The sequence below is a fragment of the Eubalaena glacialis genome, chromosome 10 (genome assembly GCF_028564815.1).
Source record: "Eubalaena glacialis isolate mEubGla1 chromosome 10, mEubGla1.1.hap2.+ XY, whole genome shotgun sequence".
NCBI classification, from domain to species: Eukaryota; Metazoa; Chordata; class Mammalia; order Artiodactyla; family Balaenidae; genus Eubalaena; species Eubalaena glacialis.
Window position 1 is genome coordinate 8,027,760 of NC_083725.1, and position 143,503 is coordinate 8,171,262.

The 143,503-nt window shown below is 41.0% G+C and overlaps 6 protein-coding genes and 1 long non-coding RNA gene across 12 annotated transcripts; 3 read left to right on the forward strand and 4 right to left on the reverse strand.

The window, feature by feature from the left end:
• Nucleotides 1-5,983: 5,983 nt before the first annotated feature.
• Nucleotides 5,984-25,289, reverse strand: DDX25 (DEAD-box helicase 25). Its single transcript, XM_061202416.1, has 12 exons — nucleotides 25,141-25,289; nucleotides 24,455-24,521; nucleotides 24,158-24,202; nucleotides 23,516-23,651; nucleotides 22,226-22,318; nucleotides 22,012-22,114; nucleotides 20,334-20,448; nucleotides 19,223-19,400; nucleotides 10,857-11,094; nucleotides 9,510-9,672; nucleotides 7,280-7,468; nucleotides 5,984-6,098 (listed from the first exon to the last, which is right to left on the reverse strand). The coding sequence occupies exons 1-12, from the start codon at nucleotides 25,201-25,203 to the stop codon at nucleotides 6,037-6,039; spliced, it is 1,452 nt and encodes a 483-aa protein (XP_061058399.1). The 5' UTR covers nucleotides 25,204-25,289; the 3' UTR covers nucleotides 5,984-6,036.
• A 1,084-nt stretch (nucleotides 25,290-26,373) lies between these two features.
• Nucleotides 26,374-35,100, forward strand: PUS3 (pseudouridine synthase 3). Of its 2 annotated transcripts, XM_061202417.1 has the most exons (6): nucleotides 26,374-26,556; nucleotides 27,852-27,980; nucleotides 32,605-33,025; nucleotides 33,141-33,706; nucleotides 34,272-34,462; nucleotides 34,579-35,100. In XM_061202417.1, the coding sequence occupies exons 3-6, from the start codon at nucleotides 32,651-32,653 to the stop codon at nucleotides 34,887-34,889; spliced, it is 1,443 nt and encodes a 480-aa protein (XP_061058400.1). In that variant the 5' UTR covers nucleotides 26,374-26,556; nucleotides 27,852-27,980; nucleotides 32,605-32,650; the 3' UTR covers nucleotides 34,890-35,100. The 2 variants fall into 2 exon arrangements, with proteins under 2 accessions (XP_061058400.1, XP_061058401.1); XM_061202418.1 differs by lacking the exon at nucleotides 27,852-27,980 and having other exon boundaries at nucleotides 26,533-26,556.
• On the reverse strand, nucleotides 28,498-40,748 carry HYLS1 (HYLS1 centriolar and ciliogenesis associated). 5 transcript variants are annotated; one of them, XM_061202420.1, is made up of 5 exons: nucleotides 40,618-40,655; nucleotides 37,589-37,773; nucleotides 37,272-37,321; nucleotides 31,972-32,089; nucleotides 28,498-29,838 (listed from the first exon to the last, which is right to left on the reverse strand). In XM_061202420.1, the coding sequence occupies exons 4-5, from the start codon at nucleotides 31,983-31,985 to the stop codon at nucleotides 28,911-28,913; spliced, it is 942 nt and encodes a 313-aa protein (XP_061058403.1). In that variant the 5' UTR covers nucleotides 31,986-32,089; nucleotides 37,272-37,321; nucleotides 37,589-37,773; nucleotides 40,618-40,655; the 3' UTR covers nucleotides 28,498-28,910. The 5 variants fall into 5 exon arrangements, with proteins under 5 accessions (XP_061058403.1, XP_061058402.1, XP_061058404.1 ...); XM_061202419.1 differs by lacking the exon at nucleotides 37,589-37,773 and having other exon boundaries at nucleotides 40,618-40,696; XM_061202421.1 differs by lacking the exons at nucleotides 31,972-32,089; nucleotides 37,589-37,773 and having other exon boundaries at nucleotides 40,618-40,696.
• A 183-nt stretch (nucleotides 40,749-40,931) lies between these two features.
• Nucleotides 40,932-105,436, forward strand: LOC133099226 (uncharacterized). Its single transcript, XR_009702306.1, has 4 exons — nucleotides 40,932-41,032; nucleotides 44,746-44,842; nucleotides 65,494-65,759; nucleotides 105,310-105,436. It is a non-coding gene; the product is annotated as an uncharacterized LOC133099226 (long non-coding RNA).
• Nucleotides 67,379-69,302, reverse strand: PATE3 (prostate and testis expressed 3). The gene is made up of 3 exons (XM_061202500.1): nucleotides 69,254-69,302; nucleotides 67,939-68,061; nucleotides 67,379-67,521 (listed from the first exon to the last, which is right to left on the reverse strand). The coding sequence occupies exons 1-3, from the start codon at nucleotides 69,300-69,302 to the stop codon at nucleotides 67,379-67,381; spliced, it is 315 nt and encodes a 104-aa protein (XP_061058483.1).
• PATE2 (prostate and testis expressed 2) lies at nucleotides 73,050-74,161 on the forward strand. The gene is made up of 3 exons (XM_061203458.1): nucleotides 73,050-73,068; nucleotides 73,537-73,665; nucleotides 74,025-74,161. The coding sequence occupies exons 2-3, from the start codon at nucleotides 73,548-73,550 to the stop codon at nucleotides 74,159-74,161; spliced, it is 255 nt and encodes an 84-aa protein (XP_061059441.1). The 5' UTR covers nucleotides 73,050-73,068; nucleotides 73,537-73,547.
• Nucleotides 105,437-106,638: 1,202 nt separating the features above from the next.
• PATE1 (prostate and testis expressed 1) lies at nucleotides 106,639-109,378 on the reverse strand. The gene is given in 3 exon segments (XM_061202747.1): nucleotides 106,639-106,772; nucleotides 107,549-107,719; nucleotides 109,294-109,378. Coding segments are annotated over 3 exon segments (390 nt in total).
• Between the last annotated feature and the right edge of the window lie 34,125 nt (nucleotides 109,379-143,503).

Genomic DNA, 143,503 nt, shown 5'->3' on the forward strand with positions numbered 1-143,503 from the left:
GGGAAAATGTGACCAATTTGATATACTTCACACCAGAATAAATTTCAGATGGATTACTCAAATATCTTTTTTAAAGATAAAAATCACAATAATAATCAAGAATAAAACTGAATATTTCCTAGAGCAGGGCTGACATTCTAGAACCAGCAGACAGAAACCACAAAATTATTATTTCACTACAAAAATGAGATAGTTTTGTGTGTAAAAGCCATAGTATAAACTAAATAGGAAAATATATGTTCAGTAAAAAGTTAATATCGTTATCTGGAAAAATCAAGTCACACATGTATTTCACAAAACTTGGTAAGGACAATATTAAGATCTCATACGATAAATGGGCAAAGGACACCACAGAGGTTTTTCAAACGATGAACCTCATGCCAAAAAATAAAAATATGCAACTTTGTATTAAAAGAAATGTAAACCAGAAAAAGTTACCAAGCAATTTTGAAATGAAAATATCCCTTGCTGGTTAGGTGAGGTGAAATCAGTGGGGTAATATAAACTGAAATAGTCTTGGCCTTTGGAAGCAATTTGACACTACCTATCAAAAGCCATAAAAATGCTCCTATTTTTTGACCTAGTTCTCAAACATAACATCTCTAATTCTAAGAAATAATTCAAAATAATGGGCAAGAAGATTTGCTGCAGCATTATTTACAACGTTGAAAAACTGGACAATCACATAAATGTTCAACCAGGATAATAATATGCATTATGTTATATTCACCTCATAGGATAATCTGATCAATTGTTATTATTATAATAATTCCAAAGACTATGTAGCAACACGAAAAAAAAAACACTTGAATGTTTCAAATAAAAGGACACAATACCATCTATGCACTATGATCAACTACAGTCATATTAAGATGAAAAGGACCATTTCAAGACAATAAGTGTTATGATGAAGTAATGAGCTTTTTGATAATTTTCCCTTACCATTTTTTGCTGTTTTATTGCTTTTATAAGGTAAATATTAAATTAACAATGATCCACATTCTGCATAAGCTGATGAAAATAGGTATAATGAGATGGTCACACGGGGAAGCCAGTGAATCTGAAAGTTAAGACAGGGTACGGGTAGGAGTCAATCACTCCACTTTCTTTTTGCTTGTGGGAAACAGTCTTCCTCTGTACAGAGCTCCTATGGCTCATGCCCTTCCGTGTGCATAGCTCTGCTGTGTGGCGTCAGGGAAACGTGGTATCTTAGAATGGGTGCTGTCTCAGAGGTCATTTTATTCCCAACTCCCAGCTAATTCAAGAACCAGGACTACAGCATCCATTGCAAGTAACTGTAATGGATGCTTCCGAATGATTGAATATTCCCACAAGCAGGGAGCTCACCACGTCGCAGAGTAGCTTGTTCAGGCTCTGCCTTCTCAACCAGGCCTGAGGCTGCTTGCTGTACAGGACCACACCTCTAACCCTCACACAAAGCAGGGCTCCCTTGTCAATCACTTCCTTCCAACTGGGATTTCAAGCCACAGATCACAAACTAAGGGACTGAGTGAGACTGCACTACCTTCCTGACAAAAGAAAAACATTAAACACAAAATAAGAGACTATCTCCATTCACGACAAATGTATTCTAGAATTGGGAATGTAGAAACCCACGGCTGTTCTACTGAATAGAAAAAAATAAATTACGGGAAAAGATGAATTCCCAAAGAAAAGTGCAACCGAGAGTTGCCTATGCTTCTCCCTAAAGACTAAAGACTTTGGATCTGTAAAGATTCTCATTTAGAAAATTCTTTCAGTTGTCTGAATACCAGAGGGGGAGACCCATCTTTTCCGTGTTCCTCTTTCTCATTATCCCAGCGCTTCTGGTTGTCTCTAACCTCAGCAGCGGAAGTGCAAGGCTGATGAGCGGTGAGGGAGGGCTGGCAGCCCAGCGTGGGCAGTGGGGCTCCGCCCTGGGTTTACAGGACACATCAGCGCTTCTCTTAACCAAGAATCATCCCATTTCAGGTGTGTTTCCTGTATTTCATGACAAGAGTCTAAAACTTTCATGTTTACAGGTGGGGTGGAAGACCAACCACATTAAAACTAGATAATGGCGCTTCAACCCCACCCAGATTTTCAAACGATGGATAGCAAAGTATTATTTGGTGGGTGGGGCATAATGTCTGTCCTCCACCCCAAATTCACATGTTGAAGCCCTAAACCAACCTCCCCCCACCCCCATCACCATGTGATGGTATTTGGAGGTGAGGCTTTGGGGAGGTGATTAGGTCATGAGGGGAGGCCCTCACAGTGGGATTGTGGGATTAGAGACACCAGATAGAATGCATGTCCCTCTCTGTCTGCCACGTGAGGACACCGTGAGAAAGCAGACCAGTCCTCACCTCACCAGAAGCCGACCCTGCCGGACCTTGATCTTGGACTTTCCTGCCCCCAGAAATCTGAGGAAATACATTTCTGTTGCTTACGCCCACCAGTCTATGTGGTCATTTTGTCACAGCAGCCTGAGCCGACCGAGACACGAAGCAGTAAGGGAGACGGAGGAAGAGAGCAGCATCCAGAGACAAGGGCTCTGACAGTCGGCCTGGCTGACCCATCCCTCCTTAGAGATGCGGGGACCACAGGAGGGCTCAGGGCCAGAGGACAGTGCCCCCGAGAGAGGGGTAGTGAGCAGACGGGAGGGAGGAGGGAGAGTCCCAACTCTTCTCTCAGCCGTGGGTAAAAAAAGTACGGAAGACGCTGGGATGAGTTCTTTCTGGGTTCTTCCCAGAGCAGAAAGCTGGTGCTCCCTGCAGCGTAGGGCAAGGCTGTGATGTTTCATAGCCTGTGGGTTGCAGCATGATGATGGTCCTCAATACATGCTGACTCCCTGACAGTGGTAGAGGGGTAGAGTGGGGTTTAGGATTTAACAGGACCCGACTCTTCTGCTGTCCCTTGAAAAGATGAATGTGCCCTCCGGACCAGCCTGCAGGGCTGTCCGTACTGCAGCAGGAAGGCCCCTGAGCTTGGAGGGCGAAGAAGAGCAGGTCCACGGGGAGCCCCTCGCTCTGGACCCCACCGCAGCATCCATCCCGGCAACTGCGCTGGCTCCGCCTCGGCCCTCTTTCTGACCTGGGCCCCCACTTGAGTCAACGGGCAGGAGGCTGAACCCCTCAGGGGACCAAGAGCGGAACCAAGGCTGGGCACAACTGGCTCCTGTCCCGGGGCTTCTCGGGAAAGTCACCGCTTAACCCCCAGCGATCCTCTAAGACTTTCCACTGTCGACCACACGTGCAGAGTCTGCCAGCGCTCTCCTGGGGCCCGAAGTCTGCTGGGGACGTCAACACTTTCTCAGGAGCAAAAGCAATCATGTCTCCTGAGAAGGGCTGTCAGACGTCCTACCAGACTAGGACCCACACGTTTGCCTTTCCTGTTATTCATAGCGGCCTCAGATCCAGCACCTAGCATCCAAGGAATCTGCGCCCCCGGCGGCGGCCAGGTGTTCACTCACAACTCCCACTGGAAATTACAGCCCTGCTCTATGTCATCGGGAATTTCAATACGCTCACAGTCTGAAGCTGGCCAACATAAACCTAATGGCTTTGGTTTAGTGCCTGTTGCCAAGTAACACACAGCTGATTAGCCCGGCTCATGGATGCACTGGAATCATCTGGCTATTCCCGGCTTCTCCATGTACTCTTCCCCAGGCCGGCATCCACGGAGAGAGACAACCCTGGCCCGGCGAGGCACGGAGATGCGAAGGCTGCTGACAGTTCTAAGGGAGTAGCTGTGCCCCGCAAGACAGCCTTGGGAATGTCGACTTGCCCAACTGGACAGTTAGTGTGAAGGCAGCTGTGATGCACACAGAACAGGGATGGATTTCTGCCTCCTAGGTGGAGAGACAAATGGAAGTGAGGAGGGGCAAAGGGGCAGGAAGAATGCCCACTATTTGCAGACTCTTTGGGAATAGCTGCCAAATGGAAATCGCTCAAGACGCCTGTGAGGGTAACAGATAGAGATCCCATCAGATCTGGACCGGAAAGGGAGGTGGTAAAATCTTATTTAAGAGACCCCAATGCTCAGCTGACTGTGATGGAAAGTCCAACTCAATTCTCAAACAGAGAGAGCAAACTCTCTCGATACACTTCCTACGTTTATTCATCTTGCGCCACATGACTGCGGTTCAAAACTAAGATGGCAAACATCAGGGAAGAACGTTAGTCAATGAAGAGATGGCAAGAGAATACGTACTCAACAGAACAAGTATTCACTGCCTGCCTATTACGTGCTGGGCGCTGTGTTGGGGGCTGGGTATCGAGTGGATAAGCTGATCCGGCCCAGAGAGGAAGGCAGACATACCATAAGGAGAACACGAGTGGACCTTCAGAGGCAGAAGCTCTACTTTTTATAGATTCTCTCCCTGGGACTTCTCTTTGCCTCGGCATCTCCTCCCTAAGACAGTGGTCTTTAAGACCTGTTGCTTTACCTGTTTTCAGCTCCCTTAGGTTAACTGTGTTTCTGAGCTCTACCCTAAGAGAGTTTGGTTTTTGGTGTACACTATGGGGAAGAAATCTGTATTTTTTCCCCAAGTTCTCCAGGTAATTCTGGCAATCAGCTGGGTCTGGAACACTGTCTCGGTGGATCTGTGTCAGGTGACTGCAAGGAGGTACTAAGTACCCGAGGAGAGGCACCATGCAACTCATGTTCTCTCTTATAAGAGGAGATACAATGTCTTCTCCTCTGGGAAACTGGCCCCGACGGTGTTTGGGGTGCCTCCTCTGAACCCCTTCCTTAAGCAAAGATCATTATTAAAATAATGCTGGCTTATTCTGAGTCTCTGCTGTGAGACTCTGAATTCTGAAATGACTGGTACATCTTATTCATCTCTCTTCCTTGGTGTTTAGCATAAAGGGTGCACGATAAATATCTGTTGTGGGGTGAGGAGGCTGAACGATTTTCATGTATTTCTGAGCCCTGCCCACAGGATACAACATGGGCAGGTGACATGCACGTGGAATATCAGAAGACACAGGCCAGAAACACCCCTCCACACGGGGATGACAGGCGCATTCACTGAGGCTGCTGGCGGCAGTCTGCTGTGACAGAGCTGGGGCCCGGCTCTGGCTGTGGGCTGCAAAACCTGCTCAGGCTTTCTGGGAGAGTATCGATTTCCCCCCCTTTTTCCCAAGCCCACTGCTTCACTTTTTAGGAGCAAATGTGAGAAATGAGAAGCAGCTCAATGGGACTTGCAGGAAAACATCCAGGATTCTCAGATACACCATTAAGTTCTTAAAAGCGAAACCCTTTGGCTCCCTGAAGTGTCACCTCTTTACTAAGGCAAGTGGGTTCCCCCCACCTCCACCGCCTGTTTTTAAGAAATGTCTATAATAAAGCCACATTTTCAGAGACTATGAAATAACTGATGATGGATTAAATCTTCTCTAATTTGAAGACATTAAGAAGTAAAATACAAAAATATCTTGAAATTCTGTGTGTTGGTTGAAACACTAAAAAAAGAAGCAAAATACTCTCTTTCAAATTGTTTTACTTTGTGAAGGTTTCACCCTGCACTCACACGTGAGAGTGTATGTCTGTGCGGGGGTGGGGGGGGTGCAGGGGTGCGTGCATGTGTGGGGAGGGGACGAGGGGGAGGGAGGGAAGACACTAGGGGTGGGAGGGGCAGCAGTGAGCAAGTCTGAAGACGTGTGGTTTTTTCACTTGTCGACCAACTCAAATTCCAGAAACAGTGACGTTCTACTGCCATCTCGCGGCACCGTGAGATATTCACAGGCAGCATGACCTGCTCAGATTCTATAAACTAAATCCCACAACAACCCAGTAGCCCACGCAAAGATGTTTATCTGTGAAAAGATTGGAATAAGAAATAATCTCCCTTTTTTTACTCAAAAGGATCAAGTGCTTCGCATCAATTTGGTTCAGAAAGACCTCAGGTCTTAAAACTAAGGCTACCACGACATTTATTTTGCCATATATTAACAGTTTCATGTTGAAAAAGGCTCAACATAAAAAATCGCTTTCAAAACCTACATTGTCGCATAAACCAGAATACTTGTAAATGATAAAGTTCTTTCTTCAGTATTCAATCTTTTCAATTTCATCCATGTCTTCAGGGTCGAGTTGCTTAATATTACTGTCTAAAAGAACAAAAGAGAATGGAACAGTCTTATCCCAGGGCCTAAACGAAATTTCATTCCATCCCATTATATTTCTGAAGATAGTGACACCTTGTATGGAAAGCCTCGAGACACTGGGACATTCCCTAGATTAGGTAAGGAAGGGATGGTATCCAAATAACCAATCCATACTAACTACAATGGCATCAAATGCACCAGACAAGACAACATACATGTCTAAATACTGTGGGGCAGAAAAAAATCACCAGAGTGCAGAGAGGGGAAGGTGGGAACCTGGGAAGGTGCCTGGCTGAGCTCAGGAGGGTGAAGTGGGCGTGTGCATTGGGGGGGGGGCTTTGCTGAATGGCAACAGGGAGTGTTGATTACCATAGCAACAGTAATCTTAATGGTTCTTTCTCCGCCCCCATCCCTCCTCCGTTATCCTAACGCAGGGGTGCTTAATCAACTTCCCTGAAGGGTCCACAGCCAGTCTGCAAACCTTTTAAAATTATATTCCAAATTGCACACATGTGCCTGTGTGCATTTCCCCGGGGATAGTGTCCTTTGCTTCCCACAGAGGTTAAGTACCATTGTCCTAAAGGTGAAAGATACATCTGGAGTCCTGCGAGGGTTCTTCCTCGCCTGCTCCGCAGCCATATCTATCCAGGGCCCTGGGGCAGGGGGACATCTCAGCTTCTGTTACCCTTCAAGTTTCCACCAGAGTGCAACACACCCATCCAAGAGCCCCAGCGGGTTAGCAGAGCCTGCCTTGTTTAGATGGCGGGGGTGGGGGGGCACTGGAGGAAGGCAGCAGGCCTCAGGATTTAGGACCGTCCTAGCTGGTCGCTGGGGCAACAGGAAGGGAAAAACGTACATAAAAAAGGAAGCTGGGGACACAATATAATCTTAAAGGAGCTTATTACTTTGCCTAGGGTGGTTCTTCATGGATGTAAAATCTGCTCCAGATCCCAGAATGAGCAATAAAATAGAAATATGAGCTCATATCAATTCCACTTGGTTTTCACATCTTCCTTTAGTTACCCCTGCCTCCTGTTAGGAACTCTGGCACTAAGAAGTAGAAGCCTACTCCCTGGCTCCTGCCCCCACCCAATCACGAGCCTCTGGGCTCGAGGTCCACGACACACATCGTCACTGTCAACGTGGGCAGGTCCACAGCTCTGAGCATGAAGGGTATTACTCACTGAAGTGGTCCTGGATCTTCATCAGCAGGGGCAGCTTATCCACCTCGATCATGTTGAAGGCAAGGCCTTTCTTCCCAAAGCGGCCTGTCCGCCCAATACGGTGGAGGTAGGTCTCATAGTCTGGCTCCTCTGCTCGGTTCACAGGCAGGTCAAAGTTCACAACAATCGTGACTTGCTTCACATCAATCCCTGGAAGAGGAACGACACTGCAGGGTCCTGCAACTTTTTCCTCAGGACATAGCTATTCAAGAACCACATTTGCCAAGGGAATTCTCATTTAATAGACACAATCTGTAAATCAAACCTGCTTTTACGTAAATGAAATAGGTCCTTTGGTCAGGCAGTTTGCTTGCAAGTATGTATGTCTATGATGCTGGATAAAGAGTGTCAGTAGAAGCGAATTATACAGAAGTCTAAATATGTACAAAGCGCGTGTGCGTGCGTGCGTGTGTGTGCGCGCGCATGTGTGTGTGTGTGTTGGGGAGGGGCTCTCAGCAGGTCACAGAGCCCTTCCATCTTCTCCACCCCCACTGTGCTAAGTGCCCAGCAAGCCCCTTAGTCTCACATCCCCTTACCCATCACAGGGCCCCAGCTCCACCCCATTCCATGGCCATTGTTCTCGTCAGGTCATTTTATCCATTGCCTCAACTGTTACAACAATTTCCGGACTGGTCTCCCCAATCCCTCATCTCACACTCCTCTAATCGTCACCATGGTCACCACAGTAACGTCCAGAGCACTTGTGTTTAGAATCCAGCTGCCCAAACAGTACAGGATAAAGTACAAACAACTCAAGACTTCCAAGAGTTCTCCCCTTCCTTTCACACCTTTCACTCCTAATGTTTCCTAGGAAGACTTCTGCGCTCACCTAGCGCCTCCATTCCCCAACACTAATAAACTGTCTGGGTCATAATCCTTGTCCTCCCTGTACGGTGCTTTGACTCTGGAGGAATTTGTGCCCTCTTTTCTCTGGGGTCTGGAGTTGTGCTGTCCAGTATGGTAACCACTGGCCTTATGGTTATTTAAATTAATTCAAATTAAAAATCCAGTTCCTCAGCCATACTAGTCACACATCAAGTGCTCAATAGCCACCATATATGGCTTGGACAGCAGAGAATAGGAGATTTATATCAATGCAAAAATTTCTATTGGCTAGTGCTGGTCTAGAGAGCCAGGAGTCTAGGCAGCGTGCTCCCGAGGGGAAGGAACCTCGTCCTTTTTTAGGCGACTCCTCCAAATGCCAAGCTCAGCACTCATGGCAGGTCCTCCGTTCTATCTGGTGAACTAGTAATAAATTAGGAAACACGGTTTGAGTATGCGGTGTAGGCAAGGATACAGGAGGAATGAGGAAAGTACGAAGGCCCTCCTCTTGAAAAAACAAAGATTTTTCTTCCAGTAGTCAACAGTTTTAAAATTAAAAACACCTCAGAGATGACCAACATCATTAGTCATTAGGGAACACAAGTTGAAAACACGAGATACCACACAAATCTACTAGAAAGCTTAAGATGAAAAAAGAGTGTCAGTACCAATTACTGACAAGGACGGAGCACAACTGGACCTGGAACTCTCCTACATTGCTGGCAGAGATGCAAAAGGGCACAGCCACTCCGGAAAACAGTTCTGCAGTTTCCTATAAAGCTAAACATACACTTACCACATGACCCAGAAATCCTCCTCCTAGGCATTTACCCAAGAGAAATGAAAGCATATGTCCACATAAGCCTTACCCATGAATGTTTATTACAGCTTTAGTCCAAACAGCCCCAAGCTGTAACCAATCCAAATGTCCATCAGCTGGTGAATGGAAGACCTAATTGTGGTACGACCCATTCCATGGACTACTACTCAGCAATAACAAGGAATGACCTACTGATACATGTAACAACATTGATGAATTCCAAAGTATGATGTCAGGTGGAATAAATCAGACACAAAGGCTACCAACTGTATGATTTAACTTACATGTCATTCTGCAAAAGACAAAAATACAGAGACAGAAATCTGGTCAGTAGTTGGCAGGGGTCATTAGTCACAGAGATTGATTGAAAATGAGCACTGAGAAATTTTGAGGGGGGATGGAAATGTTCCATATTTTGATTACAGTGATGGGTACGTGACTATATATGTTTGTCAAAACTCTCTGAAACGTATCCTTAAAAAGAGTGAATTTTATCATATGTAAATGATACCTCAATAAACTTGACTTTAAGTGCATACACATACACACCTCGAGCACAGACGTTGGTTGTTATAAGAACTTTCTCCTTCCCATCTCGAAACCTCTGAATGACGGAAGCTCGCTGATCCACAGTCAGCTCTCCACTTAACAGAGACACCTGGTGGCCATCCTGCATCATCTCCACAGTCAACCATTTGGCATTTTGACGAGTCTGCACGAAAATCAAAACCCAGCATGGCGCCCAAGTTGAAGCAGCCTGGCTATGTGTGCAGCGCTCACATCTGCAGGGCATGGGAGCTGGGGGTGCTGCAGAGGAGTTTTGCTTCACCTTCCCTTTGGGGGCTAGAGGGATCTGAGAATGTGGCAGGGGATTCTCCCTCCCCCGTGCTTTTAAGGGGCACATCCTCTCAACCTGTCAGAGCTTTGGCTTCTCAGCCCTGAAACAGAGAATAAAATGCTCCGCCCACCTCTCATGGTGGTCTGATGACAAAATGAGGTAACCTAACAATGATGACATCCTTGTGTACGCCAGGTACTTTGCTAAAACCTTTACGTGCATCAAGTTCATCTGCTTTCCTAATGATCTGATGAAGTAGCTACCTAAGTTCATTTAAAAAAACTGAAAAATAAACCCAAAGCTTAAAACCATTAAGTGATTTGCCCAAGGTCACATGGCTAGTCCACGGCAGAGCTGAGCTTTCCTTTACTCTACAAGTATGTTTCCAGGGCCATCCACGTGCTGGGTGGGGCTATTCTAGGGTGGGGGCATGAAGATGAGTGGAACAGGTGAGAGCCTGCTCTCACAGAGCTGACAGTGTGCACATGGTGGTGAAAAAATACAACCAAGACACGAACACGAAAAATGTCAGATAGGAAGAGTAAATACGAAAATAAAAACAAGGGGCTGTCAATAGTGAGTGACTGAGTGGCTGCTTTGCTCATAGTAAGTTAGGAGTAGAAGAGACCATTCTTAACCTGATAAAGGGTATCTATGGAAACACTACAATAAACATCAACCTGAATAGGGAAGTGTTAGAAGCAGTCCCTCTAAAAGAAGGATGCCCAGGGAGTTCCCTGGTGGCCTAGTAGTTAGGATTCCGGCTTTCACTGCCGTGGCCCAGGTTAAATCCCTTGTCAGGCAACTGAGATGCCACAAGCAGCGCGGCGCGACCAAAAAAGAAAGAAAAAAAGAAATAAAAGAAGGATGCCCTCTGTTTCACATCATATTGAAGTCCTATTCCATTACTTCAGTTTCACCCATAAAATACAGATAATCTCTATTCAGAGCTGCTCTGAAGATTAAACAACACAATGTACAAAAAGCACCAAACGCGGTGCCCGGCTCCACCTGCACAGAAATCTGGGCACGAGTAAGACAAGTCCCGGCGGACTCACCTGGCAGAATATGATGGCCTGGCCAACGGTGATGCCACCGTAAATGTTGCACAGAGCCTGGTACTTGTCTTTCCTGCTCCTGCACAACACGTAATACTGTCGGATGTTGTTCAGGGTCAGCTCCTCTTTTCGTAACTTGATAACGTTGGGGTCAGGAATGATCCGCTCTGCAAACTGCCACACGGAGTCTTCAAAGGTCGCTGAAAAGAGGAGCATCTGGCACTTGGAGGGTAAAGCTCTACGAGAGAGGAGGGAAGAAGGCCGTCACCCGATGGCCAGGCCTGTCCCTCTCCTGGGGGGGCAACTTCCAGCACTTGATGCCCACGGCCATCAGCTGCCCTCCACGCCCCTGCTCCGGGGTGACCGTGAAAGGTGCTGCGGCCACGACAACTACACCTGCTGCAGAGCGCCACGTGTCAGCCCCTCCTGCCCACCAAGAATTTGGGAAAATGGATACACTGAATGTGGGGCTCCAGAGTGAAGTTTAGGTAAGTGATCTGGGTTTTCATGCCAGTCTTCTCCTTAGGAAAGACGGGCTCGTGGAGCCTAGGGTGTTAGTCTAGGTGCTGTTTACGGCAATCATCCTGCACAAGTTCCACGCGGATGAAGGGCACAGAGGCTCATCATTCGATGGCAGGTGTTCTGTCTCTGGGGCGGGAAAGAACAGCCACATTAAGTCTATTTGGAATGGGAAGGACTTGGATATAAATAAAAGGGGAGCAGAAGGGGAAGATGCTACTGCATGTGGAATGTAAACTGAACCCACAGTGAACACAGGCTAATTGATACCAAGTGCAAAAAAAAGGCAAAATGAGTGTACGGAGTCAGCAGTCAGGATACAGCTACGCCTGTGGAGGAGAGAGGGGCGGGTGACAGGAAAGGGGCTGCAGGGGATTTCCGGGGTGCCAGTTAAGTTCTGTGTCTTGATCTGGGCCATTGTCCCATGAGCATAGCCCCTCTGTGATAGTTCACCCAGCAGTACACTTAGGATTTGTATATTTCTCTGTCCATATTTTACACATCAATTAAAAAGTTAATTTTTTAAACAACAAAATAGAAGAGAGACCAGAGAGGAATCACTGCCTTTGAGAAGACAACAGAGCACTTAGAGAATGAGCAGTCAGGGCTACAAGGGAGCAGGTGAGCTCATACAGTCCAGTGATTCCCAGACATTCTTTCAAGCCTGGGACCTGAATCATCTGGGAGCTTTTCAAACAACAATCGGACCGATTTCTGGTTGGCCACAGGAGACTACGTCTGTTACCTTCTCAGTGTCCAGCATCCCACTAATGTGACTATAAAGTGATTAAGATATGAACTTACAAAACGTGCAGAATAAGAGGAGAGAAACGGGTGGATGAGATATTTCAATATATTTTTGCAAGACGGAAAAGCGTGATAACCGAGAAGGTGGATGAAGCTACAATATGAGCGCCACAGAGGGAAGAGCTGATGCAAAGGCAGCCGTTCCCTCAGAACCACTGGGAGGTCTAGGACGTGCAAGACCAGAGGCCTGGTGGGGGTAGGGGGAGGGCTGTGAGAAGACATGCGGAGAATCTGTACAGCAGGCTGCGTCGCTCGGCCATCTGTTCTCCCACACCCTTCACCTGGAAAAAGAGGGCACTAGGACTGGTGTCCCAAGGCTGCGGCCATTTCATTCCAGAAAGAAAGCTTATACAAACTGTCCAAGGGAAGGAAACATGGGCTGTTCTGCAGAACACACTGGATTTTGAAGACTCAGTATGAAAAGAAAGAATGCAAAGTATTTCATTAACAATTTTTAGATTGGTAACATTACTTGCTAAGATGCTATTTTTGATATGTCACGTTAAATAAAATATTTTATAACATGAATTTCACCTGTTTCTTTTTTAATGTGGCTATCTGAAAAATTTTAAATTACACATGTGGCTTACATTATATTTCTATTGGACAGTGCTGTGACTTAATGTATTTTAAGCAAAAGAAAGGAAAACTGAACAATGGAGGGATGAACAACCAACATAAATACTCTATCTAATTTTACTTAATATTCTTTTTAGTAGAAAGCCCTTTTTGACTATTGAATCTTCCCTGGACTTCCGCATCTTTTACTCACTGTTACATTTAAACATACCAACTTATCGGTAGGCGATGGCAAGAAGGGAGTCTTGCTTGATCTTGGGCCCACGTTTTTTTAAATAGGAAGGCTGGATGAAAATATATACAAGCAGCAGCTGGACCCCACCCTTCTCTGGCAGCTAAGCTTGTACAAGCAGAAGAGCCTCAGCAGACGGTGAGGACAAAGCAGACAGCTGAATAGGGGATCAAGTGAAAATACGTATACTGAACGATGGACCCCTCCCAGCCCATCCACCGGAGCATCCTGCTCTGCTCCCAAGATGCCAGCAACGGAGTGTCCCAGGAAGGAGATTAGAGACACTACCTACTCCTAAAGACCTCCAGGTGACAAGCATCCTAAAGTGAAGCTTCCAAGTTACAAGCCCCAACCGTGCACACAGAGCTGTCGATAAATAAGCTTTCTAGTTCCTCAGCTTGGGTTATGAAAGGCTAGTGCAGGGTCACCAGATGTGAGGAGGAAAGATCCGCCACAAAGACAGACTGTAGCCAACAAACACAAAAGGAAACTTAGATCACTCAGAGACAGGGTTGAGAACGGAAAAAAATTTTAATGCTATAATTAATATCCTCAAAGAGGTAACTGTAGATATCACGTATCTTTCTTGTGTTATGGATGTTTTGCATCCATAAGACAAGAAAAGGAAGCTATGGAAAAGAAACAGAGGACAATGCCGGTATGATCCAGACAGGACAGAAAAAGGCTAACCGACTGTGTTATTTTAGTGACGGATGGAATGACACATACAACTGGGTTAAAGAGGTAAATAATGCAAACAGAGCAGACTGCACCAAATGAAGGGATGAATTCGGGACTAGGCCTGGCGGAGAAGGGATGTGGAAAGCATATATGGAAACTGAATCGCACAAGTTCAGGATGAGACAGGCAATACTTCTAAATTAAGTTTTTTGCCTCCTCCAAACACACCAGGGCTCAGCTGAAAGAGTTTGCCCACATCATGCAAAGGGACACGTGTGACTGTATCTTTCCCTTGCCATCCCTATGAAACTGAGTAAAGTTACATTTCCTGGTTCAGAGGCTGCAAGTAAAGTGTCCTGCGGGTGAACAAGGCGGGAACTTTTGATAACAGACGTCTTTCCTCTCTCAGTGTAGAGTGGAGTGTCTCAGATCTTACCAGAGACCATGCTTCTACAGTATATCCAGTGAGATTTCAAATCACGGCCAACACAAAATACACGCCTCCCACCCCCGAATCTCTTAGGTACTTGGTTTTGAAAAAATGGAGTCTCAAAACATCTTTTTGGCTTCTATGAAGTTTTTATACAGCACAGAAAATATACAACAGAAGACTGTTGACATTGTATCCAAATACAAACTAGCTTTTGTTCAACTCCCTGCATGAGCAGCAGTGCAAATGTATATTCTGGCATATTCCATTCAGTCTATAAATTCCTTATCAAAGAACATGAAAAGATCTTACCAGCTAAATGTCCTGCATCCTTTGTACACAATACTTCTAAAAACACATACAATTTGCTTACCTGTGATATTGAGCTTTTCATTACCAAAGTTTTGGGTCACTTTGTTATTTCAAACTTGCAGAAGCCTTAATAAGATTTCTAACTGTGCAGAAATGGACGTAGAGCCACCTCAGATGTGTGCCTACGAGATGCCTGCCATTGTAGCTGGCCAGTGAAAAGATTTAAAATGTTGGCCTATTTTCAAAGTTTGAGACAAAAAGAATGTCCAACTCCAACTTGGAAATATGTCAAGGATGAGAATGGAGAAAAAGATTATAGTAAAATAGAAATACCACACTGTTTCTCCACAGCTGTCTGGTGACTTGTGAAGAGGCCTCGTACTGACTGCACCTGGGCTGTCTGGTGTTCTGTAAAGGTTGCAACAAAAACTTGTAGCAAAAAATGACTCATTTTTCCTTTTTTTAGGAATAAAACTGCTGCAGAAGTCAAAAAATGTCACCAGAAAAGGACAGCCAAGTTGAGGACTTTCTTATTTCTTTACTAAATTTGTAAAGAATCCATCTTTCAGTTTGACAAGCTTAAGTCACCTCTGTGCTTTCTAATCATGTTCCCTGAGGAGAAGAGGTTTCACTTACGATGACATCTAATAGACTTCAGAGTGCTTGAAAATGATGGACATTTTAGACATGGATACCCTAAACGATGGATTTATAGATGCAAAGGATCTGAATGACAAACAGTTGGTCCACAGAAACGAGCCTGCAGATACAGTGGAAGAACATTTTGAAGGAGCTAGAAATTGATTCTTGCAAGTCTAAAAACCACTGTTGCTAGTAGGTAAACTCCTAAGTACTCTATGCTTGAACACTTTTGTTCAGAGGATATCACACTGGACTGATACCAAGAATCAGTGTGGGCTTCTACTATATATAAAATAGATAACTAATAACGACCTACTGTATAGCACAGGGAACTCAAATCAACACTCTGTAATGACATATATCAAAAAAGAATCTAAAGAAGACTGGATATATGTATACCTATAACAGATTCACTTTGCTGTACAGCAGAAAACTAACACAACACTGTAAATCAACTATACTCCAAAAAAAAAAAAAAAAAAGAATCAGTGTGGGCTTAATAAGGGCAGAGCTGCAAGTCAAAATGAATTTTAGATTTGACTGTATTCTGTTTTACTGCCACATACAAGAAAAGAGGGCTGCAGGGAGTTCAGAGGATACTGGAAAAGAGAGAGTCAAAACATCTTACCACACTGTGAGACAGAAAATAAAGTGTCATTATTGTGTCTGTCATTAAATATAGGTACAGTAAGTCCCCTACATACGAAACTTCAAGTTGCGAACCTTCAAAGATGCGGATGTGTGTTCACATGTCCAATCACGTACGTTAGTTCACGTGTCTGGCGTACGTTGTCACATGCATGCATCCTCTACAAGTGGTTGTGCTTTTGTGTACTTTACTGTGCCATACTGTATAGAGTACAGTAGTACAGTATCTTTATTTGAAGCAAGAGGACTTCACTGAACTCCTTGCTGTGCAACACAAGGAGTTTACTAATGAAGACCTGATGGAATTGGAGGCCCAGAGAAAGGACAAAGAGAGAAAAGAGGAAGAAGTAACTGAAGAACTGAAGAGATTCACGACTCAGGAAATGGCAAGGGGATTTTCTTTATTTGAGGAGGCACTGTTAGTTTGTGACGCATAGGACCCGAACGCAGAATGGTACATGAAGGTTGCAGCAGCCATTCAGAATGCAATCCATTGCTACCGTGTCATCTATGATGAGAAAAAAAGAGCTACTACCCAGACGTCACTGGATCGTTTTTTCAAGAGGGTAGACAGAATTGAATCCAGCAAGGAACCAGAACGTGTGCCATCAGCGTCAGGTGTGAGTGAAATTGCAGCTCGCCCTCCGTTTCCTATTGCTGACGATCCTTCAGCTCTACCACCTCCCACCTCCTCTCCCTCCTCCAGTCAGTAACTCTTCTTGCCTGTTCACTCGATGCCAGACCCTGGATGCCAGCTGTTGTACTGTACTACTGTACTTTTCAAGGTACTGTACTTGAAAAGTAAGTAAGATTAAAAATGTTTTATTTTTTGTGTTTGTTTTTTATGTATTATTTGTGTGAAAAGCATTATGAACCTATTACAGTACAGTACGATATAGCCAATTGTGCTAGTTGGGTACCTAGGCTAACTTTGTTGGACTTATGAACAAACTGGACTTAACAAACACGCCCTCGGAACGGAACTCATTTGTATGTGGGGACTTACTGTAATATGTTTAATTAGTTCTATCGTATTTACGTTCTCCTCATAAATACTTCCATAATTATGTATCTTAAGTATATACAATAGGGAATTCCAGAGAGGTCCAGTGGTCAGGACTCGGTGTTCTCACTGCTGAGGGCCCAGGTTCAATCCCTGGTTGGAGAACTAAGATCCTGTAAGCTGTGTGGTGTGGCCAAAAAAAAAGAAAAAAAAAAAGAATATACAATAGCACAGCCTCCAAAATTTAAGCAGCCAATCATGTTTAAAAAAATTAAATTGCTATATCAGAGATGAAACATTATTGTTGTATTTTTCTCATACATATTATTTAATTAGTTCTCCTATGAATTACTACTAATTGCCAGTTTAATTTTTTTTTTTTTTTAATTTTTATTTATTTATGGCTGTGTTGGATCTTCGTTTCTGTGCGAGGGCTTTCTCTAGTTGCGGCAAGCGGGGGCCGCTCTTCATCGCGGTGCGCGGGCCTCTCACTATCGCAGCCTCTCTTGTTGCGGAGCACAGGCTCCAGACGCGCAGGCTCAGCAATTGTGGCTCACGGGCCTAGTCGCTCCGCGGCATGTGGGATCTTCCCAGACCAGGGCTCGAACCCGTGTCCCCTGCATTGGCAGGCAGATTCTCAACCACTGCGCCACCAGGGAAGCCCTAATTGCCAGTTTAGTTCTACAGTTTTGTTTAAATAGTAGCACTAATGCAACAGAAAAGTACAGAATAATACATAATTTCAAATAAACATATATTTTCCATATTTTTATGTTAAAGTAACACATGTATGATTATTTCTTCTGTATTATAGTTTTATATATATATGAGATATATGTGTGTGTATGTATGTACATACATATTTGCCTGCTATGACTGTATCCCGGGTTGTCTTCCTAAAAAGTTGGTCACCGCAGGGAAAGAAGTAACAAGAAATTTGCCCAGATCTGGCAGGCACAAGTTTTGGGAATGAAAAGAGTGTACCATGTGTCTAGTACCATGAAGAAAAAAAAGATCTGAACCAAAGCACAACACTGAGAAGTTTCAGTACATCCTGGAGAAAAAGATTCCAAAACCTTCTAGCGAGGAAAAAACAGATCACAGACAAAAGTCTTAGGATCAGGATGACATTAAACCTTCCAGCAGCAACACTGCAAACAGTATTAATTATAGTAAAAAAACCACCACTCTTCTGTTTTCAACACTGTCTCCGAATTTATAGGGAGAAAGCTTTTCAAGACAGAATTCCACATCCAGGGAAACTCAACCCAAAGATCAAATTTACAGGTACAATAAAAACATTTTCAGACAAGCAGGGGCTAGAAAATGAACTTCCTACACATCCTTTTGCAGGAAGCCATTAGCAGATACGTTCCAGCATATTCAGTAAACCAACAGTAAACCAAGAAAAAGGACCCACAAGACAGAAGATTGAAAACTGTTAATGAGGACAGGGGAAGCCTGTAATGCGGCTGTGACCACAGGACCGGAGCGCAACCAGCCCGGGCTGAAACCGGAGACAGTGAGTGTGGGAGATCTTCCGGAAAAAAAAGAAACCGATGGAATTTTAAGATGTATTTGACTATCTGGAGATATCACTGACATATGACACGTATGATGAAACAGGCAGAGAAAAATTAAAGACCGCTACACAGTGACAGTAACCAAATGAAGAAAAACAGGCAACTCTAGGGGGAGAAGCACAAGAAAAACATAATTATAGTAACTCAATACTCAGCAGTGAACGCTATTTGTGTTGTGATAATGATATCAATACCAGCTGTGAAGGTAACCAACAATGTTGTATATAATAAATATACAACGAGAAATAGCAATGGGAGCAGGTTATTTAAAGATATGAAAGTTAATGTCATAACGGACAGTATTCTCTAGGGGTTGGGGCAGGGGATTACTGGTTATCATTACAAGTCTTTCAATATTATACTTGAATTTAACACAGTGTATAAACACTTTATTTAAAAATGAGCGATGCAGACTCTTAAAGCCCACTCCCAGAAATTCTGATTCAGTAAGGTTCAGGTTAGGCCTGATAATCTGCAATTTTAAGCCCCTTGGTGATCCTGGGAGAGAGGCCTAGGAAATAGACAGGATTTATTTAACAACTTACAGGCAAAGTCAGGACTAGATACTAGGCTCCTGATCCCAGGCTACTGTGTCCTCACGATAGCGCTATCAGGTTTTAATGAATTCTCTTTAGAATTTTGCTCAAATATAAGATAACTGGCAAAATTTGGTGCAGACCCACTGTATATGGATTCCATCTGTAAGCCTGCAGCACAAGAGTAAAGCAATCAGGCAAGATTACAAAATGAAGTTGGGAAATTACAGCAGGCTGAAGGCCCATTGAGCTGGTGAAAATAATAAAAACCCAACTTATTTTAAAGGTGAAAGAAGTGGGGAATAAGCAGTAAAGACAATTAGGAGCAGCAGACAAATGAAATTCCTCCTCTGGACAGAAGATCCAGGAAGAAAAGGCTGGATGTGAAGGTTACCTTTGAATACGAATGCTTTGGTCTGAGAATCCTTGCGTGTCGATCATCACATCTGCTTCATCCAGGACAAACACACGAATCTTAGTCAAATCAATTAATTTTTGCTTGAAACACCAATCTAGGACAGTCCCAGGAGTGCCAATTATGATCTGTTTGGTGACATCAGTGCCTCTGGCAACTAGGGGGAAAAGGAAAAGGGTTTAAAGGCTTCCTTCAGACGCAAACAACTCTAACCATCCACAATTCCCGGTAATGAAACACATTTCGTAATGGCTTTCCAAGTGCCAACCCTGAGGGTCTTTGTGGTTTTTGATTTTACAGAGTTTTAGGATAAATTCCCAAGTTTCTAGGTTTACAGTAATGATAATAGTCGTGCATATTTGATTCTGCGCCACGGTCATCTAAAAAGCCACCCTGCAGCATTCCCATTGTCCTACAGAAACACTGGCACAGCAGTGAAAGGCCTACAAACCTTCCCCAAATGGAAAACAACCAAAATGTCTCAACAGGTTACATGAAATAAATGACAGAACATTATACAGCTAGTCAAAAGAATGAGGTGGGGCTATACATACTGACATGAAAAGATGTTTAAAACGCGTAAGATTTTGAACAGTGTGAAAAAAAATGCTCCCATTTTTGTAAGCACTCAAAAACAAAACAAAAAAACACACAAAGATTTGTTAACAAAACCATAGCTGTCTTTGGAAATAGGTTTTTGAAAGAATTTTCACTTTTACCTTTGAATTTTCTGTGTTTTAAAGTTTTTTTGTTCACTTTATGCATGTAATACTTTAATGAAAAAGTGAAACAATAAAAGCTGTTCTGCACAAAACAACTGAGCCTCACAGAAAAGAACAAGCAAAAGCACCCTCTTCTGGGCTGTGGGAATGATGCAGCTAACATTTACTGGGTCCTTATTACGTGCCAGGGGTGTGCACAGTGCTTTATCTGTATCATTTTATTTAATTCCAGTAACAACTCTATGATATAGGTGCCATTATATCCACCACTTTAGAGGCAAGAAAGCAGAGAAGGTATATACCACGACTGTGTTAGTGGTGCAGTCGGGATTTAAAATATCAGCCAGGGCTGGCTTGCTGGTACATACTTCGATTCCCTCGAACGGCGTACATCACTTGAACATCCACACAGAATTTCCCCATCCGTTCGACCACACGGCCAGTTTGCAGAGCCAGTTCATAAGTAGGAGCCAAGCAGAGGCACTGAGAGAGGGAGCGAGAGAGAAGCGGGGAAGGAGAAAGGTTCATAACAGCCATCATGCAATTCTGAAATACAATTAAAATTTGTGGAGGAAGAGGCACAGAAGTGAAACTGGAGATTTTGGTTGAACAGAATATTTTTACTTGAATACAACTTAGCAGCTGACAGATCTGGGGTGAATGTTGAGTATGGAAGGGGAGAAGGGGCTGAAGGATGGAGAAGCAGCTTCCTTTTATACATTCCTCTCTGAAAGGTCATGAAGAAACACAGGTTATGGGTCACGCTGTTTTGGTAGGGGAAAAATGGGATGAAGGGGGGCTGGGAATCAAAAAGAGAAGGGATGCAAGACTAATTACAGCTTGAGTGTGGTCCCCATCACCTCTTCCCTGATATTAAAAGTCTGCCCATTTCCAGAGCACTCCCTGCTTGGTCCAATCCATCTTACACATCTCTGGCAGAATGTTCCCTGAAACTCTTTCATTTGTTACTTCCATCCCCCCTATAAATGGTGGCTGTTGATGAATGAAGATGTCGATGGAAGAAACTGGTGATATTTAACGCATTTCTGAACTTCAATTAAGGATCTGAGATAGAGAGAGGCAAACACAGCTCAAGTGATAAAAACAGTTTCCACACACATTTCTCAACATGTGTTCAAGCATGGCTTCTCCTAAAGGATTTTTACTCATGAAATCAAACCCCAGATATAAATTTCTCTGAACTTGTCTAAAGAAAGCACAGAATTTCCTATGCCTGCCACTAGTCACCCACATCCATGTCCACAGGTTATCTTGCTGCGCAGGTTGTAAACCTCCTGAGGGAATCCTTGCTGCCCCATAGCTTTGAGCGCACCCAACACTTGGGTTCCCAGTTTGTCAACCAAGTTGATGAACACAGGTTGGAGAAAGAGGAAAAGATCACCAGATACTTTCCATGTATTGACACTAGGTTGGGAGAAGGGCAAGCGCAGTTCCAGCCCCTGCTCAGTCGCTCTCTGACAACTGTGACCTCACGTGTGACCTTTCCCTCTCCAAGCCTCTGTTTCCTTCTCCACTAAACGAGTAGGAGGGACTGGGTGACCTACAGCTATACAGCTATCACTACTGAACGCTCACTTTGTTGAGCACGGTGCTAAAAATGTACATTCATTCACTCAATCTGCATGACAATCCTATGAGGCAGGTATTCATTCATTCATTCATTCAACGTTTAAGGAGTGGTTTCTACAAGCCAAGCACTGTGACTGGCGTTAGGGTTCAAGGGTGAACAGAATAACTGTGATCCATACCTTTGTAAGTGTTATCTTTACTGACAAGAAAACATACTCCAAAAGATTTACGACCTCGCCTAAGACTTTCAGCTGGCAAGTAGAGAGGCTGGAATTGGAACCAGTCAAACTGTAAAGCCTGTGCTCTCAATCACTGCCCCGTACTGCTGCGCAATACTCTGATCTTATGAAAGAACGTCTAGTCTAAATACCATCACGTCATTGCAGCAATATTGCCTATGACTAAAATATCTTTGGCACCGCAAGCATCCCCATCTCTCTCCCAGCCCTTCCTTACCTGTGGAAACAATTCCAAGGCATTAACTCTGCTTAGCATTGCCAAGACAAAAGCAGCTGTCTTTCCTGTTCCAGACTGACTCTGGGCTATGAGGTTCTGAGGTCTGTAGAAAAGAGGATATGCTGGACATAAACTGAATACAAGCTCCTGGGCATAAACTGAATATAAGAGACTAAAAATAACCAGTTGGAATACCACTACCCTAGAAACTCACGGATGTGCCAGCATCATAGGGAGAGCCATCTCTTGAATTTTGGATGGTCTATTAAATCCCATTGCATAGATCCCTTTTAGTAACTCTTCTTTTCTGTCAAAAAAAAAAAAAAAAATCAAATACTTAAGGTCTATGATGCGTCAGTAGCCTCAGAAATACAAACCTGAAAGGTGCATTTTTAAATTAGGCCACTTTGCAACTGGGTATAAAAAGTAGTATTTGGAAATATACAAGTTAAACCTCAACTCTCAAACATATACAATCATGACTGCACAGTTGGAGCAATAAAGTAATGTTATGTCATAAGCCCAGGCCAAGGACAGTAGTAAGGGCCTAACGTTGAACTTTCTCTTGAACCAAGAAAAAAAAAGGAAAAACTCATCTGATAGGAGTGCATCAATTTTCCAGTAGAGTTTTATTTTCCACACAAGCAGAAAACTGAGATTTATTGTTTATTTCTTTTTAGTCAATGACAAACTTTAATGTTTCAATGGCAATTTTCAGAGAAAACAAAATTTCATTTAGGTGATTCTTATATCAATTCTCTCTAGGAGCAGAAGACGCAATATTAGCTCATGCTCCTGAGCCAGTATTTTTAAATGCATCTTTCCTGGGGTCTCAGGATAGATGTCAGAAAGAGGATAAAGTGAAGTAGGCTGGAATACTTCCACTACAATGACATGCACATTTTGGACACGCTGAATTGGTAGATTAATTGGTAGATTACTGGCAGCCAACCTTTAATCATAAGTAAGCTTCTCCCCAACTAGAAAGCAGGCATTGGGATTTTGGATTTCCCCACTTACATAAGTCCGTATCAGTAACTCGACCTATTCAAATACATTTCCTTAATGCCAGCTGATAACTCCCTAGGAAATGCAAACCTATTTGGGAAAGTTATTCATTTAAATACCATCTGAGACAAAAAAAAATAATTAAAAAGGTAAAAGCTTGTAACTTATCTAAAGGGGTATTTGGGTCATCAAAATTCCTGTTATCTGTATTCTGGTATGGAGAGTAGCAATATGGCTGTGTCTGGCTTAGCTATCCCCCTTAGCACAGCAAGGTTAAAATATTTTACCATCAAAAATGTTCTCAAGTCGTTGGACAATTCAGGTATCCTAGTGTTCCTCTTTGAGCTATATTTTAATTGCATGCAAAATGTCCACATCTCATTTGAATATTGACCATTAGAACACCAAGGAGATCCTGATGATGATTATTAGCAGATTAGTTTGTTCTGTGCTATGCTCTCTGGAATTTTCCTACACTTAAAGTAAAAATACTCACAGCCGCAGCTCTTCAAATGTTTTCACTGAGTAGAGTGGAGAGCTGGGATCCTTTTGTAAGACTTCAACTCGGTGACTGGATTCTACTAAGGACTGCCGGATTAACTTGTTCAAGAGTGAATTAGCTGCCAATTCCACTAGAAAAACAAGGATAAAACAGGGGATATTGCAGGGGGAAAGTCAAGCCTCCTGAATGACATCTAACAAGTTGCTTCCTTCCATTCAGGGGTTGTATATCAAGCAACTGTTCCTACTCTCATTTTTCTTCCAAAAGAAGGTTCTAGAAAGAATGACACAGCACTGAGAATTCCTTTTTGTTTCCACGAGGATCCAGTTTCTTATGCTCTGTTGCTACACCAACCTCTAACCTCAACCAAGCCTACATCTATTGCCAGCAGACCTAATTTTTCCTTGCCAGCTGAAAATTCATAACCCGTTCCTGCATATTCTATTTCAATTTCCTCTAAAGAAGTAATCCTGACTCCTAAGTTAGTATTTCTTCTGACATTCACTATTTATAAAGAAAACAGAAGCAAAGATGGTTCTTTTCCAATTAAGATGGTATTATTCACCCACATTGTGAAAGTCATGATTAAAGGAAACAGAATGCCAGTAAATACACACAAATGAATTTATTTCCTACCTCCATCTTCTTCATCATCTTCTTCGGTGTTATTAACAGAACCGTCTAAAAGGATGGAAGAGAAACAACTGTAAAGATAAATGCCAAGCAGGAACGTCCAGCGTATCATCCCAGTTTCTCCTGCCGACTCTACAGTGTGTACAAAGGAAGGGTCAAGCAGTGGAGGAGTGGGTTAAAAGATTGGAAAGGTAGTGGAGGGTCTTGAATGTTAAATTAAGGGAGCCAAAATTGCCAGGGACATAAGGAAAGCAATGCTTTTTAAATGAACTGAGCCCAATCTTCTTTAACAACACTCACCTACGTTTGGAACGGTAGGACTCTTAATACCCCGAAGGTTCTTCCGGGGATGGATGACGTTTGAAAACTATTGAAAGATACAAATTTCAATCAATATGGGGAAGCAAGGCATCAAGCAGCCCAGTGCCACCCCCTAACACGGGCTGGAAGGGAGGCAGGGAAGGCCACGCCAATACTGCTTCCTTTGCGATATTATGTATTAACGGATTCCTTTGAGAAGCAGGTCTCCTGTATGAATTATCCTAAAATTGGAGGAGACTTTCTACTGCCCCTGTATATGAAGTTCCTCTTTATAAGCCTCGAGTCTAAATGTGACAGTCCTTGAGGGGTCACAGCACGAGCAAGGGATAGCTGATAGGAAAGCGCGTTGGTAGATGAGATGGAGGCTAGCTGAGGCTTAATGGTCAAATTGGGACAGTAGAAAACTCAGGGTCCACTTGGGGCTCCCAGCTGCTTTCCCTCCCGCAGGTGTCTTCATTTTGCCTTTTCAAACCAAAGGTCTTGTTTCTCTTGGGGTCTCCTTTCCCGTGGCCCTCTTCCAAATCCTTGTCACACCTCCCCTCCACCATCTGACACCCGGCTCCAAACCCTGGCGGAGCTCCCCCTTCCCCTCCCCAGCACATTTCCCTCCGGGAGTGCTGTTCTAGCCCCTGTCCCCTTGCCCTCCCCGGCTCGGTGGCAGTTACGTGGCCGTTCAGCCGCTCGCTCTCCGCAGCCCCTGCGTCGCCTCCCCAAAGTAACGACGCCATAACTGCGATCGCTGCTTCTGCTCCCAGCACGTGCGGCCGCCACAGGCGCCAGGTAGTGCCCGGCCTCACCCAGCGGCCAATGGGCTTTCTCGGGGTTGGGGGGCCGACCAGCCACCACGCGCAGGCGCCCGAACTCCGTGGTGGTGGGAGGAGTCGGGGGAGGAGGGCGGGGTCCGCGCAGGAGGGAGCGGGCTGTAGTGGTCTGCCAGCCCCCCAGTCAGCGCCAGGCGTTGGAAACCCGGCAGGGGCGCTATCGTGGTGAACTTTCGCCCGCGGCTGACCTCTGCTGAGCCAACAGCAGCGTGGGACTCTAAGCGGCAGCAATCTCCGTACGGATTCGAGAGTCCTACCTCTCCTACCCCACCACCCTCTCCCCAGACTATTCTCCTGGTGGTGAGGCAGGACCCCTCCACCCCGCTTCAAGCTCTCGTGCCCGCGTCCCCCCGAAATTTCCGCTTCTATGTTGCAAGATGTCAGAAAGGCTAGTGAATGGCATAGGAAAGTGGAGAGTCAGAATTGGTGAGTTTCATCTGACAAATGAATTCGAATGCGAAAGATGCAGAGAGGAAGTAAAGTTGTTCAAGCTCTAACTACCGTCCCTGTTACTAGATACCTGTGATGTTTCCACATACTGGCTTATTTTCATTTTAATTCTGATACGCGCCTCTTGGTAAAGCAATCCGGAGAAAACCGTTTCCCTTTCGGTACAACCTTCACCTCCTACCTTCACCTGCATAATCCGGGATAGATCCTGTGCACTAATGACTGCTAAATTTGGACAAAAGAACCAAATCCCACCCCCCCCACCCCCACCGCCTGTTTTCTAACTGGAATCTTGCGGTTTCGATCAGCATCTCTAGAAAAACGCACAAACAAAACCTAGTTATGATCTCTCCGTGGTACTGAAGCAAGACTCCGCATCCCTGTTCGGTCACTCTCGGACACCTCAGTCGTCTGTTTTGAGATGATCACATTCCTTTTCAGCCTTTCCATGTGGATTCTAATTGTAAATGTTTTTAACTCTCAATGATAACTTTCTACTAATTTAAGTACGAATAAAATCAGACCAAGTTCTTTAATTTTAGTTTTCTATTATTTTAGCGCACTAGAAATTATCCTTTTATTCTTGTCCTACCGCAGGACCCAGATTCTGCCTTGTTGGAGGTGGACAAATGGTGACTAGATTAGAAAACATTAGGCAGATTTCAGCGTCAAGCCTGCACTCCCGGCTCTTAGAACTACATTTCCCATGAAGATGGACTACATTTCCCATGAGGCCCCGGACGCGCGCGTAGACGACGCAAAGGGACAGCTTCCTGTCTCGAGAAAAGCTGCGTGGCCGACGACCGGAAGGTAAATGTGGGGGTTTTGGGGTGGGTTATTTTCTGGGTTCTTCAAAGGGGAACGGACAGATGGACAAACAGATGGACGTTTCTCTCTTCCCTCTAAGCCCCTGTTCCCATACCTTGATCTTTTCAGGAAAGCGCTCTTTAGAGCATGGAAATGGGAACTCGCTAAAGACCGTGTTTTTGTGTCTGGTGCTTCTTGGAGCACTTGTCAGAAACGTGCAGCAGTAGGAGCTTCTTTAATTCGATTCCTTGAGGGCCCTGGGACTGCGGAGTGTAATCTCTTCTGCCTCAGTTAGAATTTTGTTTGCTCATAAAACGAAATATTAGTAGAGGTCGGGATCCCAGTAGTATGTGGGGTGGGCAGGCGTGGCAACGATTTTCAAATTGTTTGGGGGATTACTTTCCAGTATTAATGATCATAGTGCGTGTTTCCTAATCCTTTGGCTATTACCCCTGCTTCCTTCTTTGGTTTAAAAGTTTATCATGGGGAATGCTCTTTCTGCTATTTCCACTGGTTACTAATATTTTCGAGACTAAACCTTTTTAACTTCAAAAAATACATCGAAAGTCTAGCGACGGCTGTTTTAATGTTTACAGTCAATGCTTAGCGCACGCACGAAATTCCTTTGTGGTAATTTGGTGGCCCCCCCTCCAGGTATTACATGGCTGTTTGGGAACCACTGTGCTTCACCCGTCAGGAGTCCTCTTTTCCCCAAAATGTCTTATTACTCGCTTAACCCCTTTGGACTAGTTTTTCGGTTATATAAGGGGTTGAACTAGATAATCACTTCGGAAACTTTTGATCCGGTAATATTGGTCTTTGAGATATGAAGATGTAAATCATTGTTTTGCTGTAATTTGTATGTAAAAAGTGCCATGTGGCTTTTAACTTTTAAAAAAGAGAGGTTTAAATAAAAACTACCTTTAATCCCACCACCTAGAGTTAGGTGTGTTGATCTTTCCTTGTGCCTTGCGTGTGCAGTATGACTGAGATTGTACGGTACAGTTTGCAACTTGTTTGACCTAATTTGCATTTTTCTATTAGCTTACCATAGATTTCCAGTGACTAATAGTCTAACGTTTAATTACTTCACTGTTGTTGGGTAGTTTGCAGTTTTTACGTATTTGCAGTGAATGTATCCTACATATATCTTTGAGTCACTGATTCTTACTTTCCCTGATGAATGCCTAACAATGGAACTGGGTGAGTGAATGAATGAATAATGTCGCTTAAATATTACGGAGAAAATGTATTTTAGCAGATAGTAATGGTCAAGGTCATTCATTTTTGTTACACAGCTGTTTTTTCCTAGAACAAGCAAGCTATTTCTGCTGTCACTCTTCTGGCTTAAATGCTAAAACTGACAACCTCCAGATTTTAGGTGTTTTTGGACCAGAAGCATCAGGAACAAATAGATCCAAGTTCAGGTGAGCTAAATTAGTGATTTGGTCTGTACCCTAATAGACCAGATTCATTTTGGTTATTATCTCTCCATCTGGTTCCAGCTGCTAGGAGTTTGAAGTTCTGTTGCAGAGTGGGAATAGCCTTCAAGTGACAGGCATAATTTCTAAGAAAATCTTAGTGGCAAATTATAAAAACTATGGCATTCTAGAAGTAACAAATGGAGGGCAATATATTGCTGAAATAATTCTGAAACAAAACTTGGGTTAGAATCTTGCATGTCACACAGTGCTGTTATTGAGCATCTATTAAAAATTATGAAAACAGTTAGCTGGATTTACTATATTCCTTTAGTAACGAAGGTTATCTATGCTGTTACCTTCCCTCCTTTAGGACTGTGTGTAAAGGGCAGGCTTTTGTTCATTCTCTTTGGCTCTCATTATTTCGGTGGTGAGAGTACGATGGGGAGTATGATTGGAAGCAGAATCATAACCTAGGTTTGAGATCATCGTTGGGAAGTACTGAAGTAGCAATAAGGTCAAATTCACAAATTTCCAAAATTCTTTAATAGATAAGCTTACTGCCCAGCAACTTTAAAAACACACTTATAAAAACAGCAACTCACACTGGCCAAAGGTAACAAGTTTATAAAACAGAAATAGTGCTGGCTTTGCTTACTAGTCTGACAAAACAGAAAGACCAGGTCTGTTTTTCCTTTCCTGGCATGATTCCTCTTGCAATTGCTAGGTATGAGTGGTAATTTGGAAGTTAAGTGGTATCCGATACCAATGTGACATATACCTAGGAAAGACCAGTGATGGGTGAAGTCCTTACTCTGTGTTCCATGGTCTTTTGAGTTAGCTGTTTCTATTTAAGTAAAAGGAGAGAGGTTAAGAACCAGGTTATCCCAAACAATGCTGTGAAAGGAGAGACAGGTTAAAAAAAAAAAAAAAGACTTAAGAAGGAGAAAGAGGGAAGGGAAGCTTCTTGGGCATCACACCATTTGCAAGGTCACAACGAACACCCCAACGAAGGGCAGATCGTTTCTTCTCAGTTGGTACTAGATAATTGTTTGGAACATATATGTGCTGAGGCTTGGATTGGTGTTCTGCACGACAAAGCATCTGCTCTCGGACACCCCAGCGTAATTCCTTCCTATGATCTTCACCAGGTAACCGCATCAAGTCCCAGTCTCGTTTATACTCAAAATAGCGGGCTACCCGGTCTACCTTGCCCCGGTTTCGGCTCAACTGGTCCAGCCTTGGGAGAATAAAGGACTTGGGTCGGCTGGCAACGATCAGGTCTTGTTCATAAGCTGGAGGGCCCATTTCTTCTCTTCGTAGACAGCAAATGAGCTGATCTTGAGAAATTCCTTGGTATTCACGTGGTAGACTAAATTTTTGTGAAATATCAACTGGAGATTCCCTGTCATCCTGGAACTGCAGATTCATCAGCCTTTGTCTTAAGTCCCAGACATCCATGTCACTTTCTGTACCAGACTCTGATTCACTGATGATCGACTCATCCGTCACTAATACTTCCCCACCTGGCTTTCGACGCAGCACCTTTCTCTTCATCACGGGCTTTCGGAGTCTCTGGGAGGCCTCTGAGACTGCTTCTGAAGAGGCATTGCTTTCTATATGTGGGTAATGCAGTTGCACAGGAAGAGCAGGTCGCTTTCCTGGGGTTACTGAGGCTTTACTGTAGGGATCATATGGGATGCACTGGGCTGCTCTCCTGACATCTCTCTCACCCTGCCCTGCACAGATATGGGTAAAAGCTGTAGCAGCTGCTAACATTCGTTCTTCCGGATCCATATTGGCCCATTTTTGTCCATCAGGTCCCACAAGTTCCTCCACTGCTTCCCCTACACTGTAGGACCTTCTGCAAGAGAAAACACCGATCAGTTTTCCAGTAATAAATTTCCAGTTCAAAAATCGTTCATTCCCTTCTTGTGTACTATTTTATAGCAGTGAAATGGAGAAAGAATGGCTAAGGCAGTCATAAGTAGAACAGTTAAGTATATAGTAAAATACAGATTAGTACGGGCAGTATGGGAGCACTTTGGAGGGGCATTAACTCAACTCGAGAGTTTATTAACCGCTTTCGTTTCCACTCTCTTCTTATTCACTCCCACTTTTACTACCTGGTAGTCTTGCCACCTTTAGTAGCTCCTAGGATAGGTGAGTTCAGGCATGAGAAAAGCTCAAAAGACTAATGATATGGGGCACAATACTTAATGTACATTATGTAACTTGTACTTAGAGGGACACTTTATGTATCCAGCACTGTTTTTCGTGCTTCACGTTTATTAAATTCGTGTAATCCTCACAACTGTGGGATAGGTACTCTTAGTATCCTCTTTTCACAGATGAGTAACATGAGGCATTGAGAGATCAGACAGCCCAAGGTTACACAGCTAGTAAGTGGTGGAGCTGGAATTCTAACTCAGGCAGTCCGGATTCAGAGTCCTTGCTTTTAACCATGAGAGTGATTTAATTCAAAAAACCATCACAAAAGCAGTAATATAAATGCATACACTCCTTATGCTTAAGAAATAACACGCCTTCAGCTGCCAAGCTAACTATGTTCATCCCAACAGCCTGTCACTGAATTAACTTTTAGTACCCAAACCAACCAGTCAAATACCCAATGCCAGTTTCCTGACTGGATCTAGAATAGGTATCTACTGCCCAGTATTTCCTGTGTCTCTACTATTTTTCTTTTTAAGCTGAAAAACGAATACATATACATGTAGTTTAAAGCAAGGACTCCCCACCTCACACCACCCAAACCAAGTTTCACTCTCAAAGGCAGCTTCTTATAATTTCTCCAGTAATTTTCCATATTCATATGCACTTTTATACCATAAAGGAACATATTATACAACTCTTCTGAACCTTAAAGATAGTCTTGGTGATCCAGCTGTTTCAGTACATGTAGACATACTTCATTTTGTTTAAAGGTACATGGAATTCCAGTGTATGGATATACCATAATTTATTCAGCCTGTCCCTGACTGATTTTAGACTTAGTCTTTTGTTCTTAAAAACGAATGTTACAACAAATATCTTGTAAGTTTTTACATACTTGTGCAAGCATATGTGTACGTTAAATTTCTAGAAATGGAATAGGTGGGTCAAAAGGTATGTATGTGCTCAATTTTGATAGCTGTTGCTAGATGCCCTCTAAAGAAGTTGTACTGAGTGTATATTCCAGATCTTGTTTCTCCTTCCTCTCTCCAAGGTGGTATACTATCAAACCCTCTCCCCTCTTTGCAGTCAGTTTGGTAAAGAAAATACTTCTCATATAAATTGGCATTTATTTAAATTGAGTAAATTTGAGCATCTTTTCATACATTTACAAGCTTTTTTTCCCTTTTGTATGAAATGCTTGTTTCCATTTACCTCTCAGGTTGTTGGATTTTTTTCTTGTTGATCTTTATATTAAAACTGATTTATATATTCATGGAATACATACCATCTTTACATTTTTCTTGCCAGTTTGTTATTTACCTTCTGACTTTTTGCTGGTAGAAACATATTTTTAGGTAGTCAACATTTTTTTGGTTTTCTACAGTTTCTGGGTTTCTACAGTGCCTTACTTATAAATGCCTTTCCTACTTCAACAAGATTATAAGAAAGTTATCTCATGTTTTCTTCTAGTACTTTTATAGTTTCATTTTTTACATTTAAACTTTTCATCTATCATAGATACAGAAACTCAAAGAGCAAAAAACTAAATGAGCTACCTAGACTTAGATAACCTAGTCAGCCTTAGAACAGATGTGGAGATGATATTCTTTAACTAAAGTAACCATCAGTCAAAGATTGTCTAGTACTGTCCCAGTATTATAGATATAGTACAGTTGTCCTCAGATTATTGCAATATGCCAGGAATTTCAACACTGATATCTAAATTATATTATGTAGAGTGACTTTTAACTGCTAGGGGTACAGAAATCTTTTATCAGGACATGCATTAAATTTGACTTTAAAGATCTTGATGCTTAATTACCTTCTTTCTGCCATCAAAACTGCTTAAAGTAGGAAAATCTTGACTCCAGATTCTACTTCCAATATGAAGTACAATCACTGACAAGTTTCTTCCATCAAGCCAGCTCTTATTGTACCACCTTTAAGACGGAACTGAGTATTAGATAGAACATACAAGCCACTAATTTTATCTGAAATATTGGAAAGCAATAGAAACTTGGAGTAGACATAAATATTCCATATAAACAGATCTTATGATTGGAAAGATGGGACAAATATAATGAGAAGTCAAAAGGAAATGTTTTAGGGGAAAAAATATCAATAACATCCGTCCTCGGTCATCTCAGCTCATGAAAAAGAGAGAAATGAAATCTACATATTCTGTAAATTCTGACTACTCTTAACAATGCTAGCTGAATATTTTTTTGATGCTACTTTCCCTTTCCACTGTGAATTGGCCAGACAGGATGGAAAAGAATAACAGCTGGATGATCAACCCATAATAAAGCTAATGCTTGTATCCATGGGCAGAATCAAAAGTCCATATCCTTTAGGCATCAAATTAAATCTTAGATACTATTTGAACATAATGGAATGATATTGACATCACCAAAGCAATCAGCACTAAAATTGTACCTCTTTACTCTCTTTTCAGATAGGGTGGATCTCTATGATTTGTTTATTCCTGAGGTTGTCTTATCATGGCTGAAAATGACATAGAAAGAATCCAGACTGAGAAACTCCTAAAAAGAGTGCAAGAACTGGAGCAGGAGGTACAGAGACTTAAAAAAGAACAGGCCAACAACAAGGACTCAAACGTTAGAGAAAATTCTTCAGGAGCTGTAAAAGCTAAGCGTGCATTTGATTTCAGTGCTCACGGTCGAAGACATGTAGCCCTAAAGATAGCCTATCTGGGCTGGGGATATCAGGGCTTTGCCAGTCAGGAAAACACAAACAATACAATAGAAGAGAAACTGTTTGAGGCTCTAACCAAGACTCGACTAGTAGAAAACAGACAGACATCCAACTATCACCGGTGTGGGCGAACAGACAAAGGAGTTAGTGCCTTTGGACAGGTAAGGGCCATTGTACTGTTCCACAAAGCGAGCAATACCAATATATTCTAGGTGTACATACTGAGGATTCAGATTATTTGTATCTGTAAAACAATATCTTTCTCTAATTCCACAGGTGATTTCTCTTGACCTACGTTCTCACCTTCCAAAGGGCAGGGATTCAGAGGATTTTAATTTAAAAGATGAAGTCAACGATGCAGCTATAGAGATCCGTTATACCCACATTCTCAATCGGGTGCTCCCTCCAGACATCCGTGTACTGGCCTGGGCTCCCGTAGAACCTAGCTTCAGTGCTAGGTTCAGCTGTCTTGAGAGGACCTACCGCTATTTCTTCCCTTGTGCTGACTTAGACATTGTAACCATGAACTATGCAGCTCAGAAGTACGTTGGCACACATGATTTTAGGAACTTATGTAAAATGGATGTAGCCAACGGGGTGATTAATTTTCAGAGGACTATTCTGTCCGCTCAAGTGCAGCTAGTAGGCCAGAGCCTGGCTGAGGAGAGATGGCAAGAACCCTTTCAGTTATGTCAGTTTGAAGTGATTGGCCAGGCATTCCTTTACCATCAAGTCCGCTGTATGATGGCTATCCTTTTTCTGATTGGCCAAGGAATGGAGAAGCCAGAGGTTATTGATGAGCTGCTGAATATAGAGAAAAATCCCCAGAAGCCTCAATACAGGTAAGTTTAAAAAAAATGAAACAAGGAAACACCCAGACCCCCAAAATAGAACAGCTATTGCCCTGAGATATGTAAGAATATATTTTAAAATATTCTTCCTCTCCCCACCATTGTCTAAATAACTAAGTCTCTGATCCTGCCTTCATGAAGCTTTTACTCTTAACTTGTAGAATGTTATGAACATGTAGCAGGGAGTGGTATCTTTTAATTTTCTTCTGTTACTGTTCTATCCCTTCAGTAAGAAACCGGTGTTTGGACCAGGCCCCTTAAACAATTTTATAGCATTATGGTGGGGCCGAGTCAGCTCACTTCTAGGTGACTTGTTACCACTGAAATTTAATGTAGACCAAGGCCTAACTAGTTGATCCATGGTTTGCTGCCTTTTTCTTTTTTTAATTATAAAGTTGTTCCAGGTTAGGGATGGTGTTTTATTTTCTTAATTATTAGATACTCAATATTGACAAAGCTTTCCCCCTCCTTTTAACCCAACTAATCCTGTTTTTTAAGAATTGTTGGATGGCTGCTGTGTGTTCTCATACTCTGTTTCTTCTCTCTTTCTCTCTAGTATGGCTGTAGAATTTCCTTTAGTCTTATATGACTGTAAGTTTGAAAATATTAAGTGGATCTATGACCGGGAAGTTCAGGAGTTCAATGTTACCCACCTTCAGCAACTCTGGGCTAATCATGCTGTTAAAACTCAGATGCTGTATAGTATGCTACAAGGACTGGACTCTGTTGCGGTACCCTGTAGGACAGGTATGACAGGGAACCAGAGTTATACAGGGTTATGGGGGAGGGAGATTCACATAAAGTTTGGAGGTGATTCTATTGTGGTGAAGTATCCATGTAATGCTTGATTGTATACATTATAGGACCAAAGATGGATGGAGTGATAGAATGGAGAAATGTTAAGCCCTCTGTCATAAAGCAGACCAGTGCCTTTGTAGAAGGAGTGAAAATGCGCACTTATAAGCCCCTAATGGATCGTCCTAAATGCCAAGGATTAGAATCCCGGATCCAGCATTTTGTACGTAGGGGACGCATTGAGCACCCACATTTATTCCATGACGAAGAAACAAAAGCCAAAAGGGACTGTAATGACACACTAGAGGAAGAAAATACTATTTTGGAGAAACCAACAAAGAGAGTTTGTGTTGATACAGAAATTAAAAGCATCATTTAACCACAGAGAACTCACCAAGATCTAGGAGGCAACAAAAAACCATTAGGCTAAAGAAGTTCTTGCTTGAATAAGAAAGAATTTAAACATTCTTTCATTCCTGTCCAAGAGAATTAGAGATGGAAGAAGGAAAAAGTAATTTTAAAATGGACATATATTTACATACACCTGGAAACCTGTGCCTTGTGTTCACATTCATTAAAGCCAGATCCTGCAAGTGTCTGATTTGTTGTGCTGTCCTTTTTAAAAGCAAATGAGATATTTACTACTCATCTGAATTCTCATAAAGAGCTTTGCCCAAGTGTCAAAAATTAAAAATACAAAATTTAGTAAGTTATATATTTGATTAACTGGTTTAGTGCCAGGCTAGATACCTGAAAATGACCCAAGTGGGTAAGGCACAGCATCTCTTATGAAGCTTATCAGTCTAGTGCTGTGTGAGCCACAAATTGTCTCTGTTGCATAGTCCTTTTTTTTTTAATAAAGGATATTTTTTCTTTTTTTAAAAAAATTAATTAATTAATTTATTTATTTTTGGCTGTGTTGGGTCTTCGTTTCTGTGTGAGGGCTTTCTCTAGTTGTGGCAAGTGGGGGCCACTCTTCATCGCGGTGCGCGGGCCTCTCACTATTGCGGCCTCTCTTGTTGCGGAGCACAGGCTCCAGACGTGCAGGCTCAGTAGTTGTGGCTCACGGGCCTAGTTGCTCCACGGCATGTGGGATCTTCCCAGACCAGGGCTCGAACCCGTGTCCCCTGCATTGGCAGGCAGATTCTCAACCACTGCGCCACCAGGGAAGCCCCTTTTTTTTTTTTTTAACATTTTACACGTGCAGAAAAAACTCTTAGCCCACGGGCCATATAAAAACAGGCCATGCAGTTTACCAATCCCTGGCCTAGTGGTTTAAGGAAAGCTCTTATAAAGAGGAGACATGCAAGCTAAATCTTGCAGAACAAGGGGGAGTCAATTAAAGTGGGGATAAAGTAGCAGAGCTTTAATTGTGTTTAAGGCAGAAGATGCACCTGTATAAAAGGTTAAAGGTTACAGCATTTGCATTCAGGTAACTGTAAATACAGTAATACGGCTTCAGAGTGACAATAGCACAGTTAGGAAAGGTAAGCAAGGGTCATGTTTTAGAGCCTTGTAGGCCTTCCTAAAAAAGCTTAAATTTTATCTTGAGAAGCCACTGGAAAAAAAAAATTAAGAGCCAGAATTGTGTAAGAAAAATATTGCTCTGGGTTTACTGTGCATTGCAAAAGGGCAAGACAGTGGGACCAATTAAGAGGCTGTTGGAGCAATCAAGGAAATAGATGATGACGGCCTAGACTAGATTTGCAGAAAGGGGAACGGAGACAAGTAGGTGAATTTGAGATTAAGAAAGGAGAAGCAACAGGACTTCGTGGTTGAGTGAGTGTGACGTTTAAAGCAGGGACCTTTCAGGATAACTCCTACATTTCAGATTTAAGCACATTCTGGAGACACACACACTAGGACAGGAAAATGATGTGGGGCTTTGCTTGTTCTCAAAGTTGATAAGTAACCCTCAAAATATGACTTATAAACACCAATATTCATTCAGAAGAGTTTAAAGTTCTCTTAAATAATACATTATCCTTTATAGCAATTAAAACAATAAACATCAAAGTAAATGAACTCAGACCTTCTGCCTCAATAGTAACAATTTTCATCACAGCAGAGTGCATTGCGAGTCCACATTTATGATATAATACTATATACTATATGAGATCCAAAGTTTTATTTACCCGCCAACAAATAATTAGTTTGTTCCTACCTATATTCAAAACTCCAGGTACACAAATATGATTTATACCCTCAAGCTGCTAGGTAAAATATAATAATAGATGGGACAATTAGAAACAATACTAACATAGAAATAGTACACTGATGCTCAGTAGTGGATGGGCCACAGAAAGAAGACTTCACTGAAAGAGTTCCAAGTTTAGGAAATAAAATAGTATAAGGAAGTGAAGTGACCCTGTAGTTTAGAAGAGCAAGAAGACACAATAGCTTTTACATTCTAGCAGAGTAGGAACCAGAAAAGAGCCCATTTTAGAGATGGGGAAATAGCTGGATGAAGTAAGATTTTTTCTAAATTGCCAATTGTACGATCCAGGTCTCTGGAGTTTGAATCACATCATCAGTTTTTGGGACTTGATCTGCCAACATTTCATAATACCCTAAATGTCCTTAAAATATGACTGCTTTTTCCTTTAATTTTGATGTAAAGACACCGTAAATGTCCTTAATATATGACTGCTTTCTCCTTTAATTTTGATGTAAAGATAGCGTAATCACTGAGCATAGCAAAATATCCCCACTTAAACATGTAAAGACAAACCAAAGCATTTTATTTTTTTCAGGTTCCTACCTTATTTCAATGTACTTTCACTGGCATTAGTTTTCAAGTCAAAGAAAAACCTAGAAAAGAACAGAATTTAGGGAATCACTCAAAAAAAAAAATCAACTATAAAGAAATGATACATGGGACAAAAAGCACTAACTAAAAAGCCATGCTTAGCAGATTCTATAGAAGCAAAAGAGAGGATCAGGGTCTTTGATCTTTTTTTTAAAAAATAAATTTATTTATTTATTTTTGGCTGCGTTGGGTCTTCGTTGCTGCATGCAGGCTTTCTCTAGCTGCAGCAAGTGGGGGCTACTCTTTGTTGCAGTGCGTGTGCTTCTTACTTTGGTGGCTTCTCTTGTTGCGGAGCACAGGCTCTAGGCGCGCGGGCTCAGTAGCTGTGCCTCGCGGGCTCAGTAGTTCTGGCACACAGGCTTAGTTGCTCCGCGGCATGCGGGATCTTCCTGCACCAGGGATCGAACCCATGTCCTTAACCACTGTGCCACCAGGGAAGTCCAGGGTCTTTGATCTTAAATGAAATCCTTTCAAGGTTAACTAGGTTATATTATCAAATCTAGAAGAATAAGGATCTAATGACATTACTTCTGGTAGTTACTACAGAAAAACTCAGGACAATCATCATAGATGAAGCAAATCAGAAGTCCCAAAATGTAACTTTGAAGAATTACTTCATTTATCTGTATTGTATAATACGTTGTATAAATTCCAGAGTCAGACCAATGGTAGGGACTAAATGAATGTGAGGAGTAAAGTAGGGCTTAGCTTTTTCTTTCTTCACTGGAAAAATGGAAGGAATTATTTCAACAGGTTGTGAAGTTTAAATGAGATTTTATATGTATATGTTTTTATAGATATTACATATGTAATATATATAACATGTAATATGTAAGTATATATATTATATATATAAATAAAATGGTGCTTTGTGAGAAGTATTACACCATTCATTTCAATGTTCATGCAATACAAAACTACCTACTAAAAAGATAAACACAGAACAGAGGAAAGTAGGGACAGAAATGGAACAGGACTCTGGGCTGGAATGGGCTGGAAGAATTCCAATACTAAAGCCCAAAGAGATTTTTTTTTATGGCATGTGTAGTATACTATACTATGATTAACATGTTTTCTTTGCAGTTAAATTATTGCACACTTTTTCTTTCTCGAATGTATGAAGAAGACAGGTGTTTGCAAATAATAAAATATAAAATTTAATAAGGTCCACAAGTAGCTGTCAGTTTTTTCTCTTTCTTTTTAATATAAAGACCTGATAATCCTTTCTCCTTACTTAGGGGGAAACTTTCACATAGAAGCTAGCACAGCTTGTATTTTGTAGATAAATACAGATGATATTGACCAAAATACCCAACAGTACCTTCTGGTCAAAATCTTAAGCAATTCAGTGTCCCATGTTTACCTAGTTGCAAGTGAAAGGATTTTGAGGGTGGAAGGGAAGGATTTTAAATTGGAATAGCGGGGCTGGATCACTAGTTAGATTCTAAACTTTGCTGGGAGGCTATTGCAGATTTAGAACAAATTTCTCTACCTCTCAGAAGGAAAGCATGCAGCTTCAAGAACAAAAGTATTAGAACAAAAGAAAACAAAACACCCTAAAAAAGACAACCATAATCCAAAGAGACAACAAACTAGTGGAAATACTGTAACAGGTTCAAAATCACTAATTCAAATTCCTATTAGAAAGCTATTAAAAGGTACAAACACCAGCAGAATAGGGAAAAGACAGATGATTTACTGAAGAAATAATGACTAATAAACATAGAAAAAGATGTTTCATCTCATTAATAATGCAAATAAAAACATTAAGCTATCCTTCTAGATTGGTAAGACTTTTCAGTACCCAGTGCTGGCTGGAGTGTGGAGAAATAAGTACTCTTACACTGTGTACTACGTGTGGGGGGAGGGTGCGTAGGGGAGATGACAGTTTTTCTAGAGGGCACTTTGGCACTATGAATCAGAATTTAAAATGTACCATAATTTCTAAGCCACAATCCGTTTCCAAGAAATTATTCTAAGGAGATAAACTGGACAAGAACGCAAACATGTACATGTACAAGTAACCACTACCATACTATTTTCTGTTGATGAAGAAATTGGAAAAACAAATGTCCATCATTAGGGGATAGGTTAAATAATACATGGTATAGTAGAGCCACAGCAAGAAATACCATGCACCCATTAAAAATGATAATGCAGGGACTTCCCTGGTAGTTCAGTGGCTAAGACTCTGCGCACCCAATGCAGGGGGCCTGGGTTCCAGCCCTGGTCGGGTAACTAGATCCCAGAGGCCGCAACTAAGAGTTCACATGCCACAGTGAAGATCCCGCGTGCCACAACTAAGACCCGGCCCAGCCAAATAAAGAAATAAATATTTTTTAAAAATGATAAGGCATATCTACATTTGGCATGGATCAAATCACTTATTCCTAAACTATTAGGGACTAAATAAGGCATAATCTGCTTTTTAAATGAATATACTTTGTTATATTCAAAATACACAATTATATAAAAACAAATACATTTTCCAATCATGTAAATAGGTACTCATAATGAATACATCTTAAGTAAACCCAAATATGAACACTGATTTTTTTTTTTTTTTTATCTGTGGCTGATGGAATCTCGAGTATTTTCTTCCTTTTTAAATATGTACTTAACAGTGCTTGGATTTATTTCTACAAATACTGAGATTGTATACTTCTTATAACCAGAAAAAAAAAAGTTGTTTTTCTTTCTGCATTCTGGGGCAGGACTATAGGATTCTTCAATTTTACACACTTTCCTAACTCATTAGGGAAAGAGCTTCTCGCACTGTGACATCCGGAAGTTCATAAAAGGTGAAACTAGAGGGAGAGAAGACTTTTCTCCCTTCACGACAACAACAAAGACCAGCGTCTGCACCAGCTGGCCCGGGGCGTGGTTATCGTCTCGGACGCTCACGGCCTCCGGGGAAGCCGGCTGCCCCGCGGGCACCGGTTCCGCCGCCCACAGGCCCCTCGGCCCCGTCCACCTCGCAGAGCGGCGACCACGAGGGTGCTCGCCGCTGCGGGCGCCGGGTTGGCAGTGGACCGGCAGCTGGCGCACATCGTGACCTCGAGCGGTCGAACGCGCCGGGGGCACGTACGGCGCCGCTCACACGTGCCTCCGCAGGCCGCACACCTGGGCGCGGCCGGAGCGTCAAGGCTCCGTACGGCGCGCTGGGGAGACCGGCAGCCAGGGGAGGGAAACTCCAATAACGCGCAACTCACAACCTGACCTCTCCACAGCTGTGGGCGGGCGGGCGGGCGGCCCTGAGGGGCCCGTGCACCATCTCTCCCCGCTTTTGCCCGCTTACCGGTCCAGCAGACGTCCAGCGGCCGCACCGAGTCCCGCCGCCCCGCTACCGTAGTACCGCAGGTTTCGGTTACCTTCCCACAGCTCGCGCAGGCGCACGGCCCGCAAACACGCCCAGGCTACCGTTAACCGCCCGGCCGCCCAGATTTAAACCCGAAGAGCAAACGGCCCCCTCGGCCCCGCCCTCCTCCTTCCTATTGGCCCAGAGGGTGAACGTCTTCCAAGTGTACATTCCGATTGGTGCCTATTTTCTCTTGGCCCTCCCCCATGGGCGGGAGGAGGCCTGGGACTCCGGGCTTGGATTCGGCAAGGCCGCCACCCGCCGAGCTCCAGCGCGTAACCCGGAACCGTCGCGGCGTCGCTTTTAGGTGTCCCCGAGGGGTGGAGAGGACTCTCAAGCCTCGATTAACAGCGAGGTAGCTGGATGTGGGGAGAGGTGTTCTAAACGTTCCGTCCACCACAGGGGAATCAGTCTCCTCCCTTCCCTGCTCCGGCGGCTGTGGGGTTGCGAGACACCGGGGAGGGCGGCTCTCAGAGCCGGGTTGGAGCCACTTCCCCCGGCCCCGCCTCTTGCCTCCTGACGGTAGCCCTGGAGTCTGATACGCGCAGGTTCCGTATAAAGACCGGACGCGCATCCGCAGAGTCCTTCCCGCGGTTTCCGAGGCTCTCTGATTTGACCCATTGCTGTGTCTCCAACCCTTGCCAACGTGACTGTCAAACTGCTCCCGCCACTCCAACTTCCTTGGGTGAACGAGGCCTCGCTTGTGGTTTTCCTCTGGAATGCTCCCGTCTACTCCCTTCGCATAATCTTACCCTTAAATTTGTTTTGTTTTGTTTTGTTTACGTACCTGGGGGAAAAGGTCTAGTGCTTTGGGAGTTGCTGACGGTGAGACCTAGAAAAGAAAAAGGGTAGAGGTCGTCACAGCTCAGTGTCCTCGTCACTGCCCTGCAACCTAACTAAAGCAACTTGTCCTCCTCGTCCGGAGCGTTCTGTACCCCACCTCACAACAAATAGGAAAGTGACACATTTAATTTACACTATTAAATTCACGATTCAGTGAGAGGGAGAAAATAATCTGTAATCTTTTCCTCCAAACTTCATATTACCTCTTACTCTTACCCCTTTGTCCTAGGGCCTTTGCACTACCTCTAAGGCACTTTGGATTTGTTGGGGGGAAAGAAGAAGGAATAAACAAAGGAGAAGACAGAAGTAGTTTGTGAAGGTTTGAATGACCCGACCCCTAGATCTCCAGTGTCTTAACACGACTTTAGTGCACACATTCTTTTCTCATGAACAAATATCCCACGTTTAGGTTTGGTCATCTCATAGCTGCATGTCTTTTTCAGTGGCATTGACTTTGTCTTAGAAACAAGAGTGGACAGAGTCATTTTTCTTACCTACTGCTTTGCTCATTCAACAAACTCCTTACACACACCGCCCCCCCCCACCCCCCGCCATTAGTTTCTTGTTGTCCTTTAGGTTAAAATTTTATCTTTGAAACCCTTTAATCAGTAACTTGAAGGATCTATCTTCCGTCATCTTTCAAGTGGTATCTTGTGTTCAACTCAATCCCTGTTTTTTGGTGGACCACTTCCTCCTCCAGCTTTGTCTAGATTTGATTTGATAATCCTCGTGGTTCCTTGAAATCCACTGAACCCAGGTCAAGAAAACTTAACCAGGGCCATCTAAACTACAGTATGTGGAAGGAAATCCTATTCCTGCAAACCAAACTGCATCTTTTAAAAAAAAATATTAAGGAAAATTTCAAACATATGGAAAAAATGAAGCTCCGTGAACTCAATGCCAGCCCCAACAATGATAAACTCCTGGCCAATCTCGCTGCTCCCATATCACTATCTACATAACTCCTCTTGTGTTTCTTTGAAGCAAATAGCAGGCACCTGAAAACTATAAATATAGCAGTATGATTTCTAAAAACATAAAGGACTTTTAAAAAGCATAACCACAATATTATTATTACAGCTAAAATATTTAATGTATTTCCTTAATATCATCAAATATCCAGTTTAATTTTCTACTTGCCTCGTAATTTTTTTTTTTCTCTACTGTGCTTGTTTAACCCAGGACCCAGTCCACTTCACACGTTGTGATTGGTTGATACGTCTTTCAAGCTTCTCTTATTCTACAAGTTCCACCTCCATATTTTCCCTTTGCAATTTGCTTGTTGAAGGAACCAGGTTGTTTTTTCTGTGAAGTTCCCCATAATCTGAATTTTGCTGATTGTGTCTAAGTGACGTAGTTTAACATGGTTTCCTTACCTTTCGGTAGTAATGCATCCTTTTCCAGATGCTTTCCCTGATTTGGCCTAGCTAGTTTAATTAACGCATCAGCATCTTTATGCATTCAAATATTGCTTTCAACTGGTTGTATCCTCATGTTTAAGTTAATCACTCCTTTATGATATCTTTGCTTACCTCACCCCTTTGTTGACATTTTCAAACTCCTTCAACTATAGACCTCTCATCTTTTATTTGCATGTGTGTGGATGGTAGTTTAAGGAATAGGTGAGAATGAGATCGTCCAGGAGAGTACAGAGTGAAAAGAGAAGGCAGCCTGCTCTCTTCTGGAAACGCTCATCTGTTGAACTCTGGGAGACTACCCTGTCCTGTTTCTGCTCCTGCCTCTCTCCTCTGCCTTTCAACTGTTGCTGGTCCCCAAGGATTGGTCCTTTTTTTTTTTTTTCCTCCCTTGGAGAGCTTAATAGTTTTTTTGTTTCCACTATTCATTTTATGTGAGATAATTTCAAAATCTGTAATTTCAATCCTTACTCTCTCCTGAGTTTCTAAAATCGATCTTATCTGCATATTAGAATTTCTACATGAATTTCTTTTCATCTTTCCAAATGCAGCATATCTGAAATATTACTCATCTTTCCCCCTCTGGATTCACCCTTGTGATTTCCAAGGGTGAATGGTATTATCATATCCCCGTGCTCTCACCCCTTAAGAGATGATCATTTTTTAGTCTTTCTCATCCCCACGTATCTCATTAAGTTCTGTCATTTGTTCCCTTGTAAAGTCTCATCTCTCTTCCATTTCCTTTTTTACTACTAATCATTAGTTCAGCCCTATTATTTTGTTCTTGGATTCTTTCAGACACATTTAGTAATATTGAAGGATATGGCATAGTAGCTAAGACTGTAGGCTCTGGGTCATATTATCTGGGCTCAAATTCTGACTCCTCCACTGCCTAGATACGTGACCTGGGCAAGTTATGTAGCCTCTCTTAGATTCTATTTTCTCATTGTAAAAATGGAGATGATAATTCGACTTCCTTTGTATGTTTTCTGTGAGAATTAAATGAGAAAAAGTACGTTAGCATAGTGTCTATGAAATAATAACTCACTGCATTATAAATATTGTATAGTATTTTTTAGTGTTTATAATATTCTTTATTCTATTCTTACGAGAAGAATAGCTCTCTGCCTTCCCTTTTATCTCTCTTGGCTCAGTCCATCCTATACATCATTGCCAGAGGAGTCGTCCTAAAACATTAATCAAGTTATTCTGCTAAAGCACCTGCAGTGGTCTCTCTTTGCCAGAGTAAATTCATTCTTCTTGGGACCCTGCAGGATCTGGACCCATCCTGCCTTTTCAGCCTCATTTCCCAGGTCCCCTCTACTCAAGCTTCCCATTCTAGTCTGTCTTGTTTCTTCACTGTCCTCAAAGCCACTTGGTTTATTTAACTTTGGATCCCTTCCTTATCTAGATTCTCCTCTTATCTCCTTTCAAATCCTATGCCTCTTGAAAGCTCATCTCCAATTTACCCCTTCCACCAAGCCATGCCTGATTACCCTCAGCCATTGGAATTTGACCCTTTTTGAAATTCCTATAACACTTACCTTTATTTCTCACTTAACTTCTAAAATACCTGGACTGAGACTGTTAATATTCTGTTTAGTTTAATCTTATCTCTTCATCCCAAGCTGCTCATTCCTTTCCAGTCTTACTTTCTGATACTTCATAATGTGAGCCCTTCACCAGTCTACTCACTAAGCATTCAAATATCAGCAATGATTATTATTATAACTATGATGATGATGTACACTTTTACCATTGCTCATACAGGGCCTTCTCTGCTCATCTCTCTCTCTCTCTTCTTTTTTAGCAGTCACAAAGGCAACGGTTGTAAACGAAACAGCAAGGGTCAAGAATCAGGAGACCAGAGTTCTCTTCCCAGTAATTTGCCAGCATAATTTGGACAGGTTAGTTTCTCTGTGTTTTTCTTCTCACCTGTTAAATGGGGTTACATTAGATATTATGTTAATTGCTTTCAGTTCTAAAACCCTTTCATTTTAAATCTATTTAAGGGCCAACTAAAGTATGTTATTCCCAATCATTCTTATTTATGTCTTAAGCACTGATACTCATATCTTGCTTTTTATTCTTATTACTTCTCCAAGTGTGTATTTCTTTTCCTCCCAAGAAGATCAAGCTCTTTGAGGGCAGGGATATGTCTCATATTTGCTGTTTTTTGCCACAACTATCAAAGCTCTGTGTGTAATGGAATTCAGTGTGGTTGGATTAAATTTTAAATTAAATGTCCTGCCATTAAATCAGAACATTTAATTACTTCCTTTCACTTAGGAGCAAAACTCCTGTCCTGAAATTCCTAATAATCAGTGAGATGCCCCAGCTGGGAGGGGGCAGGTGCTATATGAGTTGAGGTGGAATGAAATATGGTGATGTCGTAAGTCAGAGTTTCTCAACTTCAGCACTGTTGATATTCTGGGCTAGATAATTTTTTGTTTGGGAGGACTGTTCTGCACATTGTAGGATGTGTAGCAGTATCCCTGACCTCTACACTTTAGATGCAGTAGCATCCCAATAAAGACAATCACAAATGTGTCCAGATATCACCAAATGCCAACTGTGGGGGCAAAACCATCCCCAACTGAGAACCACCTCTTATAAATGAAAGTCTTAGACAGCACATGCCAGTTGGTGAATGAGGTTTTCTTTACACCATGTTACTTTGTATCTGCTGTACTTCTTTTTTTTTTTTTTTTTTTTTTTTTTTAAACATCTTTATTGAAGTATAATTGCTTTACAATGGTGTGCTAGCTTCTGCTTTACAACAAAGTGAATCAGTTACACATATACATATGTTGCCATATCTCTTCCCTCTTGCATCTCCCTCCCTCCCACCCTCCCTATCCCACCCCTCTAGGTGGTCACAAAGCACCGAGCTGATCTCCCTGTGCTATGCGGCTGCTTCCCACTAGTTATCTATTTTACATTTGGTAGTGTATATATGTCCATGACACTCTCTCACCCTGTCACATCTCACCCCTCCCCCTCCCCATATCCTCAAGTCCATTCTCTAGTAGGTCTGTGTCTTTATTCCCATCTTGCCACTAGGTTCTTCATGACCTCTTTTTTTTTTTTTTTTTTCCCTTAGATTCCATATATATGTGTTAGCATACTGTATTTGTTTTTCTCTTTCTGACTTACTTCACTCTGTATGACAGACTCTAACTCCATCCACCTCATTACAAACACCTCCATTTCATTTCTTTTTATGGCTGAGTAATATTCCATTGTATATATGTGCCACATCTTCTTTATCCATTCATCCGATGATGGACACCTAGGTTGCTTCCATGTCCTGGCTATTGTAAACAGAGCTGCAATGAATATTTTGGTACATGACTCTTTCTGAATTATGGTTTTCTCAGGGTATATGCCCAGTAGTGGGATTGCTGGGTCATATGGTAGTTCTATTTTTAGTTTTTTAAGGAACCTCCACACTGTTCTCCATAGTGGCTGTATCAATTTACATTCCCACCAACAGTGCAAGAGTGTTCCCTTTTCTCCACACCCTCTCCAGCATTTATTGTTTCTAGATTTTTTGATGATGGCCATTCTGACTGGTGTGAGATGATACCTCATTGTAGTTTTGATTTGCATTTCTCTAATGATTAATGATGTTGAGCATTCTTTCATGTGTCTGTTGGCAATCTGTATCTCTTCTTTGGAGAAATGTCTATTTAGGTCTTCTGCCCATTTTTGGATTGGGTTGTTTGTTTTTTTGTTATTGAGCTGCATGAGCTGCTTGTAAATCTTGGAGATTAATCCTTTGTCCGTTGCTTCATTTGCAAATATTTTCTCCCATTCTGAGGGTTGTCTTTTGGTCTTGTTTATGGTTTCCTTTGCTGTGCAAAAGCTTTTAAGTTTCATTAGGTCCCATTTGTTTATTTGTGTTTTTATTTCCATTTCTCTAGGACCTGGGTCAAAAAGGATCTTGCTGTGACTTATGTCATACAGTGTTCTGCCTATGTTTTCCTCTAAGAGTTTGATAGTGTCTGGCCTTACACTTAGGTCTTTAATCCATTTTGAGTTTATTTTTGTGTATGGTGTTAGGGAGTGTTCTAATTTCATACTTTTACATGTACCTGTCCAATTTTCCCAGCACCACTTATTGAAGAGGCTGTCTTTTCTCCACTGTATATGCTTGCCTCCTTTATCAAAGATAAGGTGACCATATGTGCGTGGGCTTATCTCTGGGCTTTCTATCCTGTTCCATTGATCTATATTTCTGTTTTTGTGCCAGTACCAAACTGTCTTGATTACTGTAGCTTTGTAATATAGTCTGAAGTCAGGGAGCCTGATTCCTCCAGCTCCATTTTTCGTTCTCAAGATTGCTTTGGCTATTCGGGGTCTTTTGTGTTTCCATACAAATTGTGAAATTTTTTGTTCTAGTTCTGTGAAAAATGCCAGTGGTAGTTTGATAGGGATTGCATTGAATCTGTAGATTGCTTTGGGTAGCAGAGTCATTTTCACAATGTTGATTCTTCCAATCCAAGAACATGGTATATCTCTCCATCTATTTGTATCATCTTTAATTTCTTTCATCAGTGTCCTATAATTTTCTGCATACAGGTCTTTTGTCTCCTTAGGTAGGTTTATTCCTAGGTATTTTATTCTTTTTGTTGCAATGGTAAACGGGAGTGTTTTCTTAATTTCACTTTCAGATTTTTCATCATTAATATACAGGAATGCAAGAGATTTCTGTGCATTAATTTTGTATCCTGCTACTTTACCAAATTCATTGATTAGCTCTAGTAGTTTTCTGGTAGCATCTTTTGGATTCTCTATGTATAGTATCATGTCATCTGCAAACAGTGACAGCTTTACTTCTTCTTTTCCGATTTGGATTCCTTTTATTTCTTTTTCGTCTCTGATTGCTGTGGCTAACACTTCCAAAACTATGTTGAATAATAGTGGTGAGAGTGGGCAACCTTGTCTTGTTCCTGATCTTAGTGGAAATGGTTTCAGTTTTTCACCATTGAGGACAATGTTGGCTGTGGGTTTGTCATATACGGCCTTTATTATGTTGAGGGAAGTTCCCTCTATGCCTACTTTCTGCAGGACTTTTATCATAAATGGGTGTTGAATTTTGTTGAAAGCTTTCTCTGCATCTATTGAGATGATCATATGGTTTTTCTCCTTCAATTTGTTAATATGATGTATCACGTTGATTGATTTGCGTATATTGAAGAATCCTTGCATTCCTGGAATAAACCCCACTTGATCATGGTGTATGATCCTTTTAATGTGCTGTTGGATTCTGTTTGCTAGTATTTTGTTGAGGATTTTTGCATCTATGTTCATCAGTGATATTGGCCTGTAGTTTTCTTTCTTTGTGACATCTTTGCCTGGTTTTGGTATCAGGGTGATGGTGGCCTCGTAGAATGAGTTGGGGAGTGTTCCTCCCTCTGCAATATTTTGGAAGAGTTTGAGAAGGATAGGTGTTAGCTCTTCTCTAAATGTTTGATAGAATTCGCCTGTGAAGCCATCTGGTCCTGGGCTTTTGTGTGTTGGAAGATTTTTAATCACAGTTTCAATTTCAGTGCTTGTGATTGGTCTGTTCATATTTTCTATTTCTTCCTGGTTCAGTCTCGGCAGGTTGTGCATTTCTAAGAATCTGTCCATTTCTTCCAGGTTGTCCATTTTATTAGCATAGAGTTGCTTGTAGTAATCTCTTATGATCGTTTGTATTTCTGCAGTGTCAGTGGTTACTTCTCCTTTTTCATTTCTAATTCTATTAATTTGAGTCTTCTCCCTTTTTCTTTTGATGAGTCTGGCTAATGGTTTATCAATTTTGTTTATCTTCTCAAAGAACCAGCTTTTAGTTTCATTGATTTTTGCTATTGTTTCCTTCATTTCTTTTTCATTTATTTCTGATCTGATCTTTATGATTTCTTTCCTTCTGCTAGCTTTGGGGTTTTTTTGTTCTTCTTTCTCTAATTGCTTTAGGTGCAAGGTTAGGTTGTTTATTCGAGATGTTTCCTGTTTCTTGATGTAGGCTTGTATTGCTATAAACTTCCCTCTTAGAACTGCTTTTGCTGCATCCCATAGGTTTTGGATCGTCGTGTCTCCATTGTCATTTGTTTCTAGGTATTTTTTGATTTCCCCTTTGATTTCTTCAGTGATCACTTCGTTATTAAGTAGTGTATTGTGTAGCCTCCATGTGTTTGTATTTTTTACAGATCTTTTCCTGTAATTGATATCTAGTCTCATAGCGTTGTGGTCGGAAAAGATACTTGATACGATTTCAATTTTTAAAAATTTACCAAGGCTTGATTTGTGACCCAAGATATGATCTATCCTGGAGAATGTTCCATGAGCACTTGAGAAAAATGTGTATTCTGTTGTTTTTGGGTGGAATGTCCTATAAATATCAATTAAGTCCATCTTGTTTAATGTATCATTTAAAGCTTGTGTTTCCTTATTTATTTTCATTTTGGATGATCTGTCCATTGGTGAAAGTGGGGTGTTAAAGTCCCCTACTATGATTGTGTTACTGTCGATTTCCCCTTTTATGGCTGTTAGTATTTGCCTTATGTATTGAGGTGCTCCTGTGTTGGGTGCATAAATATTTACAATTGTTATACCTTCCTCTTGGATCGATCCCTTGATCATTATATAGTGTCCGTCTTTGTCTCTTGTAATTGTCTTTATTTTAAAGTCTATTTTGTCTGATATGAGAATTGCTACTCCAGCTTTCTTTTGATTTCCATTTGCATGGAATATCTTTTTCCATCCCCTCACTTTCAGTCTGTATGTGTCTCTAGGTCTGAAGTGGGTCTCTTGTAGACAGCATATATATGGGTCTTGTTTTTGTATCCATTCAGCCAGTCTGTGTCTTTTGGTGGGAGCATTTAATCCATTTACATTTAAGGTAATTATCGATATGTATGTTCCTATTCCCATTTTCTTAAATGTTTTGGGTTTGTTATTGTAGGTGTTTTCCTTCTCTTGTGTTTCTTGCCTAGAGAAGTTCCTTTAGCATTTGTTGTAAAGCTGGTTTGGTGGTGCTGAACTCTCTCAGCTTTTGCTTGTCTGTAAAGGTTTTAATTTCTCCATCAAATCTGAATGAGATCCTTGCTGGGTAGAGTAATCTTGGTTGTAGGTTTTTCTCCTTCATCACTTTAAGTATATCCTGCCACTCCCTTCTGGCTTGCAGCGTTTCTGCTGAAAGATCAGCTGTTAACCTTATGGGGATGCCCTTGTGTGTTATCTGTTGTTTTTCCCTTGCTGCTTTTAATATGTTTTCTTTATATTTAATTTTTGATAGTTTGATTAATATGTGTCTTGGTGTGTTTCTCCTTGGATTTATCCTGTATGGGACTCTCTGTGCTTCCAGGACTTGATTAACTATTTCCTTTCCCATATTAGGGAAGTTTTCAACTATAATCTCTTCAAATATTTTCTCAGTCCCTTTCTTTTTCTCTTCTTCTTCTGGGACCCCTATAATTCGAATGTTGGTGCGTTTAATGTTGTCCCAGAGGTCTCTGAGACTGTCCTCAGTTCTTTTCATTCTTTTTTCTTTATTCTGGTCTGCAGTAGTTATTTCCACCATTTTATCTTCCAGGTCACTTATCCGTTCTTCTGCCTCAGTTATTCTGCTATTAATCCCATCTAGAGTATTTTTAATTTCATTTATTGTGCTTGTCATCGTTTCTTGGTTCCTCTTTAGTTCTTCTACGTCCTTGTTCAATGTTTCTTGCATTTTGTCTATTCTATTTCCAAGACTTTGGATCATCCTTACTATCATTATTCTGAATTCTTTTTCAGGTAGACTACCTATTTCCTCTTCATTTGTTAGGTCTGGTGTGTTTTGACCCTGCTCCTTCATCTGCTGTGTGTTTTTCTGTCTTCTCATTTTGCTTATCTTACTGTGTTTGGGGTCTCCTTTTCACAGGCTGCAGGTTCGTAGTTCCCGTTGTTTTTGGTATCTGTCCCCAGTGGCTAAGGTTGGTTCAGTGGGTTGTGTAGGTTTCCTGGTGGAGGGAACTAGTGCCTGTGTTCTGGTGGATGAGGCTGGATGTTGTCTTTCTGGTGGGTTCGTCCACGTCTGGTGGTGTGTTTTGGGGTGTCTGTGGCCTTATTATGATTTTAGGCAGCCTCTCTGTTAATGGATGGGGCTGTGTTCCTCTCTTGCTAGTTGTTTGGCATAGGGTGTCCAGCACTGTAGCTTGCTGGTCGTTGAGTGAAGCTGGGTCTTGATGTTGAGATGGAGATCTGTGAGAGATTTTCGCCGTTTGGTATTACGTGGAGCTGGGAGGTCTCTTGTGGACCAGTGTCCTGAAGTTGGCTCTCCCACCTCAGAGGCACAGCCCTGATGCCTGGCTGGAGCACCAAGAGCCTTTCATCCACACGGCTTTTGGGAGGTCTGACGTCTTCTGCCAGCGTTCAGTGGGTGTTCTGTAGGAGCAGTTCCACGTGTAGATGTATTTCTCATGTATCTGTGGGGAGGAAGGTGATCTCCACGTCTTACTCTTCTGCCATCTTGCCCCTCCTTCTCTGCTGTACTTCTTACAGATGTTTACATTTTTAGAAATAAAAGAATTAAGAACCGAGTAGAGTTTTTTGTGTGCAGAAGGGAAAATATCGGAAAATTTCTGTGCCCACAGTCCAAGGAGAAGTAACAGAGTAAAGCCAGCATTTAGGTGGCTTCATAGAAAGTAGTTTCAACCTGAGGCTCAGAGAGAAAAGGACCCTGATTTCTCAGAGCCTTAGGAGGTTGTGAGAAGGAATTTTAATTTTGGAAAGAAGAAGGAAAGTAAGATACCTAGGAGAATAATTGGCCCAAGGGTTGACCTAGAGTAGGACTGAAAGAAAGAAACAGGGAAACCCTGGGGAGGAAAGAAACCCTTTGATGCCTTAATGTTGCGGTTATCGTGAGGTTTTGATATAGCAGTCTATATGTATACAAGATTGCTTTAAGTTGCTAGTCTCTTAATTTCACATGCATTTCCAATGTCCTGCATTTGTGCTCTCCTCTTGATTTCCTGCCTTTACTATATGTTTTCCTTTACTGTTAAGCTTTCCCATTTGTAATTTTCTTGTTTCTAGTTGTGGGCTTTTCTTTTCTGCCTAGAGAAGTTCCTTTAGCATTTGTTGTAAAGCTGGTCTGGTAGTGCTGAATTGTCTTAGCTTTTGCTTGCCTGTAAAGCTTTTGATTTCTCCATTGAATCTGAACAAGAGTATTCTTGGTTGTAGGTTTTTCCCTTTCATCACTTTAAATATATCATGCCACTCCCTTCTGGCCTGCAGATTTTCTGCTGAAAAATCAGCTGACAACCTTATAAGGATTTCCTTGTATGTTATTTGTTGCTTTTCCCTTGTTGCTTTTAATATTTTCTCTGTCTTTAATTTTTGTCAGTTTGATTAATATGTGTCTCGGTATGTTCCTCCTTGGGTTTATCCTGTATGAGACTCTGTGCACTTCCTGGACTTGGGTGACTGTTTCCTTTCCCATGATAGGGAAGTTTTCAGCTATTGTCTCTTCAAATATTTTCTCAGGCCCTCTCTCTCTCTTCGCCTTCTGGGACCCCTATAATGTGAATGTTGGTGTATTTAATGTTGTCCCAGAGGTCTCTTAGACTGTCTTCATTTCTTTTCATTCTTTTTTCTTTATTCTGTTCCACAGCAGTAATTTCACTATGCTGTCTTCCAGCTCACCTTTTCATTTTGCCTCATTTATTCTGCTATTGATTCCTTCTAGTGTATTTTTCATTTCAATTATTATATTCTTCAACTCTGTTTGTTCTTTAAATCTTCTAGGTCTTTGTTAAACATTTCTTGTATCTTCTCGATCTGTGCCTCCATTCTTTTTCTGAGACTTTGGATCATCTTTACTATCATTACTCTGAATTCTTTTTCTGGTAGTTTGCCTATCTCCATTTGTTTAGTTGGTCTTCTGGTGTTTTATCTTGTTCCTTCGTCTGGAAGATATTCCTCTGCTGTCTCATTTTGTCTAACTTACTGTGTTTGCAGTCTCTGTTTTGCAGGCTGCAGGATTGTATCAGTAGTTCCTCTTGGCTTCTGGTATCTGCCCCCTGGTGGGTGATGCTGGTCTAGAGGCTTGTGCAGGCTTCCTGGTGGGAGGGACTGGTGCCTGCCCACTGGGTGGAGCTGGTTCTTATCCCTCTGGTGGACAGGGCTGTGTCAAGGGGGCTGTTTAGAGGTGGCTGTAGACTCAGGAAGACTTTAGGCAGCCTGTCTGCTGGTGGGTGGGGCTGTGTTCCTGCCCTGTTGGTTGTTTGGCCTGAGGCATCCCAGCACTGGAGCCAACAGGCTGTTGGGTGGGGCCAGGTCTTGGTGTTAAAATGGCAGCCTCCAGAAGAGCTCATGCCAATGAGCACTCCACAATACCTCTGCCACCAGTGTCCCCATTCCTACAGTGAGCCACAGGCACCCCTACCTAGCCAGTATACCCTCCAAGACCAGCAGGTAGGTCTGGCCCAGGCTCCTATGAAGTCACTGCTTTTTCCCTAGGTTCCGGTGTGCACGAGACCTTATGTGTGCCTCCAGAGTGGAGTTTCTATTTCCTCCAGTTCTATGGAGCTCTTGCATTCAAGCCCTGCTGGCCTTCAAAGCAAATGCTCTGGGGGCTCCTCCTCCTGATTCCAGAACCCCAGGCTGGGGAGTGTGACATGGGGCTTAGTACTCTCACTCCTGTGGGAGAACCTCTGTGATATAATTATTTTCCAGTGTGTGGGTCACCCACCCAGCATGTATGGGATCTGATTATATTGCATATGCACCCCTCCTACAATCTTGTTGTGGCTTCTTCTTTGTCTTTGGATGTATAATATCTTTTGTGGTAGGTCCTAGTCTTTTTTGTCAATGGTTGTTCACAGTTTGTTGTGATTTTAGTATTTTCATGAGAGGAGGTGAGCTCAAGTCCTTCTATTCCACCATCTTGTCTCCTTCCTCAGGGACATTTTATTTACTGATGTAAAATAAACTTTTTCCAGCCTGGCTTGAGCACGTGGTCAGAGAGACATTAACACCCCACCCTCACCCCAGTTACATACACCCTCATTAAGAACTTCTGTTTTAAACTCTCCTGAAGCCAAGATTCCTCACTCAGATCTTGGTTGTTCAGTCTAGTGACAGAGAATAGTCTATATGCAAATAAGGATTCTTGGGGAGCCTATGCATGGAATGTCAGATTCCCCCAATGCTTGCCTGCACTCTTTCTTTTGCTGCATTGTATCCTTTGTCTTTAAATAAAAGTGGCACTTAGTATGCTCTATGAGTAAGTATGCTCCATAAGGAATAAGTATGTTCTATGAAGTCTGGTGTGTCCTTTCAAATATCTAAACTTGGGAAATCTTTGCAAAGCCTCAAAGAAATACTCAAAAAATTTCAAGAAATAGAAATAATATAAGCAATATTTATTTACCACATGCAATAAACTAAAGCTAAAAACAAGACTGAAAAGACTCTACAACGAGGAAATATTAGAAACATGTTATTAAGCAACTCCTATGTCAAAAGGGCAATCCAAGAACAAAAAAATGTAGACTTTCTTAACAGCAAACATGAAAAACATGACATAGAAACTATGGAATACAGCAAAAGCATTTACTAGAGGAAAATACATAGCATTAAATACACATACAAATGAAAAAAGAAAATGAATGAATTAAACACTCAACTCAAAGTAGCAGAACAAGAAAAACAAAGTAAGCAGAGAGAAAGAAAGAACTAGCAATAAATAAATGTAGAAATCTAAGAGTTAGGGTTTTATTTTCATTTGGCTGTGTTACTTTCTGTAACTGTGTACCATAGACTTAATGGCTTAAAAACACACACATTTTTTATCTCACAGTTTCTATAGGTCAGAAGTCCAGGCACATCTTAGCTGGGTTCTCAGCTCAGAATCCCACAAGGCTGCAGTCAAGTGTAGGCCAGGCCATGTTCTCATCTGGAGACCTAACTGAGGAAGAATCCACTTCCAATCTCCCTCTGGTTGTTGATAGACTTAATCTTGTTGTAGTATAGGACTAGGTCTGTATTTTATTTCTGGCTATTGGCTAGGACCTCTTTCAGTTTGCAGAGGCTATCCACAGTTCCCTGCCATGTGGCCATCCCCACAGGCAATTTTAATATCACTTCTTTAAGGCCAGTGGGAGAATCTCTCTTTCTAGTCTGCAAAGTGAGTCTTATACAATGTAACATGATAATATGAGTAACACCCCATCACCTTTGCTATATTCTATTGGTTAGAATCAAGTCACAGGTTCTGCCCACACACAAGGGGCGGGGGGTTATCCAAGTGTGTGACTCATTGGGTATATCCCATACCTTAGGGTATGTCTGCCACAGGTAGAAAACGGAAAACAGAAAAATATATAATGAACTAAAAAGTTCATCTAAATAGGCAAATCGCAAGTTAACATATTATTTTTTTTAAAAAGACTTCACAAATATTAAAAATTAGATATTGCAAAGGATAAATAAATATCCAAACTGAGGAAATTTAAACAAATATTTAAGTTTCAAAACTAATTTGTATAATTCCACACAAATGGATATAAGCAATAATTGAAATAGGTAATTTTCTAGGAAAATAGAATTTTTACCCAAACTGACCAAAGTAGGATTAGGAAGTCTACACAAACTGATTTCTATCAAAGAAATAGAGAAAATTATGAAAGAGTTTCCATCACCTCCCAAAGAAGCATTAGACTTGTACAGTTTCACAGAAAACTTCCAAAAAACCTTTAAAGATTAGATGATCCTAGTGCTACTTAAACTATTTTGTACTATAGATGAGGAAAGGAAATTTCATTGTTTTTATTAAGCAAATATTAATATCTAAATCCAATTTGAGTTTACATAATATAGAGCACTATAAAAATCTCACTTATAAAAATACTTCAATTTTAAAATCTTTAACAAAATATTAGCAGATTTCAAAAGCAGATGAGGAGATAATATATAATGAATCATTTAGTTTTTGTTGAGTAACCATTTAAAAACTCAGTGGCTTAAAATATATCTATAGGGGCTTCCTTGGTGGCTCAGTGGTTAAGAATCCGCCTGCCAATGCAGGGGACACGGGTTCGAGCCCTGGTCAGGGAAGATCCCACATGCCACGGAGCAACTAAGCCCGTGCACCACAACTACTGAGCCTGCGCTCTGGAGCCCGCGATCCACAAGTACTGAATCCCTCATGCCAGAACTACTGAAGCCCGTGCGCCTAGAGCCCGTGCTCCACAACGAGAAGCCACCGCAATGAGAAGCCCGCGCACCACAACAAAGAGTAGCCCCCGCTCCCTGCAACTAGAGAAAAGCCCGCGCACAGCAACGAAGGCCCAATGCAGCCAAAAATAAAATAAAAAATAAATAAATTAAAAAAATATATATATGTATATTTTTAAAATTAATTAATTAATTAATTAATTTTTGGCTGCATTGGGTCTTTGTTGCTGCGCACGGGCTTTCCCTAGTTGCAGAGAGCAGGGGCTACTCTTTGTTATGGTATGTGGGCTTCTCATTGCAGTGGCTTCTCTTGTGGAGCATGGGCTCTAGGTGCGTGAGCTTCAGTAGTTGTGGCTTGTGGGCTCAGTAGTTGTGGCTCGTGGGCTCTAGAGCACAGGTTCAGTAGTCGTGGCGCCCGGGCTTAGTTGCTCCGTGGCATGTGGGATCTTCCCAGACCAGGGCTCGAACCCGTGTTCGAGCAAGACCCAAGCCCATTTTAAACGTCTGATTACATTAAGTTTGCTGACACCCCAGTGGCCAAAGCAAGCTACATGGCCAAGCCTAGAATTAGGAGACTGGGCAGGTTATCCCACCTACAATGGGAGGACAATGAAAAATTATAGGTCAGAGGATGTAGACAAAACGAGGGGTGAATAATTGGAGCCAGATAATGCAATATATTTACTATACATCATGACTATGTGAGTCTTATTCTAGGGATGTAAGCGTGGTTTAATGTTAAAAAATATCAATTAATATAGTATAATAACTGAGAAAAATTAGATGATCATCTTCAAAGAAAACAAGAAGTCATTTGACAAAATTTAACACCCATTTATATGAAAAAAAACAATAAAAGGGGAATTGATGAGTATCTTTTTTTTTGTACTTTATTTTTTATAAATTTATTTATTTTTTAGTTATTTATTTTTGACTGCGTTGAGTCTTCGTTGCTGTGCACGGGCTTTCTCTAGTTGCGGTGAGCGGGGGCTACTTTTCGTTGTGGTGCACGGGCTTCTCATTGTGGTGGCTTCTCTTGTTGCGGAGCACGGACTCTAGGCGTGCAGGCTTCAGTAGTTGTGGCACGCAGCCTCAGTAGTTGGGCTCTAGAGTGCTGTCTCAGTAGTTGTGGTGCATGGGCTTAGTTGCTCCGGCATGTGGGATCCTCCCGGACCAGGGATTGAACTCGTGTCTCCTGCGTTGGCAGGCAGATTCTTAACCACTGCGCCACTGAGCAAGTCCCAATGAATATGTCTTTAACATGATAAAATGATGTATACGTCAGTCCCAAAGCCACTATTTTATGTAATGGGGAAACATTAGATGGTCATGCTAAAATAAGGAATAAGGCAAGGACAGCTCATTAATATAATATTAGAAGTATAGCCAATGCAATTAGACAACAGAAAGCAATTAGAGGGCTTAGAATTTGAAAGGAGGAGGCAAAACTATTTTCTTTTTCAAATGAAAGAGTGTATAAAAAATCTTATGAAACCAAAGAATCAATAGAAAAACTGAGATATAATGATAATTTATTAAAGTACTAGGACATGAAATTAACATTCAGTTATCAATAGCCTTTGCATTACAATAACAACTTAGAATATAAAATGGAATCTCATATACAACAGAAAAAATCCTTATAAAGAAAGCTATTAAAACCTCCTGAAAGATACAGTAGTTGACTTGAAAAAATACTGGCAAAAGCATACCATCACTTTTTGCCCTGGAGTTAAGACATGTTGAATATAAAGATCAATGGGAAGAATAAACAAGAAATGCCAGCAAAATGCTAAAGAAGAGCAATGAAGGAGGGCTAGCTTTTTCAAATATTGAACTCAACTACAAAGCCTCTGTAATTAAAACAATATTAATACATGAATAGTTGAAGAGAACTTCTTGAAAATATTTCCATGATGGTTTAAATGGCAGTTAAAATTTTTTTAATTGAAGTAATGCTCCCTCTGTTTCTTCCTATGTTATAACCCTCAAATATAACTAACAGTTCTGAATTCTATCATCATATGTCTGTCTTACTTGTTTTTAAAGTTCAGGTAAATGAAATTGTGTAAATGAAGTGAACTGTACCCTTGTCTGCCTGGCTCCTTTTGCTCATCATCATGTCTTTGAGAGTTATCCATGTTGCTGCAAGTAGCAGTAGTTTAGTCTTTATACTGTGATGTGGTGTTCTGTTGTACAAATATACCACACCATCTTTTCTACTGTTGATGAGCAGTTGTACTGTTTCTAGTTTTTAGCTATCACAAATAAAGCATCCATGAACATCTTTTGGCAACTCTTCTATTAGAAAACAGACATTAATAAAAAATCGACTGTGTGTTGTTTGTTCAAAGGAAGCAAAATAACTCTATCAGCTGCTCTAAGGGCATGAAAAACAATGATTAAAGCAATCTTCTAATCTGATCCAGGACTAATATGGCTGGGAACAGTTAAAAGGTTCAAGAAGAAGGTTGGGGTTTTAAATGAAATGCTTTCTGGAAAAGTAGCAGACTATGAAACTATTAAATAATTCTCTACATTTTTTAAAGATTAAAATGTAGCACATTTTAATCACAGCTGGGCCTTTCATAGGGGAATTCAATTGGAAATGTGACCTCCCAAAATACACACTGACCCTCCAGTGAGCTAATTTCTATTAAAGAAAGAAGTGCTTTCTAAGGAATTTGGAAGCCCAAACAGCTTGTCCAATTGCCCTGAATGATAAGGGGGGGAAAAGACAAGTCTTTAGAACCAGAGGGATTAGAGCTGTTATAGTGATTTAAGATTGTGCAATTTATGCTAATTCTGTCATCTCTCTTGGCCTCTGTTTACTCCTCTGAGCATTCTTATAAACATCTTTTTTTGGACCTATTCACTCATTTTGCTGCCTAGGGTAGAACCACTAAGTCATAGGGTGCACCTATAATGAGATTGAGAACATACTTAGCATATTTTTTCAAACTGATTGTACAGTCTCATCAGCAACATTTTTCAGATACTTATTGACCTTTTGGGAATTCTTTTTTGTGAAGAACCTGTTCAAGCCTTTTGCCCATTTTTTGTTGTGTAGTTTGTCATTATCAAATTGATTTTTAATTTTTATAAGATATAGTTGATATATAACAATGTGTAAGTTAAAGGTGTACAATGTGTTGATTTGATACATTTATATATTGCAGTATAATTACCACTGTAGCGTTAGCTAATGCCTCTATCACATCACATAATTATCATTTCTTTTTTGTGGTGGGAATAATTAAGATCTAGTCTCTTAGCAACATTGAAGTTTATAATTGTGTATTATTGTCTGTAATCACTATTTTGTGCATTATCTCTCTGGGACATATTTATCTACTGGTTGCAAGTTTGTATCCTTAAACAACATTTCCCCTATTTCCCCACCCTGAAGCCCCTGGTAACCACCATTCTACTCTGTTCTTACTAGCTTGGCTTTTTTAGGTTCCAAATACATGGGAGATCATACAGTATTTGTCTTCCTCTGTCTGATTTATTTCATTTAGCATAATGCCCTCAAGTTTCATTCTTGTTACTGCAAATGGCAGAATTTCCTTCTTTCTCATAGCTGAATAATATTCCATTGTATATATATGTACACCACATCTTCTTTATTCATTCATATTTTGATGTTGATGGAGACTTAGGTTATCTCCATATCTTGACTATTATAACTAATGCTGCAATAACATGGGAGTGCATATATATATATTACTTTTGTTGCTTGTGATTTTGGTGTCATGTCTAAAAACTTTTGCCAAGACCAGTGTCCAGAAGTTTCTTTCCTATATTTTCTTCTAGAAGTTTGGTGGTTGAAGAGACTATTCTTTCCCCATTGAGTGTTCTTGGCTCCATTGTCAAAGATCAGCTGACTGTAAATGTAGGGGTTTATTTCTGGGCTCTCTATTCTATTTCATTGATCTGTGTGTCTATTTTTATGCCAGTACTGTACTGTTGTAATTACTATAGCTGTGTAGTATAGCTTGATATCAGGAATTATGATGCCTCCAACTTTGTTCTTCCTTCTCATGATTGCTTTGGTTATTCAGTGTCTTTTGTGGTTCCATACAAATTTTAGAATTGTTTTTCTATTTCTGTAAAAAAATGCCACACCATTGGAATTTTGATAGGTACTGTGTTGAATCTATAGCTGGCTTTGGGTAGTATGGACATTTTAACAATATTAATTCTTCCAATTCATGAACATGGGATATCTTTTCATTTGCTTGTGTCTTATATTTCTTTCATCAGTGTCTTGTACTTTTCATCATACAGATCTTTCACTTCCTTGGTTAAAAGGTATATTGCTTTTTATGCTATTGTGAATGAGGTATTTTTATTTCTTTTTCAGATGTTTTGTCGTTAGTGTATAAACACAACTGATTTCTGTGCATTGAGTTTATATCCTGCAACTCTACTGAATTTGTTGATTAGTTCTAACAGTTTTTTGGTTAAGTCTTTAGGGTTTTCTATATCGAAGGTCATATCATCTGCAAATATGACAATTTTACTTCTTCCTTTTCAATTTAAATGCCTTTTATTTCTTTTTCTTGCCTAATTGCTCTGACTAGGGCTTCCAGTATATGTCAAATAACAGTGGTTAGAGAGAGCACCCTTGTCTCATTCTTGATTTTAGAGGAAAAGCTCTCAATTTTGTACTGTATATATAATGTTAGCTGTGGGTTTGTCATAAATTGCCTTTGTTATGTTGAGGTATGTTCCTACTATAACCAATGTTTTGAGGATTTTTATCATGAAAGGATGTTATATTTTGTCAAATGCTTTTTCTGCATCTATTGAGATGATCATATAATTTTTATCTTTCATTCTATTAATGTGGTGTATCACATTTATTGATGTGCATTGGTTGAACCATACTTGCATCCCAGAGATAAATCCTATTTGGTCACAATGTATAATCCTTTCAATATGTTGTTGAGTTCGGTTTGCTAATATTTTGTTGAGAATTTCTGCCTCTATATTTATCAGAGATATTGGTCTATAGTTTTCCTTCCTTGTAGTGTCCTTATCTGGCTTTGGTATCAGGGTAGTACTGGTCTTGTAAAATGAATTTGGAAATGTTCCTTCCTCCTTAATTTTTGGGAATCCTTTGAGAAGGATTGGCATTAATTCTTCTTTAAATGTATGGTAGAATTTGCCAGTGAAGCCATCTGGTCCTTCAGTTTTCTCTGTTGGGAGGCTTTTGATTGCTGATTCAGTCTCCTTACTTATTATTGGTCTGTTCAGATTATCTATTTCTTCCTGATTCAGTCTTCATAGGTTGTATGTTTCTAGGAATTGATCCATTTCTTCTAGGTTAACCAACTGATTGACCTGTAATTGTTCTTAGTAGTCTCATATGATCCTTATTATTTCTGTGTTATCATTTGTAGTGTCTCCTCTTTCATTTCTGAATTTATTATTTGAATCTCTTTTTTTTTTCTTAGTCCAGTTAATGATTTGTCAATTTTGTTTATCTTTTCAAAAAAAACAGATCTTAGTTTTGTTTATTTAAAAAAATGTTTGGTCTCTATTGCATTTATTTTCACTCCAATTTTTGTGATTTCTTTGCTTCTGCTAACTTTGGGCTTAGTTTGTTCTTCTTTTCCTAGTTCCTTGAAGTGTAAAGTTAGGTTGTTTATTTGAGATCTTTCTATTTTCTTAATATATGCATTTATCACTATAAATTTTCCTCTTAGAACTGCTTTTGCAGTACCCCATAAATTTTAGTATGTTGTGATTCCATTTTTATTTGCTTCAAGATACTATTTGATTTCTCATTTGATTTCTTTTTTGAGTCTTTGGTTGTTCTGGAGTGTGTTGTTTAATTTCCACATGTTTGTAGATTTTCCAGTTTCCTCTTTTACTGATTTCTAGGTTCGTACCATTGTGGTCAGAAAAAAATACTTGGTATCATTTCAGTCTTTAAAAATTTCCTAAGACTTGTTTTGTGTCCAGATGATCTATCTGGATCATCTATCTGTATGATCTATCTATTGCTGAAAGTAGGGTACTGAAGTTCCCTACTACTGTTGTATCATAGTCTATTTCTCTTTTACCCTGCTAGTATTGTCTTAATACATTTATGTGCTTCATAAAGTTGGGTTTGTATATATTTATCATCGTCATATCTTCTTGGTGAATTGGCCCCTTTATCATTATATATTGACCTTCTTTGTCTCTTGTTACTGTTTTTTGGCTTAAAGCCTAATTTTTGTGATATAAGTATAGCTACCCCTGCTTTCTTTTGGTTTCCTCTTGCATGGATTACCTTTTTTCATCTCTTCACTTTGAGCCTATATGTGTCCTTAACACATTTTTGACTGGAGACATATTATAGCCACAAGCATTAGTTTCTGCAAAAATCTCCCAGTCAATAATGTGTTAAAACTGAAGTCAGTCTCTTGTAGGCAGCACATGGTTTGGTCTTGTTGTTTTATCCTTCCAGCCACTCTGTGCCTTTTGATTGGTGAATTCAATCCATTTACATTTAGAGTTATTATTGATATGTAAGGACTTACTAATGCCATCTTATTAATTGTTTTCTGGTTTTTTTGTATTTATATTGTTTCTTTTTCCTGTTGTTTCTGCCTACCTTTGTAAATTGGTGTTTTCCATGGTGGTTTGCTCTGTTTCCCCTTTCTTTATCTTTTGTACCTCTACTCAAGGGTTTTGTTTTGTGGTTACCATGAGTCTTCCCCCCACCCAGTTTTATTGAGAAATAATTAACATACATCACTATATAAGTTTAAGGTGTACTTCATGGTGGTTTGGTTTACATATATTGTGAAATGGTCATCATAATAGGTTTAGTTAACATCCTTTATCTCATAGAGATACAATAAAAAGAAAAAAAAGTCTCCTTGTGATGAGAGCTCTTAGCAACTTTCTTATAACTGGAAGTTTGTACCTTTTGACTATCTTTTTCCAATTTCCCCTCCACCATGAGTCTTATATAAGACATCTCATGGGTAAAACAATCTAGTTCAACCTGATAGCAACTTAATTTTGATTGTCTACAAAACTTCACTCTTTTACTTCATCTTTTTTATATTTTGAGGTCATTATTTACCTCTTTTTATATTGTGTATTTATTAACAAATTATAGTAGCTAAATTATATTTAATGCTTTTTCCTTTGACCTTTGTAGTATAGTTAAGTGGTTAACAAACCATGCTATTAGAGTTTTCTAAGTTTGACTGTATATTTACCTGTACCAGTGTGTTATATATTTTCATATGTCTTCATGTCACTAATTAACATCTTTTTATTTCACCTTGTATAACTCCTTTCTGCATCTCTTGCAAGGCAGGTCTAGTGGTGATGAATTCCCTCAGCTTTTGTTTGTCTAGGAAAGCTGTAAGATTTTTATGTTCTGGATACAAGTTCTATGTAGGATATCAGTATTGCAAATATCTTCTCCAAGTCCTTAACTTGTCTTTTCACTCTCTTACTGATACATTTTGATGAACCGCCATTGTTAATTTCAATGAAGTCTAACTTATCAATGTTTAAAAATGGTTTTGCTGTTCAGATGATGTTTAAGTAACCGTTTGCCTATTCCGAAGTTACAAATACATGCTGTGCTTTCTTCTAGAAGTTTTATTGTTTCACTTTTCACTTTAAACCTACAATCCAGTTTGAATTTGTTTTTTGTGTATGTTGTGAGGTAGAGGTAATGTGTAGAAAAATTTAACTAAGTAGAGAACCCAGAATTAGTGTTAAGTGCTAATGGAAATTCAGCATATTATGAAAGAGGCATCTCAAATTAGTTGAGAAAAATATAAACTTTAAAATAAATGTTTTTGATACCCTGAGATAACCATAATTCAAAAAGATACATGTACCACAATGTTCATTGCAGCACTATTTACAATAGCCAGGATATGGAAACAACCTAAATGTCCATTGACAGACGAATGGATAAAGAAGATGTGGCACATATATAGAATGGAATATTACTCAGCCATAAAAAGGAATGAAATTGAGTTATTTGTAGTAAGGTAGATGGACCTAGAGTCAGTGATACAGAGTGAAGTAAGTCAGAAAGAGAAAAACAAATACCGTATGCTAACACATATATATATATATAATCTAGGAAAATGGTACTGATGAACCTAGTGGTAGGGCAGGAATAAAGATGTAGATGTAGAGAACGGACTTGAGGACACAGTGGGGGAAGGGGAGGCTGGGATGTAGTGAGAGAGTAGCATTGACATATATACACTACCAAATGTAAAATAGATAGCTAGTGGGAAGCCGCTGCATAGCACAGGGAGATCAGCTCGGTGCTTTGTGATGACCTACAGGGGTGGGAGGGAGGCTCAAGAGGGAGAGGATATGGGGATATATGTATGCATAGAGCTGATTCATGTAGTACAGCAGAAACTAACACAACATTGTAAAGCAATTTTACTCCAGTAAAGATGTATTTAAAAAATAAATAAAAAATAAATGTTGTTGGACTAATTGGCTAGTCATGTGGAAATAGATTAAATTGGATCAGTTTCTTACAAGGGTAAATTCCAAATGGAGAATCAAAATGTTAATTTAAATCCATGAAAGTATTAGAAGGAAACATGGATGAATTATTATCTAACCTGGAGCATAAAAAGTGGCTGAATTCCATTAGTTATCAGTAAAGTGTAAGATAACTTTTACGATGAGTAGACTAGTTAAAATTTAAATGACTGATAGGACTTCCCTGGCGGTCCAGCAGTTAGGACTCTGAGCTTCCACTGCAGGGGGTGAGGGTTCGATCCCTGGTCAGGGAACTAAGATCCCACATGCTGCAAGGTGCAGCCAAAAAGTAAAAAAACAAAAAACAAAACAATAAATGACTGATAATAATTGGTGATGGGAATTATGTAGAGTAACTGGAATTCTCATACAGTACTGGTAGGACTATATATTGGTACCACCACTTTGGTAAACTATTTGGCAGTTTCTTTTAAAGTTATGCATATGCCTACCCTATGACTCATACATGTTACTTTTAATTACCTACCAAAGAGAAATGAGTGTGTATGTCCATCAAAACTCTTATATGAAAATGTTCATAGCAGCTTTATTCACAATAGCCCAAAGCTGGAAACAACTCAATGTCCATCAATAAGAGAATTGATTTAATAAATTGTAGTGTATGTATACAATGGGAAAAAAAAGAATAAACTTTTGATATAAGCGAAAACATGCATGAATCTTAAAAATATTATGGTGAGTGATAGAAACCAGACTCAAGGTAGTACTTTCTGTATAATTTCTTTTATAATAAGTTCAAGAACAGGCTGGGACTTCCCTGGTGGCACAGTGGTTAAGAATCTGCCTGCCAATGCAGGGGACATGGGTTCGAACCCTGGTCCGGGAAGATCCCACATGCCGTGGGGCAACTAAGCTCGTGCGCCACAACTACTGAGCCTGCACTCTAGAGTCTGTGAGCCACAACTACTGAAGCCATGCTCCTAGAGCCCGTGCTCTGCAACAAAAGAAGCCACCACAGTGAGAAGCCCACGCACCGCAACGAAGAGTAGCCCCCGCTCGCTGCAACTAGAGAAAGGCCCGCGCGCAGCAATGAAGACCCAATGCAGCCAAAAAAAAGAACAGGTAAAATTAGTTCTATGGTGATAGAAGTTAGAATAATACTTTTGGGAGTGGATTGTTACCTGAAGAAACTTACTAAGGTGATAAAAATATTCTATGTTTTAAATGAGATGTGGTTATATAGATTTATACATTTTTCAAATCACATCAAACTGTATATTTTAAAATATGTGCATTTTATTATATATGAATTATACTTTAATTAAGAAGATAATTATTATTCAACTCATAATGAATAACAGATCTTGTTAACAATAATCAATAGGGCTAAAATCTGTTAGATGATAGATTGAAGGGAAACTTTATATGGTATAGATAAATCTGAGAACAAGCAAATTTATCTGATCAATCCTGACATCATTAAAACTAGGAAAACATGTGCTTTCGGATATTTCCAAGGGTTGGGCCAGATTACCCTTTCTAAACTTCCAGGCCTATTTCATACTTGATATAATAAAGTATTGATTATGAATTTTGAAGTAAGATTAGCTCTTGAGTTTTAGAAGAATCCCATCAAAAAAATTTTTTTTTAGTTAATATATTTGAGTAGTGGAGGGTCCCATAGTAAGAAATGTCCTTTTCATAATCTCTTTGAGAAAAACACATGGTATGTTGGCACTGGAGTGAACATTCTATGCCTGGTAGGGAGTAGAGGTTACCATTCCCGGTACACTCAACAAAATAGGTAAAAACCCAGAAAAGTCATGCTAAACAGATGGACAAGAAAAATTCCATCAGCTTTACAGACTGTTCAATTAAACACAATAAAGTTTAATTGGCCAGCTAAAGGCAATAGAGATGAATAAGACAAGGCACATGTTCTAGCTGTGATTTATAACATACTAGGGCAAATTAGACAAACAGAGAAATGATTCATTTTTGTGAGACAGTGTCAAAAAAAAAAAAAAGTACCCATAAAGTGACTTGGGTATTCAGAAGAGGGAGAATTTGTATAGTCATTGTGTTCATTGCTGGGGAGGTCAGAGTAGAGGTGGGTGGCAAAAGAGGAAAGGAATTGAGAAGACTAGAAGAGGAATAGGAAGAAATGAGAGTTGTAATGTATCTTGAATGTACATCTTGACAGGCCTAGAAGTGGCTATGTGTGAGCTGTGAATGTCACAGAGGCAGGAAATTCTTTATTTGCTGTTTCTTACATTGTATGTGGAGACACCGTGTAAATGCTAAGAAAATCATGACTGAGTGTGAGATGGACACTGTCCACGGGGGAGAATAACTTTTTGCCACTAGAGGAAAATCTTGAGTGTCCACCATCTGTTTTGTTGCTACTTCTGCTTAATCATAGCCATGATAAGAATTTCTAGTCCGCCTCCACTATCTAAGATAATCGCAAGGATCTAGAATGGTCTTGTTTTAAAGTTTTCTACTGGGCCTCTTGGGGGAGGCCTCTTGAAGTACAGAAATGCCAGACCCTGTAATGGGAGAAATCTGTTGTTCAGAATCATTATCCTCCGACTGAGGTAGGAACCAAGCTTGAGGCAACAGGAAGGATAACACTGAATTACAGAGAGAGCTGGGATCCTTCCAGGACAGACAGGGCAGAAAAGCAAGGGCGGGCAGACTGTGAAGGCAGAGAAACATCAATAACATTTTAAAGGGACAACTTAGGAGAAAAAATATTTTAGATTTTTGAAGTTACAATAATTGTAGTTGCAGCATGTATGAACATAAGTTCTATCGTTGAGATTGTATGTCAATTCTCTGCAGAATCTCTGACACACCATATATGATAACTGGAGGATGTTATCTGTAATAAGAAGGAATCATAGAAAATAAGCCAGTGATCTAAGTTCTTTAAAGACAAGTCAAACCTGGCACTAGTCCTGTCAGTAAAAATTTAATTAGGCATCCGAGGTAGGTTTGGGGTTGGCTTCCCATCTTGTACTTCCCAAGGGGACTCAGGCAGGGAGATGAAGAAATCACAGGTCCCCTGCAGGGGTTATTTGCCTAAGTTCCCTGGCAACCCTCAACTCTTTGTACAGATGCTTCTTCCTCCTGTCTCATTTCCCCAAGTCCTCTTCTGTCTGCATGCACAGAGACCCATGCCCAGGGGTATAAGGCACTTTGGTTCCTCTCTTGAGTTGGCCTTAGTCTGAGATAGGAAATTGGTGAAGTACTCTCCTAAGAATTTTCTAGGAATCTCACAGCACCTCCTCTAACTTACCCTGGAAGATCTTTAAGATCATGCACGTCTCGTGCTTCTCAGCAACACAGACACCGAAGCCCCTTCTACAGCGATCTGTCTGTGTGCGAAGGTGGCATGTTATGCATCTCAGGGGTGTCACTGCTGGAGAGCACAGAGCTGGTGTGAGGCCAGGGGAGGCAGGGACTTAGAAGAAGCTAGACCTATCCAGGCCTGGGGTGCGGGGTGCAGTGCAGGGGCGGGTGGAGAGCTGGTGGCTGGGATCCGGGCGTAAGCAGCTGGATCTCTCACCAACTCCACATCCCCGAGAAATGCCTCTGTGAGAGTTAAAGGTTTCTGGTCCCGACTTCAGCCCTTTTAACCTGGTGACTTTGAGCAAAGATTTTGCCTCCGGCTAAATGGTTTTCCGGCTTAAAAATGGTTCTGTTAATGCTGGCCTGGCTTACCTGGCAGCACTGTAGTGTATCACAAGAGTGTGATAATGAGGCTGAGAGCTTTAAACTGTTTTACCTATGCTAGCATTACTACGATGGGATTTGTGAGATTGGCGGCTTACGTATTGTTAGGTGATATACTCTGTTTTTAACTTGGAACTGAATCTACGTGAAGACCTCATGAATTATATCATAGTCAGTGCCACTTTATGTGGTACTGTGGGGTGAGCTGGTCAAAATACAGGTTTAATTAAAAAACACCTCTCCCGGATGCACCTAAGTGAGAAGGTAACATTTATGGAGCATCTCATATGGGCCATGTTCTCTTACTTTGTATCTGATTTAATCCTCACAAAAGCCTTGTAAGTAGGGATTTCCCCATTTCTCAAGTGAGCAACCAGAGGAACAGAGAATTTAAGACAGTGACTGAAACATTTTTTAATCTGTCTGATTCCAGTGCCTCCAGTATTTTCTTTCCTGCAATCATTTGTTGTAATATAAAAATCCCTGATAAGGGCATCAAAAGCCCTTGATAGCACCAAAACCAACTACAAAATTATTCACTGTAGACTCAGCAGATGGGGTACAGATTTATAAATGGGAAGGATGTCCTGAGGAAAATCTCACTAGGAGTTTTGATTATGGGGAATGGTAGGGACAGAGTGGAGAGCACTCTGATGGGGCAGCCACAGCGGCTTGAGCCCTTGGTGGGGAGTGGCCGAATGTTGAAAAGGGCAGACAAGTTGGCATGGAGGCCCAGGGAGCATTCTGAAGGCTGGCTTCCCCTCCCACATAAACGTGGTCAAGACTCAGCCCCGCATGGACACCAACTACACATATGGAGTTCCATGGGGCTTCCTAGATCCTGTCTCTGGAGCCCACTCCTCAAGTCTGTGACTCACCCACAATGCAGCAGACGACGGGTAAGAGCAACAAGAAGTGTTTGTCCATCCTGACAGAGAAGTCTGTTACACAGGAAGAAAAGAAGCCAGGGTCTGCAAGCACAGGTCTTCAGGCCACAAGAAGAAACCTTCCTCTTCATCATAGAGCAGGAATTATTCATGCCTAAGGGGAACCAATCACACAAGGTTTCCTCTGGGAGCTCAAGTTCATGCTCTCTCCACCCCATAGCAGAGAATGATAATTAATAAATGTTGGAGCTTACATGAAGTTAACTTTGTTTTTTTATATACTGTCCATCATAGTAATTATTATTAATGCAGTTGTGATATTATCATTCTTATCCCAATTTCACAGAGGAGGAAACTGAGGCTTGGTGAGGTCCAGCATCTTACCCAAGATCACATATCTAGTAATTTATAGCGCCAGTACTCAGAGCAAGACTTTCTAGTTTCAGAAGCCATACTTTTAACCATCTTGATTGAATGCCTTTTGGAGATTTATTCATACATTCAACTAATATTTATTGAGAGCTTTTATGGACCAGGCACAGTTTCATGTGTAAGAGCAGAGCAACGAATAAGTCCAAAAAAAGCTCACCTAGCTCCACACTTTATGGATGAGAAAACGAAGAGTGAAAGAGATGAAAAGGTGTATAATCTATGACCAAGCTGGGCCTTCCACCTAGAATTTCTGATTCTCAGCCCAGAACTCTTTCACTTTACTAGAAATCTGTTCTCCAAGGCCAGGGACTGTTTACTTTGTAGGGATGTGAAATCATCTCTAGAATTATCACATGGCTTGATCTTTAGGAAATTTATATTGTGAATCTGGCCAGTTTTGCCCATGCTTTAGGTATCTATCTCTACAAAAGTTAACTCAGGTAAGGTTCACCATGGGTAAACCACTGGAAAATTATGACCAGTTCTGGCACTGTCAGTCTCTGAAACCCATCAGTGAGCTTATGGTACTTTGGCTAGAGGCAATAGGAATCTTCTGTCATGAATTCATTTTAACGACATGTTCTTTAGTTGTAGAAACAATATGTTCATCAAAATATCTCAAGGATGACATTTTTAGATATCAGATAAAGATTGGGTGAAATAAAGTCTTAGCTCAAATGCCACAAAATTTATAGTGTTCCTTTTCTATGACCAGAGTGTGGAGCCCATCTTTGCCTAATAAGAGAGGCCTTAAACATGAGGGAATTTGTTCCTTTGAAAAGAATTGATTCTAGAATGGCAATCAAGATTGTGAAGTCTTTGAATCTCATTTTCTATTCTTCCATCTTTCAGGAGAAGATGTTGGAAACTAGATAGCATTTTTCAGGACTTTCCAAAGGCTTATCAAGAAGGCAAACTTCTGAGCCTTTATTTGTCACCTGTTTTCTCTTCTCTCTCTTTAAAGCGAGTGACTCTAGAATCATAGCAAAGGAAGAAGAAATTCTAGGTCAAACCACAGAGGGTTTGCCCAGTTTCTATTCTTCTTCCTTCAAGGTGCCCCTTGGCAGATATTTTCTGGAAGGCCCATTGAATTCTGAATCTCTTTTCTACGGGATTATTTTCAGCTAGGATTGTAGAATTTTGCAACTCCACCCAAGCAAGAGGTTCTCTGATCTACTTCTCATCCTACCACAGTATCTCATCCATCAAATTTTCTCTTGTAAACAATGTCTTGTGGTATGTGTGAGCCTTCTAAAGTAGAATGTGTATTTGTGGATGTGAATCTGGAACTCGAAATAGGGGTCTGAGGTAGAGATATGAAACTGAGCCTCATCAGCTCGTGGATGACCTCAAGCTTGAGCTATGAGAAGGGGACCCAGTTCTCGCCCAGTCTCAGTGAATCAGAACTCAACTAGTTCCCAGCTGCTAACCCACCCAAAGCAAATTAAACAGTTTGTTCTAAAGCTGACTGTGTCTTCACAGTTCATTCTAGAAGACAATGTAATTAATCTTTCCATCTTTTCCAATACCCAAAGCCAAATGTAAGCCTCGCTGCAGCTTAACACCTGACAGGATGCTCCCAACATCATCCTCACAGCCAGGCTCTTGGCCCTTGAATGCCAAAACCACAGTTACAGCCTCCACCTCATTGCCTCTCTCAGCCAGGTGCCCTTTCCTGCATGTGGCTCCTTTTGACTGCAGTTTCTGACACCGACCCTAGGAAAAGGGCCCAGGCTTCTCCTGAGATTCTAAGCACTGCACAGGGAGTTAGTGCTTGATAGTTTCCAGGGCCTTAACAAATATGAGCTTTCTCTTTTCCCAGACTTTAATAAACTACTGATACCAGTCCTATGATGAAAATTATTCTGGACGTCAGTAACTCACCCAGAGTCACATGTTGGCAAGCAGCAGAGCCAGGACCTGAACCCATGTGTGTACCAAACTTAAGTTTGGGATAAAGGGAGATGTCCTTTCTAGAATTCAGTATTGGTACAGAGGAGTGGGTACTTTAATGTCTTTTCCAGCCCTGGGAAAAATGACTCTTTTCATTGATGTCTTGCAATGGCACAATAATGAGGAGGAAATCCCATTTTACGTGCTTGGGACAAAGTAATCTCAGCAACAAGTGCAGTGCATTGTCCCCTTGAGCCCCTCTCTTTACCCATATGCCATCACCTCCAACAAGGTGCATCTCTCTGAGTTTCTTGCTCACCCATGTCTCTAGAACCACATGACCAGCTCTCATCCCAGTGTGTCAGGTTGCCTGACATCTCTGTATTTTGACATTTGCTGTTCCTTTGGGTTCCTGTCCCTATTCACTTCTTCTAGCTAACACATCACTAGCCTTCAAAGTCCGGCTCAACTATCCCTTCTTCAGGGAAGCCTTCCCTGGTCAGGCAGTCAACTTTGAATGTCTCTCATTTAGGGCCCCATAGCCAACTGTGCTTGATGTACTTGTGGTCTCCTTAACTAGACTCATGTCTTTGTGAGGCCACAGATTAGTGGCCTGGTTCGCTTGGTGACTTCTTTTTTTGTGATGTTGGCATTTGGTACGTGTGTAGAAAATATTTACTTTAAAAAATCCATGAATTAGTTAATCACACCTGAAGGCAAACTAGGCACATCTCACCTTTCTGCTGAAACGTCCCTTTCCTACACCACAGAAGGGACACTCAGTGTTTCCCCCACATTCAGACTATACCTGGAATCCTGAACTTCATTCCTGGTGCTTCAGTCTAAGTGAGACAAAGACAAATCTGAGATTATCCTGAGATTAGTGAAGAGAGCTAAAAGGAACTAAGGTGTCCAAATCCTGTCTTGAAATATCTGAAAGGTTAAAATGTGGGAAAAAAATTTAACTTTACTTGTAGAGCACAAGGCTTAGCTATACAATAATGAATAAAGAATGTATATATATATGTGTGTGTGTGTGTGTGTGTATTTATATATATTCATCATTGAGGAGAATTTTAAAATAGATACCTTAGGGGCATTGAGACTCCAGTTGGTGGTTCGGTTGGTTCTGGGAACATTGAGGTACTGTTCGTCACTGAAAGTTTATGATTATATGATTTAGATGAATAGCCCAAGGACAGAACACTGGGGGAGATCAACCAGTACCTTCCACAGGCAACTGCACATGACCAAAGTCCCAGGATGTTTGTCCTGTTTCTGCTGTGCATAGCCTTTCTGGTCTGCGTGAGTAAGGGTAAGTCCTGGAGACAGAGGAAGGGTTGGTTGTTGAGTAAGAGATGGGAAGATGCTGGGGAAGGAGAAATTTCCAGAATTGGCTCTTGGGGCTTTGGCCGATGCATGTGCGATTATGACAGGGAAACTTCTTCTTTTCACAGGTGAATTTCGTGAACATCTGATAGGTACGACCACAGCTAGTCTAAAGTCCTTGGTAAAAAGGTTATTGGTGACATTTTTGGAGTAAACCTTCCCCTCCATCTTTTGAGAGAGCTGTTATCCATTCCTACTATAGAATCCTAGGAGTTTGATCTTCTCCCAGACCAATTTAGTCCATTTCGTGGAGTAAGGAAGCTAAAATCCCTGTCTTTGCTTCCTTTTCCCCATTACTGGACAAAATCATTAGGCTAGATAAGGGGTTCATTACTTGGGGACCATAGATAAATTTTCCAGGAACTCCAACCTTTTGAGATTATATACAATATTTGATTTATGTCTGTATAAGTTAGCTTTCACAAGATTATCAAAGGGAACAGGGTCCCGAGATAAGTTGCGAACCACTAGTCAATAGTAAGTTCCTGTTGGGAAGCCCCCAGGCCTGGAGAACCTTCTCCATACTGCATCCTTTAAGCACCTCTTTCTGTGTCTGGCAGAGCCTTCGACGATGTGTTATAAATGTAAAAAATATCATCTTGGGATATGCTATGAAGGCATGAGGTCCTGCACCCGGAAGTACCACCAGACCTGTGCTGTTGAAAACATTTACTTACTTACCGGAAAAGGTAGTGTTGGGTATAAAGTGACTGCGAAATAACCACCTTTTCCCCCTTAGAGACAGTTACCTGCTTTTGTCCGCGGAATACGTGGGTGAGTGGGATGGGTGAGGGTGGGGTGGTCCTGCAGAGGGTATGGCAAAGATGGACTTTTCCTTAAGACAGCATTGAGGAAAGGAAAGGTGAATGTTCCTTTTAAGTTAGGAAATAAAATCCATTCTCTGGGTCAGTAATTAATAGACTCTGTCTTTTAGCTCATTTGGGGCTAGAGAAAAATTGGTGAGTCTCTGAAAAGAGGTTATTCCTAGGAATATGGTAGGAGAAAACAGAGTCATTACAGTTATATTCGCTTTCTTTCACCTCCTCAGGGCGGAGTATGTATTTTTATTCAAAACTGTCGTGTATGACCAACTGTGAGGACATCAACTTCTTAAGTTTTGAAAAGAGGACAGAGCTCATCTGTTGCAAACATAAAAACTATTGCAACCTCCCTGAGGGAGTCTAGTTCTGCATCTCTCCTGGATTTTTGATTTTTCTTCAACTCACCATCCCCTTTATCTTTTCCCCCAAACCGGTATTTTGCTCTCCACTTCTAACCAATGGTAGAGAGTGAGAAAGCCAGCTGGTAGTGAAGAGTAGCCATCATACGAAGGCTACTAGGAGATAATTGATTCTCGTTCATGATGGAGCACTAGACGGAACGTTTGCAAATCCCTGCACACAGCGTTTTGGTTTTCTTATGATGGTGCTGCCGTGAATAGTGTTGGGTTTTAAATTGGTTATTTATTATCTCCTATATGGAAATGCAAAGACTTGGGTCAAAATAATCCCGAGCTCGTCCTGGGAATTCGGTGATCATACTTTATCCTTGTCCATACCCACTCCTCTGGGCTGGGATTCTCTCTTGATTAGTTCTGACACCTGGCACTCTCCTTTTGCCCATGGGTTATGGAGATAAAAGAAGACTAACTCCAGTTTCCCAATTTGCTGGCAACATGAGCCCCATCTTTCTCTGGTAGCGCTCTTAGGAGGAATCTCAGGCCAGGAAAAAACTGGACAGGCAAAAGGATGAGACATCAAGAAAAATTTTAGGGGCATTTCAGTTTGTGGAAACTAAGATATGAGAAACAATTTGGTGTGGGTGGAGTTATCATGGCCCTTCCTGGCCAGGTAGCCAGGTAGCACGTGGTTGAACTAAGTTATTGAATTGGAAATGGAAACCTTGTGCCAGAATGGCTGGTCAGTCTCCTCTCATAAGAATGTGAAAAAAATGTTGATAATAAAGCAGGTGAAGATAATAGAATGTATAGAGATGCCATGTAGTAGTGTTCCAGTTACAAAGTGTCCTATGTAAGATGCAGTTATGAGTAAACAGAAGGGATGATATAGCAGAAGCTAGTGGGGGTGGGAAGAGATGCAGGTGACACGGAATGAAACAAATAGGCAGAGAGAAACTGAGTAGCGGTGGCGGTGAAACAACCCACCTGTGGCCAAGGTGGTGAAGCTTCCCTGGGTATAGAATAACCCTGGCATTTCTCTCCTTGTGAATGAAGCTTACTGCAGTTCTTGGTCCTAGATTTCCACGATCATTTTTCTCCCTTACTATGCCACATGAAATTCTTACAGTAAAACAGTTACCCCTCTACTTGAAGAGTTTGGTGTACTCTCTGCCTTTGTCTGCGCCTGAAAATATAACCCTTCCTGAGGAATTCTCATCTGGGATTTTAGCTGGGATGAAGAAAGACATGTAGATAACTTTTTCAAAATAGGCAGGCAGGTTAGAAAAGCCAATGTAACATGGGTATTTTGAGTTAGGGAAGCAACATATATTTTTAAAAATTTTATTGAAGTATAGTCCATTTACAATGTTTTAATTTCTGCTGTACAGCAAAGTGATTCAGTTATACATATATATGTTCTTTTTCATATTCTTTTCCATTATGGTTTATCACAGGATATTGAATATAGTTCCCTGTGCTATACAGTAAGACCTTGTTGTTTATCCATCCTGTATATACTAGTTTGCATCTGCTAATCCCAAACTCCCAATCCTTCCCTCCTCCACCCCCCACCCCCTTGGCAACCACAAGTCTGTTTTCTGTATCTGTGAGTCTGTTTCTGTTTCATAGATATGTTCATTTGTGTCATATTTTAGATTCCACATACAAGTGATATCATATGTTATTTGTCTTTCTTTTTCTGACTGACTTCTCTTAGTATGATAATCTCTAGGTGCATCCATGTTCCTGCAAATGGCATTATTTCATTTTTTTTTAATGGCTGAGTAATATTCCGTTGTGTATAGTACCACATCTTCTTTATCCATTCATCTGTCGATGGACATTTAGGGGAAACAACATACTTTTATTTCTGGCTGTATATGGACTCTCTCACCCATTGAATCATGGGGTTGGGAGACGTCATTCAGAAAAAAAAGAGAGAGAGGGATCATTGTTTTTCACTGAGTTTCAAAATAGACTTTAAAAATATTTGTGAATCAATGTTTAGACAAAACTTGGCTTTGTTGAACAAGAAGTTTCTAATTATAAAATCTTTCCTTGATCTTTCAAGAACAAGCATTGGCATTCTCAGCAATAGAGCATTGAATATTACATTATGTAGTGGATGATTTTGATTTGATTTTGGTGCCCTGTCCAAATCCTTTTTGCTAATCAGTGCATCTGCGACCCAGCTGCGTTGAGTGTTGGCTTATGACAATCCACAGCTATTTACTTCTCTGGAGATTTGCCCTCTGCCAAATGGGAGCTACCTCGCCTGGATGCTGAGCTCCCAACTAGAGCAAAGACCTCAGCCAACAAATGGCCGACTCCTTCCATCAAGCTGGGACTAAGTCTGCGGTGCAATTTTTGTGCCAGAGCTTTTCCATGGGCTCTGACTAAAGCCAGTCTCCAGTTGAGACCATGTTACTGTTAACATTTCCCCTGACCTCCCTTGCTTTCTTTACTCCCCCTCTAAATTTTAAGCTGAGAAGACCAAGTGTTTTCTACCATTGTAGGGCATGGAGCTCTAAAATAAGATGAGGAAATTCCCCGGAATTCCAGTGGTTAGGACGCTGAGCTTTCACTGCCGAGGGCACGGGTTCGATCCCTGGTCGGGGAACTAAGACCCCACGAGACACGTGGTGCGGCCAAAAATTTAAAAAAAAAATTTTTTTTTAATAAAAAAATTTTTTTAAATATAAAATAAAACAAGATGAGGTTGGGTTAGAAAATGCAGTTACATTTTGGTACCTCTGAGTGGCAGTGCATGTAGCGTGTGAATTAGCTCCTCATGAATGAGGAGAATCTTTTTTATTAGGCTTCCTTACAGCCTAGATAAAGTTGCTGTAATCTTGGAGAGAATTTTCTTTTGGTTTACCACATCTTGGGATATTCTTCCTGTTTCCATTTTCCAACTTGAACAAATGAACAGAATAAGACCTAGGTGAAAATTTCTTTACGCCCATGATAGCACACCAAGTATCAATCCTGAAATAAGCATAAGCTCTTTTTTCATATATGCACATTTTTTCTTCACATATCATTTTAAAGACAGTAATTTGCCTACTAATCTAAATGTTAATTTGGAGTTGACTGGTAAGTAATACATACAACCTTATGCATTAAATCAAAATAATTTTCACATATATTAAAGATTTAAATGTAATAAAATCCTTACTTTTTAATTGTTGTGACTATTACTGTTTGACCTCTTCGTGTGCGATAGACACGTGTTTTGTACTTTTCATAAATGATCTCATTTAATCTTCACAACTTCCTATGAAGTAGCTAGTATTGTAAAACAATGTAGTAGATGAAAAACCCAAAGAAGAGATTGCCCAGATGCTAATTGGGTAACTCAACAAGTATCACACAATTTTCCAGTTATTATTGATGCATAAAAAATGATTGTGTTCACTAGTACTGTGGGTCAGCAATTCAGAAAGTAGGTAGTAGGGATGGCTTGTCTCTGCTGCATGATGTCTGCGACCACAACTGGAGAGACTTGAAGGCTGGAGGTGATTCGAGAGTGGGAGACTGGAATTATTCAGACGTGTCTTCACTTCTACATTTTTGCCATTGATACTGGTGTAAGTTGTGATGTCACCTGGGGCTGTTGGTCAGAACACCTACATATGGACTCCATATGACTTGGGCCCCTGTACTGCATGGAAGCCCAGGCTTCTTACACAGAAGCTTAGGGGCTCTAAAGGCAAGTGTATATTCTAGCAAGGTGGAAGTTGCATCACATTTGGAAGTCGTGCATCATCACTTCTGCTACATTCTATTGGTTATAAGTGAATCACAAGCCTGGCCAGGTTCCACTTTTGATTGGAGAGTAGTTAAGTTGTAGAAGAGCTTGTGATATGGGAGATATTGTTGTAGCCATCTTTGGAAAATACAGTCTGTTACAACTAGTTAATGGCAGAGCTGGAATTGAATCCAGTATCTATACAATCCCAAAGCACTCTCTCATTCTAAGCTCACTATTATATTAAAGATATTGAGAAATATTTATATAATCTAGTGATAGAGGGAGTTTTTCTAATCATGACATCAGTCACAAAACAGGACAAAATTGATAGATTTGGGAATTCCCCGGCAGTCCAGTGGTTAGGACTTGGTGCTTTCACTGCCAGGGTTTGATCCCTGGTCGGGGAACTAAGATCCCACAAGCCGCGTGGCGAGGCCAAAAAAAAGATTGATAGGTTAGACCACATACAGAAGTAAATGTTTTTGTATGGTAAATCAAAACCATCAAAAAACCCCCCACATAATATAAAGATTGTTATTTTCCCTTAGCTGTTGTATCTTTAGTTGAATACCTAAAGAGAATAAAGCTCCCTAAAGACCTGTTACCATGATTGTCTATTGTTGTCAAAGAAAGGATTGTGGAAATAAGACAAAAAAGAAGAGTCTCCAGTGGGTCAGAGAGCAGGATGGAGAAGGGTAGAGAATTGATCTGAAAGGGGTAAATGGAAGAAAACCAGTACACTCCACCACCTTTACCTCTCAGCATCCATTCTCCTTCATTTAGGTGGAAACTGCATTCCCAGCACGGGGAATGAGAAACTTCCCATTACAACCTTGCAAGATGATAGAAATTCAGTCATATTATCACCCAAAACTAGGAAATAGCTACCCCCAGGGCTCTTTCTGGTGGGAGTCAAGAGAGAGCCTTGAAATGAGCAAGCAGTGTAAAATCTTCGCTGCAGGCCCCATCCTGTAACTGGACGTGAGGCTGAGGATAATACTCACAGCTGCATCCGCACAGCGTCTGCTCCATCCTCTCTCACTTCTGCCAGTGTCTCAGCTGGACAGGGTTCTTGACCTGATGGCCTCGTCCAGCCTTTGCTCCTGTAAGATCTGAACCCTTGGTGGTTTTGTCCTTATTGCATTGCTGCAGGTTTCTATTGAACAAGTCTGTTGGACAAGAGAGTACTAAGGATGTTCCAGCATATCCTGTGGTTTTCAAAAAAGTTCTTCTTGCCTTCATTGAGTAGCAGCAACCTAAGTTCCCTTGTAATCCGAATAAATCACCACAGTCAGTACAGTGAATTTTTCTCCGCCTCTTAGCAACAGGCATTTGAGACGCTGTGATGTTCTGCTCCCTCTCCCCTGCCCCCACCCTCTCTCATCACAGGCATTGTAGGTTGATGGGGGTGGGGTGAGGCATTCCCTTTATACCATAGGAGAACTGTCCAATAGGTGTCTCCCAGGTTCCATCATAAATGAAAGGTAAAGGAATTTGGAAAACTCTTTCTCAGAATAATTCCCTGGCTTATTGTCATGTTGCATACTCTGTTTTAAAATGTAAAACCCTGCCTATTACTACATTATTTTAATTTTCTTTTGTTTTATACCAGATCTCGTTTTATTCCTGGACAGAGGGTTACCCAGGCTGGAATGGGGTCGGGTTGGTTCCTGAAGGAGACAAAAGAGAAAAATCACATGAAAGATAAAATATTACCCATGAAACCAAGTTTCTATTCTAGGGCTGTTGAAGACTGGCCATCTACCCTGAGGCATTGGCTGCTTTGAAACCACAGGCAGAGTGTAGCACAGGCCCGGAGGCTTTCTTACACTTGGCCGACCTCTGGCTCAAGAGAGCACACGTTGCCACATTTTAGCAGTTTGATCCAGCAGCAGTTCAAAGTACTCCTCTCTAAGTTCTGTTTCTGCACTTCCTGAAAACTTCCTATTCAAAGAGCTCCTCTTGTAACTATATTTGAGAGTAAAGGAGGTTTAGTCTTATATTCACTCCTAATTCAGTTTAATCCTGTACTGCTTCTCAGTGCAGTCTTGTCTCCACAATAGGCTCTGGTCCATTGGATACTGGTCACCCTCTGGGACTCCTCAGCCACTGTCCTTCTTGATGTAATAAAATTTACTATAATTATAATTTTTACATTAAATAGGTAATGAGCATTTTCTTGTGCCAAGTGCTGATCTAAGCCATTGACGCACATTACCTCATGTTATTCTTACTGCCGCCTTATGAAGTACAGAAAGTTAATATACTTTGGTAAAGTCGCATATACAGTAGAGCTGTCATTTGAACCCAGAATTCATAGGAACATTATTTTAAACTGATATGATACTGCTACCATAAAATGGGCCTCAATAAAGAAGTTAATGTACGAAGGCCCAGTTCCTTTATTCCCAACAATACCACCTTTCAGGGCTGAATGAATATATCAGACTTTATGGAGTGTCTGGAATAGGTGGAGCAAAAATGCAAACCATTGGGTTGGCCAAAAAAGTTCGTTCGGGTTTTCCATACCATCTTATGGAAAAACCCAAACGAAATTTTTGCAATACATGCTAAATATGGCTATCTCCATAGTCCAATGGAAAGAGAAGGAAAGTGAAATCTATCCCAGGTAGCCCTCTCAAGCATATGACCCAGGTCCTAGCTTTGTTCTGTCAACCTAAATAAAGAGGTAAACCGAAGCAAGTTTGAATGACCAGAAATTGAGTTTATTCAGGAATAGCAGAGGAATTGCAATTCGGAAAATGTATACTGTAGCAAGATACAGGCATGTTTGTTGAGGGTTTGGGGTGAGCTGTATTTATGGGCAATGAGTGCAAAGAGGGGTAAGTCCAGCCAGAGTCCAAGCAGTAAGTTCATTGGCTTGAGGATGGGGAGAGATTCCTGGTGGATGTTCATTGGTCAGGAGATAAGTCTCAACCTTCTGTAAATCAGGCACTTATGGGAACTCAGTCTCTCAGTTAGTAAGTTCTTTTCTTCTCAGGGAGCCTGCGTGAGATCCTTCGTTACATATCCTCCAGTTCCATTTTAGATTGAAATCCCTTCCTCTGTTCCTCTGAATCCTTCTTCAAAGCACTATTTACCCCCTCCTTCTCTCTATTGTTCTTAGTAGCAACCCCAGCACCTCAAACAATTCCCCAGTATCTATCAGATGGCAAGCATCCAATATATTTGTTGATGGTTGTGTAATTGAGTGTTAATTAATACTCTATTAGGCCTGCTCCCTCCCCGGCAGTCTGATGGCAGTACTTGGCAACCCATAGAATTTTGTTTCAAAAGCAATGAATTGGCCCACATTGCTACGGGCTTGAGGATGTATATTTCAGGGATGAGCTTTAGCTCTCTAAGTCCAGCCCAAAGTGCAGCGAGTGGTTTCAGCTCCTCAAAACCTATCGCCTTTGAGATCTTCCCAGCAATACAAGATGAGGCAAAGCCCCCTCAATCATGGGGAGTTTAGTTGTAAACGATCTTATCCCAAATGCAAACATCGATTTTCAAAGATAAATATCCTACTAAATGAATTGTAACCTCATGGAGTTCCATCAAATATGAGGACACATTTTTCATGAATATGCTCAGTGTTACAAGGGCTTCCTTATTCCTCCTCCTGTTTCAGACCCTGCCTAGAAGCTCAGGTGCATAAAAAGGCCATGAATGCTATCTTTTTATTTCTTCTTTTTAATTTTATTTTTTTTTATTGAGGCATCCTTGGTTTACAACATTATATTACTTTCATGTGTACAACAGTATATTTCTACTTCTGTGCATACTACAGTGTGCTCACCACCAAAAATTTAGTTTCTCTTCATCATCATACAGTTAGCTCCCTATACCCATTTCACCCTCCGGCCGCCCCTTCCTCTCTGGTAACTACTACAGGTGACCCTTGAACAATGTGAGGGTTGGGACGTCAACCCTCCACCAGTCAAAAATCCACATATAACTTTACAGTCAGGCTTCCTTATAGGAAATTCCACATTCGGGGATTCAGCCAACAGTGGATTGTGTAGTACTGTAGTAAGTATTTAGTGAAAAGAATCTGGGAATAAGTGGACCCACACAATTCAAACCCTTGTTGTTCAAGGGTCAACTGTACTCTGTTCTCTGTATCTACGTGTTTGTTTTGTTTGGTTGGGTTTGTCACTGATTTTGGTTTTTGTTTGTTTTTAATATTCCATCTATGAGTGAAATCATATAGTATTTGTCTTTTTCCATCTGTCATTTCTCTTAGCATAATACCCTTAAGGCCCATCTGTGTTGTTACAAAAAATGGCAAGATTTCATCTTTTTTAAAGGCTGAGTAGTATTCCATTGTGTGTGTGTATATATATATACCACATTTTCTTTAACCATTCTTCCACTGATGGGCACTTAGGCTGTTTCCATAACTTGGCTAATGTAAATAATACCTAGATGAACATTGGGTGCATATACCTTTTCAAACTACTGTTTTTGTATTTTTTGGATAAATACCCAGAAGTGGAATAGGTGAATCATGTGGTAATTCTATTCTTAATTTTTTTGAGGACTATCCATACTGTTTTCCATTGTGGCTACACTGATTGCATTCCTACCAACATTGTATAAGGGTTCCCTTTTCTCCACATACTCTCCAACACTTGCTATTTCTTGCCTTTTTGATAATAATCATTCTGTTTTGATAATAGCACATTCATGGGTGTGAGATGATATCTCATTGTGGGTTTGATTTGCATTTCCCTAATAATTAGTGATGTTGAACATCTTTTCATGTGTCTGTTGGCCATCTGTATGTCTTTGGAAAAATATCTATTCAGTTCCTCTGCCCATTTTTCAATCGAGTTTTTGTTGTTGTTGTTGAGTTGTATGAGTTCTTTATATTTTGGATGTTAACACTGTGTTGGATATATGATTTGCAAATATCTTTTCCCATTCATTAGGTTGTCTTTTTGTTTTGCTGATGTTTTCCTTTGCTGTGCAGAATATTTAGTAGTCTCATTTGTTTATTTTTGCTTTTGTTTCCCTTGCCTGAGGAGTCATAGCCAGAAAGATTGCTAAGACCAATGTCAAAGAGCATACTGTTTTCTTCTAAAAGTTTTATGGTTTCAGGTCTTACATTCAAGTCTTCAATCCATTTTGGGTTTATTTTTGTGTATGGTGTAAGATAGTGGTCCAGTTTTTGTTTTGTTTTTTGGTCTTTTTGTTATTTGTTTTCCATGTGGCCGTCCAATTTTCCCAACACCTTTCTCCATTGTATGCTCTTTGCTCCTTCATTGTAATTAATTGTTCATATATGTATGGCTTTATTTCTGGGCTCTCAATTCTGCTTCATTGATCGATGTATCTGTTTTTCTGCCAGTACCATGATGTTTTGATTACTATAGCTTTGCGATACAGTTTGAAATCAGGGAGTGTAATACCTCCAGCTTTGTTCTTTTTTTCTCAGGATTGCTTGTTATTTGGACTCTTGTGGTTCCATATAAATTTTAGAATTTTTTGTTATATTTCTGTGAAAAATGTCCTTGGAATTTTGATAGGGATTGCATTGAATCTGTAGATTGTTTTAGGTTATATGGACATTTTAACAATGTTAATGCTTCCAATCAATGAGTATGAAACACTTTTCCATTTTTTGTGTCTTCTTCAGTTTCAACAATGTCTTTAGTTTTCAGTATACAGGTCTTTCACCTCCTTGGTTAAAGTTATTTTGTGGTGTTTTATTCTTTTTCTGTAATTGTAAATGGGATTGTTTTCTTAATTTCTTTTTCTGCTAACTCATTGTTAGCATATAGAAATGCAAGATTTTTTTGTAGGTTGATTTTGTACCCTGCAACTTCACTGTATTCATTTATTATTTCTAATAGTTTTTTGATGGAGTCTTCAGGGTTTTCTATACATGAAATCATGTCATCTGCAAATATTAACAATTTTACTTCTTCCTTTCCAATTTGAATGCATTTTGTTTCTTTTTCTTGCCTAATTGCTCTGGCTAGGACTTCCAATACTTTGTTGAATAAGAGTGGTAAGAGTGAAAATTCTTGTCTTGTTCCTGATTCTAGAGAGGTAGTTTTCAGTTTTTCACCATTGAGTATTAGGTTAGCTGTGGGCTTGTCATATATGGCCTTTATTATGTTGAGGTTTGTTCCTTCTATACCCATTTTATTGAGAGGTTTTTTTTTTTATCATAAGATTTTTTTGAATCCTGTCAAATGCTTTTTTTGGATCTATTGATATGATCATGTGATTTTTATCCTTGATTTTGTTAATGTAGTGTATCACATTGATTGATTTGCAGATGTTGAACCATCCTTGCATCCCTGGAATAGATCCCACTTGATTATGGTATATGACCCTTTTAATGTATACAGTAATACATTACAGTATTTGGTTGGCTAATATTTTGTTTTAGGATTTTTGCATCTATGCCCATCAAAGATATTGGCTTATATTTTTCCTTTTTGTGTTGTCCTTCTCTAGTTTTGGTATCAGGGTAATGTTGGTCTCATAAAATTTGGGAGTGTGCCCGCCTCTTCAATTTTTTGGAAGGGTTTGAGAAGGATACATATTAAATCTTCTTTGAATGTTTATTAAAATTCACCTGTGAAGCCGTCTGGCCCTGGACTTTTTTGTTTTTTGGGTGCTATTTTGTTTTTTCTATTTCTTCCTGATTCAGTCTTGAAAAGCTGTACAATTCTAAGAATTTGTCTATTTCTTCTAGTTTTATCTTTTATTGGCATATAGCTCTTTATAATATTCTCTTATTATTCTTTGTATTTCTGTGGTATCCATTGCTATTTCTCCTCTTTCATTTCTTATTTCACTTATTTATCAGGCCTTCTCTATTTTTTCTTAGTGAGTCTAGCTAAAGTCTTGTCAATTTTGTTTATCTTTTCAAAGAACCAGCTGTCTGATCAATATTTTCTATTGTCTTTTTAGTCTCTGTTTCATTTATTTGTGCTCTGATCTTTAGTTCCTTCCTTATACTGACTTTGGGCTTTGCTTTCTTCTTTTCTAGTTCCCTTAGGTGTAAGATTAGCTTGTCTATTTGAGATTTTTATTCTTTCTTTCACAGGCCTGTATTGGTATAAACATCTCTGTAGTACTACTTTGGCTGCATCCCATAGATTTTAGGTTTTCATTTTTATTTGCCTTCAGGTATTTTTTTGATTTCTTCTTTGATATCTTCATTGACCCAATAGTTGTTCAAAAACATGTTGTTCAGTCTCCACATATTTGTTATTTTTCTAGCTTTCTTCATGTAGTTGATTTCTAGTTTCATATGACTTTGATTGGAAAAGATGCTTGGTATGATTTCAGTCTTCTTAAATTTATTAAGACTTGTTTTGTGTTCCAACATACAGTCTTTCTTTGAGAAAGTTCATGTGCACTTGAGAGGAATGTGTATTCTGCTGCATTTGAGTGGTATGTTCTATACAAATCTATCAAATCCATTGGATCAGATGTTTCATTTAAGGCTGCTCTTACCTTATTGACTTTCTGTCTGGATGATCTATCCATCGATTTAAATGGGATGTAAAAGTCCCCTACTATTGTTGTGTTGCTCTTAACTTCTCCCTTTATGTCTGTTAATAATTTCTTTATGTATTTTGGTGCTCCTATGTTAGGTACATATATATTAATAAATGTTATGTCTTCTTGATGGATTGTTCCCTTTATCATTCTATAATGTCTATGTTTGCCTCTTGTTATATTTTTTGGTTTGAAGTCTATTTTTGTCTTATATGAGTATGGCTACACCCACTTTTTTTTGTTTTTTTTTTGGCTGCCATTTGCTTGGAATATCATCTTCCATCCCTTCGCTTTGAGACTATGTTTTCCTTTAGAGCTGAGATGGGTCTTCTGAAGGTAGCACATAGTTGGGTCTGTTTTTTCATCCATCCAACAACTCTGTGTCTTTTGATTGGTATATTCAATCCATTTACATTTTGGGTGATCATTTGTCTTTTTTTTTCTGGTTGCTGTATCTCTCTATTTTTTCTTTTTTCTCCTGTTTCTCTCTGCTATTTTAGTTTGGTGGTTTTCTATAATGTTTTTCTCAGTTTCATCTTTTTTAAAAAAAATATTTTGTGTCTCTGATCTAGATTTATATTTTGTGTTTACCCTGATGTTTGTATAAAACATCTCATAAGTAAAATAGTCCTTTTCTGCTGATAGCATCTTCATTTGCCTATATGGGTTCCATTCTTTTCCTCTTCCCCTTTTATGTTTTTGTTGTCACAAATTATCCCTTTTTATGTTATTCATTACCAAATTGGAGTAGCTATAGTTATGTTTTCTGCTTTTCCCCCCTTTTAACCTTTATGCTATAATAAAGTGTTTAAAATGTTTTGTGATATAAGAGTTGCAATTTTCTGATTCTGTCTCTCTAGTTATCACCTTCCTCAAAGTTTTGTGCACTTTTGCCTTTTTGTTTTTGGTAGAAGAACTCTTTTCAACATTTCTTGTGGGGCAGGTCTAGTAGTATTGATGAACTCCCTCAGCTTTTGTTTGTCTGGGAATGCCTTTATTTCTCCTTCATATCTAAAGGATAACTTTGCTGGATAGAGAATTCTTGGCCAACAGTTTTTATCTTTCAGTATTTTGAGAATGTCATTCTACTCCCTCCTGGCCTATAGAATTTCTGCTGAGAAATTTGCTGATGGCCTAATGTGGCGGGGGTGGAGGGGTGTCTCTTTGTAGGTTATCATCCTTTTTTTCCTTGGCTGCCTTTCAAATTCTTTTTTTGTCTTTGACTTTTGACAGTTTTGTCTTGGAGGTGGTCTTTTTGCATTGAAGTAATTAGGTGTTCTCTTAGCTTCACGGACTTGTATATCTGGTTCCTTGCCAGGTTTAGGAAGTTTCAGGTATTATTTCTTTAAATAAACTCTCTCCTCCCTTCTCCCTCTCTTCTCCTTTTGGGATAGCCATTACCCTAATGTTGCCCTTCCTAAAAGAGTTGGATAGCTCTCATAGACTTTCCTCATTTTTTTTTTTTTTAAGATCTTAATTCTCTTTCCTCTTCTACCTGTATCATTTCTAGATTTCTATCTTCTAGCTTGCTAATTCTGTCTTCCATATGATCTGCTCTATTTCCAATGCTTTCTAATGCATTGTCCATCTTGTTTATTGAGTTCTTCAGCTCCAGAATAATTTCTGCTTGCTTCTTTCTTAGAGGTTCAATCTCTTTGGTAAAGTATTCCTTCTGTTCATTAATTTTATTCCTGAGCTCATTGAATTGCCTTGCTTGTAGCTCATTGAATTTCATGACAGCTATTTTGAATTCTCTATCAGTTAGACTGTAATATTCTGTGACTTTAAGTTTGATTTCTGGAAAATTTTCATTTTCTTTTTGTGTATTACTGTGGTTCTTCATGGTGCTTGATAAGTTGTTCTTCTGCCAGTACATTTGAAGTAGCAATCACCTTTCTTCTTTAGATTGAGCTTTTTTTTTCTTTAACTTGATTCTGATGATTCAACAGGTTAGAAATTAGAGGCCTGTCTTTTGTTTTGCAATAAGTGGCACTATAGTACAAGTTTTGGGGGTTTCTTGCACCTGAACTGCCTCTGGTTATGTTTGAGAGTCTGCACTCTGTCACAGCTGTAGCCCAGTGCCCGCCTTAATGCTGCTTGTGCCTCTGGAGTTATTGGTGTCTTACTATTGCCAGTGTCTCTGGCCTCACCTCCTAGGGCACAGGGATGGCAGGCACTTCCACTGCAGCTTGGATCTCCTGAGTTGCACTCTCCACTGCTGTGGGGGGAAGAAGGGAGCTGGGATCAGCATACCTCTGCCATTTTGGGTATTGTTGGGTTGGTGGGAGCCACTGCTGTAGGTGGTGGCTTAGGGACCAGAGTTGTGGATGCCTCTGTGGCTGGAGGGATGAGGTCACAGGCTCCTCTGTCCCTGCTGTTCAGTTACCTGTGTCTGTGAGCACCACCGCAGCTGTGGGGCCAGAGGCATGTGGCTATCTCTCCTGCTGCTACCAGGTTCTCTGGGTCTGCAGGCTCAGCCAAAGTGGCCAGGGACCCAGGATTGTAAGCAACAGTTGTGCTGTTGCCCTGGTTCTGCCTCCTCTTTGTATTCTAGTCTGCCTACCTTTAGATATACAGATGTATGGGTTTTCTGGCATCCTGAGTGTGTTGGGAAGAGCTGCTCTGTTGAGTTGTGGATGTTTCACTGATCGAAGGGGAGAGACAAAGGATGCATCTCAATTCGCCATGATGCTGATGTCAATACCATTATTTTTAAAATAAATATTCCATAATTTGAAAGCCCACGATTGGCTGCAAAAGTCTGAGCTGAAGTTTTGAATCTACTACTTTGCTTTGGGAAGACCACCATTGTAGGCAGGGGATTTCTATATTGCTCTCTATGTGTGAAGAAAGATAGCAAGAGGATTAAATAATATTATATCCCCAAATGAATCAGGAGTCAGAGAGGTGACTGTGTTGGTGTTACCATATGTGCAGGGTGATGGGGTAGCAGAATAGGTTGCTCATATAGATACAGAAGTTTTGTGAAACACAGGGTAATAGTTTCTATGTCATTTCTTTATCTGATACATTCAAAACCTCCCAGGAAGTCTTTGCTTTAAATTCATATAACAAATATTATCTAAATTGTAAGATGCTTGTGATCTAAATGGCCTCTATGGAAATGGAGAGAGAAGCCAGCTAATCCAGGATGAACATGTTGTTCACAGTAATAGGAGCCTTCACAATTGGCTACAATGTAGAGATAAAGGAATTCTTCGTACCCAGTACTATCTATCTCCCAATCAAGATTGGATGGGAAGAGTGACGTCTTTGAATGAGAAAGCAAAGGCACTGTGAAGAAAAGAGAGTAAGGAAGGAGAGGCAGAGAGATTGCCAGTGACAGCAAAGGCATGTACATAGGAGGATCTGGGGAGGCAAGCAGTGGAAATCTTGATGGCAGTTTTTGAACAGTATCAGGGAACTTCCTGATTAAAGGGCAGTGCCTTCTCTTCCCTCCCTCTGAGATAGAAGCTCTCTATTACTCTCTTGCTGAGTTCCTGGCTCCCATCACTAACTGTAGTATGAGTGAGGGAGTTTTTGATTCTCCCCTCTACTGGAGGGTAATATGTGAGTTCACATGATCTGGAGCCTTCAGAAAATCATTGAGTAATTGATAAAATTCCTGTTACAGTGTGCTAAAGCTTGGGAAATTTTGCCTGACCTAGGCTTGGCTGGGAAATAGGTTGTCTCCCAAGAATCCTGACACTCCCTGCAGGCTCTCTCCTTCCTTTTAACCAACTACCTCCTCTTCCCCTCCCAAGCCACCTAGAGAACACTGCCAATTCCCAGAAGTCTGGAACATCTAGAAGGGCTCTGGTGGGTTGCCAGCATTCTCCAAGAGTTGGGAACTCTATAAATGAAGAGGAGACACGAAGAGAGCCTCCCTAGACATTAAATGCAAGCTTTTTGGGCTCTATGCATTCTCTGGCTGTTTCATAGACTGTGACCATCCAGAATTGTAGACTGGGGTCCAGTCTCACCCAGGAACAATTACAGAGCTCAGTGAACATCCTTGATGTTCACTCACCAAGGAAAACCGGACAGTCTGCTCTGAACCTGAGCCTCCATCTTCAAAGGTCATTCTAGAAGAAACTGTTCCTGATCTTGGGAACAGGAACACACAAGCCAAATCTAAGCCTTGGTGGCAGGTCAAGTTTAACAGGCCACTCTTGCAGCCACCGCCCCTGCCAGGTTCTTCCTCATCCCAAACGAGAGCTTCAGCTTCAGGCCCTAGCCCACTGTCCTCTCTGGGCAGATGACACTTTCAGAGAGTGGCTCCTGCTGGCTGAGGTTTCTGACATCTATTCTGGCTAGGAGGTCAAAGCTACTATGGAAAACTAGAAAAAGCATTCCATGTTCTTACCTGAGCCCAACCATACGGCTTTTTATTTGGGTAGTCCCGGTGAACACACACCTGCTTCACTCTTGGCCTGGGGAAATAGAGATAATGGATCCCACAGTGTCGTGTTTGCAAGTGTCAGCCACTTGCAAATGAACTTCTGAAGAAAACTGTATGAAGTTAAAGTCAGTGTTATCATTCTGGTGGGCATTGTACTTGGGTTTTTTTGGATAAGCAAGAACAGGCAGAATACACAGCTAGGGGGCAGTATAACCTCTACTCCCTCTTCTCCAGCCTGACACGTCAATGTCCCAGCAGCCTGTAGTAGGAAGGACACATGATGAGCATCCATTGTGATTGCAGTCCTAGAAAATAGGTTGGGGACTGTTGTTTGGGGTGGCTTGCAGGAGCCTCCCATCTGTACTCATCACTCCTGAAGTTGGTGGGCTACTGTCAGAGCTCCGGACTGGAAGGCAATAGCTGGGGTGATGGGATGGGGCTTGAGAGAATGGTCTCAAGGCAAAGCCCTGTCTGCCTTAGAGACTGAGATCCTGGTGACTCATTCTAGGTAGAGTCTCAGGAGATAGGGTCATGGAGAAATCTTTCGGAGGAGTCCTTATGAAACTGTGGTTATTCCTGGCCCTCCCACAACTGATCCCCTTTTCAGCTACATTACATGAGTTAAACTCCTAAGCCCAACATGTAGTAGGAGCTGAACTGATGAAAAGTGGTGACTCAGAATCCATACCTGACTCCAAGTTCATATTCCTTGTTTCTCTTACCTGTCAGACATGACTCCTGACCTGTTAGCCGAGAGGACATGGATCAGGATCTCCCTCTGCCTTTACACTGTGGTGAAATTTTAATTCAGTCCTGTTTCGTAGGTGTAAAATCAAGGCATTGGGCTATATTGCTTCTATGCCCAACTCCTCTATTTTACCCTTGAAGCGTACCTTCAAGGCTGTCCAAGGCTAGAAAGTTGAGAAGACGGTTAAAGGAAGGTAAGTGGGGCCAGGTCAGGAGGTGGATTTGGGCTGAATATAGAGGAGGAGAGGTGGGTCGGTGGTTTCTGGGGTGAGATCCAGACATGCAGGGCAACATCCTGGGGTTGATCCAGACTGCTAGAGGGAGCAGGCGTTGGAGGCAGGTCTTAGCGTCAGGTGATCTGCTGGCCTGGGAGTGAGGCAGGTTAGAGGTCCTGGGGAAGAAACGTGCCTGTTTCCCCACCACACGCATCCTTTCTGCTGCCTGGGTGAGGGCTCTAATGGAAACCCGTAGTAAAGTAAGTCTCTGTCTCCTCAGCGACCAATCAGGGACAAGGTGATTCCACTCTCAGGTCTCCTCCCTGCTGAGCAAGGCCAGAGGCAGCGCTTGTTTGAGGTTGGCTGAAATGCTTGAAGAGGATATTGCTGAATGCAGGAAACATTTGGGGAGAATTTTTGTTTTTATTTTATTTTCCCTTGCATCCCATGCCCTTTCACTGTCCTCCTACAGAGGCAAAGTAAACCCAACTTTGGACTGACTACAGAGGAGCCTAATTTGGCCTCAAAGGCATTACTTTTCCTTCCTTCTGTAGAGATAGGGGATGGGAACAGCTTGTGCCCTGGATAGGACAGGAGCAGGACAGGATAGGACAGCAAGTCCCACAGCACCCCTGGTCTAGGAAGGAGCAGCAAGGAGCAGAACAGCCTTGAATGGGAGCCAGGGGTGGGGGGAGCCAGTGCAGGCCCTGGCCCCAGGGGAGGTGGGGTGCTGGGAACCAAGTTCTTGGGGCTCATTTAGAGGCGGGGAGGAAAGAGAGGGTTGGAAAGCATGTCCTCCTCCATCTGTGGCAGGGAGAGGTTCCCCAGGTATCTCAGGTCTGTCTGTGGCCCACAGTAAGGTTCTGGGGTGAGAGGTGTTGAAAGGCCAAGCATCTGGCAAAGCTTCTGGCTGAGTCAAAGGCAGGCTCAGGTATTAGCCTTTTGAAAGGGGTTTACCAGGGGATCAGCTCCTGAGTCTCCTGAATCTCTACTTCTGGACCTCACATTCTAGGAGGGGTAGTGAGGTAGAGCAATAAGGGTGCAAATTCCACAACAAAAACTCAGAATATCACATATATCATGTCAACTGTGATAGTCTTTAATAACATGAATATGAGATATATGTACAGAAGTAACATTATATGGAGATATGGCAAAATATTCACATTGTTATTCTCAGATTCAGGGGCACAAAGAGAATTTTAATTACTTCTTAATAAGTTTGGTATAATTCCAAAACTTCTGTGACTTTTATTCTGAGAATAATGTTGTTCAAAGTTGCCTGAACAAACACAGGGGAAAGACTTGGGTTGCATGAAGTTTGGGATTGAGGCCCAGATTTTAATTACTGATGCAGGAGCATCTTCCCAGGGAGAATAAAAGGCTCTTTGCTTGGAGCGGTCAGCTTAATGCTCTTAGCTCAGACCCCCTGGGACTTCCATCCACGTATTGCTGCCTGTGTCTCACACGTTCCAAATGCAAGACTTACAAAGGTGGTCCCTTCGTGAATTACTTCCCTGACAATGGCCTGTAAGTCTTAAATCCCAGTCAGGCTTGTGGGAGCCCTAGTTTCAGTGGGAGTTTGCCCATGAATAATATTTTCTCTGCTAGCAAGAGAGAGATTCTTTTTTTTATACGGAGACAGTATTTTTCTTACCCCTTCTCCCTCTCTCCCACTGTCATCTGATGATTCAGGGTACATGTCACTCTAGAGCTCCAGCCCTGGGAACCCTTCTCCAGATTGCAGGGAGGAGACAGCACGGTGGAGTGGAAAGATAACTGAATCAGACAGATGTGCGCCTTGTTACCTGGGGAAAGATACTCCAACTCTAAGCGCTCCTGGTCGTCAACTGTAAGATGAGGTCAATTATTTCCAACCTACGAAGCTGTTCAGAAAATTCAAAAGATGAAGTGTGTCACATGCCCAAAGAAGGTTGGACTCCCCGTAGGTCTTAATGTTTGTTCCCTCCCCTTTGCCATTACCCACGTGTGAGTTTATTAAGTCCTAACAACTATATCAGCTATACCTCTGAGAGTTCCTGTTTTCACCTATGCAGTCACAGAGACACAGAGAAGTTCAGTAACTGATTTGAGGTCACACAGCAGGGAGGTAGCACACTTGGGTTTCCATCCCAGGTGTGCAGGGAGTACAGTCAGAATGAAGATTACGTGAGGGATCCTAATTGGGTAGAGCATGTGTCTGGCTCTGGGAATGAGCCCACTCAGGTAAAGAGGCCCCACACTCACTTCCTCCCCAAGACAGGGGAGTCTGCCATCACCACTGCCTGTCTTCTCTGTCGTGACTACTAATTGCAAGGTGAAGGCCAGGAACTTCATCCTGCAAACTTGGAATTAGAGGCTGTCAGAACAGAGGCACCCTTCCCTTGTGCCTCTCAGGTGAACCATACCAATCGTGCCATCCAGTTTGTCATCAGATATTTTTGATTCTCTGATATGTGCAAGGCATCATTCTAGGTGCTGAGGAGAAAGGAGCAAAACACAGGAAACTCTTGCGTTTGTGAAGCTTTCGTTCTTGTGAGGGGAGAGAGACAGAAATAAGGAAAAGCTATAGAATGACAAACTGGGTTAAGTACTCTGGAGAAAAAATCAAATAGGAAAGGGGCATGGGAAGTGTGGTAAGGGAGTTTTGTGTGTGCATATATATATATCTGTATCCGTATCTATATTTTCTAATACTGCCACATTCCCTTTCTAGTGAGTAATCCGAATATTTCTTCCTCTTTCTCCCCATCACCCCCAGCGTACGTCTGTCTCTCCACTGTAATCACTTATGATCGTTGTCCGCCTTGAAAAGTTTAACGAATAAAGCTGGAGGGAAGCGGAGGTCACTTTCCTTCCTGGGCTGTCGCATCCATCTCTCAGAGAGGGATGCTATACCAGGCAGTCAGACCGTATCTGGGGAATCGGCTCTGATCCCGGTGACTCACTTTGTGAGGATGTAGTGCCTCTGGAGGTCATGCTGAGGCGAATGTCCGGGAGGGTTGTGGTACCTTAAAGGGCCTGAGAAACTCACTCACAGATGCTCAGTGACCCCAGCTTTGTTACAGCTGAGTGGACATCATGTGGATGTGGACTTACACATGTTTTGTGTAGACCAACAAACAGAAATACAACCCTGTGAAGAGGTACTAGGGAGAGAGATTCGACACCAACATTAATTAGTATCTCATGATAGAGCTAACAAAAATGACATGGGACATCTGCCTGACCTGAGTTCTAAGTAGGTGGAAACGAAGACAGGATGTACTATCTCTTGGGAACGCTGTAGAGAGGATTCAGGTGGTTTGACCTGAAATTTATGATTTTGTGATTCTAGTGGGATGCCTGAGGGCAGGTGATGGGGATAAAAAAAGCTGGAGCCTCCCACTGGGAACTTCTCAGGAATGGGCCGCAGGATGTTCCAGTTGCTTCTGCTGGGCATATTCACAGTGCTCTTCATGAATGAGAGTAAGGCCTGGTGAGGGTGGCACTTAGGTGGGCAAATGGGTGGGCAGAGAATGTATGGGGAGGAAGAGAGGGATTTGGTGACTTGACTCTTGAGGCTGGTGTGAAGTTGTTCAAGGAGAATTTTTCTTCTTCTCTTTACAGGAGACAGAGTCCTGACATCGAAATGTACGGTGTAGTTCATTTTCAGTTCCTGGGTAAATAATGCCACAATGAGAGGGGACATTTTTGAGTTCTTTACACCTCATCTCTCTACCCTCCCTGACTACCCACCACTCTCCTCACTCACTGTTCTAGTGTCTTCTTTCAGCCCCCAGCCTTGGGTTGGGGGCGCTCCTTAACTTCTTGAAGGGAGTAATGACCCCCTGACAGAAGCTGGGATGGGTGTCAGCATCCTTCTTGTGAGTGTGACACCACCCGTGTATAAATGTTTACAGGTGGGGGCAGGCTTCTGGAGCAGAATCCCTCTCCCTAGAACTCTGTATCAAAGTTTTCCTCTCTTTCTTTAGTTTTTCGATTTTGCAATTATTGTAAAGATTTTAATGGAATGCGGTGTCGCAGACCTATGAAGCAGTGTTGGAAGTTTAATTTATTGCTGCATAACAGGAGTTGTACCACAGACCACTTTTACTTTAGTGATCGTGTTACAGGTAAGCGGGGGTAGAAAGAGACAAAAAATATTACCAGTGGTGCCCACAGCCCCTGGACTCAAGATGTGGAGGGAGACTGGGACCAGGGGAGGGTGAGGAAAGTGGGATTCTCCATACACAGACCTGGGATGGAGGCTGTATGGGGCAGATGTCTTTTGCCTGGTCCTATTTAGAGAGACACAGATGAGATGCAGACACAGCCTTGGGGCTCATTCCTGTGTATAGAAAACGTTGAGGTTCTGGGGAGAAGTCATCGCTAAGAAGATGGTGAGAGTAAGCAAGGTGGTCGCATTTGCTTTTCTCTTCTCTTTAGGGAGACATCTCTACCGTTACTCAGCACTATCTTGCAGGCCTTGTGGAGAGGGAGTGTTCCAAGTATTTCATGACTTAGTGAGAGAAACATATTGCTGTAATCATGACAACAGGTGTAATGATGGAAGCTCTCTCCCAGAAAAGTCAAAGATATTTGGACTAGAAGGAAAGGAAAGTATATATGATGTTGAACAGGTTAGCTACAAATAAAATGATTAACACTTTGAAACCATCTCTCCCGGTAATTTTTGCCCTTCCCTTACCCAATGGCAACATCATCTTACATTTTCTTTTTGTTAATAATGTTTTGTTTCTTTATTAAAAAATGTATCAAGAGTAGTTTGAAAAGTGCTTGCTTTCTTCTCATTATATAACTTATAATATGGATTGAGCATCTTATCTATGTTTGGCAAATGGTCATACTCCTTTCTAAGTTTGAATCAGCTTCCAAAATTTTATCCTTTGTGCTGTCAAATGTCATGAAACATCTCTGAGAGTTCCTTCAATGTGAAGTTTTTCAACAGCATCACTTCCTTAGAGACACATTCATCCTTTACAACGATTTTCCTCACTTAAAACTTTATATTCACCTTCACTAAGTTCTGCCTCCTGCGTATCTGGAACTGTTTCTTGAATGGCAGCAGTGTCAGCACTCCCATGGTCATCTTTATCTTCTAACTCCATTTACATTCTATCCAAATCCTGCAGTTTTTTTGCACAGGACAATCTCTTACTACTGTACAAAACAAGGACTGCCTGTAATTCTTCGAATATGGGTGCAAATTTCACAGTTGCATCCTTATCTGCACTTGTAGCTGTACCAGGTATCTTAACATTAATCAATTCATGTTGACTTCTGAAACGATGAAACCAGCCTTTACTGGCAGTAAACAGATGTCCTTGTAACTACCATTTTCCTTCAGTGTAGCAACTAACTTCAATGCCAAACTGACTGGGATTTGTTTCTGATTGCAGTTCTCAATCCAAAGTAGAAGTAAATGCTCCAGTTCAACCATGAGCGGCTTTCTGTTCCTAGTGCCATTTAAACTAAGAGATGTTGAAGCAACTTTATCTTGTTTTTATATTCATCAGTCTTTTAAAATATGTTTTGTCTTGTAGCTTCATGTAGGCCTAGGTCTTGTCCTATCTTTGTTTTGCTGTGGCTATTTTCAAATCTTCTAACCACATCTAATTTCACTTCCAGTGTTATCACTTTTCATTTCTTTGTTCTGTCATATCTGTTGACTAATTCCCTCTTTTAATTATCCATTTTTGTAAAATGTTGCATGGGTTTATCACTGGGAGACAAGGAGGCGACACAACTACATGCTTTACTATCTGTGTGTAACTAATAGATGTTCAGTGACCAATCACCAAGACTTTGAAAGAAGTGATGTAACTGTTACTGTTCATGATGCACATCTTTTATTTGCATAATGATTTTGGAATAAAGAGCTAGTAGCAAAGTTTATGCAGTAGTTCACAGTTAATATTGTTACAACTAAAAGTTCAGCCTCGTTGGGGGACAGGTGTTGTTTAATTACACTGTGAAAACTGATATTCATGCATGTTGAAATGTTGCAAAGGACTACCTGTATCTTATTATATGAATCCTAGCTATATATTTATATACACATATATATTATTCTAGGGTTTGTAGTATTCCTCCTGATATGCAGGCTTATGATGGCTATTGGTTTCTACCATATTCTATTTCTATAAAGAAGAAAATATTTTAATTCTCTTTTTTTTTTCCTATTAATTTTTATTTATTTATTTATTTATTTATGGCTGTGTTGGGTCTTCGTTTCTGTGTGAGGGCTTTCTCTAGTTGCGGCAAGTGGGGGCCACTCTTCATCGCAGTGCGTGGGCCTCTCATTATCGCGGCCTCTCTTGTTGCGGAGCACAGGCTCCAGACGCGCAGGCTCAGTAATTGTGGCTCACGGGCCTAGTTGCTCTGCGGCATGTGGGATCTTCCCAGACCAGGGCTCGAACCCGTGTCCCCTGCATTGGCAGGCAGATTCTCAACCACTGCGCCACGAGGGAAGCCCAAGAAGAAAATATTTTAATATACAAATTAATTTTAAAATATTTTCAATTTATGTATGCTGGAATTTCCCCCAAATTGTATCGGGTTAGAATGAATATTATACTTTAATATCTTTCAAAGTAGAAAATATGGTAGATTCTTCCATTCAGGGCTGTTTAATTAGTTTATATGAATAGAATGGAGATACTAGCAGCAGGTTGCACATGTGAAATGATTCATGGGGGACTTACTGTGATGTGTGGTTAGTGTCTAGAATGGTCTCAAATAAGTCAAAACTAGAAACTAAGAGGAAGCGTCACATTAATAAAGAGATACAACGTGAGGAAGGTAACTGGTAGCAGGAAGAGTAGCAGGTACACACTGAGTGATACAGATGGAGACCGACTGTCACACATTTATAACTAAGCTTGAAGTGAAGATTCCTAAAGCACTGTGGCAAAGCCCCTAGAGTTTCATCATATCCAGAAGACTCCAGGTCTGGTCTTCCTGAGCCTGTCCTGTATGTTTCCCATCTTGGATTTTCATGAGATTCTGACTCCCCTTTGCCCCATGTTACAACACCCCATCACCCCCTAATTTTCAACTCCATTCTTTATATTTTACAGAACAAACAACAAACAAATGGGAAGTAGAGGGAACAGTGAGGGAGGCCAGACCCTGAGCAAGTGCAGTAGTTCTAGATTCAGGTCCAGAATTCTCTTCCAGCCAAAGATCCCTTGGTTGGTGGTGGACCTAAGCTGGCAAAACTGATCAAAGAAGACAAACCAACTGTACGGAACTTTCCATCTGGAGGGTTATTAATATCAGGAAAAACAGGCGTTTCTTTTGTATAAATGTGTGTAAAAATCATAGATTTCCAATAGAAATGTGTTCATTATTGAAAAATTGTCAGGAAATCACATCTCAAAACTTTTGATTGCAAATTTTATACAAGTTGCACTTGTATTGGAAACCAGGAACCTGGCTCTAAAACCTCAGTAGGCTCTGTCCAGAGATATTATATGATCTGGGGCTTCCAATTTGACTTTATGTTTTAATGGACTGGGCTCTAAAACAACTGCTGAATATTTCAAAACATGCCTTGTGAGTATTCAACACATGTTTGTGGATTTCTTGATTTATGCTGGTAAGGTGCTGCTAATGGTGACAAAGAGAAACTGGAAAAATGAAAAATTATTTTTACTCTTTCAGCCATTTGGATATATATTTATTTGTTGTTCTATTGCGGATTCGGTGGGGCAGGGAAACCTGCCCATGGGCCCTCAGGCAGACGTACTAGCCACCAGGAAGGATGTTATGAGCTGCAACTTGGAAGAGGCTGTGAATCAGGAGGCTGAAGGTGTTTGCTGTGGAGTTCTTGGGTTGATTTTAAAGCTTTGCTTAGGACTGTCTAGGTAGGACTATGGTCTCTCAGTTGGGACAAGTTGGAGGCTAGTAGTATAGTTTATGGATCTCCACAATTTCCATTATAAAAAAGGCAGAACAAGTAGGATAGTAAAAAGAAAATGCCGTATAAAAAATCAGGGTCTACTAGAATAGCCTAAGCCCTCAAAGATCTCAGAAATATAGAAGTACGCCACTAACATTCCTTCTGCAAAAATTGAGCTACATTCTGTGCAAGAAAGGAGCTGTAGGTAGAAATGAATTGAGCAGGGTAAAAAGACTAAGGAATAGGCAAAAGTTCAATTATTGGTAGGTGAGGAAACAAGAGGTAGCAAATCCTGGAAATTATTATGGAGGTTTCTTTACAAAGATAAAAACCAAGTAACTACTTTGCTTTCAGTGCATTCAAGAGATCAAGCTAGGAAATCTCCCCTGGTCCAGTTCCATCCCCGACATAAGAATCTGCTTCCGTACTGGAAAAATACCTTTAATTTAAATATGTATGACATAAAAAGACTGCAAATGAACCTCATATAATAATATGTAAGAAAAGTAAATTGAATACCATATTAGGGAAAACAAAGCAATACCGGAAGAACATGTCTCTAAAATAGAAACTCAATGTGACATTTCAAAGTTAACCAAAAGAAAAGAAATGAGGGAAATGATAGAAACTATGAAAAAGCAGCATAAATCAAAATAAAAGTAGGTTCAGAGCCTTCTTTAAATGTCAATGGACTAAACGCTCCAATCTAAAGATATAGAGTGGCTGATTGGATGAAAACAAGCCTCAACGAATTTAAGAGGATAAAAATCATACCAAGCATTTTTTCCAACCACAACGGTATGAAACTAAAAATCAATTACAGAAATAAAAAGGGGAAAACCACAAACACATGTATACTAAACAACATCCAACTAAAAAAACCAATGGGTCCATGATGAAATCAAAGAGGAAATCAGAAAATACCCTGAGACAAATGAAAATGGAAACACAATTTTCCAAGATCCATGGGATGCAAAAAAAACCCAGTTCTTAGAGGGAAATTTATAGTGATACAGGCCATCCCAAATAAACAAGAAAAAACTCAAATAAGCAACCTAAACTACCACCTAAAAGAAAAAGAAGAATAAACAAAGCCCAAATTGAGCAGAAGGAAATAATAAAATCAGAGAGGAAATGAATAAAATAGAGACCAAAAAGAAAAACCAATAGAAAAAATAATCAATGAAACCAAGTGCTGGTTTTTTGAAAAGATAAAAAGAATTGACAAACCTTTATCCAGGCTCACCAAGAGTAAAAGAGAGAGGGCTCAAATGAACAAAATAAGAAATTAAAGAGGTGAAATAACAATCAATACCATAGAGATACAAAAAATCATAAGAGAATACTATGAACAGTTATATGCCAACAAATTGGACAACCTAGAAAAAAATGGACACATTTCTAGAAACATACAAGCTGCCATGACTGAATCAAGAAGAAGCAGGCAATTTGAAGAGGCAGATCATGAGAAGTGAAATTGAATTTATAATAATAATGATAAAAAACCTCCCAGGAAATGGAAATAAAAGTCCAGGACCAGGAGGCTTCACAGGGGAAGTCTACCAAACATATAAAGACATACTTATCCTTCTCAAACTATTCCAAAAAAAAAAAAAAAAAAAAAGAAGAGGAGGGAACACTGCCAAATTCACTTTATGATACCACCAACATCCTGATACCAAAACCAGGCAAAGTCACTACGAAAAGGAAAATGTCAGGCCAATATATTTGAGGAATATAGATGCAAAAATTCTCAACAAAATATTAGCAAACCTAATCCAACAATATATAAAAAGGATCATACACTGTGACCAAGTTGGATTTATTCCAGGGTCACAAGGATGATTCAGCTTTCACAAATCAATCAATGTGATACACCACATTAACGAAAGGATGGATAAAAATCACACTATCATCTCAATAGATGCAGAAAAATATTTGACAAAATTCAGCATCCATTCATGATAAAAACTCTCATCAAAGTTGGTATAGAGAGACCATATCTCAACATAATAAAGGCCATTTATGACAAACCCACAGCCAACATCACACTCAAGTGAAATCTGGGACTTCCTGCTAAATTCAGGAACAAGACAAGGTTGCCCACTTTCGCCACTTCTATTTAACAGACTATTGGAAGTCCTAGCCCGAGCAATCAGACAAAAAAAAAAAAAAAAAGAATACCCAAATTGGAAGGGAAGTGTTAAAGTGTCATTATTTGCAGATGACATGATAACTTCATACAGAGAACCCTAAAGTCTCCACCCAAAAATAGTTAGAACTAATAAATGAATTCAGCAAAGCTGCAGGATACAAGATTAATAAACAGAAATCTGTTTCTTTTCTATACACTAACAATGAAATATCAGAAAGAGAAAGTAAAAAGACAATTCCATTTAAAATCGCATTGAAAAGAATGAAATACCCAGGAATAAACTTAACCAAGGAGGTAAAAGACCTATACCCTGAAAACTATAAATCATTGATGAAGGAAATTGAAGATCATACAAATAACTGCAAAGATATCCCATGCTCTTGGATCAGAAGAATCAATATTATTAAAATGACCATACTGCCCAAAGCAATCTACAGATTTAATGCAATCCCTATCAAAATACCCAGGACATTTTTCACAGAACTAGAACAAATAATCTAAAATTTATATAGAACCACAAAAGACCTTGAATTGCCAATGTGATTGTGAATAAAAAGAATAAAGCTGGAGGTATAATCCTCCCAGACTTCAGACTATACTACAAAGCTATAATAATCAAAACAATTGATATTGGCACAGAAACAGACACATAGATAAATGGAACAGAATAGAGAGCCCAGAAATAAACTTATGCCCCTATGGTCAATTATCTACAACAAAGGAGGCAAGAATATACAATGGAGAAAAGACAGTCTCTTCAACAATGGTGCTGGAAAAACCAGACAGCCACATGTAAAACAATGAGATTAGAACATTCTCTCATGCCATATACAAAAATAAAATGGTTTAAAGACCTAAATGTAGGACATGAAACCATAAAGCTCCTAGAAGAGAACATAGGCAGAACACTTCTTAGTAGAAATTGTAGCAATAATTTTGGAACAGTCTCCTAAAGCAAAAGAAATAAAAGCAAAAATAAACAAATGGGACCAATTTAACCTAAAAGCTTTTTCGTGGCAAAGAAAACCACTGACAAAGCAAAAAGACAATCTATGGATTGGGAGAAAATATTTGCAAAAGATGTGACTGACAATGGGTTAGTATTCAACATATACAAACAGCTCGTACAACTCAATATCAGAAAACAAACAACCTGATTAAAAAATGAGCAGAAGACCTAAATAGTCATTTTTCCAAAGAAGACATACAAATGGCTAACAGACACATGAAAAGATTCTCAACATTATTAATCTTCAGAGAATGCAAGTTAAAACCACAATGAGATATCACCCCACACATGTCAGAATGACTATTGTCAAAAAGAACACAAATAACAAATGCTGGTGAGGGTGTAGAGAAAAGGGAACCCACTGCTTGTGGGAATGTAAATTGGTGCAGCCACTGTGGAATACATTATGGAGGTTTCTCAAAAAAATAAAAATAGAACTACCATGCGACCCAGCAATTCCACTCCTGTGTATATATCTGGAGAAAACAAAAACACTAATTTGTAAAGATACATGCACCCCAGTATTCATAGCAACATTATTTACAGTAGTCAAGATATGGAAGCAACCTAAGGGTCCATCAGCAGATGAATGGGTAAAGAAGGTTACTTAGCCATAAAAAAGAATGAAATTTTGCCATTTGCAGCAACATGGATGGACTTGGAGTGTATTATGCTAAGTGAAATAAGTCAGACAGAGAAAGACAAATACTGTATGATATCACTTATATGAAAAATCTAAAAACTACAGCAAACTGGTAAATATGACAAAAAAGATGCAGACTCACAGATATAGAGGACAATCTAGTGGTTACCAGTGGGAGGAGGGAAGGTTGGAAGGGCAATATAAGGGTAGGGGATTAAGACATACAAACTATTATGTATAAAATAAGCTACAAGGATATATTGTACAACACAGGGAATATAGCCAATACTTTATAATACATATAAATGGAGTATAACCTTTAAAAATTGTGAACCACTATACTGTACACCTGTAACTTACATAATACTGTACATCAACTATATCTCAATTTTAAAAAAGATATGAGGCAAAAGGAAAAATAGATAAATTGGAATATGTCAAAATTAAAAATTCTGTGCATCAAAGGACAGAATCAACAAAGTGAAAAGGCAACTCATGGAATGGCAAATTGTATACCTGATAAGAGATCATATTCAGAATGTATTAAAAAAAAAACTCCTATAACACAGCAACAAAAAAGACAGCCAGCTGATTAAAATGTGGACAAAGGGACTTGAATTCCTCCAAAGAAGATACACAAATGGCCAATAAGCACATGGAAAGGTGCTCAACATCACTAATCATTAGGGAAACGCAGATAAAAGCCACAATGAGGGCTTCCCTGGTGGCGCAGTGGTTAAGAATCTGCCTGCCAATGCAGGGGACATGGGTTCGAGCCCTGCTCCAGGAAGATCCCACATGCCGCAGAGCAACTAAGCCCGTGCACCACAACTACTGAGCCTGTGCTCTAGAGCCCGCGAGCCACAACTACTGAGCCCGAGTGCCACAACTACTGAAGCCCACGCGCCTAGAGCCCATGCTCTGCAACAAGAGAAGCCACCACAATGAGAAGTCTGCGCGCCGCAGCGAGGAGTAGCCACCGCTCGCCGCAACTAGAGAAAAGCCTGCGTGCAGCAACGAAGACCCAACGCAGCCAAAAATAAAAATAAATTCATATATAAAAAAAAAACCCACAATGAAATAACACTTCACACCCATTAGGATGGCTACTAACATAAAAACAGAAAATGACAAGTGTAGGTAAGGATGTGGAGAAATTGGAGCTCTAGTACACTCTGGGTGGGAGTGTGAAATTATGTAGCTCCTGTGGAAAACAGTATGGCAGTTCCTCAAAAATTTAAACATAGAATTACTATATGATCTAACAATTTCACTTCTGGATATATACCCTAAAGAATTGAAAGCAGAGACTTGAACAGATACTTGTACACCTATGTTCATTGTAGTATTATTTGCAATAGCTAAAAGGTGGAAGTAACCTAAATGTCCATCAATGAATGAATGGATAAACAAAATGTGGTATATACCTACAATAGAATATTATCTGGCATTAAAAAAGGAGGGAAATTCTGGCACATTCTACAGCATAGATGAACTTTGAGGACATTATGCTAGTGAGATAAGTCAGTCACAAAAGGACAAACACTGGATGATTGCACTTCTATGAGGTGTCCAATATAGTCAAACTCAGAAACAGAAAGTAGAATGTGCTGCCAGGGGATGGGGAGTCTTGTTTGATGGATACAGAGTTTCAGTTTTGTAGGATGAAAAAGATGGATGTAGGATCCATGTGGAGATGGATGGTGGTGATGGTTGTATAGCAACATGAAAGTACTTAATGCCACTGAACTGTATATTTAAAAATGATTAAAATGGTAAATTTTGTTTTATGTATGTTTTACCACAATAAACAACAACAACAACACAGTGACAATAGTAGCACAAGAAGCAGAAGTGAGTAAATGGAATCAAATTCTTACAGTGCTCTTGGGTTGCTAATAAGGTGGTAAATGTACTAATTTAAGGTAGACTGTAAAGAGTTAAGTATGCATAACTATTAAAAGAATTATTAAAGAATGTATAATTAAAAAGGTAATAGAGAAGATAAAATGACAAATACTAGATTAATCTTAAAGGGTCCAAGAAAGATAAGAATGAGAAAATATTCTATAGTTGCGTAAAATACAAAATATTTTTTGTCATAAAGCAGGTTCTGATAAATAAATACATTGAGAACATCCACAAAGTATCATTCTTATTCTCTTATCCATGGGGAGAAAGTTGTCAAAAAATTTTTTTTATTATGATTTTTTCCCTTACCAAAAGGTTCTTTTAAGAACCTTGACTTCAAAGATTGTTGCACGCTTCCATGAAACCGGCTATCTTAATTAACAATCTGCTATGCCAGAAATAAAACTTAGACATGACTTTTTCTGAATTTATACATTGTTCTAAGTTTCTTTGTTAAGACTTTGGCATTTATTCTTTCTCCCTTTATGCTTTTCATGCTCTTTCTTACTGGAAGTGCTTAAAGATTTGTCATCTTTCATAGTCTTTAACTTATGTTTTACTATATATAACTTATGTTTTACTATATTTAGCTTATGTTTTTCCTTATTTCTTAGGTCTGTGCTCTGTAAGCCTTTCTATTCTATGGTCATCTTTTCTACATCTTCTTCTTTCTTACTGTATTCTGGGAGAGTTCCTCATTCTGGTCTTCCAACTGCCTAATTCTTCGCTCATCTTTTTCAAGAAATACATATAATATTTCATCTATTGTGGGCTTTTTTTTTGATTTGTTATATTTTATACCAAATATTCCCACCTGTTTATTTTTTATTATTTTGTTTCAACTCACATGTTTAATTATCTCTATATTTTCTTTCTTGCTTTAGATACCATGAGGATAGCCATCACGACTGCGGTATCCTAAGGTCCAGCAGTGCCTTAAATACAGGACTTTTTAAATAAATATTTGTCGACGAAATTAAGGAAGGGTTTGGAGAGGAGAGAAAGAAGAAAACACAATATGGGTATGGAAGAAATGTAACTTTCTTTATGATATTTTTATAATATTCATTAATCACGCTTTTCAGGCCTCCTCCTACCAGTTTGTCAGGAATCAGTAATCAATCCTTGTGAGCATACATTTTCCAACCCCTATTTTTTTCCCAGGAAGGGAAAAAGAGGAAAGGAAGGGAAGGAGCAGGGAAAAGAATTGACCTATCCTCTTTCTTTTCTGAAGCAACTTGGGTATTCAGTGAAAGCACTAGGTTCTGTAACAACCTGCAGGATGTACGTGCTAGAACTGTAGAAGCGGAAGACCTGAGCGTGTGTGAGGTGGAGGTGGGTGGTGAGGAAAGGCATCTGGTCGTGGGGACAGCTCTCCACAGAGGTTGCTGCTGAGATGTCTCGTGGACAGACCCACATGGCTTCCTCAGACCCCACAGACCTCAGCTTCCTCCATGCCACGCCGCAGGCATGGGAATATTTGTGTGGCTACTTCTGGTCTCATCTCCTTGGAAGCATACGACAGCTCTTCCCTGTCTAGGGGTTGATGCCTTCCTATGAGTTTGCCAGGGAAGCAGAGTGCAAATACTATCTCTAGAATTCCAGGCATGCCTTCTCCTTTTCTTCTCCAACCCCCAACTCCATAGAGAGTCTTATTCTACAAGGCAGAAAATCTTTTTCTCTTCATAGCTCTGGTACAAATTTCTTTCTATATTCTGCCCTGCTCCTCACTCTGGGAATAGCATTCATGAACAAAATTTATGAAGACTTAAGTCATCTCTTTTCATGTTGCCCCCTCCCTCCCCATGAGGCCAGAGTTATACGCTTTAATTGGAGTGAGATAAGAAGAACAATACCAAGAGAAAAAAATGAAAATATTCTGTCACAGCAGGAAGGGAAGGAGCAGGGAAAAGAACTGACCTATCTTCTTCCTTTTCTGAAGCAACTTGGGTATTCAGTGAAAGCACTAGGTTCTGTAACAACCTGCAGGATGTGTTGATCTTGTATTCAAGGTGTTCCCTACCCCTCACCCCGCCAGGGGCCAAGGCAGAGAATCTATTGATAGAAAAAGAGAGGGCTTTTTCTTACATATGCAGAAGGCAGAGCCACATGTTTGCAATCTGAAATGTGTTTTTTTAGAAAATCATTGTGAAGAGGTGGTGCCAACAATGTCACCCACCCAGAGACTGGAGCCAGAAAAGGACCAGTGATTTCTAGAGGTCTTCATTGCACAAGTCACGGCTCCTGCAGCACCTGAAGTTCACCAGATAGACACTCCATTTTATATTGTTCACATTAGCACAGTTCTTTAGGCAGCCCCTAAAGGTTAACCAGGGTGTACCATCATCTGCAGAAGGAGGAGAAACAGATCAGCAAAGAGGTTTCTGGAAAAACAAACAAACAAAAAAACACCTTCTTTCCAGCCTGCACCAGCATACAAAAACAACCTTGTGTAGTTCAAGGCTCGGTTATTCAAACGTGAAGAATCGGAAGATGTTGGAATTTGGGGGTTTCCCAAAAGAAAAGCAATAGCAGAGTAGTTAAAAAAAAAATTCCTGGATATGGGGATGTAATGACAGCAGCAATTCAAGGATTGCCCAAGCTGGATGTTTCCACTGAGAATGTTAACAGTGGTTTAAGTAAGGGTTAGAAATACTAAGGAATCGCTCAGCACAAAGGCTAGGAAAACTGAGAAATGATGTTTAGTCTTACCCATGAAAAGCCATTTAGTCAATATTTATTGCTGACACTGGCTTCTCTATTTTCACAGCTTAAAACCACCCACAAGGAGGTCCAGGCAGGGACAAAGACGAAGAACTGCCCTCTTCACTCCAACATCCAGCTCTTCTCCACTGGCCGTATTGTGCCTCTCCTTTCCCCTCAATTAAGTCTCCTCTGTTTTCTTCAGGCTTCTCAAAATATTGATTCCATAGCTACAGACCCCCACCCCTTAGAGACTACCTCTATCTATTTTTCATTATGGCATGCGATGGGGTAGAGATAGTCAGTCATCCCAGGGTTGAGACTGCCTGAGCTAAAGTAAGGTCCCACCTTTTTACTATGACTAATGTATCCCTGTCTGCTTCCTCTGCCCCTTCCTCCTTCCCCAAACCCACAACTTACTTCTGAAAATCCTCCCAGTTGTGCAAGCCTCTTCCATTGTTGCAGTACATATTCCTCTGCCTCTGGAACACTTCTCCCCTGGAAACTGGAGGTGGCACATCCTACACTGAATAATTTCTATAATTTGGGCCAGAGAGTAGGGAAATCCAAGTGAGAGAGGGTCTCACACTGCTATGAAAGGACCCACCTCCCCTTTCAAATTTGAAGTCTGCTGGGAGCCCCGAGGGCTTTGTCAGAGACTCATTAAACATGGGCATCGGGCTTCCCTGGTGGCGCAGTGGTTGAGAATCCGCCTGCCAATGCAGGGGATACGGGTTCGAGCCCTGGTCTGGGAAGATCCCACATGCCGCAGAGCAACTAGGCCCGTGAGCCACAACTACTGAGCCTGCGCGTCTGGAGCCTGTGCTCTGCAACAAGAGAGGCCGCGATAGTGAGAGGCCCGCGCACCGCGATGAAGAGTGGCCCCCGCTCGCCACAACTAGAGAAGGCCCTCGCACAGAAACAGACCCAACACAGCCATAAATAAATAAATTAATTAATTAATTAATTAATTTTTTAAAAACCCAAAAAACATGGGCATCTACCTCTATTAAAATAGGCTAAGTCAAAAGAGGGGCCAAAGTTTATGGTCTCAGACGTTTTAGCCTGTAAAACAGGTGGAGGGCTAAGGAAAAGGGGAACAAAATCAAAACTGAGATAATCAGGTCAGGTCTTCTTCATACTCACCAGGAATACGGTGTTCACCAACAAATAGTTCATGGACTGTGCTGGCAAAGAGAAATAAAACATATCTGCAATTGTCTCTAAGATTTACCCTTGCCTAAGGTCACTGTAAGCCTTGTAACACATGAGGCCCATCCTGCACTCTTAACCTGGAGACACTCTAGGCTCTTATGTCCCTCTAAAGCCTAGTCCCCCATCACGTGGCATATCTGCACCTCTCCCTCTTTTCAATTCTCTTCACCTCTAGAGGGCCTCTCAGCCTCCCCTACCCATCTCTTAGGATACAGCACAGACTCAAAGGAAAAAGATAAATGCACATTTTGTGTGTGTGTGCCTCATTCCCTTCTTTTTAATTGACCTATGTGACTTTCTTACCTACATGCGCCTGGAAGCTGACAAGGGGGAAAGCATCTGAAATCCATGAAATTGCTACACTTTGGATTTAGCCAGCTAGTGCCTTAAAAATCAACATTCCACTTCCCCCTTTCCCTTCTTCTTGCTTTTTAATACACTCATCCTTAGCCTTGTCAACTGCTGCTCATGTTTTTTCATCAAACTTAAAATCAGCTCCCATCCCAGCCCGATCCTGCTGGAAGAAGTTGAGTGCTGAAATTCAGGGTCTACCTCTGGATTCCTTTCAACCCTCAGTGCTCATCCTGCCCCTTTCATCTCCTCCCTCCCCCCAAATTCCCCATCCCACACCACTGATCCATTTCTACTCACTTCCATGTTCTTTGTCTGCAAATGACCCGTACAGTACTGTTGGAAAAAAAAAAAGATACACTCTCTGAAGACCTCATTTTACAAACCTCACCTCACAGCTTCTGTGAAAATCTTTTTAATTCCTTTATAATCTACCTGTTTCCTTCTGCAAGAGCAGACTAAGACTTTGGTGAAGGTCCCAGGGACATGATGCATTGTGGACAAAAGTCATGGCATCAGAATGACAGCTTCTGTTACCATATGGCTCTCATAAGAGAACTTCTGTCATGCAAACCCCGACCCGTTCCGGGATCCTGGACACGTCTCTCCAACTGTCAACCATAGGGACTCACCTCTAAAGCAGCAGAGGAGGATGGGGAGTCCTAGCAGGAGGGAGTTGTCCATTTTGGAGGGAGAAAACAGCAGGTTAGAGCAGGAAGCTGCAAGGTGCCTGTTTATATATCTACCAGGTTGGGCTTCCCCAGGAAGGGCTAGGGGTGGGGACATTGCGGAAGTCCTTCAAAGGCAATTCCTGCTCCTAGGGAAACCAGGGACTCTAAAATTTTTTCTTTTTGGCAAATTGTGGGGTAGAGGGACTGCCTAGGTAAGTCCTGGACCCGATTTATTTCAGTCCTAGCATTCAGGAATTTTGATGCCATGTTCTGTGGTCTTTTCATTATACCACACTGTGGGAGAATACAAGGATAAATCCAGGCTAGATGAGTTGGATTCAGAGCCATTTATGAGATGCTCATTCAAGCTGAGAGAATATATGAGTGTAAATAATTGGAATGCAGGAAGTCCAAAAGAGGGCTAAGCACAGAGCCTTTAAAACTCAGTACTATAGGGAATGGGGAAGAGAGGTGGAGAGGTTAGATTCAGACGCATTGACAGAGGATAATCATGAAGGGAATAGTTTCCCACTGTCAATCATCCTGGAACAAATTAAACCCTGGGGTAGAAAATGAGAGCTGAGGGGGAAACTGCTTCCCGTACTTGGAGTTCCCGGTGGTTGAGACTTAGACTTTTACTAAGAGAGAGGTTTGAGATTAATTCACCTGGAGGGAGGTAAGCTGGTCCTTCCCACTTGATGTCAAGCCAGGAATTGGGGGGGGGGGGTTACCTCAACTCTGAGAATGACTAGGTAATCAGTTAGGGTGGTGATTGAATGTAAAATTCCTGTAGAGGGGATTGAGCCTGTGGATTCTAAGAACAGCCATATTTAGTATCTCATTCTAAGTTTTCTGTTAGTTTCCTTCAGTTATTCCTATACCTTCCAAAACTTGTGATGGAAGTTGCAGCTTAGTCTGTGCTGTCATTGCAAGGAGTTGAAGGAAGGGTCTGTGCCCATGCTTAGGGCAAAGAAATACAGGGGAAAGAAACAGCAACCTGAAGGAAGCAGACTGCAATAGAGCACACTATAGGTCTACAGCAAAGTGGGGTAGTAGTCTAAGACGGATGTTGGCTGAAGAGGCAGGGACAGCAAGAGTGACGTATGGAAGAGATGCTCTCCAGAATATACTGGGGGTTGTTACTACACGCCCAAAGAGCAAATGGACATTTCCATACAGGGAGGAAGGAGGAAGGGGATATAACTAGTTAACTGCTTACCTGTGGCACCTAGGACTCTGGTGAAGCTTTGAAATAACACCATGAAGTAATCATGTATTACTCTCTAACACACACACACACACACACTCGACATCACTGGTTTTTGTGTTCTGCATATTCACTAGAAGATCTGTCCCTTTCCCTCCTCTCAATGCCCTGAAATTTAGCATCTTCTCTTACACCTATACATTTCTTTCTTCGACTTTTTGAGATCTCCCCTCCTTTCCTTCTAGGAATTCCGTATTTAATTCTTTGACTAATGGCGGCACACACGAAAGAAGGGAAGGTTTTCTTCCTCTGCCCCACAAGAAACTGTCTCCTCACTTAATTACACTCCGATGATATTATTTTACCACTTCTCCTAAAGCAGAAATTTCCCCCTCTCAGCTTTACTGATCCACCTGAATTACTTGCTTATATTTGAACCCTATTTTATTGACTTACTTTTCTCCTAAAATCTCCTCAAATTCACACTCCCAGTCTTAGTATCCCATAATACCTGATTTTCTTAATGGGCCACATTCGATACCTTTTCTCAGTGCTCCTAATCCTTTTTCCTATCCTCTTAGGGCACCCCAAAATAATTATTATTATGTCATAAATTACAGACCCATGACTTAAAAGTGTTCAGGAATGAATTCCTTTTGCCTATTGCCCCAAACCTCATGTGGAGTCTGTATGACCCCTTTACTCATGATACCCTTCTCTCCATCACAGAGTTCTGGAGGTCCAGTTAGTCCAGAAGAGTAGCCCTGGATTTTCCTCAACTCTAAGAGTGACTAGGTGAGTACTCAATTACATCTTTATGTATACGATTAGAAGATGTTTAGATTATGCACTAGGATTTTTGGTTTGCATCTCCAACGTTACCATGCAAAACAATAAAAATGATGTTTCTTGAATGGAAATCCACTTTCCAATCGGTTACCATTATTTTCAAAAGACATAGATCTACTCTCCATGGTGAATACAGTAAAAATATCCTGAAATTCATTGGTAATAGAGGTATTTTCACACAATGACATTTTTGGATAGGTTAATGGAGCTGGTGGTGAGTGCCAGGATTTGATTTGAGAAAAGAGATCTCACCTTAGGCAGATGCCACATGTGATGAGGAAGGTCAACAAGATGAAGAACCACAGTTACTGTTCCAATGCAGCCCAATGACCTTAAGCTCCTGGGGTTTTCCCAGTACCCATAGGATTTATACCAGTGATCTGGCAGGAAAAGAACAATTTCTTCTAGATCAGGGTTTGAAGGAACAGTCAGATCAGAAAATCTTGTCTCTTTTCCCTCAAGCAAGGGAGCAGCACAGTTCTGGCTGACTGAGACTACACGAAACCAGAGAAGTTCTACCCTCTTGAGGGATGTGAAAATGGAAATTTCAGACAATATGTGCAGATCCAAGAAAGAACATGAAAGAAGTGTCTCTGGGGAGACCTTCTGTGCGTATTCTTTTCTACCATGAGACCCAGCATCCCCGAGGATTGGCTGGGAGTCTCAGAATTGTTCAATACGTCCACAGTTCCCTAGATAGTTCATTCCTAGAGTGCTGGGGGCTGGAGAAGGTAACGTGGATGTTAAAGTAACTAGGGAGGCAGTCAACAATGAAGAATAATCTACCCATTGTTCCTGCATGGCTTACAGCTCAAATAAAATGTTCTGTATTTTCAGTGTGCTGTTTCAACGACTCTACTATCACCAGGAGAGCTCTATTTATTTATTTATTGAATTTTTGAATTATTTTATTTTTTTATACAGCAGGTTCTTATTAGTTATCCATTTTATACATATTAGTGTATATATGTCAGTCCCAATCTCCCAATTCATCACACCACCACCACCCCTGCTGCTTTCCCCCCTTGGTGTCCATATGTCTGTTCTCTACATCTGTGTCTCAACTTCTGCCCTGCAAACCGGCTCATCTGTACCATTTTTCTAGGTTCCACATACATGCGTTAATATACGATATTTGTTTTTCTCTTTCTGACTTACTTCACTCTGTATGACAGTCTCTAGATTCATCCACGTCTCTACAAATGACCCAGTTTCGTTCCTTTTTATGGCTGAGTAATATTCCATTGTATATATGTACCACTTCTTCTTTATCCATTGGTCTGTCGATGGGCATTTAGGTTGCTTCCATGGCCTGTCTATTGTAAATAGTGCTGCAATGAACATTGGGGTGCATGTGTCTTTTTGAATTATGGTTTTCTCTGGGTATATGCCCAGTAGTGGGATTGCTGGGTCATATGGTAATTCTATTTTTAGTTTTTTAAGGAACCTCCATACTGTTCTCCATAGTGGCTGTATCAATTTACATTCCCACCAACAGTGCAAGAGGGTTCCCTTTTCTCCACACCTTCTCCAGCATTTATTGTTTGTAGATTTTCTCATGATGCCCATTCTAACTGGTGTGAGGTGATACCTCATTGTAATTGTGATTTGCCTTTCTCTAATAATTAGTGATGTTGAGCAGCTTTTTATGGGCTTCTTGGCCATCTATATGTCTTCCTTGGAGAAATGTCTATTTAGGTCTTCTGCCCATTTTTTTTTTTTTTTTTACAGTGTTTTTTGCCTATCATTTTTCTTTCTCTCTGCCCATTTTTTGATTGGGTTGTTTGTTTTTCTAATATTGAGCTGCATGAGCTGTTTATGTATTTTGGAGATTAATACTTTGTCTGTTGATCCGTGTGTAAATATTTTCTCCCATTCTGAGGGTTGTCTTTTCAGCTTGTTTGTTGTTTCCTTTGCTTTGCAAAAGCTTTTAAGTTTCATTAGGTCCCATTTGTTTATTTTTGTTTTTATTTCCATTACTCTAGGAGGTGGATGAAAAAAGATCTTGCTATGATTTATGTCAAAGAGTGTTCTTCCTATGTTTTCCTCTAAGAGTTTTATACTGTCCAGTCTTACATTTAGGTCTCTAATCCATTTTGAGTTTATTTTTGTGTATGGTGTTAGGGAGTGTTCTAACTTCATTCTTTTACATGTAGCTGTCCAGTTTTCCCAGCACCACTTATTGAAGAGACTGTCTTTTCTCCATTGTATGTCCTTGCCTCCATTATCATAGATTAGTTGACCATAGGTGCATGGGTTTATCCCTGGGCTTTCTATCCTGTTCCATTGATCTATATTTCTGTTTTTGTACCAGTACCATATTGTCTAGATTACTGTAGCTTTGTAGTATAGTCTGAAGTCAGGGAGTCTGATTCCTCCAGCTCTGTTTTTTTCCCTCAAGACTGCTTTGGCTATTCGGGGTCTTTTGTGTCTCCATACAAATTTTAAGATTTTTTGTTCTAGTTCTGTAAAAAATGCCATTGGTAATTTGATAGGGATTGCATTGAATCTGTAGATCGCTTTGGGTAGTATAGTCATTTTCACAATATTGATTCTTCCAATCCAAGAACATGGTATATCTCTCCATCTGTTGGTATCATCTTTAATTTCTTTCAGCAGTGTCATAGTTTTCTGCATACAGGTCTTTTGTCTCCCTAGGTAGGTTTATTCCTAGGTATTTTATTCTTTTTGTTGCAATGGTAAATGGGAGTGTTTCCTTAATTTCTCTTTCAGATTTTTCATCATTAGTGTATAGGAATGCAAGAGATTACTGTGTATTAATTTTGTATCCTGCAACTTTACCAAATTCATTGATTAGCTCTAGTAGTTTTCTGGTGGCATCTTTAGGATTCTCTATGTATAGTATCATGTCATCTGCAAACAGTGACAGTGTTACTTCTTCTTTTCCAATTTGTATTCCTTTTATTTCTTTTTCTTCTCTGATTGCCGTGGCTAAGACTTCCACAACTATGCTGAATAACAGTGGTGAGAGTGGACATCCTTGTCTTGTTCCTGATCTTAGAGGAAATGCTTTCAGTTTTTCACCATTGAGAATGATGTTTGCTGTGGCTTTGTCGTACATGGCCTTTATTATGTTGAAGTAGGTTCCCTCTATGCCCACTTTCTGGAGAGTTTTTATCATAAATGGTGTTGAATTTTGTCAAAAGCTTTTTCTGCACCTACTGAGATGATCATATGGTTTTTCTTCTTCAATTTGTTAATATGGTGTATCACATTGATTGATTTGCATATATTGAAGAATCCTTGCATCCCTGGGATAAATCCCACTTGATCATGGTGTATGACACTTTTAATGTGTTGTTGGATTCTGTTTGCTATTATTTTGTTGAGGATTTTTGCATCTATATTCATGAGTGATATTCGTCTGTAATTTTCTTTTTTTGTAGTATCTTTGTCTGGTTTTGGTATCGGGGTGATGGTGGCCTCATAGAATGAGTTTGGGAGTGTTCCTTCCTCTGCAATTTTTTGGAAGAGTTTGAGAAGGATAGGTTTTAGCTCTTCTCTAAATGTTTGATAGAATTCACCTGTGAAGCCATCTGGTCCTGGACTTTTGTTTGTTGGAAGATTTTTAATCAGTTTCAATTTCATTATGTGAGATTGGTCTGTTCATATTTTCTGTTTCTTCCTGGTTCAGTCTTGGAAGGTTATACCTTTCTAAGAATTTGTCCATTTCTTCCAGGTTGTCCATTTTATTGGCATAGCGTTGCTTGTAGTAGTCTCTAAGGATGCTTTGTCTTTCTGTGGTGTCTGTTGTAACTTCTCCTTTTTCATTTCTAATTTTGTTGATTTGAGTCCTCTCCCTCTTTTTCTTGTTGAGTCTCCCTAGTGGTTTATCAATTTTGTTTATCTTCTCAAAGAACCAGCTTTTAGTTTTATTGATCTTTGTTATTGTTTCTTTATTTCTATTTCATTTATTTCTGCTCTGATCTTTATGATTTCTTTTCTTCTGCTAACTTTGGGTTTTGTTTGTTCTTCTTTCTCTAGTTCCTTTAGATGTAAGGTTAGATTGTTTATTTGAGATTTTTCTTGTTTCTTGAGGTAGGCTTGTATTGCTATAAACTTCCCTCTTAGAACTGCTTTTGCTGAAACCCATAGGTTTTGGATTGTCGTGTTTTCATTGTCATTTGTCTCTAGGTATTTTTTGATTTCCTCTCTGATTTCTTCAGTGATCTCTTGGTTATTTAGTAACATATTGTTTAGCCTCCATGTGTTTGTGTTTTTTACGTTTTTTTCCCTGTAATTCATTTCTAATCTCATAGCGTTGTGGTCAGAAAAGATGCTTGGTATGATTTCAATTTTCTTAAATTTACTGAGGCTTGATTTGTGACCCAAGACGTGATCTATCCTGGAGAATGTTCTGTGTGTACTTGAGAAGAAAGTGTAATATGCTGTTTTTGGATGAAATGTCTTATCAATATCAGTCAGATCTATCTGGTCTATTGTGTCATTTAAAGCTTGTGTTTCCTTATTAATTTTCTGTTTGGATGATCTGTTCATTGGTGTAAGTGAGGTGTTAAAGTCCCCCACTATTATTGTGTTACTATCGATTTCCTCTTTTATAGCTGTTAGCAGTTGCCTTATGTATTGAGGTGCTCCTATGTTGGGTGCATATATATTTATAATTATTATATCCTCTTCTTGGATTGATCCCTTGATTGTTATGTAGTGTCCCTCCTTGTCTCTTGTAACGTTCTTTATTTTAAAGTCTATTTTATCTGCTATGAGTATTGCTATTCCAGCTTTCTTTTGATTTCCATTTGCATGGAACATCTTTTTCCATCCCCTCACTTTCAGTCTGTATGTGTCCCTAGGTCTGAAGTGGGTCTCTTGTAGACAGCATATATATGGGTCTTGTTTTTGTATCCATTCAGCGAACCTGTGTCTTTTGGTTGGAGCATTTAATCCATTCACATTTAAGGTAATTATCAATATGTATGTTCCTATTACCGTTTTCTTAATTGTTTTGGGTTTGTTTTTGTAGGTCCTTTTCTTCTCTTGTGTTTCCCACTTAGAGAAGTTCCTTTAGCATTTGTTGTAGAGCTGGATTGGTGGTGCTGAATTCTCTTAGCTTTTGCTTGTCTGTAAAGCTTTTGATTTCTCCATCGAATGTGAATGAGATCCTTGCCGGACAGAGTAATCTTGGTTGTAGGTTTTTCCCTTTCATCACTTTAAATATATCATGCCAGTCCCTTCTGACTTGTACAGTTTCTGCTGAGAAATCAGCTGTTAACCTTATGGGAGTTCCCTTGTATGTTATTTGTCATTTTTCCCTTGCTGCTTTCAATAATTTTGCTTTGTATTTAATTTTTGCCAGTTTGATTACTATGTGTCTTGGCATGTTTCTCCTTGGGTTTATCCTGTATGGGACTCGCTGCATTTCCTGGACTTGGGTGGCTATTTCCTTTCACATGATAGGGAAGTTTTCGACTATAATCTCTTAAAATATTTTCTCATGTCCTTTCTCTCTCTCTTCTCCTTCTGGGACCCCTATAATGCGAATGTTGTTGCATTTAATGTTGTCCCAGAGGTCTCTTAGGCTGCCTTCATTTCTTTTCATCCTTTTTTCTTTATTCTGTTCCAAAGCGGTGAATTCCACCATTCTGTCTTCCAGGTCACTTATCCATTCTTCTGCCTCAGTTATTCTGCTATTGATTCCTTATAGTGTATTTTTCGTTTCGGTTATTGTATTGTTCATCTCTGTTTGTTCTTTAATTCTTCTAGGTCTTTGTTAAACATTTCTTGCATCTTCTCGATCTTTGCCTCCATTCTTTTTCTGAGGTCCTGGATCATCTTCACTAACATTATTCTGAATTCTTTTTCTGAAAGGTTGCCTATCTCCACTTCATTTAGTTGTTTTTCTGGGGTTTTATCTTGTTCTTTCATCTGGTACCTAACCCTCTGCCTTTTCATCTTGCCTATCTTTCTGTGAATGTGAGAATTTTTTCTAAGGGTGACCTCAGCTCAGGAGAAATAAGGGATTCCTCTTCTACTTTCCAAGGTAAATTCACCAGTCATGAAGGTCATGCTCAGAGACCAGCAGTCCCATGGTGGCATATAACCTGTTTTGCTGAGTTTACTACTTACATTGAGACTATCCCTGACCAGTTTACTGAAGCACATTCCCCCTTCTTATTCCCTCTCTCTCTCTCTCTCTCTCTCTCTCTCTCTGTGTGTGTGTGTGTGTGTGTGTGTAGATGTGGGAAGCAAGCTGGGAGAAATCTGTTATTTTAAAAATGCCACAGAACTACCATGTTTAAGCTCCCTTATTCTGATTCATCATTTCTTGGTTGCTGTAGACAAACCTTAGACAAAGTGGATTGCAATGAATTTTGCTCTTTTGGTCAGTGTTTCTGTGGAGGGACAGTCCTTTCAAGCTCCCTCGTCTGTCATTTCCACTGATGATGTCTCCAGGCCTCCTCAAAAAGTATATTTTAAAATAATTAAATAGCTCATAAGTACTAATTTAGTCCTCACAATTATTCTTGATAGATACCATTGTTTATTTTTTTTCTGGGTAAAAAACCCCTAAGGATAGAGAGGTTAAAGGACACACACAGGGTCACACAACCAGCAAGTGGAGAATCCAGGTTTAAACAGAGTTTTATCCAACACTGAGCATGATGCTATAATGATCACCCATGGAAAGAAGGTAGCTGGTTTTCATAGACCAGAGATTATAATAACTTGGTAAGATTTATATATATATATATTTTTTTTTTTTTATTTATGTATGTATTTATTTATTTTTGGCTGCATCAGGTCTTAGTTGCAGCACACGGGATCTTCATTGAGGCATGGGGGGTCTTTCGGCATGTGGGCTTCTCTCTAGTTGTGGCATGTGGGTTTTCTCTTCTCTAGTTGTGGTGCACGGGTTCCAGAGCACGTGGGCTCTGTAGTTTGCGGCATGCAGGCTCTCTAGTTGAGGCTTGCGAGCTCAGTAGTTGTGGCGTGTGGGCTTAGTTGCCCCGCAGCATGTGGGATCTTAGTTCCCTGACCAGGGATCGAACCCGCATCCCCTGCATTGGAAGGTGGATTCTTTACCACTGGACCACCAGGGAAGTCCCTAACTTGGTAAGATTTTTAAAACTCTTATAATGTTCTTGTGTTTGAAGTGATCAGCAGTAAAATCCCAAAACTGAAAAGTGTATGTAGGGTCATGGAGCCTAGTGGCCTATTGCATGGCCACGCATAGATGGAGAAAATCTCAAAACATGAAGTGGATAGTGGTAGCGTGGGAAGGAAAGAAAGAGAGTTGAGTCTCTGGGTCATTGTGAGGAAGGCTGGAGGGTCCTGGAAATCTCCCAGGGTGGGGTGATGCTCTCTCCCGGTTGCTTGCTATGCAGACAGCCCCACTCAGCATGCACCCTCAGCTTCCACAATGGAGAACCTTCCTCATCTCCCTGCAGAAGCCCCATTCTCTCTTGCACATGCTAGGAAAATGCCTCAACCACAGGTCTTGGTGTAAATGTTCTTTCTTCCAGGACTCCTCCTCTGCCTCCCTGTTCCTCCTGTGTGTTCCCACAGCACAGCTGAGACCCATTATATGAAACTAGTCAGCCTTATCTTTGACTCCTCTTCCTCTCTCATTTCACATTAAACCACTGACAGAGTCCAGTCCGTGCTGTCGTCATACGACCGGGACTGTCATTTCCTTCTCCATTCCCACTATTGCTGCTCTTGTTATGACTTGCATGTTGCCCACCTGGAGCTTATTCTTTTCTCAATATGTAAGCATTTGTTGAATTAAATCCATTGAAATAGAGTCTTAACAGCATTGGTTAGAGAAGCAAGCTTTGTTTCTGATCCTTGGAGCACAGGAAGTCTGTCATTACAGAGCTGGGATGCTGAAGCTGCTTGGAGGAATGAAGAAAGAAGGAAAGAGAGATTATTTTAAGCACTTCAACCTGGGAGAAGCCTCAGAGGAAGGAATAAAATGATGAAACTGCAGAAGGAGGTGTTGCATAACCAAAGTCAAGGAGATGAGGCCCTGAGAGAAGTGCATCCCCTGGTCATGACTCACAGCGCCAGGGAAAGTCAGACTGGATCCTGCTCTCAAAGAGGGGCAATAATGCAAAGGGTCTTCTTGAGAGCTTCATGTAGCTCAAGACAGGGTAGGAGGAGGGTTGTGGACCCAGTAGTTCAGCAGAATGTAATCCTGATAAGCCTGGGAACATAAGCCTTGAGTGGATCCTGTGGGGTTAGGAGAACAGAACATCTTCTTCTTGAGGCCTTGAGCTGAGATAGTTTTTGATCATTAAAGTCCAAATGGGCATCAGATGAGAGGTGAAAAGCTTAGTCATGTGAGAATAGGAACAAGGCAACACTGGAACTCTTGGCACCATCCAGACGTGGGTGGAGAAGGAGTAAGAGGGCATTAGTACCTTTACAAGATATCAATATACTCAAGGGAAAAAGAACAGCGCTTATCATTTCAAAGACTTAAACATGTGCCAAAATGTTGACAATGCAAGGTTAGAAAGAGGACACAGCCTCCTTTCCATGTCTTAGACGTTTCCTGAGAGTGTGTGCTCACACGCAGTATAAGAAAGTGAGATTCCTGTAACAACTCCATACTCCCCTCCTCATCCCAGAAAAGTTCTTCCCCCCAGTAGAAGTCTGGAATGCAGCTCCAAAGACATTGTGATGAGGACTTTCTGCTCAGGTCAACCGAGGTACCCAGTAATTCAAAACTGATGAACTAGCCACAAGTTTAGTATCACAGGTATAGTGGGGCATAATTTGAATCATATATATATATATATTTAATTATAAGGTTATCTTTTGTTTCTCAATACGCATCAGTAGTTTACCATTCTGTCTTCTGTCCCATCTCCTACCACTCAGTACCACCAATTGGCTTTATGGGGTATTGGGTTGGGGGACCTATTGTTGCTACTTCCATTATTCCAATGCCGCCATTTGGCTGATCCTTAGAAGACAATCAGTAGACACAAATCTGACTGTACTCATTCAGGAGGATTCTTAGCAAGCAGCATAGGCCACAGTGTGAAAGCCAGACTGAAAACACTGTGCTTATTGGGCATGGCCACTATGCAAGCAGGTGCACAAGAGCTGTATGAAACAACAATAATAACAGCACCACCAGCAATAAATAATAATAACACCTAGTGGCTTGAGTTTCAGGTTTTTATTTTTTCTTTTCAGTTCAGTACCAAAAATCTGAGGCTATGGAGTTATATGACTTTCTCAGTCCTTGGTCTTCTTACCCTATTACTGATCACATGTCATAGTTCTAAATACTCTCTATACGCTGATGACTGGCAAATCTCTACCTTCCTCCCTAAACTCTCCACTGCTTTTTAAAAATCTGCATTTAATGGGCTTTTCAAACTTAACATGTCCCAAAACAAACAACTGATTTCATATTCCAACTCACTCCAACATCATACCCTCCACACACCTGTCTCCCCACTCTAGCTTCACCTCACTTTTCTCACATTCTGTCCCATGTCACCCAATCACTGCACCATTCACCCAGTTGCTCAGGCTAAAAACTAAGGGTCGGGCTTCCCTGGTGGTGCAGTGGTTGAGAATCTGCCTGCCAATGCAGAGGACACGGGTTCGAGCCCTGGTCTGGGAAGATCCCACATGCCGTGGAGCAACTGGGCCCGTGAGCCACAACTACTGAGCCTGCGCGTCAGGAGCCTGTGCTCCGCAACAAGAGAGGCCGCGATAGTGAGAGGCCCGCGCACCGCGATGAAGAGTGGCCCCCACTTGCCGCAACTAGAGAAAGCCCTCGCACAGAAACGAAGACCCAACACAGCCAAAAATAAATAAATTAATTAATTAATTTTTTAAAAAAAACCAAAACTAAGGGCCGTCATAGATTTTTTTTTTCTTTCCTTCCCCCTCCCCACCCCACCACACATTCATCTATTAGCAAGTCCTGTTGGCTCTCTCTTCAAAGTGTTTCCCAAGACCCATCATTTCTTACCACTTGTTCTCTAAGCTAACATTGTCTCATTTTGCTCATAGTTTAATTTTTTCTGAGTTTCATTTTCTTTCTTTTTTTTATTATATAAGTTTCAGGTTATAATTCAACATCTCTATATACTACATAGTGATTCTCCCAAAGGTCTAGTTACCATTCTTCACCATACAGTTGACCCCCTTAACCTTTTTCACCTACCCCTAGCCCCCTTCCCTCTGGTAACCACTGATCTGTTCTCTGTATCTTATGAGTTTTGTTTTGTTTTTGGATTTGACATATGAGTGAAATCATATGGTACTTGTCTTTTTCCTTCTGGCTTATTTCACTTAGTAGAATACCCTCGAGGTCCAACCATGTTGTCACAAATGGCAAGATTCCATTCTTTTTTGTGGCTGAATAGTATTCCATTGTATACATATAAACCACATCTTCTTTATTCATTCACCCATTGATGGACACTTTGTTTCCATATCTTGGCTATTGAAAAATAATGCTACAATGAACATAGGAGTGAAATATCTTAATTTTTTTTTTGTTCTCTGGATAAATAACCAGAAGTGGGATAGCTGAATTATATGGTAGTTCACTTATTAATTTCTTGAGGAATTTCCATGCTGTTTTCCATAGTGGCTACAACAATTTACATTCCCATCAACAGTGTATGAGAGTTCCCTTTTCTCCACATCCTCTCCAAAACTTATTTCTTGTCTTTTTGATAATAGCCATTCTAACAGGTGTGAGGTGGTATCTCATTCTGGTTTTGATTTGCATTTCCTTGATGATTGAGCATCTTTTCATGTGCTGGTGACCATCTGTATGTCTTCTTTGGAAAAATGATATTCAAATCCTCTACCCAGGGACTTCCCTCGTGGCACAGTGGTTAAGACTCCACACTCCCACTGCAGGGGGCCCGGGTTCAATCCCTGGTGAGGGAACTAGATCCCACATGCATGCCACAACTAAGAGTTCTCATACCACAACTAAAAAGCTGGTGAGCCACAACCAAGGCGCCTGTGAGCCACAACCAAATAAATAAATAAATAAATAAATAGAATATTTTAAAAAATCCTCTGCCCATTTTTAAATTGGGTTGTTTGTTTTAAGTTGTATGAGTTCTTTATATATTTTGGATGTTAACTCCTTATCAGATATATAATTTGCAAATATCTTTTTTCATTTACTAAGTTACCTTTCATTTTGATGATGGTTTCCTTTGCTGTTCAGAAACTTTTTAGTTGATGAAGGCCCATTTGTTGATTTTTTCTTTTTGTTTCCCCTGCTTTTAAAGTCAGGTCCACAAAAACATCACTAAGGCTGATGTCAGTGAAGTTACCCATGCTTTTTCCTAGAAAGTTTATGTTTTCAGGCATTACATTTAAGGCTTTAATCCGTTTTGATTTTGTTCTTGTGTATGGTATAAAATAGTGATCTAGTTTCAATCTTTTGCATATGTCTCTCTAGTTTTCCCACCATCATTTATTGAAGAGACTGTCTTCTCTCCATCATTATGTTCTTGATCCCTTTGCTGTAAATTAATTGTTTATATGTGCATGGATTTACTTCTAGGATCTCAATTCTGTTCCATTGATCTGTGTGTCTGTTTTCGTGCCTGTACCATAATGTTTTGATTACTACAGCTTTGTAGTATAATTTGAAATCCAGGAGCATGATACTTTCAGTTTTGTTCTTCTTCCTTAAGATAGTTTTCGCTATTTGGGATCTTGTGTGTTTCATACAAATTTTAGAATTATTTGTTCTAGTTCTATGAAATATGCCATTGGAATATTGATACAGATTGTATTGAATGTGTAGCTGCTTTGGGTAGTATTTACATTTTAACAATATTAATTCTTCCAATGCATGAGAACAAAATGTCTTTTCATTCATTTATGTCTTCTTCAGTTTCTTTCATCAATGTCTTATAGTTTTCGGTATACAGGTCTTTAGCCTCCTGGGTTAATTTTGTTCCTAGGTATTCTTTTTAATACAGTTGGAAATAGGATTGTTTTCTTAATTTCTCTTTCTGGTAGATTGTTATTAGTGTATAGAAATGCAACAGATTTCTGTATATTAATTTTGTACCTGCAACTTTGCTGAATTCATTTGTTAGTTCTAATAGTTTTTTTGTTGTGTCTGTAGGGTTTTCTATGTATAGTATCAAAACTTCTGTGAAGAGAGACACTTTCACTTCTCCTTCTCCAGTTTGAATGCTTTTTATTTCTTTTCTTGCCTAATTGCTATGGCTAGGGCTTCCAATACTATGTTGACTAAAAGTGGTGAGAGTGGACATCATTGTCTTATTCCTGTTCTTGGAGAAAAAGCTTTCAGCTTTTCAACATTGAATATGATGCTGAAGGTTTGTCATATATGGTATTTATTATGTTGAACTGTGTTCCCTCTATACCCACTTTGTTGAGAATTTTTCTCAGAAGTCAGTGCTGAATTTTGTCAAATGCTTTTTCTGCATCTACTGAGATGATCACACAATTTTTTTTATAGATCTTTATTGGAGTATAATTGCTTCACAAGACTGTGTTAGTCTCTGTTGCACAAAAAAGCGAATCAGCCACATGCATATACATGTCCCCATATCCCCTCCCTCTTGAGCCTCCCTCTCCTCCTCCCTATCCCACCCCTCTAGGTCATCGCAATCACCGAGCCAATCTCCCTGTGCTATGCTGCTGCTTCCCACCAGCCAACTATTTTGCATTCAGTAGTGTATATATGTCAATGCTACTCTCACTTCACCCCAGCTTCACCCTCCCACCCCATGTCCTCAAGTCCGTTTTCTATGTCTTTCTCTTTATTCCTGCCCTGCCAGTGAGAATGGTCATACAATTTTTATCCTTCATTTTGTTAAAGTGGTGTATCATGTTGATTGATTTGCAAATATTGAACCATCCTTGCAACCCTAGAATAAACCCCACTGAATCATGGCGTATGATCCTTTTAATGTATTGTTGAATGAGGTTTGCTAATATTTTGTTGAGGATCTTTGTATCTGTGTTCATCAGAGATATTTGACTGTAATTTTCTTTTTTTGTAGTGTCTTTCTCTGATTTGGTATCAGAGTAATGCTGGTCTCGTAGAATGAGTTTGGAAACGTTATTTCCTCTTCAATTTTTGAAATAGTTTGAGATGGATAAGTATTCTTTTTTTTTTTTTTATTGTTTGGTAGAGTTTACCTGTGAAGCCATCTGTTCTTGGACATTTGTATATTAAATGTTTGTTTTACTACTGATTCAATTTCATGATTAGTCATCAGTGTTTTCAGATTTTCTATTTCTTCTTGATTCAGTCTTGAAAGATTGTCTATTTTTAGGAATTTATCCATTTTTTTCCAGGTTGTTCAATTTGTTGGTGTATAATTGTTCATAGCAGTCTCTTATGATTCTTTGTTTTTCTGTGGTATCTGTTGCAATTTCTCCCCTTTCATCAGATTTTATTTATTTGAGCCCTCTATTTGTCACTTATATCTTTATAAAGCTGAAATTAAAAAAAAAAAAGCTGTATGGGCTTTGGTGACAGATCCAAGTTGAAATCTCACTCCTGCTCCCTAGCATTTTGACTGTGACAAATTACTTAACCTTTTCTACCCTCCATTTCCAAACCTGTAAAATGAGTATAATGAAGCCTCAAGGAGAAAACAGTCTAGCATCAATATCTTGGAGTTTTTCTTACCTCCTTTTTGAACTTGGGGTCCAGTAGACTGGTAAGAAATCGGGGATTTTTCTTGTTCTTTAGTTGGGAGTAGTTCCTCTGCTATTTCATTTTATTTAACTATCTCTGTCTCTATGAATTTAGGAGAAACAGTTATCTAATGTGGTCTTGACGGAGTGTTTTATGTGGGAGCATCCCGTGTAGACTGTGTGAGCCCAATATTTTTGTTGTGCGGGCTAGTTTTGGTATGGTTGCCAGCCACGTCTTTCCTCAGAGTGTGCTGGCTGTTATCCCCTTGATAGGGGGTGTGATTGGTGTCCAGAGCCTGCACTGGATGTTGGGTGGGGACTCCTCCTTGCTTCATGGCTGTCACAGCCCAGACAGTGATGGGGTCTGCTCCCCAGTTGTTGGAGTAGAAGCCAGGAGGATTGGGTTCAGTCAGGTTCTGTTGCCCTTGAGTATGTGCCCTGACCCAAAGGAAGTGACCACTGAAGCAAGTGAGGCCTGTGTGGTCACAGCAAACCTACGTGTCACCTGTGCATGCATCTGTGGTTCTGCCCAGAAGCAGCCCAGTCTCGTCCCTTTCTTCATTGTGTTGGTCCCAGACCTAGTGCCAGACTGTGATGTGGAGTGGGCTGGGCTGGGGGCCAGGGCGTGGTGGCTGCAGGAATCAAGGTGGTTGTGCTGCCGCCTGGGACCTGGGCTGCCTCTGAGGCCCTCTCCCAGGACCTGTGCACCCCAGACCCGGCTCCATGCTGTGGCGTGGTGTGGTCGGAGCCAGAGTTCTCCTGTCAGGTGAGAAATGGAATATTTCCTCCATATCAGTAAACAAAGGATGTCACAGTCATCAGCGATTGCAGGTGGGAACTCAGGAAGGAAAGAATACCTGCCATCAGACTGCAGCCACTCCCTACTCCCATGAGCCCTGAGGAAACTCAGGATATGAAAGCACAGGATCCTGGCCCCAGATAGCTGAGGTGCACATCAAAGGAACGATTTCAGTGAGCCCAGACTCTTGCATCTTCCCATCCATAGAAAAGTACTAAATTCCTTAACTTGAGACACCTAGCTTTCTTTTATTAACAGTAATCTTTTTTTCCTACTACCTGCCCTTTGTTGCCAAACTCCTATATATCCTAGCTCCCCCTCGCCTCCTCGGAGCAGTTTTCTCAGGGTTACTTGAAATGCTGCCTCCTGGGCTTGAAGTCCTCAGTGTGTCCTCCGAATCAAACATAACTCTCAACTTTTAGGTTGTGCATTATTTTTTAGTCAACACACAAGGAAACGAACCCTTGTGTCCTCCTGCCCAGAACCTGTCCACCCGAGACTCAGCGACCAGCTGCTGTACATTTCTGGGGCGCCACCCGATGCGCTCGCCAACAAAGTCCTGCTTGGTGGGATCCGCCCCCATTGTGCGCACTGACAGTGGGCTCCAAGGTTTGGCTGGGACCACATCCCAGGCCCTCCAGGCTGTCTCCATGCAGCTAGATCCCGTCCTCTCCTGGGGCCGGTCTGCGCTTAGCTGTTGCATGCATTTGTGGCACCGCCCAGAATGCCCGGTGTGAGCTCCAGCTTGGGAGTGCGCGGAGCTGGGGGCTGCCGCTGCCGTTCTCTCTGTTAGCGCAAGTTCGTGTTCCTGATGCACAGTGAGGCCAAACAAACTGCGTTTGGAGCAGAGAAAGGTTTATTGCAAAGCCATGCAAGGAGACAGGTGGCTCGTGCCCTAAAAAAAGCCCAAGCTCCCTGAAGGGTTTTGGCAAAGCATTTTTAAAGGCCAGGTGAGGGAGTGGTGGTCACAGGGCAGGTGATCAGCTCGTGAACAAATCTCTGATTGGCTGATGGTGAGGGAACAGGGTGGTGTCACAGGGGTTAAGATATCAGTCTTTAGGCTCCAGGAGGCCTGGGGCTATGTGCTCATGGTCATCAAGTATCATGTTAACATCTTCCATTCGGTGGGGGGTTTTCACATCTGTAAAACAAGTCAGGAAATGTGCATCAAATACCTAGGTACTTCAGAGAGGAGCTGAAGCAGAGGGTATGGGGGAAGGCCTGTCCCAGGAAGGCCCCATAGGGTCCTGCTGGGTTACATCTCTCTGCCCTGATTGCTAGTAAGCCGGCATGCACTCAATTCTCACGAGCAGAGTCCAGTCCCTCCAGCCCCTCTATCTGTCCCAGAGGATTTCCCAGCAGACAGGGGGCCCTACAGAGCGAGGGTCTGCCTGTGTGGACCTTCTCTCCTTCATAGATTCCTCCCAGGGGCAGAGGTCCCGTCCTGATGCCTCCCCGCCCTCCCCGCCCCCATCCTACCCAGTTATGTGGACATCTTTCTTGCAGCTTTGGTTGTATAGGAGATGTTCTGCCAGTTTCCAGTTTGATTTCCGTGAGAATTGTTCCACATGTATTTTTGATGTGTTTGTGGAAGGAGGTCAGCTCCATGTCCTCCTACTCTGCCATCTTGATCCCCATTCTAGAGCATTTTTTTTTTGTCTCAGTCTAACTAAGACTGTTCTTTTTCTCTTAAGAAGATAGCAATTATAATGACTATAATTTTCTAAGCACCTGCTCTGTTGTAAACACTGCAAACATTTTGTCAACTGAAGAAAAATGCACAACCTAAAAGTTGCAAGTTATGTTTTATTTGGAGACCTTATTGAGGAGTATAGCCCAGGAGACAGCCTCTCAGTTAGCTCTGAAGAACTGTTCCAAAGAGGTAAGGGAGGAGCCATATATGGGAGTTTTGCTGAAAAAACAAACAAACGAACATGTAGTTGAACATCAAAAGATTACTGGCAATCACACAAAACAGACATCTCAGATGAATGATTTAAGTGCTTTTCTGTATATAGGAAGATGCAAGAGTCTGCTCATTGAAATTATTCCTTAGATATGCATCTTAACTATCTAGGGCCAGTACCCAGTTTTTCCCCATCCTGAATTCCTTTCAGGGTGCACTGTGGCTGCAGTGGCTGATGGCTTGACGGCAGGCAAACATTTTTTGTTTACTGGAATGGCAAGCAACATTTTTTGTCCACAGTTTTATCTTCAGTCCTCACATAAGCACACTCATATGGTGCTTATTATGTCCGACCATGGGCACTTCCTAAGGACTCCAGCTACCGAAGGACACTTAAGAAGAAATAAATACACTTTTGGGACTTCCCTGGCAGTCCAGTGGTTAAGAGTCCACGCTTCCACTGCAGGGGGCGCAGGCTCGATCCCTGGTTGGGGAACTAAGATCCCACATGCTGCAGGGCGTAGCCAAAAGAAGAAATACACTTTTATCTATTAACAATATTGACTTTGTAGTTAAAAACCTTCTCATAAGGAAAACCCAGATGGCTTTAGGGTAAACTCTATCAAACATTTCAGGAAGGAATAATACCAATTCTAGGAAGAGTCTTCCAGAAAATTGAAGAGAAGTTAATTTGTCCTAACTCTTTTATGCAGCCAGTATTACTCTGCTACCAAAACCAGATAAAGACATCACAAGAAAAGGAACCAATCTGTGACATAGCTTCCAATCTCTAGAACTTTGCATGTGCCTTTCTCTCAATAAAGAATGCCATTTTTCTTGATTCTGCTTAGCCAAGTACTACAATTACTTACATTGTACCCCCCTCCAAAAGTCGTTGTTCTCTCAATTTAGTTAATGGTGACCGATTCTTCTTCCAAATAGATTTTAGTCTTGTAGGTGAGGTGAAATTTCCCATCTTTCTCCTCTTAGTTCTTTTGGCGGGCAATTAAAATTACATAAGGCAGATTAACAGGAGAAAATAAAATTTATTCTGTGCACATGGGGAATCCACATAAGTATGAAAAATTCCAAAGACAATAAGGCAAGTTGATCTATCTCTCTCTCTATCTCTCTCTCTCTCTCTCTCTCTCTCTATCTATCTATCTATCTATCTATCCATCTGTCTACCTAACTATATATCTGCCATCTATTCCGGACTAAGGAGAAGGAAGTAGGGGGTCTGAGGCTTCAAGGGGAAGTAAGATAATTCACAGGAGGATAAAAAGAGTAAATGTTTGGGAAACAAATGTTTGCTGGGTCATTCAAAGACAATGGGACATAGAGAGGATTTTGATCACATTGGCTTTGCTAGGTTCCTTGTGCTGGACATGTTTTTTTAGTGATAACTGAATTTGTAGGCTCCTACTCCATTCTTATAAGACATTCCAAAAATCTGAGGTGAGTGAGTTCCTTACCTTCACCTGAATGGTTGCCCCTTTTACCAGCCCAGTGTTATGTGATTTGGCTAAATCAAGGAATCCAACACAACACGTAAGTGTTCCATGCGCTTATATGCCTGTGAAGCAAAGCCTAATACCAGGGCTCAGTGGGGTAGTTTGTGGCATTACACACAGTAAGTTGAACAAACAGAGAAAATGTGGAATCTGAAGGTGGCTTCCATCTCTGTTTTACTTAGATCCTCTGTCTTCTCTGGGATGAGGTTGTTACTATCTTGAGTAAGGTCACCTCTTTCCTATGTAAATTCCTTGGTCAAGGCCCTGCGTTGGCTGTGGAATGGGGAGAGGAAGCAGAACACCCACTATCTTACAGCCAGGGCCTCCCATTACAGGTAAATGAACTGTACCCTTTACAACCCAGGACATAACTCACAGAACAGGAGACTAGAGAGGGAACCACAGCTTCATCTCCATTCCACACGCTGTCTGGCGCACCATTACTGCGCCCTTCCTGGAGCTTGATTGGCTGCTTCATTGTCCTTTCCTCAATTTATATGGACTGGCTCCTGTTCCTCCTGCCCCCTGGAGCCCTCGTGGTTCTGTGCTGGTCTTCCACAGAGGGTGAGTAAAATGGCAGTAAGGCAAAGGGGGCAGGGTGATGAGGTCAGGGAGTACTGTCCTAGAAAGTCCTGATCAGGAGGAACAGGAGCTGCAGAGACAGTGTTTGCTGGAGCCAGGCCCCTGAGCCCTTGGCTGCTGCAAATTCCCTTCCCCACAATGAAAACCCTTCCTGAAGACCCTGCTGTCGCTGCTGTCCAGTAGCTCTCCAAACTCTAACTCCAGGAAAGGTATGAGGGGAAGGGATGATAAAGAATCACTGGGACATCTATAGCTGGGCAAGGTAGACCGATCAACTAAGACCCAGGTCTTAGTAAGAGGTGTCAGAATGGAGATCCTTCTCCTTCTTTTCCCCCATTAGATGCTGGGTCTGCTCTCTCAGCTAAACTTGCCCAGCCCTACCGGCAATGAAATGCCCATTCAGGGCCCCTTTGGAAACCACAGCTGCAGGCTGAGCCTGAAAGGAAAGAAGAGAGAGGGCTTCCTGGTAACCATGTGACTCCTAAAATGGATTCCTTGGTAGACGTGGGCTCTGCAGGGAGGATCCTCAGAGGCTGAGGAGGAAGGCCTGGAAAGTCCAGGGTTCTGGCCTCAGTCCCAACACCAGCAGCAGCAGCCCTTCTCTCTTCCCCTTAACTACCTGGCATCCCTTGTTCTCATCCCATGGTTCTCCCATATTGTCCAGATCCTACAATGAAATTTATTTCTTGCACCTCCTGTGACGAATTTATTGGCAAGAACTGCAGAAAGAATTTAGGTTCCTGTCACTCCAGATATCCTGATTTTGCATGCCAGACCAAAGAAGTATATTCTCAACATTTCACCGGAGGTGAGATGAGGGCAGGAGAATGGGGAGGGAGGGGAAATTGACTGAGTTACAGTTTCTCACCTGTACGATGATTGGGTTTTAATGGATGATCTCCAAATTCCTTTCCATTTCTGATATTCAGTGACTGAATCCCTAGTAGAGTATGTCTGTTACAGCTTCTTTGCTGTAAATGTATGTGGGTGTTGAGAGCAGAAGCAAGTTTCCCTGGAAGGAGACTGCCCCTTTTGTGGAAGGGTCTTCAAGTCCAGGCTTTGCCTAAGGGAACAGGAGGGAAGGGAAGGACTGCTCACTTGAAAACATTCCCTGTCACATCCCAAGTCTAACTTGGACCTCTGTTATTCTCCTACCCTCTTCAGAATATATCTACCGATATTCTATCCTGGGCTGCCCAAGAAGATGTGTGGAGTATATACACATCACCGAGTGGGAAAAAAATGTGTTCTTCTGTTGTAATACAAGCTACTGCAATAGCTTATCAGTAAAGGATGAGGTTCCATTCAATTCCATCGCATTAGAGGATTTAGCCTGAGATATTCAGCTAATTTTCAGGGACTTCCTCTTGACTGCATTCTGCTCATCATTCTTTAAAAAACATCAAGATCCAGAAATACTTTCACTCTCAACCACCACCCACATTGCCTCCTGAGAGCCAAGAGGCCCAAGAGAAATAAACTATGGATGAAAAAGAAATGCAGTGCAACTTTGAAATGCTGTCTGGGCCCAAGTTAGACAACCAGGCCTGGTTTTCTGGTTCTGCTGTTCTGGCTGGGGGCTAAACTCCAAGTCTCGGGAGTGGGAAAGTGGGGGAGGCTGCACTGGGACATCTGGGGGCACTGAATGCATTACAATAAAAACTCTAATGAATGACAAGACTATATTCGGGGGAACTCATGGGCTGTTTCCACAGTGGACTAGATAAGAAGGAAGGGATACTGGGCAAAGCATGACCTGGCAGAAGTCTCCAAGTCATTTTACTTCTCAAATGTCCAGGATCCTAAATCCCATCAGGCCCCTGACACTCTAGGCCTGGAAAGGTCCTCAAAACAGGGAGGCTTTCCATGGGGGCCTAACATGATCTATCTTGGAGAATATTCCATGTCACTTGAGAGGAATGTATATCCTGCTGTTGGCATATACATTTTGTATATGTCTGTTATATCTAATTGGTTTATAGTGTTGCTTAAATCCTCTAATTCCTTATTGATCTTCTATATGGTTTTTCTACCATTATTGAAGGTAAAGTGTTGAGGTAGAATGTCTATTTCTTCTTTCAATTCTGTCAAAGTTTGCTATATATATTTTGGTTTCTGTTGTTTGGCACATATATGTTTATAACTGTTATAGCTTCTTAATGAATTGGCCCTTTTATCAACATATAATGTCATTCTTTATTTCTTGTAACTTAGGTCATTTTGTTATTGGTATAGGCATCCTAGGTCTCCTTTGGCAACAATTTGCGTGGAATATCTTTTTTCATCCTTTGAGTTTCAACCTATTTCTGTCTTTAGATATAAAGTGAGTCTCTTGTACACAGCATATGGATGGATAACGGTTTTTTAAAATTCATTCTGCCAATCTCTGCCTTTTGATTAGAGAATTTAATCCATTTATATCTAAAGTAATTACTGACAAGGAAGGGCCTACCTCTGCCATTTTGATATTGGTTTTTTGTATGTCTTGTAGCTTTTTTTATCTCTCATTTCCTCCATTACTATCTGCTTTTGCATTTTGTTGATATTTTTGCAGTGAACACTTTTCTCTTTTAAATTTCCTTTTCTGTATATTCTACAGATATTTTCTTTGGTTACCATAGAAATTATATTTAACATCCTACAGTTATAATTATTTAATTTGAATTGATATGAACTTAACTTCATTAGCATACAAAAACTCTACTCATATACAGTTTTACCCCTTTATGTTACTAAAGTCACAAATTACATCTTTATATATTGTGTGTCCAATAACATAGATTTATAATTAATTTTTATTGTGTTTGTGTTTTAAATCATGTAGAAAATAAAAAGTAATTTGCCTTCCCAAGTAAGAATAACAAATGTTCTTTAAGCAATTGCTAATTGTCAAACACTCTTCTAAACACTCTACATGTATTGCATCATTTAAAAAATCATCACAGCTCAATGAGATAAATACTGTCATTATTCCATTTTACAAACGAGAAAATGGAAGCATAGACTTAAAGTACTTTGTCTAAGCTCATAGAGCTAATATGTGCTATAACTGGGATTTAAATTCTGATGTTTGAAGACAGAGTGTGCATTATTAATTGCTCTACTATAAGGATTCCAATTCTATTCCCTGACCCATCATCCTTTGCCAAATATTTACTGCATTTACAGTGTGGATGGAGAAAAGCATAATAGATTTTAAATGGGTGTGCTAATCAGTTATTTCAGTGTTATGTAGAATTCTCCTAGGTTCATTAGCAGAATTTATCAAATATGCTTCCAGCTCCCCTCCCTTTCCAGATGTTCTGGATTTCCACATTTAGACAATTATTTAGAATAGATAAGAGAGTTGGGGAGGGAGAGCCAGGGAGACAAATGAAGATTAAAAAAATAAAGAAGAGAGAATGAAGAACAGAGAAAGGGAATTAAGTAAATAAATGACACTGAGGGGAAAGTCTGGTTGTCCTGTTGGTGAGGTGCTTTGCCCCTCAACCTATGCCACTTTTAACCACCCATCTGATTCACCCTTCTGACTCTCAAGTGCATGGTCAGAAACTCTGAGTCTGCTCTTTTTACTTTTATTATTCTAACCAAACAAACAAATAAACCGATCACCAGGTTTGAGGAAATCACCAGATCAGAGAGTAAGACTAATTTATAAAACCAGGAAAGAGTTAATTCCTCGCTCCCATGATTCTGAATGTCTGATATTTGAGGGAGCCACTGAACAAAGAGGGAAGTACTTTGACCCTGCTTCTGGAAGAGATGTATTGAGACTTGCTTAAAGGACGATAAGGAGACAGGGTGAGGTATTACCTTACTGCTATAGTTATTGTCCTAAAATGTCATTGAAGAAGTGGGATTCCTGGCTCATGTGATAGCTCTATTTTTAATTTTTTTGAGGAACCTCCATATTGTTTTCCATAGTGGATGTGCCAGTTTACATTCCCATCAACATGTACCAGAGTTCCTCTTCTTCACATCCTCACCAACACTTGTTATCTTTTGCTTTTGTTCACAATAGCTATACTAACAGGTGTAAGGTAATAGCTCAGTGGTTTTGATTTGCATTTCCCTGATGATTAGTGATATTAAGCACATTTTCATGTACTGTTGGCCGTCTGTGTGTCTTCTTTGGAGAAATGTCTACTTAGGTCGTCAATCCCATTCCATTGCAATATCAAATTAAAATCCAGAATCTTGTGATCTAAGTCAGGTCCTGGGGTGGATGAGGCTTCTCGGGTGTGTTTCTTTGGGTCTTGCAAACTAAAGAGACAAGTGTCTGCTCTCCGCACACTTAACATAAAAGTGTAGGATAGAGAGAGAATAACTGTAATAAACACTTCCATTCAAAAGGAGATAATGTGAGGTACGTAGCAGTCACTGGTCCATGACGATTCTGAAGTCCAGCCTCTCATGTGTAGTCAGTCCTGCAACTGGGAATGATTCTCTGCGGGTCTTACCTCTGCCCTCTGGGCTCTCAGTTCTCTGAATCACCCTTCCTTTTCCAGAAGAAAAGGCCCATGTTCCCAGCTGTCTCAGTCTGCTTCCTGTCCCTAAAAAATTGGGGATCAAAAAGACTCTTTTTATTTTTAATTTCTCTATGCCTGTTAGCCTTTCAAAACCTCTGAGCTGATGTAAACGCTCTCAGAAGCAGCCATCTGGGACCTCCTCATGGCCTCACTTCACTCACTATTCGGCACCTGCCGAGGGCTCTTAGAGCCCAGGAAAGGGTTAATTTTTCAGAATTGTTTATCTGGTGAAGGAAAATGAGTGCTTTCAGGACATAAGGTGTGGGTGGTGTGTTCCAGTGTAGGCTGTCTGATTTCTGTTACGTGAGTTATCTAGTTATCTGCACAGAATGCATCGGAAGAGCTGAAAAAAAAATTAAAAATTTAAAAAAAAAGACTGTCAGCCCATCCATGAGAACATTTTGAGAGCGTCTTTGATCAACACTGCTGTGAAAAATCTCTCACAAGATGGACACACATAATTATACATTTGTCCAAACCCATAAAATACGCAACACCAAGAGTGAACTATATTGTAAACTCTGGTCTTTGGGTGATTATGATGTGTCAATGTAGGTTCACCAGCTGTAACAAATGTACCATTCTAATGGGGAACATTGATGATGGGGGAGGCTGTGCATTTTGGTGGTGGGAGGTATAAAGGAAACCTCTAAACCTCCCTCAGTTTTGCTATGAATCTAAAACTGCTTTTAAAACATAGTATTAATTAGAACATTAAAAAAAACTTTCCTATATATCATACAACATTAACTATAATCGTGTTGTACATTACATCCCTAGTATTTATTTAACTTATAAGTGGAAGTTTGTACCTTGGACCACCTTCATCCCATCCCCTCCCCCATCCCCACCTCTGGTAACCACAAATCTGATCTCTTTTTCTATGAGTTTGTTTGTTTATTTTGATTTCAAAATAAGTGAGATCATACAGCATTTGTCTTTGTCTTACTTATTTCACTTAGCATAATGCGCTGGAGATCCATCCATGTTGTCACAACAGATTGGCAGGATTTCCTCATTTTTTATGTCTGAATAATATCCCATTGTGTGTGTGTGTGTGTGTGTGTGTGTGTGTGTGTGTGTACACACTTAGGTTATTTCCATGGTTTAGTCTTGAGACTGTCATAAATGGAGTACGGGATCTTAATTTTTAGAGATGGGAGAATCCAACTTTCTCCCCAGTACTCAAATCAGTTTCTTATATGGCATGGTGTCTGAATACACTGGGAACTTTTTAAAGAAGAGGAAGTGAGGCGCTAAGTCCTGGGTATGGGGTGACCCTGATCAGGCACCTAATGTTGAAGTTTTGCCTCAGTGGGAATTTGTTCCCCCATCCTGGGTTCAGTCTCACTGTGGGTCTCCTATGAGCCCAAGCTCACCTTCAGTTCTTCTAATTTCCCTGTTATTAAATACACAGTATTCTAACAGTCTAAAATTCCCCCAATATACTGAAATATCCTAGAGACAAAGAAATTCTTTGTTGCTCACCACTCTTCATCCAGTGGTCAGCCCACTTTCCAGAAAGTGCTTGTTATACAAATGGTTTTGAGGGAGAGGCCAATCTATTCCACCAGCAAGGATGGGTCTCTCTTACAGGACAGTATCTTGGATACTGGGTCTTTCATAGGATATGACTTCCTAAGGACCTAAAGCAGGACTCCTTTTATGGGGCATGTAACCTTTGTAGAATATTCCTTCTTTAAGTCCAGTCCTAGGGGAGATTGGATGTTGCCCACCTTACAATAGTTTTCTGTGGCTGATGGCCTGGCTCTCATTGTGACGCTTTGGGTCTGATTTTCTCTTGCACGGTGGATGAGATGACCAGCTGTGAGAAAAACTGCTCCAATTATGAAATAAGTTCTGTTTTCTTCAGCATGCTGGGCATACACTGAACCACTTTGATTTCTGCAATGACCCCTCTGAGTCATTCAGGATGAGGATGCCTTAGGATGAGGATGAGGTGTCCAGACAAACGGCCTCCTCATTGAATCTTATCTCTGTTCACTCCCTTCAGAATGATCATTTCCCCTGCATGAGAAGTTTCCCTTAAGATATGCTGACTGCTTATTCAGTCCATGTCTTTATTGCTGGTGTTTCTTTCTGTTAAACATGAACAGAGCTGATTCTGGCTTTTAGTCCATGTCTTATTAATCAGAAGGGAGATCGTGGCACAGATGGGGTGGGCAAATATATCACAAGCTGAAGAAGGGGAGGAGGGCAACTGACCATGAGAAGAGTCCCATTTTTTTAACTGATAGACATTTCTTGCCTCCCTTCCTCTCTTTTCACCTTCCTTCTTTTTTAGCTCTTCCATTCTCTCTTCTTCAACCTCTCCATCACCATTGCTCTTTGTTTTTAAGTTTTGAATATTTATTTTAATTTAGAATCCACAACAACATTGCACAATTGGAAATCGGGGTAGATTGTGCTGGAAATCTTAGAAGAGAGTTATACAGGAAAGGAGTGTGCTGATAAACATCTATTTAATGCATATTATGTTACCTCCATGGGGTCTGTAGTCAAGACAATTTGGAGTATGTTGGTGTGGGATATGAGGTAACAGGTACATGATGATGGTTGCATAACTCTGTGAATATACCAAAACCCACTGAATTGTAAATTTTTTTTCATAAATTTATTTATTTTTGTCTGTGTTGGGTCTCCGTAGGCGCGCGGGCTTCAGTAGTTGTGGCACACGGGCTCTAGAGCACAGGCTCAGTAGTTGTTGCGCACGGGCTTAGTTGCTCCGCGGCATGTGGGATCTTCCCGGACCAGGGCTCGAACCTCTGTCCCCTGCACTGGCAGGCAGATTCTTAACCACTGCACCACCAGCGAAGTCCAGAATTGTAAATTTTTAAATGAGTGAATTGTATGGTATGCAAGTTATATCTCAATAAAACCAATAAACAAAATGGGTTTCACCTTGGTTGAATGTTCTTTTTCTCTCCCAAAGTCTATAACATCTTCATTCACTTGTCTGTGCCATCATCTTCCTTCTGCATCACAAAGGGATTTACTAAAATAGAAGCAGCTCTGTGCATGCTTATTGGGGGTGGGAGTTGTGGAGAACAGGCATGAGTTGTGTGGGCAATGGGACTAGACAAAGACAGGAGAAGAAACTTCCCCAAGGTCAATGTACCAGAGAGAGTGATACATGAGGAACATCTAACGGGGTTAAATATGAATCCTGAAGAGAACAAAGATAAGCCTGAGGGGAAAGGAGGGAGAGGCTAAGACAATTTGCCCCCCCCACACACTATTATATTGCAAATAGCTTTGGGAGGGAATTGCAGAAATCCCTTAATCCACAGCAGGTTGTCAATAGCAGTACTCTAAAAAAACCTCCTCATTATGGCAATTAGTTGAACACAGCGTCTCTGTTCTCATCAGAACATTCTCTGTGAAAGAAAAAAGCAGAACAAATTGTTCCCAAAAGCCAGGTCTGTGGTGAGCCGTTACTATTTTAAGGAAAAAGAGATTTATAGAACCTACAGGCTCCATAATGGCAGCCTTGCCACCCCCCTCTCAGAAGTCCTATCCGAGGTTCTTCTCCCAGGATTCGCTAACACTAGGGAATAGGCACCACCAGGGGGAGCTGTGGTTCTAGTTGTTGAGAGCACACAGCAGGTTCTCCCTCTAAGCCAGAGAGGCACGAAGCGCTTGCTGAAAACCCGCTGAGTTCCAGGATCTATGAAAAGTACTAGAGGTAGATTGTGAGCAACACCCACTCCCTGCGCTAGGACCAAGGACTGGGGAAGTGACAGGAAACTAGAATACATGGTGAGAAATATTATGAGGTGGACATGGCAGGGAGCCAATGTGAACACAGAGGAGAGGCATGTGGATAGAACAAAGGGTCAGAGAAGATTTCCAGGGCTGATGACTGTAATTCAAGGTGAAAGTTTGAGCAGCACGAGACACACAGAGCAGAGGCCACTGGGAAGAAGTGTGTGGAAACAGCACACATAAGTACCGGAAGGTCTAAGAGCTTTTGGACCCAGAAAATCATGGTGGCTGGGGAGACCCATGAAGGGATGGATACAATGATGAGAATAGCCCCAGGTCCACTTGGTCCCTGCTCCCCTTGACGTAATTTTTGGGTCCCCAAAAGGATGACCCTATCCTAAGGCTCAGGTCCTTAACCCCTGACCTCAATGGACTCCCTGTATCCAGATATCATGTCTTAAAGAAAGGTGTTGAGCCCTGAAGGAAAAGGGGAATTCTCCACAGCTCTACACCAGAATTCCCCTGATCACCGAACACATTTACCATGAATTGGGCAAGAAAAGGTTTTAACAGACACACAGATACCATTAGCAGTTTTGCATGTCATCTCACTCCAACAATTCCCATCTTTGTAGAATTCACATTCCTTAGACTGGAGAGCTAAAGCTGCAGGAGGAAAGATGATGCTTAGGGAAGAAGGGAAGCTTCACTGTCACTTCCCAAATAGAGCAGAAGTCACCTGGGAGCCCTGAAGATGTTCTGCCCTTGGAGCTTGGTTCTAGGCACCAATATATCTTAGAACGATAGACAGAACCGGAAGAACTATGGAGATGATCTAATTCTCTCTTACATTAGACAGAGGAACAACAAACCATCAGAAAGGGAGACTGACTATTCTCCACAGAGCCATACTACCTGCATTTTCAACCTGCATTCTCTTACCAGCTACAAGCATTACATATAAGATGGAGAGTCAGTTCATTTCCATGGGTATCAGAGCCTGGGCTGAAGCCCCAGGGGTGTGATCAGGGTGGATAGTTCTCAGGCTGACCACGAGTCCCTGCATCTTCACCCCACATATAAACCATAGTGTAGGGGGTTTGGAAAGCTTACATATCAGATCGGGTCCCCAGCAGAGGCCAAGGATTCAAGAAGGTCTCAAGGAGAGTAGGAAGATGGAAGAAGCTTCTTATGTGAAACTGGACCTTATTCCTCGGAGGATCAGTTGGAGCTTGCAGGACCCAGAGGAATGGGGAGAAGACTGCCCTGCTTAAGTATTTTTCAAGGTTAAGTCTAAGTCAAAAGGTAAACATCCTCAAATCACCTCCCAGGGACTTACCAATTTCTATGTAAAGCAGAAGGAGACCCAGCTCCAGTAGCTTTTCCGTTTTACCTTCACTGATTCTTGAAACAGATTCTGTTAGAGATTAGGTAACACTTGAGCTCCCTGCGACTGGGGCATTGTCTGCTAAGATCAGCCTACCAGCCACTTTATTATGCACTCAGCCAAGTGCATAATAGGGACAGGAAACGAAGGGAGAGGAACAAATCTGAAACTTTCAACCTACTGCCACATTCCAAATCCCTCTTCCACCACCCATTTCTTTCCCCTGCCTGCCCTAGGACATTGCTCTAGGCTGTTCCAACTACAGGTGACCCAGAGGGTATTCTCAAATTTAACAAGTTTTATGGACAGCACACTAATTGCCTAGCTTACTGGGGCAAGGTAGGCCTGGAGTTCTATTTAAAAATGTAAGAAGGGACTTCCCTGGTGGTCCAGTGGGTAAGACTCAGCGGTCCCCAAACTAGATCCTGCATGCATGTTGCAACTAAGAAGCCCGCATGCTGCAACTAAAAGATCCCACGTGCTGCAACTAAGACCTGGCGCAGCCTAAATAAATAAATATATATATATTTTTTAAATGTAAGAAATACTCCCTTTTCTAAGCAACCCTCCACTTAGCCAGAAGGAAAAAAAGATTATAGACAAAACAAGGTGAGTTAACTAAAGCAGCGTCCCCAAACCCTGGGATCTAATGCCTGATGATCTGAGGTGGAGCTGATGTAATAATAATGGAAATAAAGTGCACAATAAATGTAATGCACTTGAATCACCCCGAAACCATCCCCCACCCCCCCACTCCCCCACCCCCTCCCCACCGTCCATGGAAAAATTTTCTTCCATGAAACTGGTCCCTGGTGCCAAAAATGTTGGGGACCACTGCAACAGCATCAAGTTGTGTATACCAGAGACCTTAGCACAAACAGGGGGATGGATATAAGGGAGGTTTTCTCAGTGAAGTGGGAATGACCTAGCTCTCAAAGATGGTCAAATTAAAGAGTAGAAAATGGTATATCCAGAGGAGGTGAATTTCTCTGGATGTAGCAGAGGGCTGGAGGTTATACTAGCTGGAATGTGAAATGACCCTAGGAGGCCACCATAGCAGTTCTCATATTTTAATCAACTTTGCTGCTGGTGCCATGAATCTCTGAGATCAGAACTTCTTGTTCCTCCTCTCAGCACCTCTCAGATTCACTGTGGGGCTTGAGGACATGTCACCATACCAGCTCTTTCTCTCTTTGCTAGGAGAATTGAGATTTAGTGACCAACAGAGTGGGCCAGGGGCTAGGTAAGAGATTTCATACACCAGTGCTACTCTAGTGTGTCTGGGATATACTGGCATGCTCTTATTTCCTTATCCATGTCTATTTCCTAATCATGAACCCATGGATTCCTTTCTCAACCTCCTGAAGCACTCTGTTTTCTGTGCAGTTACCCACTTAGCCTGTACTGAAACACACCACCCACACCTAATGCCACTGAGCATTCTTATTCCCTCCCCGATGAACTCCTCTGGAAGAAGAACACTCCCCTGGACACTGAAAGCCCTTTGTGGATGCAGGGCTGTGACAGAGAGTTGTTTCTGAGAACATGCCCAGTAGGTCAGATCTAACCCCCAAATGGAAAAGGAGGCCATATGTGAAAAGTCCATGGCCCAGGTACAGACTCGTCAAGAAATATGGGATACAGAACAGACATTTAACAGAACAACAGAACTTGCTTGTTCCCCAGCGCCAGGGAATAAAAGAAAAACTGTCAAACATCACAAAGGTCTACTGAGATAACACAACACAAGCACTAAGTACTTGCAGTGGCAAACTAGTCATATGTGGAACACGTCAATTCACAGAGAATGGAAGAAGAGAATAAATCTGAGACTCAATGTCATAAGGACCTTGGTTTAAATCCTTGCCTCTCCCTCATCAGAGTGTCCATCTAAGGCTGATTTTCACTGTGAGATTTTTAATTGAAAATAACCTTTTTTTAATTAAAGGACCGTAGTATATTGTCAAAATATAGAACACGAATGGACATCCATGTGAAAGAAAAGAGTCTAGACACAGACTTTACACCCTTCATAAGTATATATATTTTATATATATGTTTTTTTTGTTGTTGCGTTGGGTCTTTGTTGCTGCACGCGGGCTTTCTCTAGTTGCTGCGAGTGGGGGCTACTCTTCGTTGCGGTGCGCGGGCTTCTCATTGCAGTGGCTTCTCTTGTTGTGGGGCATGGGCTCTAGCCGTGTGGGCTAAGGTAGTTGCAGCACTCGGGACTCAGTAGTTGTGGCACACATGCTTAGTTGCTCTGCGGCGTGTGGGATCTTCCAGGACCAGGATCGAACCCGTGTCCCCTGCATTGGCAGGCGGATTCTTAACCACTGCGCCACCAAGGAAGTCCCCAAAGACTTTTCTTTTTTTTAAAAGTGGTCTAGGAACTGACACCAGCAAGAAGGCAGATGCTCCAGACCCTCATTCCCCCATGAAATATTAAAACAACAACAATAACTAGAGACTGGCTAAAATAACTTTATAGGAGCTCTGGAAAACAAAAACATACAGCAACCAAGTGAATACCCAATTGAAAAAAAAAAAGCTGCAAAACAGTAGGAATTTTTATGGTGCTTTTATTTGCCTTTGTCGTTCCTTTACCTGGTGTAAAGGGGAAAAATCAACCTCAGGCTGGAAGGAGCAGAACAGTACTTATTCTGTTCTTATGGAGTCACGTTTCCTTGCTTTTTCATGTTTCTGACCGTTTTGCATTGATATCTGCATGCAGGCGGGTGCAGTCACCTCTTCCGTTCTTTTTGCACTGGCTTCAGTGGGGAAAGGCTTTCACTTGGAGGTGGCTGGGAGGGCACCAGCTGGGTAGGATGAGCATCTTTTGTTCCTGAGAAGGCACTGTGGCATAGTTTCTCCACACAGCCCAGTCAGCTGAGGTTGATGTCAACCAGACTTGGCAGGGGTCTTCCGTGGCCAAGACTGCAGAGGTCCTGCAGGTGGCAGTGGAGGGTAGGGCTGTTGGCTTCCTTGGGGGTGAAGGTTGCTGGGCTCTTCCTGTTCTTTTTTGCGCATGTGAGGAAGTTCTAGTTGAAAAGCTCCTTTTCAACCCCTGGACTAGGGTGCTGGCATTCAGAGCAGTATCTGGAGTCGGTCCCTGCACACAGGACTTCAGTTCCCAGGGGCCTTGAATAAGCTGAAGGGGCTGGTGAGCCTCTGCTCTGATGATTCCTAACCCCTCTCCTGAAGGAGATGACATTTGATTACAGTTGACATTTAATATCCATATTCTATGTATGATCTTACTCTGTAAAGTACATTTTCTTTAAAAATGTGTGCGTGTGTGTGTGTGTGTGTGTACTTATGAAAAGGCCAATAGGATATACATTAAATTATAACAACGTTTCTCTTTAATGATATGTTTGGGTGGTTTTTTTCAATAACTTTTAATTCTGCAATAGTTCTAGATTTACAGGAAAATTTTGTCACAACTAATGAGAAAATATTGATAAGTTAACTTTAAACTCTATACTGTATTCAGATTTCATTAGGTTCCTGCCTAGTTTCTTGTTTTCTCTTCCAGGATTCCACATTTTATTTTCTCATCATGTCTCCTCACCTCCTCTGGGTTGCGGCTGTTTCTCAGACTTTCCCTGTTTTTTTATAACATTCCATTCTTTTGAGGAGTATGGAACAGGTATTTTGCATAATGTCCCTCAATATGGGTTTTTCTGATGTTTTATTAGACCTGGGTTATGAGTATATAATATCAACCTGCCTTATCATGGCTGACATTAACCTTGATCACCTACTGAGTAACTATTTGCCAGATTATTTCTTGTAAAGTTCCCCCCCCCACCCCGCTCCCATTTTCATGCTTTACTCTTTGGAGCAAGTCAGTAAGTACAGCCCCATTGCAGAAGTATTTGATTTTCTGTTGTTAACTTATTTGTATTTTCCAGATTTTCTACAATAGCTACAGAATTTCTATCGATCATCAGTGAAGAGTAGGAGGTTAACAAAAA

Excerpts from the sequence above, each read along its gene's own strand:
- DDX25 (XM_061202416.1), bottom strand. The coding sequence starts at position 25,203 with ATGGCGTCGTTACTTTGGGGAGGCGACGCAGGGGCTGCGGAGAGCGAG. Across the intron at positions 24,203-24,454 it reads TCCTACCGTTCCAAACGTAG|ACGGTTCTGTTAATAACACC; the intron begins GTGAGTGTTGTT and ends CCATCCTTTTAG. Across the intron at positions 20,449-22,011 it reads CCTTGGAATTGTTTCCACAG|TGCCTCTGCTTGGCTCCTAC; the intron begins GTAAGGAAGGGC and ends TCCCTCTCTCAG.
- PUS3 (XM_061202417.1), top strand. The coding sequence starts at position 32,651 with ATGGCTGAAAATGACATAGAAAGAATCCAGACTGAGAAACTCCTAAAA. Across the intron at positions 33,707-34,271 it reads CCCCAGAAGCCTCAATACAG|TATGGCTGTAGAATTTCCTT; the intron begins GTAAGTTTAAAA and ends CTTTCTCTCTAG. Across the intron at positions 34,463-34,578 it reads TGCGGTACCCTGTAGGACAG|GACCAAAGATGGATGGAGTG; the intron begins GTATGACAGGGA and ends TATACATTATAG.
- PATE3 (XM_061202500.1), bottom strand. The coding sequence starts at position 69,302 with ATGGACAAACACTTCTTGTTGCTCTTACCCGTCGTCTGCTGCATTGTG. Across the intron at positions 68,062-69,253 it reads CGTCGTCTGCTGCATTGTGG|CAGTGACACCCCTGAGATGC; the intron begins GTGAGTCACAGA and ends TGTGCTCTCCAG. Across the intron at positions 67,522-67,938 it reads GATCTTAAAGATCTTCCAGG|ATAACATCCTCCAGTTATCA; the intron begins GTAAGTTAGAGG and ends TTCTTATTACAG.
- PATE2 (XM_061203458.1), top strand. The coding sequence starts at position 73,548 with ATGTGTTATAAATGTAAAAAATATCATCTTGGGATATGCTATGAAGGC. Across the intron at positions 73,666-74,024 it reads TTACTTACTTACCGGAAAAG|GGCGGAGTATGTATTTTTAT; the intron begins GTAGTGTTGGGT and ends TCACCTCCTCAG.